The 144,179-nt window shown below is 25.7% G+C and overlaps 13 protein-coding genes across 30 annotated transcripts in view; 7 read left to right on the top strand and 6 right to left on the bottom strand.

The window, feature by feature from the left end:
* LOC126905322 (proton-coupled amino acid transporter-like protein pathetic) overlaps window positions 1-28,542 on the bottom strand; it is a 31,095-nt gene extending 2,553 nt beyond the window's left edge. Inside the window, exons 1-5 of one of the 6 annotated variants that reach the window (XM_050684905.1) lie at window positions 28,193-28,542; window positions 4,040-4,165; window positions 2,087-2,166; window positions 110-193; window positions 1-49 (exon numbers count right to left, since the gene is read on the bottom strand). The exon at window positions 1-49 is cut by the window's left edge and continues 102 nt beyond it. In XM_050684905.1, the coding sequence (XP_050540862.1) occupies window positions 1-49; window positions 110-193; window positions 2,087-2,166; window positions 4,040-4,054 (228 nt within the window). In that variant the 5' untranslated portion in view covers window positions 4,055-4,165; window positions 28,193-28,542. Of the gene's footprint in view, window positions 50-109; window positions 194-2,086; window positions 2,167-2,490; window positions 2,774-4,039; window positions 4,166-4,346; window positions 4,503-11,706; window positions 11,730-15,305; window positions 15,565-20,924; window positions 20,949-28,192 lie in introns of those variants that run through there. The other 5 variants (XM_050684909.1, XM_050684906.1, XM_050684907.1 and 2 more) reach the window with 5 other exon arrangements.
* Window positions 28,543-36,674: 8,132 nt separating this feature from the next.
* Window positions 36,675-59,938, bottom strand: LOC126905320 (1-phosphatidylinositol 4,5-bisphosphate phosphodiesterase gamma-1). 3 transcript variants are annotated; one of them, XM_050684901.1, is made up of 21 exons: window positions 59,510-59,938; window positions 59,299-59,448; window positions 57,937-58,075; window positions 57,513-57,675; window positions 56,347-56,538; window positions 51,893-52,008; window positions 51,625-51,831; window positions 49,187-49,416; window positions 48,914-49,119; window positions 48,686-48,855; window positions 48,454-48,595; window positions 48,196-48,377; window positions 47,957-48,134; window positions 39,035-39,100; window positions 38,454-38,654; window positions 38,139-38,360; window positions 37,760-38,081; window positions 37,429-37,689; window positions 37,215-37,354; window positions 37,045-37,152; window positions 36,675-36,970 (listed from the first exon to the last, which is right to left on the bottom strand). In XM_050684901.1, exons 1-21 carry the CDS (start codon window positions 59,712-59,714, stop codon window positions 36,926-36,928), a joined length of 3,645 nt encoding a protein of 1,214 aa, XP_050540858.1. In that variant the 5' UTR covers window positions 59,715-59,938; the 3' UTR covers window positions 36,675-36,925. The 3 variants fall into 3 exon arrangements, with proteins under 3 accessions (XP_050540858.1, XP_050540857.1, XP_050540859.1); XM_050684900.1 differs by having other exon boundaries at window positions 36,676-36,970; window positions 48,914-49,125; window positions 59,510-59,932; XM_050684902.1 differs by having other exon boundaries at window positions 36,676-36,970; window positions 48,914-49,125; window positions 59,506-59,650.
* Window positions 44,845-47,918, top strand: LOC126905321 (uncharacterized). Its single transcript, XM_050684903.1, has 3 exons — window positions 44,845-45,061; window positions 46,011-46,091; window positions 46,172-47,918. Exons 1-3 carry the CDS (start codon window positions 45,017-45,019, stop codon window positions 47,795-47,797), a joined length of 1,752 nt encoding a protein of 583 aa, XP_050540860.1. The 5' UTR covers window positions 44,845-45,016; the 3' UTR covers window positions 47,798-47,918.
* Window positions 55,391-56,103, top strand: LOC126905324 (AP-2 complex subunit sigma). The gene has a single exon (XM_050684913.1). It carries the CDS (start codon window positions 55,485-55,487, stop codon window positions 55,911-55,913), a length of 429 nt encoding a protein of 142 aa, XP_050540870.1. The 5' UTR covers window positions 55,391-55,484; the 3' UTR covers window positions 55,914-56,103.
* A 2,366-nt stretch (window positions 59,939-62,304) lies between the features above and the next one.
* Window positions 62,305-70,295, top strand: LOC126906019 (dnaJ homolog subfamily C member 22). Its single transcript, XM_050686239.1, has 5 exons — window positions 62,305-62,866; window positions 67,474-67,621; window positions 67,878-68,112; window positions 68,189-68,456; window positions 69,114-70,295. The coding sequence occupies exons 1-5, from the start codon at window positions 62,558-62,560 to the stop codon at window positions 69,324-69,326; spliced, it is 1,173 nt and encodes a 390-aa protein (XP_050542196.1). The 5' UTR covers window positions 62,305-62,557; the 3' UTR covers window positions 69,327-70,295.
* A 960-nt stretch (window positions 70,296-71,255) lies between these two features.
* On the bottom strand, window positions 71,256-98,428 carry LOC126906018 (uncharacterized). Of its 5 annotated transcripts, none has more exons than XR_007704163.1 (9): window positions 98,016-98,428; window positions 93,752-93,858; window positions 87,947-88,098; window positions 84,725-84,900; window positions 81,648-81,850; window positions 79,677-79,806; window positions 78,395-78,535; window positions 72,714-73,904; window positions 71,256-72,252 (listed from the first exon to the last, which is right to left on the bottom strand). XR_007704163.1 is itself a non-coding variant. In XM_050686237.1 (9 exons), the coding sequence occupies exons 2-9, from the start codon at window positions 98,062-98,064 to the stop codon at window positions 73,381-73,383; spliced, it is 1,482 nt and encodes a 493-aa protein (XP_050542194.1). In that variant the 5' UTR covers window positions 98,065-98,180; window positions 98,289-98,428; the 3' UTR covers window positions 71,256-73,380. The 5 variants fall into 5 exon arrangements, 4 of the variants coding, with proteins under 4 accessions (XP_050542194.1, XP_050542193.1, XP_050542192.1 ...); XM_050686237.1 differs by having other exon boundaries at window positions 71,256-73,904; window positions 98,016-98,180; window positions 98,289-98,428; XM_050686236.1 differs by having other exon boundaries at window positions 71,256-73,904; window positions 98,016-98,165; window positions 98,289-98,428.
* A 1,766-nt stretch (window positions 98,429-100,194) lies between these two features.
* On the top strand, window positions 100,195-105,312 carry LOC126906017 (MAGUK p55 subfamily member 7). Of its 4 annotated transcripts, XM_050686230.1 has the most exons (14): window positions 100,195-100,366; window positions 100,463-100,555; window positions 100,620-100,867; window positions 100,929-101,215; window positions 101,682-101,813; window positions 102,129-102,161; window positions 102,623-102,790; window positions 103,223-103,419; window positions 103,482-103,603; window positions 103,916-104,275; window positions 104,340-104,542; window positions 104,600-104,740; window positions 104,801-104,978; window positions 105,048-105,312. In XM_050686230.1, exons 3-13 carry the CDS (start codon window positions 100,828-100,830, stop codon window positions 104,975-104,977), a joined length of 1,860 nt encoding a protein of 619 aa, XP_050542187.1. In that variant the 5' UTR covers window positions 100,195-100,366; window positions 100,463-100,555; window positions 100,620-100,827; the 3' UTR covers window position 104,978; window positions 105,048-105,312. The 4 variants fall into 4 exon arrangements, with proteins under 4 accessions (XP_050542187.1, XP_050542189.1, XP_050542191.1 ...); XM_050686232.1 differs by having other exon boundaries at window positions 100,463-100,867; window positions 104,096-104,275; XM_050686234.1 differs by lacking the exon at window positions 102,129-102,161 and having other exon boundaries at window positions 100,198-100,366; window positions 100,463-100,867; window positions 104,096-104,275; window positions 105,048-105,310.
* A 1,331-nt stretch (window positions 105,313-106,643) lies between these two features.
* LOC126906020 (protein canopy homolog 3) lies at window positions 106,644-108,562 on the bottom strand. The gene is made up of 5 exons (XM_050686240.1): window positions 108,120-108,562; window positions 107,835-107,955; window positions 107,487-107,621; window positions 107,038-107,122; window positions 106,644-106,914 (listed from the first exon to the last, which is right to left on the bottom strand). Exons 1-5 carry the CDS (start codon window positions 108,217-108,219, stop codon window positions 106,744-106,746), a joined length of 612 nt encoding a protein of 203 aa, XP_050542197.1. The 5' UTR covers window positions 108,220-108,562; the 3' UTR covers window positions 106,644-106,743.
* A 1,537-nt stretch (window positions 108,563-110,099) lies between these two features.
* LOC126903703 (PXMP2/4 family protein 3) lies at window positions 110,100-111,846 on the bottom strand. Its single transcript, XM_050682094.1, has 6 exons — window positions 111,523-111,846; window positions 111,300-111,451; window positions 111,093-111,188; window positions 110,863-111,025; window positions 110,677-110,796; window positions 110,100-110,607 (listed from the first exon to the last, which is right to left on the bottom strand). Exons 2-6 carry the CDS (start codon window positions 111,395-111,397, stop codon window positions 110,506-110,508), a joined length of 579 nt encoding a protein of 192 aa, XP_050538051.1. The 5' UTR covers window positions 111,398-111,451; window positions 111,523-111,846; the 3' UTR covers window positions 110,100-110,505.
* Window positions 111,847-112,611: 765 nt separating this feature from the next.
* On the top strand, window positions 112,612-127,395 carry LOC126903702 (mitogen-activated protein kinase kinase kinase 13-A). 3 transcript variants are annotated; one of them, XM_050682092.1, is made up of 14 exons: window positions 112,612-113,402; window positions 120,280-120,479; window positions 121,143-121,326; window positions 121,395-121,586; window positions 121,655-121,813; window positions 121,901-122,168; window positions 122,253-122,479; window positions 122,545-122,695; window positions 122,764-122,910; window positions 123,811-123,954; window positions 125,711-125,889; window positions 125,955-126,063; window positions 126,132-126,242; window positions 126,723-127,395. In XM_050682092.1, exons 1-13 carry the CDS (start codon window positions 113,299-113,301, stop codon window positions 126,234-126,236), a joined length of 2,169 nt encoding a protein of 722 aa, XP_050538049.1. In that variant the 5' UTR covers window positions 112,612-113,298; the 3' UTR covers window positions 126,237-126,242; window positions 126,723-127,395. The 3 variants fall into 3 exon arrangements, with proteins under 3 accessions (XP_050538049.1, XP_050538048.1, XP_050538050.1); XM_050682091.1 differs by lacking the exon at window positions 112,612-113,402 and adding an exon at window positions 116,098-116,477; XM_050682093.1 differs by lacking the exon at window positions 112,612-113,402 and adding an exon at window positions 119,343-119,689.
* Window positions 127,396-129,433: 2,038 nt separating this feature from the next.
* Window positions 129,434-132,722, top strand: LOC126904777 (pentatricopeptide repeat-containing protein 2, mitochondrial-like). Its single transcript, XM_050684006.1, has 7 exons — window positions 129,434-129,652; window positions 130,396-130,630; window positions 130,788-130,890; window positions 131,049-131,243; window positions 131,390-131,704; window positions 132,121-132,228; window positions 132,501-132,722. Exons 1-7 carry the CDS (start codon window positions 129,580-129,582, stop codon window positions 132,651-132,653), a joined length of 1,182 nt encoding a protein of 393 aa, XP_050539963.1. The 5' UTR covers window positions 129,434-129,579; the 3' UTR covers window positions 132,654-132,722.
* A 1,941-nt stretch (window positions 132,723-134,663) lies between these two features.
* LOC126904784 (peptidyl-prolyl cis-trans isomerase B) lies at window positions 134,664-135,952 on the bottom strand. Its single transcript, XM_050684018.1, has 3 exons — window positions 135,658-135,952; window positions 135,129-135,521; window positions 134,664-134,936 (listed from the first exon to the last, which is right to left on the bottom strand). Exons 1-3 carry the CDS (start codon window positions 135,802-135,804, stop codon window positions 134,802-134,804), a joined length of 675 nt encoding a protein of 224 aa, XP_050539975.1. The 5' UTR covers window positions 135,805-135,952; the 3' UTR covers window positions 134,664-134,801.
* Window positions 135,953-139,144: 3,192 nt separating this feature from the next.
* On the top strand, window positions 139,145-141,619 carry LOC126904776 (sentrin-specific protease 1-like). Of its 2 annotated transcripts, XM_050684004.1 has the most exons (6): window positions 139,145-139,316; window positions 139,531-139,634; window positions 139,874-140,023; window positions 140,152-140,284; window positions 140,380-140,484; window positions 140,757-141,618. In XM_050684004.1, exons 1-6 carry the CDS (start codon window positions 139,145-139,147, stop codon window positions 141,341-141,343), a joined length of 1,251 nt encoding a protein of 416 aa, XP_050539961.1. In that variant the 3' UTR covers window positions 141,344-141,618. The 2 variants fall into 2 exon arrangements, with proteins under 2 accessions (XP_050539961.1, XP_050539962.1); XM_050684005.1 differs by lacking the exon at window positions 139,531-139,634 and having other exon boundaries at window positions 139,164-139,316; window positions 140,757-141,619.
* The last annotated feature ends 2,560 nt before the right edge of the window (window positions 141,620-144,179 follow it).

The following is a 144,179-nucleotide window of genomic DNA, read 5'->3' as shown; positions in this document are numbered from 1 at the left end:
TCCTGTGCCGAGGGATGCCTTGAGTAAGTGAGTAAGAGTATCACAGTCTCTGAAAAATTAAATTATTGTAATAATATACAGTTTTTACTTTGATATATAGAGTAATTACGTAGTTGGATGTTCTAGATTTCTTTCCAGGAACGGATCAAAGTATTCTATTTCTCCTTTTTCTGGATGTTTGCCATTTTTGAACCTGAAATAAAAATAAAAAATATATTTTAATACAAATAAACAATAATTTTCTATATAGATGTTCAATTTCGAAACAATCAAAATCTATTAATATTTATTGGTTAAAAATTATCAAGTGGTATGTGGTGTTCATTAGCAATGACAAATTATCTTGCAATGTTTTTAGGTTGTATTACAAGTAAAAATAAAACGCATTGTACTATTTTTTTCAATTATGTTTATTGATTTAACCATTTGATTATCTAACTAAACGGTAATATACAAATAAATTAATCTTTAAGAACTCAATGATAACTTATTTGTTCATAAATTTAAAAATTCGAGTAAGATGAAACTGAATAAATCGAACGCAACAAAAAATAATTGTTACGCATTTTATTTTGACCCAAAACTTTTTTTGTGCTAAATTTATAAAAACGCAGTTGTACAAATGTAAAAATAACAAAACGTACACGGGCCAAACGTTCCATTTAAAACACGTGCTTTTTAATAACTTAGTGCACGTGGTCTTAATGCATACGACAAATTAGGGAGGGCTGAAACAATTTTGATACGAGACGAACATAATTTGAAACGTTTGACCGGTGACGAATAAAACACTAAATGCTCTCAAGGTTTTTAATGTGTCCCATAAAAATGTTCGCTGATTGAATAACGGACATTGACGTTTGTACCGCTGAACTACCGACAATGGATATCAAGTACAAATTGAAAATAAAATGAATTTTATTAACGAAGAGGTTTTATTAACATCAAACTGGCAGCAAATTGAGCTAATTCGCGGGGAAACGTTTCAGTCGTTTAAATTTATAATTTAACTTTGATTAACCCAATAGTTTCCATTAATACTGTATAAATGATTAAAAAATATGGTCATTAATAAAATTTTGTCCTACATATTTTATATACGCTTAAAAAATAAGCATGACTAAGTTGACCATAGAACAATACAATTATTACCTATTTTTTATTTCTATTAAAAAATATATAAATAAATGTAAAAGTAAATAAATATTTTTTCCATATTGTGCAATCAAAAAGACAGAAACTTTCTTTTTCTGACTTTTCAGTAGATTAAAGATAAAATATACTGTATCATTAATCTCTATAAATTTATCAAATTTAAATCAGTTTTATTCCAATTCAAGTCAAATTTATTATATTTTAATATGCACAATTATGAGATAAGTAAATCCTAAAATCATATACCTCATACTCTCAAAATCAAAGATTTAAGTTACTGCCATATTCGCAAGAAAGAGTGTTGTACAATCAATTTCATTGCATCTTGATCTTATTTAAATAACTCTTAAAATTATGTAAAGAACATTTAACATCAATATTATATACAAGTCGTATACAAACTAGATTAAATTTTTTTTTTTTTTTGCATAATTTAAATAAAAGTAGTTAAAAGTATTTTAAATAAGATAGTACAAGGGGTCCGTTGTACAACACAGTTCTCAAATAAATTTTATTATGATTCTATTGGTTTTATTTAATAAAAAATAAACACATCACGGTAAAATTAATACCTATGAACTTCGCATCGAAGCTAAAATAAAAATAAATTAATGTTGTGTTGCATCTCCTAAAAAATTACAATTTATTTGGTAAGATAATTAATTTATTTCAGAACTTTTGCGTATTAATTATGAGACATTAGGAAGTCAATGTAAAATTTGAGAGCATAAGTGTTTATGTAAATAAAACGATAATTCAATGTTAATTTACGCAATTCGAAAAAAATGTTCGATTCCTATCGTTTCACACGAATACACATAACCGCCAAAAATACCGTCTATATATTTCCTGGAATTTTGCTTATGTAAATATATATCACGTGCTTATTAATAAAAATTAATTGTTTTCTAAGTAAAAGGCCGGTACTTACTTGTTGGACGCGGTGTCTCTCATTTTGGATTTGTCGTCCAACAGGAACGACTCGAGCTCCGGAAGGTCTGTTTTGGAACCCTTTAAAAGAGAACAAAATATAATTTAACTAAAATAATTTTCGTAATGAACAATTTATTAAAATACTCAATCTCGATGAGTGCAAAACGATTTAAAATAATCCGATTGGGCTGCGAGCTAGCATGATTTAATATGCTACTCTGATAATTTAAATAAATAAAAAACTGTGTAATGTTAAAGGAAAGCTTAGAAGAAACGTCGTTGCTGGACTGACTCGAATACAACTACATGTTAAGTCTGAGATAGAAACCGAAATGGATCGTTGACAAAGTATTTGGCGCGACAAACTAAAATTGGTTATTTTAAAAATAAAACTAGACTTACAGGTGATGACTAGACAGGCGGACACGGCCTAAGTGATTGACCGCGATCGATTACTTGGACGAAAAAGTATTTTTTATGATTGATCGGTCGTGATATAGATATTTTTTCAACTTCTCCGGGAAACCGGATTGAGTAGAAAAATAAATGCCATAAACGAGTTTCCGACCTGAAAACGACGAGACGACCGCGGAGGAGGTTTCCAGGTACTGTTTCCTATTCCCTTGATTTTCCCTCGAGACAGTCCGCGTATTCCCGTGTCCAAAACTCGGAATGCAATGAAATCGTTTACTGAGAGTTTACACTTTTTACCAGACTGACATTCTGTCGGCGTAAACAAAATAACTGCAACACCGAGTGCAGGTAGGAGATGTGTGGTGTATTTGCGGAAACGTGCTCTAACTATAACAGCAAAATCGTACTCGGCCTAAAGAGATTATTTACTATTATTTTTTTTTCCACTCGATAAAAATAAAACGCTTGGACGACAGTTATTATGATGTCTCCGTGGCCTAATTACAAACGGTATGCGTTTCACTGACGGTGTACAAAAAATAAATAAAACGCAATTACTTACAAAGAGTGAATCGTTTTAAAAAAAAAAGCCACTTGGAAATAATTTTTTATAATTATCAATTATAAAAAAAAAGAAAAAATTTAATTTAATTATACTAAATAGTATAGTTAAAAACTTTAATAATTTGTTTAATTTTCAAGTAATTATGTCGAAAAAAATTAAATATGCATTGAGTTCTAAAGAAAATGAGTCTAGAAAGGAATTCATTTAATAACTGTAGAAAAGGCGACTCCGGTGAAAAATCTGTCAGCCGAAGTTGCAATCCGTTGCAGTAGTAATTCGGTACTGATTTGCTTTTAGAGAATTTTTGAATAAGACATTCATTGATCACCGTCATTAAATACCATAAATTATAGTTTCAGCAAAGTTCTTTTATCTCGTTAAAAAATTAGAGTCAGTGAAAAAAGTGTAGGAAATAAACGGCTCATTAAAATTGATTTAATAAATGATAACGCTAAACGATAGACAAATGTATAGGAAAGACATCAATTTACACTATTTTTTTTGCTATGCGCGTTAAATGATACGGAACGGCCAGTGATCTAACTTAATTACAACACTATTAACACGAATTACAACAGATTTTCATTAGTAGGTTATTTTTTCATTCGGTTCCCGAAACGGACAAGTGTAACAAGATTAAATATAAAAATTAATTACCAAATAGGAATTATCAGTAGAATTAACGAGGGTCCATTCCGTTGCCGCAAAAACTTACTAAGCCGCGGTTAAGAAAGACAAGGCGCTTATAAAGCTTTACACGGGGTGGGGTGCCCGTGGTCAGTGTCGTTTTATACATGCATTAAAGTCAAAGACCTCTGTTCTTGGAACTCGTGATTTAAATGTCCGTCCGAGGACACTTGAAATACAATGTCAAAAGCGTATAAGAAAATATTTCCCGACTTTTGTGCCAAGTCGTTTGCGTGACAGGCAATAAAAAATAAAGGAATCCGGTCCGATGCCGTTAATACTTACCATTTTGCTGGGCATTTTGGCCAGTGGTACTTCGAAGGAGTTTTTGTACAGGAAATGTAACAGCAATGTATCAATTGGGAGCTAACTGTTTTGAGACCGGAACGACATCAACAAGTCCAGTGATTTCTGTAATAATTATAAAAACATTCTTATTTTATTAACACAATTTTTATATTAGTTAATAGACAATAAACCATGTTGATAACGTATGTACAAAGTGTAAATCATACGCACGACACACGCTGCAGGTAATAATACTTGTCTATTTGGGTAAGATAATCTTTAAATAATATTATGCTAATGTAACTTGTGTCATAAAGGCAAATATAAAATTGTTTGCATGGTAAACGTAGACGTTGTGCTCTTTGTAGTCTTAACTATTATCATTTAAACTCCTTGGCCTATTCCTATATCAAATTCTTCTTTAATCATGGCCGAAAACACTTTATTGACATTCAAAAACCTTACAATAATTAAAAACAATTATAAGTTACCTTATTTTACTTGTAGTATAAGTAAAAATGTCTTAATTTAAAAGCATTTAGGTGTTTTATATTTTTATAAATGAATATTGTAACCAATTATGGTATTTGTTTATTATGTTATCGCCATAATAAAAATAATAATATTGATCTAAAAATTTATAATATTGTGCATTAGTCAACAATTTCTTTGTAGCAGAAAAGACCAATTTCCTTTGATACATCATTTTGGGATGCAATTATTTTTCAAAGATAGCATAATTTACTAATAATCAAAATAAATCAAAACACACGGCTAGCATATAATATATAATATATAAATGTTCTTTGTTTTTATCATAAATAAATTATGTTTTATTACATTATAATATGATTATGTAAAGAAAAAGATTAATTTACTTATACATATTTAGGATTTTATTTTGAGGGATGGAGTGTAAAGAAATATTCTATTTTTTGTTCCTATAAAAAATCTATTATTTATTTTATTTTAAAGGGCAATACCAAGGGAATCTAGCAATTTATCATTTTTTCTTAACTAGCCGATAACTTCACCATAATATTCTGTTATAAACAGTACGCTTCATAAAAATTCAGACTAATTTTATTATGAGTACGCAATACTGCAAATAAAAAAAAAAAAACTATTCTATGTTAAAAACTGTATTAGAATCAGCCATCAGACTATCCTTTCAATTCATTTCTAATTACTAAAAAATATTTCTAGGAAGTTGGTTAAATTCGCTTCAGTACTTTTCAAGATGAATGAGCATTTTAAAAAATAAAATGCGTCGTGTGCACGATTTTTCCATCGATTGGGCGAATCTGCTCCTGAAACTCTAATAGGTCTTCCAAAGTCAAAAATTCAGTTCTAACCAAGAAATAGTAGTTTTGCAAATGCAATTGAAGTCGCTCAATGCAAAGCGCATTCCAAATGATCCAAAAATTAGATATCGATTTGGATCGTTGCGTCAAGTTGTGGGGGGGGGAGATACTTTAAATACGAAATAATACTAAATATATTCTTTGATTTTTTCCGAATATACTCTCAGTGTTTATTGAGTGCCCTTTGTATTAATGTACGTAGCACAAGTTAATAATCAAATATTAACAATATTGATCACAATAATATGTATCTGCCCCTTTTTCAGATTTCAAACATTTAATATTTGCTATTATTCAGAAGTCCTGCAATCATGTTGTCAAGACATTAGACGAGTAGAGTTCATGACAAAACTTCTAGTGTTCTTAAATTATCACTGCAATGTAAGTATATGGTAACTAAGAAATAGCAAACGTTTGTAAAGGAAATTACAATAAAAATAATTGATAACGCACGTGATTGCTATTAAATCATTTTCAACTAATTGAAATCTTCTTAGAGCGATAAAATTAGCTACAGACGATTAATATTAAAACAATCAGCACTAAAAATGTACTATCAATTTAAAAAAGAATGATGAAATATTAGTTATGTATTGGGTAAAATTTTAGTTACGTTATGATCAAAATTTTAGGAAAATTTATTATCATATAAACAATATATTTCATATTTGTTAAAAAATTTAAAAACCTTAAGAAAACACTGGTTTTTAAGTTAACAATGAATACAAATTACATTACATGTACTAATATTTTTAAATGCTATTAAAATTACAACTGAACGTCTGATTCATTTATCCTCCAGAAAATATAGTGAAATGATATACACTAAGTTCTGAAAAATCGTATAGTGTATACAATAAACGTTATATTATAGTAAGTATATTTTTTAAATGACGTTATTATTATTATTTTTTTTTTTTTGACATTATGCACAATTTCAAGAACGCAAAAAATGATAATGTAATGCACTCGTGTCCAATCTCTGTGTCCACTTAGTTTATTTAAACTTGAAAACGAAGATTACAAAAATATTTGAGGTGAAAATAAATCCGTAATAATCATAGTACAATAAAACATAACAAACCACGTGAGAACATTACAATGAATATTTTGCAGACTTCATGAATCAAATACAATTGTAAAGTGAACGCGACACTTTCATTACTATGTATAATTATTACTTAATTTTGCTTGTAATTTAAATTTTAGTTGAGAATAAATTTATTTGTATAGAGTAAATGTTTTTTTATATTCAAAACAAAATTTTACTTAATTTATTAAGGGCAAAAACTATTTTATTTTTAATAAACATAATATATTTTTTATTATATTACTTTAAAATATCGCCACGTCTTAAAACAACCCTTGAGATTTAAAATTGTTCTAAATCTGACAGCTGTAAGTAAGTACTTTTAATTACCAAAATAATATTTCTTTATGGTTTATTCAATCACTCAAAAGTAAAATTTTTTATAATAACAAAAGAAATTTTATTTCTTCTATTTTTAATTCAATTATTAGTAATATTTTTTTATCGAAAAAAAATTGTCAGTAAAAAATTTATCAGCAAATATTGATTTTGACCGAAATAACTATTAGAGTCTTATTTATACAACAAATCAGGTTTAAGAGGAACAAATAGATAGTACTAATCAGTAGTATATAAATCTTGATTGTGTTAGAAAATTTGTCTTACAAAACGAGGTCTATATGAAATTACAAATATTTATCATGACAAAGGTCATATCATTATACAAAATAAGTTTATTGTTCAAATAAGTAGATTATTTTTTTATGATGTAATAACAATAACAAAAATAATTATTATCTCATAACCTAAACATATTAAAAATTATACACAAATCAAAATATTGTGATAAAGATAAATATTGAATATTATCCATTTATAATATTCCAATTGTTCAAACTGATGTAATAAAAATGATTTTATTTTAATACAAATTGCATCAAAAACTATTAATAAGCATAAAATCCATATATTTTAATACTATTAAACGTTATTTCCAAAATATTATAAATTTATAAATTATCTATATGTAATCTCAGTTAGTGTATTGTAACTGGATTAATTATTACACTATACGAAATTTATCTCCATAAACTTTCAAACGTATGTCAAAAAGGTCATAAGTATGTTGTAAAAAAAAAATGTAAAATCAATTCAATTTTACTACCACTTATTAGAACTATCAAAAATATTTCATAGAATAAAATAAGAATAAGTTCAAATATATTTCCGATTGTTCAAAAAAATTATTTTTAATTATTTCCCAAGTAATCTACTAGCATATTTGAAAAACATAAAAAAATATCTTTATCATAGACAGTTCAATTAAAATTAATTAAATATAAATAATATGTAATTTAAGAACAGACAAGTTTTCCCTTAACAAGTCCTTGAATAACTTTTATACCTTCGATACTTAAATACATTGTACTTTATTCTATTAAACGACAAAAAAATCCTTATATACCCATTTGAATAATGAGACAACACATTATTCATTTATTGATATTAAACTCAAATTAATAATATTTGAATTTGTTGAAATTAATAACATGACATATAGATTGAATATTAAATTTAAGTAAACATTATTTCAAATAGAATTTAGGTATAATTTTTTTTTAATTTTTATTTTATAAATTCATTAATTAATCGTTCGGTTAATTTAATTAGATAATAAATTCTATAAAACTGATATATAATTTATTAGATTAATATTATTAATGTATATAAAATCTATAAATATAAAAATAAAGTAAATTATATTTTTTATTTTTGGAAGATGAAAATAAATTTATCAATTGAAAACGGTTAAAATATCATGATAGTTAATTCCATCAGAGTAGCACTTCGTACATGTTACACCTAATACTTCAAATTTGATATGTAATAAGGCGTTCTGTGTAGGCAATACGACTACATTCATGCTATTTGTTGCGTTTATTTTACTTTGGACACCTTACATAATTTATTTATTTATTAATAAACGGAAAATAAATATTAAATAAAAAAATTATTTATAATGCAACCTACTAGTATTTATAAAATACTATTATTTAATTCAAATAATTATTATTATTCATAAAATTAACCCATTTTTATTTCAAAATATATACGAGCGTTAATCATAAAATAAATTGCGAGTAAAACCCATTTAATTGTACATTCTAAAAATATCTATGATTAGCATTTTGATTTTATTAATTTATTGAACTGTAATTAAATTATATCATAATGCCAATACAGATTTAAAAATGAGTGAGGTGTTATCCGATCAAAGGCACGTGGCATAGTCAAACACAATGTCCCCACAGTTAGATACTGAAATTATCTAGTTTGATGGTATTACATTGTTAAACTTAAATCAATAAAATTTATTAAGTTTGACTTATCATAAATTTTCCAGTCCATTGCACAATATAATCATTCTCTGAAAATATGTTTTAACAGCGTTAAACCACCGACGTCATTGTATACAAATTTATTGGACAAACAACCATCAGATTTTATTGAATTTGTTGTTGACGATGGTGAAATAGTCAAACTCGCTCATCCCAAGTAGTTTTCTTCCAAAAACTGAGGTTTTTGTTGACGCAAGAAAACAATTGTAAATATATGTAAGCCTATCGACCGAATCCAATAGAATACTTGGACAATAATGTTTATCACAAAACCTATTTACAATTTCGCTATCGGAACAATATGCTTTACTTTTTTTAAATTATTTTAATATCAAACAATTATACATACAATATTGATTACTCTTGAATTTTGATAGAAAACAGTACATATGTTATATTCTACAAGAACAAGTTTTATCATTAAAATAAAAAATAAAATAGCAGCAATAGTTCAATAAACTGTATATACAAGTCAGTCAGGTGTGCTAAAATAACATTTAACTATGACGTATATCAGATTACAATAATTAGTTAATTATTTTCATAGTTCACAAATATCAAATATCATAATCAATATCGTTGTGATATCATGTGTACACAAATGTATAAATTAAATTGACAAATTTATTTTTAAAAATACAATAAATTATATATTTTATATGACCGTGTGTAAGAAATTGATTAATGCGCAAAAAAATAACTGACATATTTGTTGATTTATATGGAGAGAAAACGTAACAATTCAATGAGATGTAAAAGTAACTATAAATATTTACTTGTATAACACAAGATACTTGAACGCATGTTTACTAATAACACAAATCTTTATTCTATAAACAAATACATTTATAAAAAATGTAAACACAAATTTTCATTGTGTTTACATTATTCAGAAAAATAATGTTGAACTTAATTTGCCGAACTTGCGAGAAACCAAATACATTTATTTTTCCTTAATAATCGTGAAATAATTTTATTGTAACTTCCATAAAACTTGTAAAATATCATGAGTTTTATACATATGGTTTCCCTCGGATTGCTTCGAATTCCTCTGGATAATATACTGTTTGTACATCTGTTCACATTCAAATTAAATAAAAATAGAGTCTAATAATACGTTCGTCGAAAACTATTCTAGCCTACTACTTCACTTTTAAATATAATTTTAAGTTTGTCAAAATTATGCGAGTTTGCGAGTAATATAAACACATACAAGTGTATGTGGTTAAAGAAAAAATAATAAATATTTAGTTATAAAACATTTTAATCTGATTAGATCTAAACAAATCTTCAACTGCGTCGTAATATAGTTGTACTTGATTCATTTTCAACAAACGTAATTCCTGTCTGACCTCGAAATTCTTAAATAAAAAAAATCACAGAGGGGTGTCTAGTTGCAAATATATGGACTTTGTTATCTTCGGATTTTTAGACGCCCATGTGCAACGATAATGTAACCGCTTTGGATTTTTCTTCCGTAATCTTTTTCCACACCGAGTACTCGATAAATTAATTTTTTATTTTACTTTATTATTTATCCAAACGGCTCTCAGTAGTATTATTTTCTTTCTATACATTTGCTCTCATAGTTCAATACACTAATAAAAATATCATTAATACTTTTTATCGCCGTCCACCACCTTGATACATTCTATTTAAATGTCTGATGTTCAAAATCTCTACTTTATCGAGTGAATATGTGAGAATTATTGTTCACTCGATTTGAGTTTATAATCTATTAAATTTTAGACGCTAGAGTAATTTGATTAATTTTAAGACCACAACGGTTTTAGGAGTGAACATATATCGAATGCTATATCGTCAATGCCACATCAATCAATCAAAAACCAATCAATCAATACCATTTACAGGCCAAGTATTGTACAACAAATAAACGAAGCCCATAAGTTGTGGTTTTACAATAATAAACTATAACAAAAACTCTCTAATCTTAGTCCGATGATATCTCTAACAACTATAACGTACTTTTTAGTTTAGTAGGTAATATTATACTGAATTAAAAATACTCTTCTACACATTAAGTGGCAAATAATTTTAATTGCGTCAAATGACACCTTAACAAGTTAGAATTATAATTAAAACATCTTAATACCTCCATATTAATCTAACAAATAAAATGAAACAAACAACATTAAAATTCAGATATTTTCTTTTGTACGGTACATACACAAGAATGAATATATGACACTTCCACGAATATTGTAATTTCACTTTATAATTTACTATTTGCATAAAAAATACTTTATGTTTCGCTTATTTTTCTCTAGAAAACCTCAACTAACACATCAACTAACCATCAAACAATAATACAACTAAACAATAACTAAAGCTCTCATACAGCAAACTAATAACAATGGCTATCCACGAAGGCCAAACGATCAAATATTTATTTGTGGTCATACACGTCCGGTAGTTAATATCATTAAATTTTTCGATTTCAATTGTTGTAGCAAAACATATTCGCGATAGACGCCTAATATTTCTCGTGACATAATTAAATCATAGTGATTGTACAGTTAAATTATTATTTAATATAATGAGATCGTTATTTTTTTTTTAAAATTGTACATGTTGATTTACCTATTAGGGTTCAAAATTTAGACCTAATAAATAGTTTGTAATATTTTGATAGAATGCAGAAAACAGTCGATTGTGATTTAAACTATTTGAGTAAAATTTCATTTCACGCGCAGTTTTATGAAATTTCTAATAAAAATTTTCAAATAATATAAATCTCAATTAGGACCATACAATAAAATAATCATACGCTATGTTTTAATTTTAATAATATTCATACTAAATTATTTAATACTATCAAAATATAAGCTAAGTGTGCTCAGCAGTACTTACCGAAAGTTTTATGGAAATGTTGTTTCTGACCATGAACAATGAATTGATCAGACACACTAATCAGCAACCACAACAGGTTAATTAGTATAACATGTGTTTACAATTTATGTTTAATGCTCGTGAAATATGTACATTACCTAAGGACGTCATGTGATTTACTTATAATAAGAACATTGACGTTAGGCATAATAAAATTGGGTTGAGTGTTTTTGATAGTATAAATGTAATTCCTACAAAATAATCAGAAGAAAAATATACATTTTGTACTATTAGTACACGAAAATATTACACGCTGCTTCAGTAATGCGTCAAAAAAGTATTCGAATCACGTGGCATTATCACATACTGCGAATAATGTACAATTTTATTATATTATATTGTTACGATTTCATACATATATTAAACAAAATATTAATGAGTTTAGGTCACGTTTGTTTTTGTTAGGTTTCAACAATAATGCGTCATATAATAGCAGACAAATATTTGGCTTGTAATACTCAGGACTTAACTAAAATCTTCTAAAGTCAACTAGTAAGGATTCGTAGGTTTCGGTCACGACTCACGATTTTTTTACAGGCATTTTCTTCTACTTACCATAAAATATCATTCATCTTCATAAATAAATACCTTTACAGTGTATTAATTTTAAATCAAGAACCAAAGCTAAAAAGAAAGAGCATCTCGAAAAAATCGTTTTATCTAATGTTTATAAACTTAATAATTTCAACGAAATACGTCAAACATTAACAATTGATGTATTTGAAAAATTATATTATTATAAACATTAATATTTTTAATCTATAGTACTACGGTATAATCTTGCATTTTATACAAAATTCTTATATTATGTACTTAAATCTTGAAAGCACAATGATAGACCAAACATATTGTTTTTTCTTGAACAGCGAAACAATATCATGTTACACAGATAACTAGATGTACTTTGACAACGGAAAGGCTGATTTAACAAAATTATAGCAAGAATAAATTGTAGTATAATAGATTAAGAATGTCTTCTTTGTATACAAGATGAACCCAAAATTGTCTATTTATTGCGAGGGCAGCGATTACAATATTAATAGGTTATGTGTATGATAATATTAAACATACTAGACGACGGTGGCGACAGACTATCGTCGCGTCGAGCGGTCGCAAGTAATAATAGTCTGTCCATCTCTCCAGTTCTATTTGAGAATGTCGAATAACGAAAACTAGACAAGTCGGTCCTTATAACAACACGTATTAATTTGTAACTAAGTGCATAAAAATTATAATGTACGAACAATTTTGTAGATACAACAATCAATATTTAATTAATACTTTTTTTATATAAACCGCGTCCTCCGAGAATAACAATTAAAATAAAATAATTCTTCTGCAAGTTTACCAAATTTATGCTATCAAATAAGCGTTTAGTGCATTTATTTTTATAATCAGTTCTATCTCACTCGAAAAAATAATTCCGATTATTAAATTCATTTTCGATGAAAAAATACTGGGATATTTTATGCTCCATTATTAGACTGGACAATCAAATTTTGGCTGAATACCAAAGAATAAAACTATACCGAGAAAATGAAATAACTGATTCAAATGTTAAAACACATAAAGCTTATTAAGTTAAGTTACTATTTCTTTAAATGTCTTAATTGTTGTAAATATAACTGGTATTCAGTGCAGTAAAAATATGTGCAAATCGGGTCCATATAAAAGACTTAAAAAAAGCCGCTAGTACCAAAAAATCTAGTAAATATTATTTATCCATTTGATATACAAGAATATAAAAAAATATTTCATTCGTTAAAATGTTTATAAATAGATATAACCAGTTATCGGAAAAAGATAAACTACACTAATTACTAAGACGACAAAAGATGTTGACTAAGCTACTTAATTTTAAAATCAATAACATTAATTTAAGTTATTTAAGCTATTTAAAATTATAAAAGTATATTTGTACTTTAGGTTTTGAAATTTTTAAACATTTTAGATTCGATGCAAAGCTATGAAGGTATTAATTTTATAAATTATTACCTTCTCAGGTAATTCATAATTTATATTTTGAAATCTAAAAACTATTAATCAGGATATAATTAAAAAAATAGGAATTGTTGTTGATTTTAAAATTATGCACCAATTTCTTAGAATTAAACACTATCTACAGATTTCCATCGAAGTGTTTCTTAGGATAGTGATTCTAATCACTGTCAGATCATTTATACTTGTCCTAACTACCCTACGTACATACGTAGGGTGTGCCGTGACCCCACAGTGCTACCGTTTTTTATATGTACAGACTGATTAAATACTGGACCAAAATCATAAACTTAAACAACCAACTTTATATATGTTAAAACTATATATATTATAATTAAATTTATGATCATTGATATCACTAAAAAACATAAATAAGCATGCAAAATTCAGCGATTGTACTAGAAATCACAATCCAATTCTTCTACTATTTAGAATTAGATATATATTAGCATTTAAGAGGACAAATAAAATTACAATATTCAATTTTTTAAAACCTCTTATATTTTACGCATTTCTATAGCTTCTTGACATTCACAAATTTCTATTGCTTCTTAAAATTCACACATTTCTATGGCTTCTTAAAATTTACACATTTTTATGGCTTCTTAAATGTTATGCATTTCTATGGCTTCTTAAATATTATGCATTTCTATGACTTCTTAAACTTTACGCATTTATATGGCTTATTAGAATTCACAAATTTGTATGGCTTCTTAAAATTCACAAATTTGTATGGCTTCTTAAAATGTACACATTTTTATGGCTTCTTAAATGTTATGCATTTCTATGGCTTCTTAAATATTATGCATTTCTATGGCTTCTTAAACTTTACGCATTTCTATGGCTTCTTAAACTTTACGCATTTATATGGCTTCTTAGAATTCACAAATTTGTATGGCTCCTTAAAATTTACACATTTTTTATGGCTTCTTAAATGTTATGCATTTCTATAGCTTCTTAAATTTTATGCATTTCTATGGCTTCTTAAATATTATCATTTCTATGACTTATTAATATTCACAAATTTCTATGGCTTCTTAAATATTATACATTTTTATGACTAATTAATGGCTAAAAATACACAAACCTAAAAAATGCATTTATAATGAATGGACAAAACACGTATGAAAAAAACTAATATTGTTCTATATATTTTAAACAGCATAGTTTATTTAAAAAGGACTTTATTGCGCCGAGTTTCAATTTTTATTAATTTACCTTTGTATTACAGGATAACAGTAAGTAATTAAAAATTCTAATAATCTATACTAACTTTTTCACAATTTTTAATATTAATAAGAAATCGTAAATGACAAAAAAATGTATTTTTATAAATTAATACAAATTGTCTTAAACTATTTTTAGTAATTAGTGATAATTACTTCATACTTTTTTAGCTTAATGTTACTCATGTTTTTATACGATCTAAAATAATCATTTAAAAATGAAATAAAGCTAATTTTAATTGTTTTTCAGTAAATTTACTAAGCTTTTCATGTACACACAAATAAGAAATTTAAATAAATGCCAATTTTGCTTATGATAAAAAAAAATATACACACCTTTTCTTATGATATCCTGATTTTTGTTTTCGCGTCTAAATAATTTAATAATATTTACATACATTATCACCAAAAGGGGTCACATAAGAAAATATATCCGAGATCTTGCTAAAAAAACGATAAAAGACCAAAATTTAGATGAAAATCTCCTAAATGATATTAATTTAAAAAAATAAGGTGAAAAATATTATCTTCGACTTCGATTTGTTTAAAGATCAAACCTAATTAAATTATCTACCTACTAACTTTCAACATTTTGATTTTACGAGCTCTTGCATTGGAACAGGTGGTCGCATACGTCAAACTGATGTATCAGCTATTATAGGTGGCAATTTGTGCACCGTGGTATAACCTATTATGAATTACACGTTCTAGGGTTATCAATTATCATATCAGCTAATGGCTGTTTTAATGAATGTCAAGTGTTATCGACCGACATTTAACGCCAATTAATTTATATTATTTAAATTCAAATATGTTTCAATAAATAGCATAAAAAAACAGCAATCTTTTTTTTTATATAAAAATAAGTTTTGAAAGATACTCGAGACAATTTAATCAACGAATTCTGATTAAAACTAGTCAGTAAATTCATATTTGTCTACATGTAACCAAACAAATATTAACTTAAATAAAGTTAGACAATTTGAGCCAGTACACTCACTTAAAAACTGCTTAATATTTTATTCGCATCTTAAAATTTTACTTGGAAGAAATTGTTTTTTACGTTTTCTAGTCCAATAGGTAAGACTTGTTCATTGATACTAGTTCATTAGCTATCCTAACACCGCATGCCAGGAGGTCGCGAGTAGTTGTAATGCATTTGTAATAATGGATAGAGTGTGATGACGGAAATGCTACTCATTCATTTTCATATAATGAACACTGTTTTTTATACATCGAAACATTTATAACCATCAGAGCTATTATGCAAACTATAGTTTGCATAATTTATACTATATCATAATAGATTATTCATTTTTGTTTTTATTGAATAGAATTTTAGTAAATATAAACTTAAATTAAATTTAATAGAGAAAGCTTCATCTCATTGATTTTTGACTATTTATAGATACAAATATTGAAAGGATTAAAAAATTACAACGAAAACTAGATTTCCTATTTGTATCAATAAAGATGTATTGAAATTAAAAATAAAATAAAACTTTAACTTTACATAATTCAGAAGAATACAGATTTGATTGTATAGAAATAGAGTGTTCAGAGTTATAATTTAGCAAATAACCGAGATGCAACTGAGATAACTTTTTTTTGACTTCGATTTAACATTTTATATTCAATTATAACGAAACTCTGCGATCAAATATGAATTAACATAGAGATGACTGAAATCTACAAGAGATCAATATTTATACAATATAAAAAATACGGAGCAAGACTGTGGTACGTATTGCAAATATATTTTATTCTTCAGAAAACTGTTAAAAATTCGCCACAGCTTACGATAAATATTCTTGTGATATACTAGTATACTAACACCATTTAATATCAGCACAAGTAAACTCATTTGACTATATTATTAATATTATTGATAAACCAATATTGAAGTTTTTGTTTTTGATACGCGCAACAATTGAATCTCATACATAAAATACGACACACACACACTATATTTTTATCATCGATGCTAAATACGAGTACGACACCTGCGTCTATAGCATGTGCATGATAGTATATGTTAACTTATAATGCATAACTAGTTACCATTGTTGAAACTACAAGAATATCGTGGAAAACGAGACGGTAAAATATTCATTCCGTGTTGTAAATACACTCCGAAGACAAAAAATAAACATATTCAAAATTATCAGACAAACAACGCGCATAATATGTATTGTGTACTACAAATGCGGGTGTATATAGATGCAGTTAAATCGAATGTGGTTAGGCTCACACTAAAAACCCAGGTCTTGTATCAGTGATTTTTGGTCGACCTTTGCATAAAAAAACACAATAGAAGTTTTCATTCTTTGTAACAGTTAAGCAATTTATTTTTACTGTAAGACTGCTATACTATTCTCAGAAATAAAAATAACATCAAAGAGAGTTCAATTTGGTAAAGTTTTTCATATGCTAAAATTCATATCTAGCCATCAGAGTAATGTCTCATGCCGTTTTGGTTGGCGTTCATAGCCAGCGATATATTTTATTTAAAACCACGTGACTTTATAGAACATCGATAAGATACTTAAAAGTATCTTAAAATTACAAAGCAACAAAAAACTGTATGCGTGCACTCGTCTGGAAATTCGAACAAAAAGAGTACATTAATACACAATGCCACAACGTACAATAAAATTACATGAAATTATAATATAATTAGTTGTTTTAATCAGTGGTGTCATTTGCGCCTCCCTTGGTAAATTTCTTGTTATTAATGACGTTCAAGAAATCAAATTGGCGTAAAATACAATCAATCATATGTGATTTTTAAATTTTTGTTACCACTTAAGAGTATTTTGAACACTATTATGGACTATTCAAATATACTACTGATGATATAGATAACAGATAATAGACAAATAGATAATAAATGTTGTGACCGGGTGTTACCATTTACTAGTAAAAAATTTTATTTTTTATATTATGAATGTCTATTTTTAATAAGTGCTTAACAAGTGCGTTTTTATAGTTTGCAAAATAAACATAAAAAATTATTATTATTTTTTGGTAACGACAACAAAAATTATAAGAACAAAATTATTTATAATTTTTTTTTCGATCGTATTATTAACTTCAAAATATGAGTTCAGATTTAAAAATATTCACTTTTCATTACAATAAAATATTTTTATACCTGAAGGTAAAAAAAAACATATTTAACTATATATTTTTGTAGTTTTTTGAATATATATAATAATAATAATATATACTTTTCTTCACAAAAATTTCAGAAAAAGTTAATGTCTTGCCAAATTTTGATCAAACTGTATAAAGTTTTCCATAGTAATAATAAAATTGCAAGCGTAACGAAGAAAAATATTTTGACATTTTTGAAAATTGTGTTTACCCCCCTTTAAAAAACTGAAACAACGTTACTGATTATATTATGATACCTAAAAAATATACTCTCAACTAACAAGACCTCATCTAATTATCGCACCTGTCTTCGAGTAAAGTTATGATATTGGATAGTTAAAAAACAATTGTTTTTAATTTAAGGCTATACGCTGTGCTCGTTACAAATTTCGCCAGAATAGTAAATATAATGAACAGACAGGGTTTGTATGTCTTATAGATTCTAAGAACTGAAAAATACTCAATTGAAGAATATGTTAAAAAAATAAGTATTAGAAATCACCTATAAGCGTGTTTCTTCTATTAACTAACAACCTTAGTCAATAAAATATACTGGTAAGAGTTTTGCTTATAACATAAGTGTTTTGTACTACTTGATGAAACGTTAGTTATTTGTATCTTACGCAAGAAAATAATTACAAAGAATCATTATTTACATAAAAACAATTTTATAGTTTATATGTTCCACTTAATAAAATACTGTTAAATTATAATTTAGTAAAATATTTTTTCCATGAACCAATAATCAAGTTAATTTTAATACTTATTTCTTGTATTCATTTATTATTTTATTTTGTTCAAAAATTCAGTATCTAATTTGTACTCGTTGCCCTGAGAGGTCTAACTATGTATTTATTTAAATGATAGGTATAAACATACAAATATTTGTGATACACCGTAAAAAGGTATAAGTCTAAAATTGCAACTTTTGGAAAAATGAAATTGAAACTTACAGTTTACATTTAAGCTTTATTTAATTCCATTTTTCGCACGTAAAAATGTACGCAAAATAATGATTTTGTAAAAAGAATTAAGTTTAATGAGATTTGCAATATTTTACTTATACTCTTTTGTCCGAACTTCACAAATATACTATCTTGTAGTACATTATATTTTACACTCACTAGTGTATTGAAAATATTAGTCTTTGACTAAACAAAAATGGGTCATAAAATCAAAAACTCTCTTCGTAAAAAAGTTCTAATGGATTTTAAAATATTAGGTCAACAAATTTTTTGGTTTTTAGTATATGACGTGATTTTTTCAATTTACTCAAGTGAAATTTTTATTTACCTAACAAATAAAAAAACATTCAGCAACCTTTAATTTTTTTCAAAGACCTATTTTTAACTTAGTAAAAGTTTACACTACGTTTAATTTTTTTGTAATAATAAAAAAAACTTATCTCACACACGAACACTATAAGAACATTAAGCACGTTTGTATCATAACAATACGAAATAAAAAGTCGAATGTAAAAATTAGAACTCTTTTTTAAAAGTCAATCATTACTAAGCACCAACGAAAAAAATATATGCCTGAAATCTTATTAATTTCTACTTGAACAATAATATGACAAACAAATAATTTGGTAATCAATTAAAACATTTTAATGTTTTATTTCGATATTTTCAATAAAGAAAATTTTGCTAACCATTTTTTCATTTCTCAAAAGTTTTAAGACATGATAAACTCATCCAAATAAAACCATTAAAATATACAATCGAAAAAATGTAATCAAATGAGCTAAACTACATAAACTATGATATGAAATTTCCAAAAAAAATTTTCCTTTCACTAAAATAATACATAGCATTTCATAGCAACTAATACATAGCAAAAATACCCATAACGAACAATTTACATTATCCAAATAAAAAATCAATAACATCTGGTAGTATTTTTTAATTATTACATCTAGATACATAAAAGTACAATTAATAAATATAATATGTAGAAACATGTATACACAATATTATTTATAAATAGTTTAAACTCAGCATATTTTACTCACATTTCTTTTTTATCTCCTCTTTAAATTGTAGAGAGTACGTCGATCATAGTCAAAAATGATTTTAAGTACATTTCATTTATCACTTAATATATTTTGAAAGTAATAATGTTTGTTTTTAAATTTATGGTGTTGAATATGTGACTGTTAATTATGTTTTGTTACGATCCTTTCGGTGTTTCAAATTCGATAATGATACAAATAATAATAATAATAATAATAATGATAACCGACTTTGAGTAGACGCATTTAATGATATGTAAATTAGGTTATATTTATCTATACTTTGTATATATCGAGCAAACGTATATTCAATTAATATTTGATAATTAAAAACCTATATTAGACGCTTAATGTTTTGTTGGTTAGGAATTTACGTACCATGCCGAGTCCAGGTGCAAAAAAAATTAATTGTGTATCAATCAATATTTATTTTACACTCTACAATGACGTAAGCTAACATTTCTAGTGGTCAAAGTGTTATGACCAGCAGTAAGTCAGCGGATATGATATAATCGAGTTTGCTGGCATGAATGGAGAATTAACGAATTTATAGTAAATACTAAATACAATTAAATATCATACGTTTGTTGATAAGAGTACACTAACATCACACCAGTGTGTGTGAAGCGGATATGAAACGGTGGAAAAAGTCCATCGAAGTGATAAAGAACACGTAAGAAATCCGTTTTAAATAAAAATAAATGACTAACAAATTTTTTTATTAAAAGTCTTTAATTATTAATTATTATTAATTTAATTATTAAGACTAGAAAAATTTTTTTTACCTTTAATTTTCGGCACAAATAGTTTTAGGACACGGCCTTTTAACAAAATTTATGTAAGTTAACTAACATTCGTAATATATTTGACATTAACGACTTTAAAAACCAATTAGAATGCCTTTTACATTGAAATTTATGTTGTGCTTGCTTGTACGAGTTTGCTCGGCATATATCAAACAGATCATATTTTTACAATGTCAATACAGTAAAATTCAGTAATTTGTTATCTGAAATTGACAGTAACGACGTAAAAATAGAATTGATGAATAAATAAATATTCTGTTAAATAGTTACACGAATAATTCGTAACCACTTTATGCTTATTATGGAATAAACATTATAAAGTTGATAAAACGAATCAACAACAGGGACTTGAGGAAACAAATTTACTAAAACCAAAATTCATTTAAGAGAATTGTTTATCAGTTTCTTACCTGTCTAAATGTAACAATTTTACAAGGTAGACGACGAATATATAATGACACTTTTTTAAGTTTTTTTAGAGATAATAAATTTAGACATAAACCATACGTAAAAAATATAAGTGAAGCATATAATGGATAACTATTATATAAAATTAAACAGCTGTGTCGCAAATAAAATAACTGAACAAACGTCGTCTTTTATATAAAATTGATAGCAGTTTTAAATATTCAGTGTACAAAATTAATTAATATAATAGAAAATAAAGAACCAGTTCGATAAATTTCTCGCCTAGAATGCTAAACAAATTAGAAATCTAGTGAAATTATTTTCAAAAAAATTAAAACCACATTTTTTCCGAAACCATTTTCGAATTTCAATTTACATTACTGCAGTATTAATGTTTAACTCTTTAAGTGTTAATTATTTTTTTTTATTTTGATAAAGCAAGCAGCTACATAGTTAAATAATTGCATGGGATGAAAAAATTTTAAGTAGAACTAATCGAATATTTTTTAAAAATATTCGATAGTTTAAAATATTCGAAAATTCTCATCATTAGCATAATGTTATCTAACAATAATACACAAATTTTCGTTGCTTTCTTATTAAAAATAGTAATTTTTTTTATTGGTTTTCAAAATAATTCATAGACATTCACAATTAATCGTTCGCTGGAAATGATTATATCGAAGTAAAAATTATTTACAATTTTCAAACGATTTTTTATATTATAATTAATCATATTTATAACAAATAATCAATTCTTTTTAGCTATTGGCAAAATATCGTTGTACAATCCATCGTATTTTCTTTAACTAAAATACTATATTATTATAACAACAAACTATATTTATTAAATTCTTATATGATTACTAAGAATTGAATACATGCGTAAATGGACAGTAATTTGAAGAAAAAATTTTTTACTAATTCTACATATTATTTATTACCTTGCAGATTTTGTACGTCAAAGGTCAGTAAATTTAATTTGTAAAACATTCATTCAACAAAATTATGAATTGTATAACATCAATTTAATATATATTCTATAAAATTTAAAAATTACTGTTCATAAATAGTTGATATAAATTAAAAGTAATATTGTAAAAAAATCTATAAATATCTTACAAAATTTACGTTAAAAGATTATAACATTTAAAAAATTGAAAATTGATCAAATTTTCTGTGTCATTTATATTTCTATATACAAGTAGAAAAAAATACAAAAGATTTTGTCGCACGCTCGATCAAGTTGAATGTGATTTCATCGTGAAATTAAGTTCAATCAGTACTATATTCTATCAGTATGGTTATTGTATTTATGAAATAAAATGTATAACTGTAGTTATTTTTAATGAAATTAAAAATATTATTTTACATATATGTATAATAGATGATAATTATTATATCATAATTTAGAGCAGTAGTTCACTGACAATATGAAACACATACTATGCAGACACCCACTTATATTAGACCATAACCAAGTTTAAATGCCAAAGTAAAATTCAATATTTAAAAATGCTTCATTACTATTTATTAAGTGTAGTTATGTAAAAGTTATAGTAAGAGGCGTTTATTTATATTTGTTTGCAATAATAGTACAGTGGCGTATTTGAATGGGACAAACGGAACAATTACTTTGGAAAACAATTGTTGAGAGATTTATCTTAGAAGTATGCGATTTTTTTAACAAAAAAATTTCTTTCTATAACTTTTGATAAACATTTATGGACATATAAATCATCAATACGTCGCCTCTATTTGGATAAATAAAAATAATCATACGATTTTAAAATTTTTATTCTAACGTAAGAAGAAAAAATTAAAGGTTTTTTTTTGTTGTCAGTAGGTAGATTTCCATATCTAGCCTACCTTAACTTAAATTTAATAGATATCTACGGGTATCAATAGTTAATGTTATTCATTTGTTATTGCCGTTAGTGCTACTTATTCAAATGTAGAATCTTAGAAAACATCTCCATAATATTTATTTTTAATAATAATGGAATTTTAAGTAAATAATAAAACATAATTTTAGTAAAATTTGAATAAATGTGTAAATTTGGACCAAGAAAAAATTATAAATCAAAAGTAGTTTCAAAAAATTAAAATACAAAGTCCCCTTATGTTGTTCGTTACTATAAACTAATTATGGCATCATTGACACAACAATTGAAATTTCTCAACGATTGAAAAAGAAATACTTGAAATAATATTTCTGTGGTTGTTTTCCAAAATCTGATATATCACTTTTAGCATTTTTAGAAGAACAAAAACAAATAAAAATATCAAGGATATCATATGGAAATTGCTATTTTTGAAGTGCAAAAAGTAAAAATCTTGCCTATAAAATTGACTGGTAATTTTTTGTCACGTGAAAGATAACATTATCCTCTATACAAATTATAAACAATTTCAAAAACCCATTTTTTTTTTTATAAAATATCAGCTTTTGGATTATGAATCACAATCCTAAATAAAAAATGTATATACTCGCGACAATTAATGAATATTTTATTTATCAATGAATGCCAGAAGAAGAAAATTTACATTATTCGAATCGGATTTACACACAAAATTGAGATGATTGCATATACTCATCTAAGAAATCACCTTTCATTAATTTACTGGTATTTATGTAAGGTCACGGTCAGTCATATCAATACCAGCGATTAGTACAGTTTTATGTATATATTATAACAATCATAATAATATAAAGATTTTTTTTAACACCTTTAACAAGTAGAACGTGGAAAACTCGTTATACTATTGATGATTTGCATTTAAGAAGAAACCAATTGCAATAGTAACATCAAAAAATAATTACCTAACCACCGCATTGAGAAGGTATAGATATTTTATCGCTTTTGATAATGTAATAAGAACATATGTAAACTTACATGTACAGTTATGTATTAATATATGTTTTTTATTATCAAGGTAGCAAAAAACACTTCCCGAATTAATGCCGTTACATGGTTTATGTTTTTATTTTAGTAAAATTGCACACCTCAACTTTAATTACGAAACGTGCGATTAAAAAAAGTCGATTGATATCGTAAAGTGTTTTAAGAACTACGTATTAATATAGCACGTGTTAAATAAAAAGAAAACATCTATTGCTTAAGAACTTACTAGATGAATTAGAAAAAATGTTTTCTTCAATTTGATTATCCAATTGAACTTTAATCTCTAAAGTTTTTATTGCCATCGCTCTCGAGTGTTTTAAATAAAGCCAATCGATGTTGTCCATTGTACTGATTATATTACATTATTGTCCAATATTTTATCTCTGGACGCGTCACGCAAGGTGTTATAAATTAGAGCTTGACACAACTTATCTCAACAAATTAATGCTGCCATAATAAAATAACGTTCTAGTTCTTTTTAAATCATAAAAAAAAAATTCATATTCTAAAAAAAAAAAAAAGAACCTCCAAGATAATAGACAAGTAGTCAAACATTAGCTAATATTTGAGCAAACACCACTCAAAACACATACTAGAAAATAAATATATTAATGTGTATCTCGATTGGAACTCAATATAGCAACTGATGAATATTTATCTAATCAAGTCCAATTCTAAGTGAAATATTTTGTTTGGTACGAGAAGGGAAATCGTCCCGTGGGCGAATTTAAAAATGAACTCGCCCGTTTTATTTTCGTATAAAAACAATGCACCAAAACCATGTTGCACCGTATTTATTGTGCGTGTTAAATTTACGCTCGTAGTGATGCCATTAGCACTGGCGAGTCAATTTTGGTGATTGTGTCTTTTTATTTCAACGGCATCGGAACCCTCAGCTCAGAAAGTATCGAAAATATCGCTAATTAAACAATTTGTACAACAACGTGTTGATCGGCTCAATTGACTTTACCGCTAAGGTGACCTTTGCACAACACTGACCGTGACAAACAGTGTAGATGAATATCGACCAATTAGCTGACTGGAAACAATTGATGTCAATATGATTATTACTATTGAACGACAATATTAGAGGCGAAAACGAACTGATCATAATTTTAAGCATACGCACCTAGATGCTACGAATTAAACGATTTTTTAATTTTCCCATAGTATAACAACGCGTGGGAGAGTAGAGTGTAATCCACGTGAATGACTACATCGAAATCGATGTTGCGTCATACAATCGCCCGGGGTGAAGGGCGAGGTGCTGCAAACAATCAGAGAGGGGGTGAATCACTAAACAGCCGTCCGGTCACCACCTTGCCCGCCACGGTAACGGTGTAAGGGGTCGTTGTCCCGTACTACGACGAGTAAGTTTTACATATAGTTTGTTTTGTTTATTCATTCATTTAAAATAGATCTTGGACTCAATAGGAATTACTTATTTTCGACATTATAGTAAACAAATTATTGTGGAACGTTCTGCGCCTACACATACTCAATAAACCCGTTTTGGCAGGCTCGTTTCAGACTACGTGCCACATCGATTTACATCTTAAAACAGCGTTTGGTTACTATTCAATGGGCTAATGAAACGTTTTCAGCAAATACAATCGATTGTCAACAATTCGAGAAAATTTTTGTTTGCCTAAACTTTAAACTAATGACATAGTTATTTAGCGATAATAAACATGGATAATCAATAGGTCGTGTGTGTTGAAGCTAAACGTATACCTAAGTAAAATCAAATGTAATCAAAAATGAAAAAAAAAAACCAAAAGCTTGTGTTCCTACGTACATGGTAAATATGCAGGTGTATTTCAAAAACATAGAAATATGTAAATATACAAAATGAATTTCATTTTAAGTAAAAATTTTGTTATATTTTGCTGCGAAAGAAAAGCTAACAAAGCAGTGGCTAATGCCAAATTTTTACAAAAATGTTCTTTTTTAACAACCAACAACGTTGAAACAATAGAATAAGAGAATCTTTTGCTGTAATTATTATAAAACTAGACTTTGTTAGTTCATTAAAATAAATTAACGTTGAACCGTTCGATTGTTACCAAGATTTGACAAATTATACGACAATTAGAAGACACACGCGACGCACAAAAAACACTAAGGTATTTAAAAACATCATAACCGTGAAAATGTTGTTAAAGAGCAACAGATAATTCATAAGGAATCGTCAGAAATTTAACACAAAATAAAAACAGCTAAAGTGTTTAACTAACTAAAAATTAAATTGTTTTGTCACCGAAAATTACACAACAGCACAGAAAATAAATGATTCACTATCCTAGTATTTTAAAAAAGTATTTAATAATGATAATGAATGATCAATAAGCAGGCAATTTTATGACTGTATACAAAGAAACTGAATGAAATTTAATCTGAATGTTTAGATATACTTTGATGTTAAAAACATAAAACAAACAAACAATAAAAAATAGACAGCTTTTGGAATTTGGGTTAGAAAATTTTAAAAAGGTGGAAATATTTTCTACCACGAACGCACAATTTATATTTATTTTAGAAAAATTTCAATATATGAAATTTTCCTCTTAAGTTTACAGTCAAAATAAAAAAAAACATAAAAAAGGTGTTTCTAAATTAAAAGCCTTGGCAAGTTTTATTATTTACTAGAATTATTTTTTTTTATATATATTTACGAAATAAATAAACTTCCAGATAAGTAAACTTTGTAACTGATTTATTAGTATTTAAAATTACAGCCCAAGATTATAAATTGGACAAATATATAATACATAAATATTATGATCTTAAGTAAATACAACATCTACCCTTTATATAGACGTCGTTAAGGCATAGAAAACTTTCTAATCTTAGTGTGTATATTAGCTTTTTCGTTAATGTCATCCAATATAGGCATAATTCAACTAAACCAATATTAAAGTATCTATTTTTATAACATATAACTTTTCTGAATATTAAATTATAACTAAAATATGTCGGGAAACGTATAAATGATATCCAACAAAAAAAAGTTTACCTCATTTAAATTGACCAACTTGAAGAAATTCAGGAGTTAAATATTTTAGTAAACCTTCGTGGACTTATTTCAAGTTCAGATGAAAAAATATTTCAAATTAACTTGAATAGAACTTAAATAATCCTTAGTATAAAAAAATCGTCCAACTTTTTATAAAATACTAAAATATTAAACAATTAAATTCGACATTAAATACTTAAAATAACTATCAAGAGATGTTCACAACTTTAAAATATGACAGTTTTTATAAAACAAAATGAAATTAACTACACTTATACTTATAATTTTGAGTAAAAAACTTTATAACTTATAAAAAGGACTGTAAATAATATGCATTTTTTACGATTTATTTGGGCCACTATAAGTTAGTACAATTCACTTGAGAATATAACACCAATATGTATTTTGGAAAAATACATTACTAAGTTTTCAAATCAATTAATAAAAACTTGTACTGGTATGTTGACAAAATGTATAAATGCATACAATTCACAGTCCTACTGATGAGTATTAAGGATATAAAACATATCTACTCTCCTAAGCAAAATGTAGCGCTTTGACTTCATATTCTTTAATTAATTGAATTATCAATATTTATAAATACAACGTTGTCGGTCGTCGTAAAGTATTGACGTACCGGCGTAACGTCCACGTGGATTTCAATTCAAAGCAACTGACAAGAAGCCGGCACTTAGATATACCGATTATATTAAACTTTTTAACCCTCATCTTTTAATTTATAACACAACCTAATAAAAAAATACATAAAATTAGAAAATCACGAATCTCTGTTAAAGAAAAGCCTATGTAATATTGAAACAACTTATGTCAGACTTAAATTATTATTTTTTTATTGCCTACAATTAAAACCTGAACTATATTTAATTATGAAAGTAAAGATATTGAATTAAGCTTACCTCCGTTTTTTAATAACTTATTTCGGAATTTTTTTATTGTGATAAAAATTATCTTTAAACAGTCAACACAAACTATGTATCACAGTGAAATTAAAATTGCTGACTTTAGAACTACGCTCCGCCAAAACACGAGTGAAAAAACTGTAATTACGACGGATAAAAAATAACAATATTGTTAAAATACTATCTCTCGGTATCTGCGGAGGCGATTAAGTAAAACCTAGCGACTAGTCTATCAGCACGCGTTCCAATGTGAAATGATATTATAGTTGTACTACACAACACGCGCTCCACACGCGATTATTACAAGACCCAAAGAGGCGACGGCGACGACCGATGGAAATAGAAACAAGGCTGGTTTCGCGCACTTTGGTCACCCCAGGCAGCTGCGGCGGCGACTCTCATTCAGTTCATACTAAGTATCGTGCTGCTCCTGGTGGTAATGCAAAATATCATAACTGGATATCTTTATCCGACAAACGATAAGTTGACTGTTATTTATCATTGAAAGTACTTATTGTTATCTTGAATATAGAAGCCATAAGTTTTGAGGTTAACATAAAGCGTGTGAAATTTAATTTCAAACAATTAAAAATAATATTGTCAAAAGGCTTTGTTAAAAAAATTAATTCTTGCAAAAATCCAAAATAAATAAATAAATGGGAATTACTTTTTAGTAAAACTTATAACATAATATCATAACAAAACGGTAGCACAGTGGAATCGCGGCACAGTGTGAGCGTAGCATAGTTGGGACAAGTATAGATGATATCTGACAGTGATTAAAATCACTATCATAAGAAACGCTTCGATACAAATCTGTAGATAATATTTAATTTTAAGAAATTGGCATATTATTCAAAAGCAAAATTCTAACTTAAAAATAATTAAGGAAACATTGTAAAAAAATCATTGCCACTGGCAATGATTTTTACTGAATCTTAAAACGTTCGTCGCATTCGTTGTTTGATAAAATTGGCAATTTAAGCTGATTTAAATGTTAAAATTACTTTTTTCGGCTTAAAAGAAAAAAAATTGAAATAAATTTAATTTTACATTATATGTCAATTAGATTTATATAAAATTCATGAAAATCAGTGTACTCCTCTTATAAGTCATATTAAAATAAATTAAAATACAATACCAAGAATTTTAACACAGAAATAGCATATTTTTGAATATGAAACCATTTTTACTATATCTCAAAAAATTTTTTTCATAGTAAGGTATAATACATAAGCTTAAATTTAAGATTAAATATTTCCGTTAAATTTTCAGAAATTAAGTTTAACCTGTGTGTAAAAATTATTATTTTGAATCCCCACTGTCGGCAGGTAAAGGATTAAATTTTCAAAAAATTTATATCATATGAAAGGAAAATATCTAAGGCTTCAATATAGAAAAAGAGTTATTTTAATTCATTCATTTTTCAAAAAGTTATGACAGTCTTAAATATTTAAAATTTCATGTTAAACAGTGATTTTTAGATAATAATTACATTTTTCGTTAAATTCCGACAGCCATTTCCCATAGAAGAAAAAATGTCGGGACAAATTTTTTTTTGAACTTATAGTATTTATTGTAAGATTTAATTTGAAATATATTTAAAGCTCAGTGTATTTCTGGAACATTTTCAAAAGTTATGTTGAAAAAGTTATACCTTTTACTCGTATTTTTAAAAATTTAAACTCCCCTGTATAAAGGGAAATGGTTCAATTAAAAAAAAATAAATTATATTGGATAAAGGTAACACATTTAGAAACAAAAATTTGTATTAATCCATACATTTTTCAAAAAGTTATAGTAATATAAAGTTGAAAAAAAAAATTTGAAATCATAAATTTTACCACCGAAATTGCATTTTTTTAACTACGACAACCATAAAAGATATGATAATTAAAAAAAAAAAATGAAAAATGTCGAAATTTTGTGATTTTAAAAACCGTATTTTTTGGAGAATTTTCACCATTTACGGGGAAAATTTTTTCATTTTTGAGGGTTGTTTTCAACTAGATACGGTTTATGATCTTTTGACGTATCGTTGAGAAAAATCGGTTCAGTGAGAGCTGAAAAAAGTGGTTACAGACACAAAAAAAAAAATTAATAAATAAATAAAAACATCATGGTAAAATTAATATCTTCTCAGATTTGCATTAAAGCTAAAATTAATAAATAAAGTAAATAATAAAAAGTTATCTTACTCGTGTGTTTAATAGAGTATTTTGATTATCTAATTACCGTTAAACTTAAATAATCAATAATGGTAACGACTTTCACATATTTTTATAAAAAAGTAAATTTTTGATACATAATTATTTTTGTATAAGCTTTAATTTAACTATAAAATATTAAAAATATACACTTTAACTTTTTGTATTTTATTATTTTATATTAGTAAAAAACAAACTGTTTTAAAATGTATGATTAAAAAAATTTTTATTTGAAATTTGTAACATTTCGTAAAAAATAATAATCAAGCGCTTGCAATTATGAATATTAATAATAGGGGTACCTATAAAAAATAGTTCTAAGAGTATTGAATAAATAATATGCATAGGCGAAAAATGGAAATATTTTGGTTATTTAGCACTCCTAAACAGGTTTCATTATTCTTTTAATGTTTTGCAAGGAATTTCCTATTAATGTCATATCCATAAGTCTTTATTTTTTTTTTCTTATACTTGTTTTGTAATGCTTCAAGTATACAGGGTGTTCAGTAAGTAAGGAAACAAGTTTCTATTGTTCTCACTGTGTATAACAATTGACCTATTTCCTAATTACCTATTTCTGAACACTCTATAAATTGTAGTGTGAACATTTTTCATAAAAATAAAAAATAATAATGACGGAGTGTTCTCTATTTTACACTCATAACAATGATAATAAGCGATTATCATTGGTTTTGATTTTTTTAAATTTCGTGCTGTAAAATATTGCCTATAAATTTCAGCTGTTTGAAATACTACAAGCGGTCGATTATCGAAGGTCTGTTTATAAAACTTTTTATTCTTAGAAATAGCATAGAAGCATTTTTATATTGTTTGTTTATAGGAAAAACAAAATGTCAGCTAAAAAGAACTAGGGTAACTGTTCATTCACAGGTGAACCAATGAACGAACAGTTAAGTATTTTTCATCTTTTAAAGTTCTTTAAAAACACTAACACGATTTATTACAATCAAATTAGAAATTTTGTTTTTTAAACTTAGTGGTGTTTATGCTCTAGTATTTTCACTCAAAATGATAAAAATAAAAATGAAAAATATTTTGTTTATCTAGATATATTCATCTAAATAAGTGTATAATTCACCTAAGCATTCAGATGCTAGTTTTCTTAATTATCTAGATGAGATACAAATTCAATCATTTTTATTTAGTTATTGTATCTAGACATCGCTCAACTCTGGTAAGAAGAATGACGCGTTATCATGACTTGGCTTGTGCTTGATACAACTTTGTACTTTACATCATAATAAAAATATCATAAGCATACATAATATACACAGTGGAATACAATGATTAAAGTGATGGTGGACGGATTCCCCCTTCTTATTTGGAGAATAATCTAGCGTCCCTTTTAAATCGAATCCTAAAATTCCGGAAAAGCTTTAATTTGAGCTCTGAAGAGTGAAAAGCGTTATTATAAGAAATTTATTCAAACGGTCAAAATTTCAAAATTTTTAAAAAAAAATAACTAAAGAAGGATGTTTACATCCATTCTTCAGATAACATTTCCTCCTGATATTTAATATTGTGAGAATATCAATGTATAAATAATCAGTTTTACATCTTTCTATTTCTTAAACTTAACATGCAACAGAGGATGGTAGCACTCTTTCACATGTTAGGAAGTCAAAGATGGTTCTTGGCTAGGTCAATGATGGACGGGATGCATATTATGGTCGGCTTGCACCAGAGACCAGACACCATCACTGAGATAGTCACAAGAAAAATCCCACGGACAATTGAACCGTTTCTACTCACTAGGCCAAACCGACCCCATAATAATTTATAAATATCTATTTTATAAAAAAAAAATTAGTATGATACTCACCTTTGCTTATATATTTTTATAAAATATCTTGAATTTTAAAAGTACTTTCTACATCTGATTGAAAAAAAAACGTTCGACCGACTTTCTTGGATTAACAGGTGTAATCGATAATAATTACAAATTTTATTTTTTAAAAGAATGCATACATAATGTATATAATATATTATTATGTAATAATGATTTTTTTTACGATTTATGAACGTAATGGTAAAAAAGTTAATAAAGTTATCTCTCGATAACTTATGAGAACAATGAGTTGAAAGACCGAAAGTAAAAATTAATTCAAATAAATATAAGCTAGAAATATAAGATCATTAAAAATATTTTTCTCAGAATAGATTCCCCTCGCTAAAATACATTATTGATTAGGACCGTATTATCTATTAGAATACTGTAAGTACTATGTCTACTAACTTATTTTCTAAGCATATTTTTTGTCCAGCACCCTGGTCATAGAACTATTTTTATAAAAAATGCCATAATCATATAATTTTGAAGAAATTAGGAAATCTAATATTTCTTTATCTTAATTTATTTTTATTTATAACTGTATAATAGTTATACAGTTAACTTTGTCATCACTTAAGTTGACCTAAGTCTTAAAAAAATTATTAAAATATTTGAAAAAAAGTCATCAAGTAACTTGATGACTCAATATAATTATAAAAATTATTAATTAATTTTTGTAGCCTGTCCAAAATATTTGATTAAATATCACTAAGACAACACATTCTTTTTGTAGTTAATCCGTTTTACATGCCGTAATGTGTCTCACTGCCTAGTGGTGATGTTATGTTACGTGGAATTGCATCAGCCCATTCATAAAACACATGTATTGATTCGAACACAGTTGCCAGAAACGTAGACACGTTGAGCCACTATAAAAATAGTAGTCATATTTTGATGTATTGTTTATTTAAATAAGCTATCTGAGATCTTCATTTTAAGTAAATTATAGAAAATGTATTTTATGGACTTATATTATAAAATTACTAAGTTTCCGTCAATATATTGCTACTTTTTTATTTATCAATTCAACGTTGTATAGATATTTTATTAATCTTTATCTGACATGGGTGGCAGGATATCTCAAAAAGTAAGTATAGATGGGGTATTATACAACTTGGGAATATTTTATATTTTTAGTACATAGTTTTTTAATATAACAGGATGCTGCCAAAAATAAAAATAAAAAAAATTACATAATTAAAAAAGTTATTCTGTCAGCAAAAATAATTTTGTTATAAAAAAAAAACAAAATTTTATATATTTATAATTATGTATGTATCAATGTTTATTTATTAATTTAATTGTGTGTATACATTTTGCTTGAAAAAAAAATTTAGTCACTTTTCAAAATGTATTAATATTTTAAAATTTTACTTAATGTTGACTAATAATAGACCCTCAAAAATTAAAAAAAAAAACTCCTAAATAAAAATTTTAAATGAATAGTTTTTATACAAAGTTTTCTGGTTGCTTAAATTATTCTTACTCCCTTGAAAATGGTAACATATGTCCAGCTGTTTGCATACACTTTTAATTAAGTATTATTTAAGATATACATAAACAAGGTGAGTAAAATTGACTTTTAATATTTTATTTTAAAAAAAAAAGAAACTTTTTTTCATTATCAGAATAGTTTCCGGGGCCACTTGAAGCAACATTGCGGGACACAAGTTGCACACCTCTAGTACCAGACCTATTTATATATCTAATAATTACTTCAACTATACAGAGTGATACTTTTGTCATTGACCACTTCATAAATCAAACAATTTTTATTTTGATTTCTTTTAGATACAAGTTTATTTTTATTAATCAATCAAAAAGTATTTTTATGTTCATCCCTTGATCATAAAGGTGTTAACTTTATTTTTTCAAATATTCATGATTAACTAGCTTATTTATTAGAAAATGATATAATTAAGAAAGTGCTAGTCGATAACAACTTATGGACTATTATTTCGGAAGTTATTTACACTTTTTAAACTAGACGAGAGGAGAAGCGTAGATAAGAAATATCTAGTAATAAATATAATGACAACTACTTCTCACTCCAGCCAATACTGTAAAATTGTTAATAACTTCTGAAATATTGATCTATAAGTTGTTATTAAATAGTCATTTTCTTAACTAAATTATTATCATTAAGAATATTTACAGATTCACCCATGTCTTCAATTTTGTGTTGACGCTTCAAACTCGTTTTAGAATTTATTTCCGAATCAGTAAACACACGCCCGAAGTTATAAATATACTGTCGGACTAACTCATTGTCCGTTTGTTTTAATATCGGTAATCGAATGATAACCGATAACGCCAATATGATTATTTTTTGTTGTTGATGTTATTGTTGTATTGTTATTGATGTTGTTTTTGTCAGTGTTTAGTTCTTATTGTTGTTTTCGACATTTTAATCTTTCTTTTTTGCACCGGCGATTTTTAGAAATGCCGGATATGGTTTTTTGACATATTGTAATGTTGTCTTCATTTTTCATGGTATATAATAGGTAATCAATTATTCTTTATTTTCTGAATATTTTAATTTCTATTGCTTATTTTATACATTCGTTTATTAAAATGAGCTTTTATTGACTTTGTCAAATTTTATTTTGTGTCCATTATTTGAGTTGTTTTTAGCTACTGTGGATTTTCACATCCTTTGGTAACTACGTCTTTTTCATTTTCTTTTATTCTTGTTATTAATGCTCTTCATGATTGTTCAATGTATGGTTTGACACATGAACACGGCATTTCATAGTCACCTGGTGTTTGCATTTCGGGTAATTCGTTCTTCTGAGTAATGTTACTTTGACGGTGTTCAGTTTGAAGATGTTTCTTATTTTTAATTTACTAGTATTTATTGAGATATGGTACGTAATTCATTGTATGTATGGCAATATTAAAGTTCCTTCTTTATTGTTTTCTTTGTTTTTAAATTCGTTGTTGCTTATTATATTTTTTCTTCTTTTGGCTTTTATTTTTTTAATGCCTTGATTATACTTTTCATTCTATTTATGAAAGTTTCATCATTTTATTCTATAAGTTTTCAGTGATACATGTTAAATTGATTAACTATACAAGAAACAGGATCTGTTTAAAATGTTAACTCATCAAATACAACTTTAATCGATTACAGTAACTTTTCAAACTGGCATAAGGTACTTGTCAGTTGGAAGCATCTTTCGTCCAATTCAACTGCGAAATTACTTAATCTATGTATAAAGAAAATAGCTGTGCTTTATATAACATTTATTATCATTGACATATAACATTTGGTTTTTAATGAATTTAAAAAATCATCCGTTATTACACAGGTCAATTTTTATAGATCAGAAGTATTCTTATCGACAATATTGTTTGAAGAAACAGTCACATGTTTATTAGTACGTATTAGGCATTTTAAAGAAAGCTTCTTCGTCTATTACAAGAACTGCATAATACTAATAATAATTTAATCTTAAATTTCTGAAACTTTTGTATTTAATACAAAATTCTTTTAATTGATTTAAAATTATTATATTTGGATCAATTGCATTTATAAAATTGATTGTAAAAAAAATAAAATAAAATACATTAGTACAAAAAAAAAATAACATATTAACAAAATCCTACACAGTAGTATATTGCTTGTTCTTCAATTGTAATTATTAAGTTCTTGTCAATTTTTGAAGTTATTAATTAAAAAGTTTTGTTGCAAGATATATTTTGAAAAACTGAATTATTAAAATAGATGACATTATTGTAATATTATGTTTGACATTATAAGATTTAATTTATGTTTAAATACTTTAAATACATGTGCTTATATGATAAAAAAAATGTAATTCTTAATATGTAAGAGTAAAAAGGGAAGGGTCTAGGATCAAATTCCCCCAGAATCTTAAAAATGCCTAAATTTTGATACAAGATGAAAGATGTTTGAACAAATTTTCCTATGTAAAACTTCTCTCAAAATTTAATTTAAAATATACCACTAACTCATAGATAATATTTTAACTATATCATAAGTCATAATAAAGATGGGGTTGCTATACATTAAAATAATCTAATACAATTTATTATTTCATAATACATAACAATATAAAAAATATAATATAATGAGTCAGTAACTAAATTTTAACATTAATGTTATATATAAAATCTTTAAATATATAATCAAAAAAAAGCTTAAATTTTTATAACATGGAATACAATTATTTTACCAAATATATTTAATACCAATATAGTTATAAAAAATTTCTGCATGTACATTATAAATGTAAATTTATTTAAATTTATTATGTAAAATTGAGTTCAAAAAATTAGTTGATCTTACTGTATAAATTATTAATATATAATTAGTAAAAATAAGAGTGTTATTTAACATTTTATAGATAATTCAATTTATATAAATTTTCAAGATTAAAAAAAAAATTTATACAAAATTTTAGGCTAAAATTGTTTTAAAAAATGTATTAGAAATTGTTTTTTAATCCAATAGGTATTTTTACAGTTTAATTTGCAAAAATGTTCTTACAAAATTATAAACTGATGTCTTAGTGTTTATGTAAAATATTCTTTTGACATACATTAAAGTTGATATTATTTTTATAGCTTTCAACTAATTTAATAATGTTAGCTATATTTACACCATACTTAAATAAAATGTTAATATAATTTTTGTGGACATATTAATCATTCAATTGGTGACTGAATAACACTTTCAGATGATAACAATTCCTATTTGAAAAAATAAAAATGACCAATAATGAATATCATAGTTTTTTAATATAATTAACAGCAACAAAACTTACTGTGTTACTTCTTATAGTTATGTGAACTAAAAGAGAAGCTAAAGGAATATCTTCTGAATAACCATTTTTTAAAGGAACACTGCGATAGCCAGATCTCAATGAAATAATCTAAAAAGGATCAAATAGTTTTAAAAGTCATTTATAAATAAAAAAAGAACTGTATAACTAACAGGATAAGTTCCTTGACCAATAAAATTTGGATCACCAAACATATCCTCATCATTAACAACAAATCGAATAAAAGCAATTGCTGGATTTGTTATCTCAAACTCTGACGTCTCATTCCAAACAGGATTAAATCCATTGTCCGCTAAAATAATATAAAATAGATTTTTATAGTTTCATAAAATTAAAAGAAACTATTATTCTTAAAAATTAGCTTACTGATAGTATGAGTATTTAATTTTAATCCAGAGTCTACTTCTGCTCCGTGCACTTCGACTACGACAAATGGATTTGAAATACCATTACGGCCAGGTCTACCAACATGTCTTCCAGCTATTACACAAATTGTTACAGACAAAGTTTCATCCATCCAATTGTTTGTAAAAGTATCACTTTCTTCAAACATATAATCTGGTTTTAACACATAGCCACATCCTCCATTAAGTCGAAATTTAGCTTGGTTTAATTGCATAGCTTTATCTATAAATAAACATGCATGTTTATTCTATTTTAATTTTATTGTATAAAATATTTATGTTTAATTATTAACCAGGAGATTGGTAGTTTAGTGCAGCCATCTGGCAACCAGTATTCCAAATATTTATAGGAGAGTAATTTGAGGAATCAATTCGTTGACCTTTTGGAAACACTCTACTGAATTGTATTTGATGATACTTAAAAAAATAATTGCTTTCTTGGTGACACATAATTTTTTCAGCTTTATTTTCAGGAAAGGATGACATTTCATTGTACAAAAAACCACGTTCACGTTGTGATTCTAAACAAAAAGCAACTGATCTACAATAAATAATTAAATCTGACATTTCCTTAGCTATTTTCAACTGCCGTTCCATTTTTTTATTTTCTGTTTCCTAAAAATAATTTTTTTATTAAATATTTTTCATTTCACACACAAAAAAATTTTTTACTTTGGCACTGGCATTATGAGCAGTTTCAACAATTAGATTTTTCCATTCTTCCGCTTGTTCTCGTGATACTGAACCCACAACAAAAGGTGTACAAGCATTAGACATTTGTATTTTGATCATCCATTCAAGTTTTGGTTGATTTAACTTCCCAATTTCAACTAGTGCACCAGTCAGGTCCAAACTACCTTTTTGAGAACTGCCTAAGAACATAGACTCAGTCGACTGTTATAACATACACATAAATATACGAAAATTAACTTTAACAAAAAGGATAATGTAGGGTAAGATCTTAAAATATTTTACAGAAAAAATTACCCCACTATCAGAATTCTCTATGTGTGCTTCATGTAATTCTTCAACATAATTACTAGGGAACCAATGTTGTCTTTTGCCACCATAATCACCACGCCACCAACCACTATCTTGCTTGACAACATTAGTGATTACAGCGTGTTTACAAAATGATAGTTCATCTTCTTGTCGCCCTTCATAATCAAAAGTTGCTTTTACTGTAACCTAAATTAAAAAAAATAACGATGTATACCAAATAACATCAGAAATTTAAGAGTCCAACACCACATAATAGTTCTCAGAATAAGAGGATATTAGGGATAAAACTTTTGAAAAGAATAATTACCAAATGAAAATATAGTATTGGAAACTTATGAACCCCCCATGACAAAATCTTAATAATAATAAGTATAATAATTTTTCTAGTTTGGTGTAAATAACAAATATATCAATCAGTTAAATGATACACTAATATTGTACATTTGAAAATGTATTGTATACAGTCAGGTTTAGTAACCGGGTAAATATTGGTGTCTCTTAGTTAAAAACATGGAGATAATTAGTTTTGCATTAGACAACTTGAAAGAACATAAAACAAGACATACTTTTTTAATGAAATTGCTGGGATCCATGTAACCAGGAGTACTTGATATAGACGAATCATCAGTTTCCTAAAAAATTACACAAAAAATAATAAATAATTTGATATTAGTTACACATTAGGAGTAGTTTTGAAATATTAACTTTAACGTTTTTTTTCATTTGATATTAATGTGTGCTATTTCAAATAATAATTAAATAAATTTATTTAATAAAATTTTATAACTCCTGAATTAAATATATTTTTTATTTATAGAATAAATAATAAGAGAAAGTACAAAACGTTTTTTGGTAACTTTTTCTGCACTACATTTCTTTTAGTAGTTTTTTTGTATGGAAGCAACTAGGTTAATCATCTTCTTTCCAATACTTCACATTATCACAGCTTTGAAAAATTGTGTAAAATTATTTTATTTTATTATTTTTTCTTTTTTAGTGACTTCGCAGGCATTATAATGTACTTTTAAAAATTTGCAAAAAAAATTAACCCAAACTTCTTTTATTCTTTCTCTTTAAGCTAGGAAATACGTCACTTTAGTTATATTATGGAAGGTAAAATAACTCGATAAAGCTGATTAATAAATAATTCATTTAGAATATCAAAAAAAAAATTGATTATTGAACGAGTGATTCAATTATTATTCCACTTTGAATTAATTTTAAAAATATTTGTATGATATTATATTTAACACATTGTTCAAAATAATTATTATAAATTTAACTCCTATTAAAACTTGAAAGTTATAATAAAGTAATAATTAAATTGTTTATTTTTACCAAGGCTGAGCATTAACTCGTTAAACAGTTAAAATTAAGTTATATAATTAGTTACATTTTTGAGCGATTAAACTTTTAACATAGTTTGTTACTTATTTTAATTTATTATAGTAGTATTAATATTATGATAAATGTGGTTCACAATGCTTAATTTGTTTTCTAATATCCCGATACTTTATAATCTATTATTTGTTTAAAATGTATATTTTATACTATCCAGACAAAAAAATAAATATATACAATACTGGTTTTGAAATTTCTCAGAATTGTAATGATATACATAGTACATCATTAATATCATAATAAATTATTTGTATACACATTAGATCATTAATGTCATAATGTAGTATTTAAGACTTCAATCAATCAATTACACAAAATAAAATGTATACCAATAAAAATAAGATATATATATATGTACCTTTTAAATGTTTAAAAATACTAATGAAATTTCGTAGAAAAAGAGTATATATTAATTATATAAAACAAATAGGAAATAATAAACAATATGTTATGGTAGCACATAAGATGTAGGGTAATAAACTATGTCTAAATTATTATATAAGATATGATAGTATTTTATAATATGTAGATCATTATTGATGAAAATGTAATAAATAACATGTAATAAATTACGATTAATAAAGAAATAACGGTGGCGTCGGGAATTACTTCTTGCCTTTGAACTACGGTCAAATTTAATATAAAAAGACAAAAATAAAGAGCATTCTGAGACAGATGCAATCAGATATTTACAGAGGCACTCACTGCGCTCGATCATTCCACACTACGAAATATATGCAAGAAGTGATCCGCCGTCAATACAGTTATATTTGTTCAAAGGAAAACACAACATCTATTTATTTAAGAGTATAGCAGAAAATATCAAGGTAGGAATCTAATAAATTCATCAAAAATAAATAAGGTTTAGAATTTAATTCTATGAGTACATAGATTAAGTAGGCATACAGGAAAATCAAGTGATTATCAATAATAACTAATATACCAAATAAATTTAATAAATCGATAATGTTTGTACAGAGTTACTTGGCAGAGTTATATCGTTGATACGTGTCTATTTCAGGAGTTAAGTTGGAGGTTCATATGTATAGCCACCATACCACTCTGGGTAGACACACGAGGTGACTCAATCCCACCTATCATCGATAACCGTCAAAACTCGTGTCATTATTGATATTTAAGAATTGACAATTAATTATAATAAATCCCATATTAATAAAATAAAGATCACTTTATTTTTCTATCATCTTCTATCTTTCTTACAGACCCTCGTACTCATACCCCAAGTAATAATATTATTAATACAATAAAGTAGTGGATCAAATAAGAATCAAAATCCCGTCATATTCTATTTAACTTATTTCTTTTAAGCAACTGTCAAAGTAGCTCCCTAAATTAATAACCCCTTAAAATAACATCATTAATACATGTAAAGTTTTTTATATTATTTTTTCCTTTTTTTGATTCACTACAGAATGTGGCCATTAAACAAACACGTCACATTGAAAAAATAAAAAATTTTACTATTTTCTACAAGGAAACTTTCGTGTTAATGTATTTTACAAATTAAAAATAAATAAAGGAAATACCATATGCAAGCATAGTGATCGGCTTTTGTAAGAAGATGATGTGGCACTATGGGTCTTCTGCTTATTAGTCGGGGCAATGCTATATTTCATTTAAAATAATTATTAGAAAATATCTTCTTTGATCATTGGAGAAGACTTGGTAAAATCGATATTATTTGAAAATATAATACGAATAAAAATGTATTTTTTTTTGGCAAGTTAATTTTAATTTAACGAAATTAAAAAAAATAATTTAATTATCTTTTGACTTCACTTAATTTTTCTGGAATTAATTTAACTTTACGAGTTTCAAAAAAAGTGTTATCTTACCCAGTCTTGATTTTTTACATAACAATAAAATATTAATTTTAGCAAAGAACTAAAATAAAAATTATGAATTTATACTAAATTTATTAGACACAAAGACAGTTTTAAATAAAATTAAAAAATAATCTGTATATTAAGGAAAGTCAAAATACGTCAATAATTGAAGACAAATCTATACTCAATAAATCATGTGCAAACGACTTTGTTTTAAACATCTTAATTATTATTAGTTGGTTACTCCTGATAGTTGGGCATTCGTAAACTTGGCCTGAGAGGTCAATTAAAGTTCGATGAACCTTATAAAAATACGATTTAAGGGTCGAACGATAGCATCTTTCATAACAAAACATTAAAAACGTTTTTTTTTTTTGTTTCCATTACTAGCAGTTCATGAAAAGTATGGTAGTTGGTATCCCAGAAACCTGATCTTGGAATTTTTAAATTATATTGTCTCAATAGGTGACCGCCCGGGTGCGCTCGCACACATGGATTTTATTTTATTTTTTATATTATCCTTATAAACCGGTTATGGTGGTGGACAGGGCCAACTAAGATTTCATTCGTGAGCTACGCTCGTGTGTTTTAGGTGAATTGTCGTCATACAGAGAACTTATAGAGGGTGAAACCACTGACTATACAGATATCTTAAATATGTTTTTGAATCGGATTCCACTACTTGCATACTACATGGATTTACTATGCTCGATGGCTGAACATCGGTAGTACATAAAAGTAATCGAGGTGTTATACTATATCTTGTTAGTTACACAAATATAGGGGTGAAGAGTATAAAAGAGGGATAATTTTTTTTGTACAATATGGAAGATATCATGATTGTAATATATTTTTTATATTTATGTTAAAGTGAATATTTGAGCAATACATGAAACTAAAAAATTAAAGGGTGACGATTGTTATAAGTACTGTGAAAATACTTTAACATCTTTATGTGGTAATTTATTCAATGGTTGGTATTTTATAGCATACCTTTCATTTATGCATAATAAAAACTCCGAAAATTCATGAGAATGTTAGTATGATGTTAAAGATTATTTTATGAAGAACGCATTCATGTCTTGATAGTAAAAATTGTGTTGTTTATACTTTTCAACATCCCAATTTAATTGACATTTCATTTTCCCTCCAAAATTCTAGTTCATTCAAGAAATATACCAAAATTAATACAGTCTTATAAATAACTTTCGAAAATATAATTTTCCTAGTGCTTAATTAAAAAAATATATAAAAAAATTCTAACAATTCGAATAAAAATTTTAATTAAGAAACATTTAAATATTTTTGGGATGTGACAATATAGATCAGATTGAGTTAAAATGTACTTTAACTCAATATAATAACATACTGAAAAAATGTATTTTTAATACATAAGTAAAAGAAAAATTTAACTACATAAATAAATCTGAAAATAGGTTTATTACCTACAGATTCCTCATTTAAATATAATTTGAACCTGAAAATCTAAAAACACCAGTAATAAATCCGATTATCCTTTTACTGACATGCTATTGAAATCGAGCTGACATCGCTTTTAAAGGGACAAAAAAAATAATTCTTGGAACCCCAAAAAATATATATTATAATAACTCGAAAGAATTGAAAAAAAGTTTACACTGAACATACCATCAATTAAAAATATTATAGATTTGTTTCTCATAACTAGTAAGTATAAATGCCTGAAAAATATTCTAGATAATCTGATATCAAAACGTGTATTGTATAGTTTCAACTATAAAATATTAACACAATCATTTGAAAAATATTAAAATACTATAATATATTATTATAAATGAATTATAGCTTTGTAAATTTTAATAATTTCTAGAAAAAAAAAGTTTATTTCACGATATGTATCGTTGTATACATTTAATGATATAATTTAAATATTTTTACGTTATAACATAAAATTATTATTTATAAAATCCGGTAAACACCTTCTTTGTCCACTATTTTTTAAAGATATTCTTCAATAAATTGAATACTTTAATGAGACTGATAATAAATTATAAACATAAGTTACTTTAGATGCATATTTACTGAGAAGGTTCTCTGGGTCAAACCTTTAGAACCTAAAAAATTACATAATTTAAATACGAGGATAAGAAAACATTGTCTTGTATAAAATACCACAGAGGAAAAAATCCTAGAATCACTGCTGGGTTACTTAAAGAAAATAAATCGACAAAGTAACTATTCAATCAATTATCAACACTCCAAGACAAAAATAGATGGATTGTACTTAATCTATTGACAAGGGTTAGTATAAACTCTAATTAAACTTTTTTTGATGATGAATCGGCAACGAACAAAATTAAAAAATAATAATAATAACGGTACATCGATCATGAATACAGAACACGGTTAAAAAACGTAAATAAAACCGTCAACTAAGTAGAATTGAATACGTCTTACAACTATATTTTAACATTAAAAGTGACTTAACATTAAACTACATATACCATTAAAAGTGATCGACAAAAATATCTTAACATATTCATTTTGTTTAACAACGTCTGTCGACAGTTAATTATTCTTTAGAATATTAGTTCATCGATAGTTTTAATCCGGCACAATGTTATAAATATTTTTTAAAATCCAACTGAAATTTAATTACGGTTTTTTAATCGCGAAGTAAAAAAACAATAAACGGCTATTTATAGTCAGTTTTAATGATGTTTACGAATATCCAGAACCGTCGTTAACTTGCTTACCACTTGTGAGACATATGATAACGGGATATCAGAGTGTACTTTTAAATAAAATTACACGGTGCTGCGTATCCGTCCTTAAACTTGTACTATATGGATAACATAATACTTAACAAGGNCACTTGTGAGACATATGATAACGGGATATCAGAGTGTACTTTTAAATAAAATTACACGGTGCTGCGTATCCGTCCTTAAACTTTGTACTATATGGATAACATAATACTTAACAAGGTATATATATATATATACATACAAACATATATGAGTAGGCATTACACTTGATTTCAACCATAATTTAAATAAACGACGGTGGTTAAGACCATACAGTTACATCATACACTGGAGTATCCTTAATGGAAATATTTGTTGTTAGTAATACAACAGAGGTGATGTGAGGGGTCTAAGCCAACCTGTCTGAGACAGCGGTCGCGGTGGATGTAAGAACACGAAGAAGTCAAGGCTGACGTAATAGAGATTATAAAAGGGGGTTGATGACGGACCGCACACATCAGTGTAATTATTCTGTTCAGACCGCCAGGGTCCAACGTTTTGTGAGGTTTCGACAATGGGAACAACGATGGTGAAGTTCGCATCTAAAAACGCTATACAAGTAAGACAAATTTTGATTGTTTAAAATTAATTTATAAGTGAACGAAAATAATTTTTAATTGTTTGTCAAATGCACATTTTTTTTTTGTTTATAAAAAAAACTATGTAGAAGTAATGGACAAATAAAAATAAAAATGATAATTTGGTTCAAAAATAATTTTAGGGGTCTCATTAAGACAATTCTCATGTCTCCGCAAAAAACCTTGATTGGAACAGTGTAATAAAATACTTTTATTAAACTTGTCAAAAATAAAAATTAAATATTTTTGTACTCTAAAGTCGGATAAAATACTCTTATTCAGAGTTACAAGTAAAAGGGCATAAATTATTTATTTATTATTATATATTTAATTAGATATTTAGCTTAAGCTTAGGTTTTAAATGATATGTTTAACTAACAACCTCAGAATATTCGTAATGTAAGAAATCAAATTATAAAATATAATTTATTCTCTAAATGTTTTTTTTATAATATTTTACTTAACTGAGTTACAATAATAAAAAAGAGAGTAAGCAATTCCATTTCCAACATATTTTTGTTGAAATAATTTGAAACGGAAACTAAGTCATGTGAACTGTTTAAAAAATGTAATAGTTATAACGTAACATATAGTTATGCGGATAATAGGGTAGTTCTGTAAGGTGTAAATAATAGTGCATTCATACCTGTAGGCCAAAGCCTACCGGTATCCTTTTTTTACTTGTAATGATAGTAAATTGTTTTTTTTTCGATTCGTGTTTGACAAAGAATTTTTTAGTCTATTGTTCAAAATGATAAATGATATTTAATCATTTTTAAATAAGTAAATCAGTATATTATGTAAAAGTTTTCAGTAGGGCGGAAAATAAAATGGTATTAAACACGAATACTTCAAATTAAAAATATTGACACTTATTTATCCTAATGACATACAACAGTATAACTCAAGGTGTAATTTATATTATTTCAGATTTTATTTTTCATTTTTCTATTGAATAAAGTGAACTGTGTGAGACCATTAGGCAGGCAAGGACTGTCTCCGTTACAAGAAGTAATAAAAACTAAATTAATTTTACTCTATAATATTTATTCTATATTTAAATAAATTATTTTTATTTGATAAAATTTTAGGCACCACAGTATCGTTTCCATTACTTCGTTCAAGATGATAACCTAGGTCACGGTGGCGGCACTCACAAGACTCATGATGAACACAAGAATGCCGCTATTGTTACATCAACACCAGTTGTACAAAATGGTCCAGTTTACAATGCACAGACTGAATCACAAACCCCCATAGTGGTAGAATCAACGGTTCCTCAAATTCAGCAAAAGTCGTCTAAATCTATAGAATCTGAATCGAATGATGAGAGTAATAAAACTAGTGAGAAAATTGATTTAACAGTCAGTGGACGAACGGAAGATAGGCAAGACGATGATGATAAAGACTCTACACAAGAGCAAGTTTATGTTCAAGATAAAGATGAATCGATGAAACAACCGTCAGAATTTACAATTCCATTCAAAAAACCTAATACAGTGGGAGTAGATGATGTAAAATACGATAGTACCGACGAGGAAGTAATGAAGAAAGATATAGTTAAGGTGATCCAAAATATTAACGGGGCAGGACTTTACAGTATGGACCATTCTAATTCACACTCACATATGAAAAATGGAATGTCCGAAAAACCAATGAAAATTTTCAATTCGGATTCTATAGAATCTGATCATGTTGATATCCATTCCCAGTTAAACAATGGTGAGTCTCATATCAATTTCAAAAGTCAACAGTTGTCTAATAAACCACTTAGACTATTTGGGTATAATCCTTTTTCAACAGTAGGGTCGACCTACGATATGGATATCAAACCTCAACCAATACTCGGGAATGTTCATGGAAGTTACTTCTACGGTGATGATGCAGTGAAAAATGTTCCTACTTATGATGCAAATCCCATGTACAGTTATTATCCTCCTGTTTATCAATATCCTGGTTTATCAAGTGGAGGATATAAAGGAGGACTTTCAAAATACAACTCAGCTGCATCTCAACAACTTTATTACTATGACCCAAATTCAATGTTAATGATACCAATTTATCCAAATACTATTAATGGACAAACAGGAGGTTACCAACAGTTTATGGACAATGGGATCAATACTAAACCCCAGCCATCAGCCACACAGTTAGATATGCCAAACAAGAAGGGATTTAACTTAATGCAAATATTGAATGGAGGCACTTATTATAAGAGTGCAATAGAACAAGCGGAAGGATCACAGACAACAATGGTAAAAGACATGCCAGCTACACAAGAATCAAATAAACAAGAACCAATCAAAACAGATAAGCCAAAAGCTCCTTCTGATGATGATAAATCAAAACCAGTTCAAACATTAATGTTGTACTTAAGTCCAAATGATTCTCCATTGGATCTAAAGAAATTGTCTACTAGTCCGATACAGTTAATGGTAAGCCAACAGCCACTACAAAATAATTGTTCACCTAAAAATAAAACTCCAGTTGTAAAAGAAAAACCATTACCACTGCCCATACCGCTATGTTCTGATTGTGTTCCAGCACTAGGATTAATAGGATTACCAAACACTAAAGCACCAATTGCAGTCCAAACAAAAATATCAGCAGCTTCTCCTACTACTACTACTCCACAACCTCAAATAATGCCCATATGGAATGGACAAAATACTTCAAAATTTAATTATCTTATCTTACCTAATCCAATAACTAAATAAGGTTATATAAATTATGTATAAAATATATGAGATGATAGTATATTTGTGTTAATATAGTCTAATTTAAAATAATCATACCTAATCTTAAAATAAAGAACTTAGATATGTATAATTATCGATATTTTTTGTCATTATGTTTTTATTAGTTTATTTACTTACAGTTCCCATCCTCTGAACGATGTCTTCATTAACAGGAAACCATAATTTTATTTTTCTATATAAATAGTTTTGTTCATAAAACTTGATTAATTCTACGAGACTTTCAAATTGTTTTATACCAATAGTGTATAAACGACCTTCTAATTTTATACGACAGTGCTTAATTTTATTTTCAGCTCTAAAAATGTTACAAATAATTATTTAAAAAATTTTAAATAAAATAAAAAATTAAATTTCACCTAAATGAAATAGCAAACAAATGCTTATCATTTTCACATGGGCGAACTAGAAATGCTCCTTCATGAGGTACACGTCTTAATAATGCTTCTGCTCGACTTCGGCAAACATGAGGTAAATACCAAACCATTCCTTCATGTTTTAAAGGCTGAGGTACAGGTTCACTTAATACAAGATAATTCTCCTTAAACAAAAACAAAATAATTCAAATATAATAAAATAATATGAAATGTAATTAATTGATATAAATATATAGTTACATGTATACGCAATGGATAAGATCGGTAATAAGTAATTAAACTATACAAACTATCAAAAACAGAACCTTCAATTAAATAATATTTCAATTGACCTCTATCATGTTTTGATCGAATTCTACAGTGATTTACTTTTCCTTGATGCCTAAAATATAAGTATTATTGATATTTTTTGTTAAGTGTAAAAAATGTTTTTTATTATGTAATAAAAAATTTATTAGTGCTTGATAATTACCAAAAAGAAAGAGAATAATCACCAACAAATGTATCACTTTGTCGAACTAAAAAGGTACCATCACCAAAATGTTTATACTGTTTTAGTAATTCTTCAGCTTCATTCCTTCCACGTGCAAGTTTTCCATGAAACCAGTATTCTCCAAAATGCAATTCATCATTAGGGATTCCCTAGAAAAAATTTTGGATTTTCAAAATTTATTTTTTATATGTATTTAATGAAATATACTTCTCTTAACCGTGTGGTACTAGATACATCAGAATTATCAATTTCACCTCCTTCAATTTCTTCATCATTATCGACGTCATTTTTACACAGATCTGTATAGTACAGTTTAGTGCCAGATAAAACAAAAAAATGTGGTTTCCATTGTTTTTCTGTCGGATCCTCCAAATAAAGAACACCATTTTTAATTGTATTTCTTAAATCAGTTTCTTTAGCTTAAAATAAAAATAAAAATAATCATTCACACAACATGAAACAACAAAATTAATGACATACGATCTTCATGAGGTTTAAAAGCTATAGCTAGATCACTATCTTTTTCAGGAAGTCTCTTGTGCTTCACTATAAACTTGTACATTAATTGGTCAGGGGATGGCATTTTAGTTTCATTTTTGTCAATAGGTTGAGTAAGCAACATATCACCTAAAATTTCAATCATAGTTGCAGCCATATTTCTTTGTTGTGGTATAGAACAGTTATCTTCAATTGACAGTATTACTGGATATCTAAAATATTAAGTTTATACTTACATTAGTAGTAACTATTAAGTTTAATGAATTAATTATTAATATATAATATAGAAATAATAATTTATATATTTAAGATTAAGATGAATAAAAGTATTTTAATATTATATTTTTTTAAAACTAATAGTCAACTTTAACTTATACATTATATACTATAGTTTATATTTTAGCTTCGATGCAAAGTTGAGAAGGTATTATTTATACTATGATGTGTTTTTTTAAAAATTTTTTTGTGTCTGTTACCACTTTTTCTCAGCTCTCACCGAACGGATTTCTTTCAACGATACGTCTAAAGATCACAAATCATATCTAGTCGAAGACATTACCCTCAAAAATTGAAAAAAATTCCCTTGTTACCCATAAATGGGGGAAATCTACAAAAAAATCGATGATTTTCGACATTTTTTCAATTTATTTTTGTTTAAAACTGCCATAACTTTATTAAAAATGACCAAATCAATACAATTTTTTTTTTACTTCATTTTGTCTTCACGGTGAAAATGGCTACCGGAATGCTATCTTTGTCTGAAAATTCTCGATTTTGTATTTTACATTTTTAACTTTATTATGCTATAATTTTTTGAAAAATGTATGAATACAATTTTTTCATGAGAAGTAGTATTTATATACTTATATATCTTCTTATATATCTTTCATTCGACATACTTTATCTTAATCAGGATATAAATAAGGAAATAGAAGATCATGTAACTTTTGGAATAAACCACCAATTTTTTAAAATTTTATATTAATAGAGTATGTAATTCTAATTTATTATATTCTAAAAAAAACCCAGCACAGGGGTTTCACTGCACAGTGGTGACGTGGCATAGTTGGGTCAAGTAAAATGATATCTAACAGTGATTAAAACCACTATCATAAAAAACGCTTCGATGCAAATCTTTAAATAGTGTTTGGTTTTAAAAAATTGATGGATTATTCCAGATGGATCTCCTATTTCCTTATTTATATCCTGATTACAAGTTTTATGATTTATAAGTGTAATATGTTAAATATTATTTTAATAAAGGCTATTAAAAAAAAAAATAAAAAAAATAAAAAATAAGTGTAATATATATATATATATAAAGGTAAATGGTTTAATTTTAAAAAAAAAGTATGCAAATGACAATATTTTTCAAAAAGCTATAGCATTATAAAATTAAAAATATAAAAAAGAATTTTTTTACAAAAATCACATTTTTATTAACTTTAATGTGTTTGTTCACGGTAAAGACAAAATAAAGTACGAAATTTTTTTTTTCCATGATAAAGTATATTACATAAGCTTTAATTTAAGATATATATAAAAGTGTCAGAGTTACTGCAACACTTTCAAAAGTTAAATTGAAAAAATTAATTTTTTGTGAATAAGTTGCCATTTTGAAACTTTCCCTTTGGGCTGGAAAAGGGTCAAATGTTCACAAAAATATATGAAATAATAGGTTAATACCTAAGGTATCTATAAAAAAAAAATTATATTGATTCGGTTATTTTTAAAAAAGGTATGGCAGTTTTAAGTAAAGAAAATTGAAAATATGTCAAAAATTAACGATTGTCAAATTTATAATTTTTTGGGGGATTTCCTCCATTTAGGGGGAACGAGGTAATTTTTTTCATTTTCGAGGGTAATGTCTTCGACTAGATACGATTTGTGATCTTTTGATGTATCGTGGAAAGAAATTCATTCAGTGAGAGCTGAATAAAAATGGTAACAGACACAAAAAAAATAAAATAAAAACACATCATAGTAAAATGAATACCTTCTCAGATTCGCATCAAAGCTAATAATAAGATACTACAGTAGATAGAAACGTGAAATTTGGCATTAGGATAGTCTTATAGTGAAGGTAAAGTGAAAATCTGATAATTATTATTTTCTCTAAATAAACGATCTTAGAGGCAGGAATGTTATTTAAAAGCATTAGAATAGGCAGTTTTTTTTGAAATTTCATAAAATTCATGTATAATTCTAGTTTAAGCAAGCAAAAAGAAATGATATCCTCAACAAGAACCAAACTGTAAAAAAGTTCCAACCTAAATAAATGGATTTCACTATGAATTCAAATAAAAATTTATAGTGAAAATAATTTTCTGATTCCAGTTTAAAGTAATAAAATTAATCTGAAAAAAGTAACTTTAAGTTTCTTAAGTGACTAAGTAGCAACTTTTAAATAGTGAACTTACGGAGAAGTAATAAAAGCATGTTCTTTGATTGTCTTTAAAACATCTAAAAATTTGATTCGACTAGTCAATGTATGACCATGGTAAATGATCGGTAATCCATCTGGTCCGTCCCAGCAGTCCAATTCAATACAACGGCATCCCCATCGTAAGCATCTAGCATATGCTTCTATTGAACTTTCACTTGATACTTGATCTCCAGTTAAATAACTTTAAAAAAAAAGTATGTTAGTAAAAAATTTATGAATACAAAACTTTCAGAATAGCTAACGTATTATGAGATGAAGATATCCAATAATGTGTTAGGGGCCTGGTCATATTTTGATATATATTGTCATAATATTGATCCCAAACTTCATTTTGCTTTGAATACAAGTAATCCATAAACTGAAAATATAATAAATAAAAATATATATTTTAAAACATTTTTCAAAATTATAGAAAATTAATATTTAAAATGTAAAAAATATTTTTTAAAAATCAGTTTAAATCAGCAAATAATCAAAAATTACCGATTTCAATTCACACAACAATCCTAAATCATGACATGATTTTCTTACAATATTTTTAAAAAATGTTCCTAAATGTCAAGTGTTGAGTACAACTTTTTTTTTAAATTTTAAACAATGACATCTAAAATTTTTTTTATACCAACTATAATATTTTTCCTATAGCTTGTTTAGTAAAACTATGCCCATTATCATAAACAATAATTGTAAACATTTTACTAGTATTGTAGAATAATAAGCAAAATAATGATATTTAATTGTTCTAAGTTACATTATTACAGAATATATATTTTGGGGATATTATAAAAGTTTATTATTTGAGTACCACAATGTTCTTTAAACAACATTAATTAATTAAATGAAATTAATAACATGGCCAGTAGGTAGATTTAGTATGAATAAATCTACTCTGTTAGAGAGTTAGTTTTAAGCACAAGACCCACATTGTAGTGTTTGATATCGTAAAAAAAAACACAAAAATTAAAAATTTTATGAACTTTTAAATACAACGAATAGTTTACGATTTAATGAGATATTTTTACCAAATATTTTTTTCAAAAAACTGTAATCTATAAAATTTATTTTAATAACTTAAGAACAATTTCAGTGTGATGTCATTTATATGTTTTTTAAGTATAAAAATGATTCAAAGAATAAATTAATGTAAAAAATTAATTGAATCAAAAGTTATTAAACTTATCATATCTTCGGGACTCCCTGTAAATGGTGTACAAATTATACCGTTAGAACTAGTGATGGGCTTATTCGAATATTTTAAACTAATAATTAATTCAAATAATATTTGATAGTTTTAAAAAACTACCAAATAACTATTCGAATTGTTTTTATACAAGCGAATAGTGTGTTTTTAGCATAAACTATCGAAGTTTTAAAAAATATTCGATTGGGCTAGCGAATGGTTTCAAAAAATATTCGATTAGTTCTATCTAAAATTTTTATTAAGTACACATAATTATAATAAGAAGATAATTAATGAATACTTAAAATAAATTATTATACAATTAATAATAGTTAAAAGTACCAATTTATTTATTTTTAGTTTGTGAGTCGTTAGTAAAAACTAATAAATGTGGGTCAATTCATTATTAAATTCGTTTTAGGTTCATCCCTTATACCTTGTAAGTGTATCAACTTAATTTTTAAAATGGCAATATACATAATTAATTAACTTATAGGTTAGATAATAATATTATTAATAAAATGATTAATTGATAACAACTTTTGGACTAGTATTTCAGAAGTTATAGCATTTTAATAAACGAACTGGGGTGAGTCGCAGGTATATATTAAGGTGGCTCTTATTTTATTAACTTTCATTGATCGATCTCCATACCCGCCAATGTTTTTTTTTATTATATGAAAGTTATTTGTGTAAAATTTGGTTTTGATAACTTACCTCCTTCAAATCCGAATCAGGAATGAAAATTTGCTCAAAAAGGTAATTTTTCAGTTTTTGATTATTATTTTTAAAACTAACACACTTAGCGTAACAATGTATAGAATATAAATTATAGATTTTAATATTTTCTTCTAAAATGGTATAAAAAAAATTTCTAAAATTATTTTTACTTGCTCAAAAACATAAAATAAAAAAATAATTTTCTAAAATTCATTTTTTGAATATAAATCATTCTTAATTTTCGAAATAATCATTTTACAACAAAATTTTTCGTTAAAAAAAATTTGTAAATTTAAATTTTCTAAATAATTGGTCTTATGTAAAATTAGTCAGATTTATAGTTTTGCTGTTTTAATAACACTAACGATCAAAATAGGATTGTTTAAAACTGTTTATTCAGGGTACTACGAATATAAATGAATACAATTAATAATAAAAAAACCCAGCACAGGGGGGTCGCGGCACAGTGGTGACGTGGCATAGTTGGATCAAGTATAATGATATCTGACAGTGATTAAAATCACTATAAAAAAAAAACGCTTCGATGCAAATCTTTAGATAGTGTTTAATTTTAAAAAATTGGTGGATTATTCCAAAAACTTCATAAACTGCTAGTTTCTTATTAATATGCTGATTAAGANCATAAACTGCTAGTTCCTTATTAATATCCTGATTAAGATAAAGTATGTCGAATGAAAAAGGGATTATTAAAAAATAGTATTTCCCATAAAAAAATTATATTGATCAATACACTTTTCAATAAGTTATAGCATTATAATGTTAAAAATGTAAAAAATAAAATTGAGAATTTTCACACAATAATAGCATTTGGTAGCCATTTTCACCGTGAAGACAAAATAAAGTCCGAAATTTTTTTTTTTCATGATAAAGTATATTACATTAGCTTTAATTTAAGATATATATAAAAGTGTCAGACCTTCCGGAACACTTTCAAAAGTTAAGTTGAAAAAATTAATTTTTTGTAAAAAAGTTGTCATTTTAAATCCCCCCCTGTGGGCAGGTAAAAAGTCAGATTTATAAAAAAAATATACCAAATGATAGGTAATGACATCATGCATCTATAAAAAAAAGAATTATATTGATATGTTTATTTTTAAAAAAGTTACGGCAGTTTTTAGTAAAAAAAATTGAAAAAATTTCGAAAATTAGCCATTTTTAAATTTGTAATTTTTTTGGAGGTTTCCCCCATTTACGGGGAACGAGGGAATTTTTTTCAATTTTTGAGGGTAATGTCTTCGACTAGATACGATTTTTGATCTTTTGACGTATCATTGAAAGAAATTGGTTCGGTGAGAGCTGAGAAAAAGTGGTAACAGACACAAAAAAAAAAATAAAATAAAAACACATCATAGTAAAATGAATACCTTCTCAGATTCGCATCGAAGCTAAAAATTAGTGATGGGCATTTTCAAATATTTTAAACTATCGATTAACTATTCAAATTGTGTTTATACCACCGAATATTTTATTTTTAGAATAAATTATCAAATATTTTAAACACTATTTGAATATATTGTGTAACTATCGAATATTTTTACTATTAGAATAGTTTTTGAATGACTATTGACTAGTTCGAATAGTGGACAACTATCAAATAGTTCGATAGTTACTATTCGATATTTCCCATCACTAGTTAGAACCTCAAATTCCCATAAAGACTGCTTTTGCAGACAACAACTGAAACGTTTTCCACTTAATAAATGAAACACTGATAAGAACAAAGTTCGCCGATCTTATCTTCTGTTATGCAACTATTCTATCTATAATCTAGGTAAACTGTTAATAACATGAACCGTGTTTATGGTAGCCATTTTAATAATAATGTAATCTTATTGATTTAGTTTTTTTCAGCCGCATCAATACTGCCTTATTTTATATACATACCAATACAATTTTCAGAACAAACTTAAAAAATGATCCGTTTTATTTTGATTCAGAACCGTGCCGGCAAAACAAGATTAGCAAAATGGTACATGAATTTTGATGATGATGAGAAACAAAAACTTATTGAAGAAGTACATGCAGTCGTCACAGTCAGAGATGCAAAGCACACTAATTTTGTAGAATTTAGGAATTTCAAGATAATTTATCGAAGATACGCTGGATTATACTTCTGTATTTGTGTAGATGTAGGAGATAATAACTTATGCTATCTTGAAGCAATACACAATTTTGTAGAAGTATTGAATGAATATTTTCACAATGTCTGTGAATTGGACCTGGTATTCAACTTTTACAAAGTATATACTGTAGTTGATGAAATGTTTTTGGCTGGTGAGATTAGGGAAACTAGTCAAACCAAAGTATTAAAACAATTACTCATGTTAAGTTCATTAGAGTAAGCTTATGATTAATAATTTATGTTAAACATTATACATTGAACATTTTTTATATTATATTCTTTATTCCATTATTAAATTGTATTAATTTGTAACCTTAATATTAAATAATGTATAAATTACTATATTCCTATTATTAAATTGTAAAATGCCCATATTAAAAAAATATATTTATAAATTTATTACTATTCAATTTTGTTATCTTTATTTATTACTAAAGTATTATAGTGATAAGAGATAATATGACATTTCCCAGGTATTAGTCAGAAATAAATGTTTTGACAATAAACATCATATAAAATATTAAGATAAAAATATAACTAAAGTTTCTATATAAATGGATGGATACAAAGTTTTGAAGTTAAGTGTTATAATTACAGTAGGTGTGTTTAAACTCTATTTATGGACGAAATTTATGACATAGTCTTATACTTACATCAGTTGAAGTAAATACTAATTTTTCATTTGAATTCTTTTCACAATACTGAAAATATTCTTTCATATGCTTAGCAACAATTTCTTCTTCAAGACATAAACTTTCTTGTTCTGCGTTTAAAAATCTGGTAAGATTTTGAACATTAAAAGTATCATCAGCTGAACAATACATAGAAAAGCACTCTTTGAATATCTAATAACATTTAAGCTAGTATTAAAAACTATATGAAAATATAAATGTAATTGTTGTGTAGATTTTAAGAAAATGGTAAATTTGAAAATATATACTTACACATTTATGTTTACTAAATAAAGGTAGCCTTTTATTTAATAGAATTTTATTAACTATTAAAATGTAGCTCAATAAATTGAAAGAATAAAATTTTTATAAACATAACCTGTTGTCTTATAGTTTTAAACCGGAAACATACTAATACACAAAAAGAAACAAAATATTTTATTTGGAAAATAGCTATCTTAGTTCATAATTATGTAAAATAAGATAGAAAATGGCTTACAAAAAATTTTGGCTATAAATTTATGAAGTTGATAATTTATTTATAACTTTAACAAGATCTTGTACTAAATTTTCTGTTTTTTGACAATTTCTTAAGTATGAATAAAATTCTGTAACATCTCATGATGTTATAGTGACCTAAACGAATATTTTCATAATCTTTTCATCAAGTCATATAATTGACTTAAATTCTTATATTTTTTTGATACAAGATTAAAAGATACTTGAAAATAAAAATATTATACGATTCATCAAAAAATAATTTAGAAGATCTACAAATTATGATGTAGGATTGTATTTACTATTGAGACAACAAATATATAAATATAATAATGGTTAAAAGTAAAGTTTTTTTTGTAGTACATTCATTTATAATGTTTTACCCCAAAGGATACCTAAAAATTACACAATTTATTGTTAGACAATGTGTAAATATAATAAATAGTTTTTTATATTTAATAAGTAATTAGATAAAATATTATAACATTTTCTTTATTATCTATTTCAGTGAATTAAAAAAATTAATGTTTTTGGAAAAAATGACTCGCTTGAAAAGTTTTGAATGGTAGGTTGAGACCTTGATTTATTAAATTTTTTCTTTAATACAATAATTAATTAATTAATTAATTAACACAAAACTTATTACTTACTCCTGCATTACAGATAAGTTTATTGTACAGACTGACAAATTCATCAAAATTAAGTTCATTACGTTTTCTTGAATCAACTTCTTGGAACAATTCACGTAATTTACTAGTAGAAATTTTGCAGTGAACACGAGGCAAAAATGTTTTTACATCCTTCAATGTTACTCTAAATATATATATATTTTTTTCTTTTTAATGTTTTATTCAATAAATACTACAACTATTTGTATAAAATACATAGTATGTAATTTAAAAAGTATGCAGCCTGTGTAGTTTAATTGGAAATATGTCATCCCTCAATACAAAGGTATTAAAGTTTGACTTTGTTCCAAGCTAAACAGGTTTTTTTTACCTTTTAAATAAATTAATAACTAACATATAAAACATCAAAAATTTTTATACATATAAATAAATAAAACTAATTTACGTTTCTCTTAAATTTTCCATGCTGTAAAATTCTTTGCGTAACCATCTTTCAACTTGTAAAGGATATGGAGCACAAACTGTATCATTTACAAGATGATATAACCCTCTCAACCATAATTCACACTCTTGCTCAGATAAAGCTAAAATATTATTTTATAAAATTAATTAAGTATTCCATATACATAATTAGTTACAGAGTTACATATCATTCATTAAAAAGATGAAAAATGTACTGTGTTATCAGATTTATACTAATTATTTCAATGTTATTTTAAATAATTCAGCACAAAAATTAAACTAAATTTTACTTTAAGTAAAATAATAAATATTTAAAAATTTTTTATTGATTTATTCTTTTATATAATTTTTGTAACAAATGATATAATACATTTGATTATTTTAATTTAATTCCATTTGTGATGGTGATACCATTACCATTACTGTAGAAAATTATTATAATAAAAAACAGACAGCGCATCAGCTTCTAGAGACTCATGAATTTACGATTAATATTTATTGCAAAATTGGCAAACGTCCGAATTACTATTTAAACCCAAAGTACCTGACCATCGTGGTCAGTCGATTTCAGTGTCATTCATCAGTCTCAGTACTCCATTGTCATTGTCTGGCTTTCTGCATAAAGTCAAGTCTTTGTTTTTTCCTTTTCACTTACTTACTTTCGTCCTCGACATTTTAGAGTACTTGTCTCTAACATTTCATCTGTACCTCGTACTCTGTTATCGTCCTTAACTGGTATGCCTAGTACTTGTGTCTTGCACTTCGTCTGCACCTCATACTTCATTATTTTCTCCTAATAACCAAAGTAATTGTATCTTGTATTTCGTTTGCACCTCGTACTTTGTTATACTCTTTACTATAGTACTCCCAATATTTGTATCTTGCATTTCGTCTGCACCTCATACCTAGGTGTCATGCTTATTCCCTTCCTATAACAATGGCTTTTCAACATCCATAGCTAATCTGGAATGTCAGCTGAGCAGGGTAGCTGCTGTATGATCACACATAAGTAAACACCCAGGCAACACCTTCCATTTGTATTTTGTTTTGTATTATAACACATTACAGAATATTAAAAATTAAGTTATCATTTTTTAGTTTCTTTGAATTTAATTAAATTAAAAAGTATATATAAGGTAGTTCTCAATGCACTATTTTAAAATTTAACTTAACAAATTTATAAAGTTTGTTTACTTACCCAATCTAGCATATAGGAGGAGATTAGTATTAAATAATATAGAATTTTAAGTTATATTAAAATTAATAAAAAAGAATTTTACATAATTAACAAAAAAATTAAATATAATAACTCAGTATAAGAGATAATTAATAAAATTCAGCATACCAACAACAGAAAGAGTTTTCAACTTGAACTCATTGCCATAAAACACCACAAAACATTTAGTAGATTCATATTTTTTTAATTCGTCAGGCCATCTTTCAAATTCTTTACTACTTCTACCAAACCGTACTTCTTTAGCATCTCTTAAATCCACTAGAAATAAAGCTTATTAAATAAGTTTAGATATAAAATAGTAATATAATAAATAACCAACAACATCCATCAAATATTTTAGTATTGGAACTAGTAGTCCTCGACCATAAAAGTTGTCTAGTTTCAACACGCAACCGAAGAGTACGCTTTTCTGGTCTTTTTTTCAAATAAAATCTTGTGATTAATGTTCCTCTTTCTAAAATGTTGATGATTTGATCGAATTCTGGTACAAACAAATTAGTAGAAAAAAGATTCCCACAAGCCATTTTGCTGAAAATTTTGTTCAGCTATTTTTCTAAGAGTGGTCATTCATGAATTGTAGTAGTTTAGTTAACTACCTAATTGACTGTTTCTCCATTCTCTAGACACAGGATTATGAAAGAATATATCTCAGCAACTGAGGATGCATTCGGAATCGTGATAACATGTTATCAGATAAATTCCATCTATCTTTAATTCAGATAAGATGCAAAGAACTTGAATCCAATATGTACAAATGCAGAAACTCATTAATAGATTAAAAAATTAAATCATAGATATATTTTTAAAACATATTCTATTAAGAGATATATGAATATCCTAATAAACGTACTTGATACTCAAACATTACAATGAACCATTTAAGGATAGCAAAATTATTTTATTTTAAACTTTTTAATTTCCTTAGAACAGATAATTTTCCTCACATAAAATATACGCGATGACCTTAAAATCAATAAATTACACAACACTATAAACCAAATTTGTTTTGTAATTAAATAGGAAGTAACTCTGCACATGGTGTATGTTCATAATTCACAGTAATTGGTTATTAAATATATTATTAGTCTACTTACTATAACTTTTTCTTGTGGTGTTTTTATTTTTTAATATAACCGATTTTTAAATAGTAAGATATTTTTGAATCTTATGTATTTGCTTAACTTTGAAATGCTTTCAAAAAAGAAAACATATTTGTTAAATTTCTTTAAATTTAATTATAAAGTCTTAAGTGTCAAACATAGTTTCTAAATATATAAATGTAAAGATTTTATTTACTCATCATTAAATATTACAAATTAAAGTGTGAATGATTATCAATAAAAAAAAATGTAATCATAAATACAGTTTATATATAAAATTATAATGATTAAAATTTTAACTTTACTCCGCCTCAAATGTGCTGTAAATTTACAACATTGAAAACTTAAAGTTTAACAATATTGTTAAATCTAAAATTTGTTAACAAATCTGAAGGAACATTATTGTTTGAACTTTTGTAAGTTACGTAATTATTCAATTACTATTAAAACAAGAGCAAGACAGATATATTGAAAAGATAATTTACTCTACCTTTTTAAATTTTGTATGATGATAATACATGGGTAGTATGATTAATTTCATTATTTGTTTTAGTTATTTTGAAATTTTCACAATGTCTACTTAAAAAATTGGAGTGTTAAAACGTAGAGAAAAAATTAAGATTAATAACAAATTTAGAACTCGAGTTGATCCAAATTGTTTCGTTATTGTTGACACAATAATATTATATGTTTAAAATCATGTTATATGATTATATGTTTTCTAAAATATTTAGAACTATAATGTTTTCTAGCTTTAAATATTTTAGAAAAATTACATGACAATGAAAAAAAAATTGTGGTAAACTGGTTGTTTTAAGTCAAATTTGATCACACGGATAAGTGTCTTCGGGAAGAGTAAAATTAATAACTATAACGTAAATTTCACCGATGGAACACTAACCAACGAGTAATCGGTCAGATTAATATTTATACAAATTAATAATAACATTAACAATTAACGAGTATTTGATGTCATCGAATCGGTGGTGATTAATAAATACTTTTTAAAAATGAACTCGGGTAACAACACTTTCTAGTAGTTAAAATATTACATAAGAATTAATTAAAAACATTAACATAAATTTATAAATTCTAAATATTTACAAAATAACATTGAGTTCACGACAAAACGATCAGTGCCATGAATTTTACTTTGTTATCAACTTGATAAACGAAGCTTCAAATGTACGGGATCCAAAGGAATAATACATTATTTACTAATGGCGTAGAACGTTAGTAAAATGTCGTTTTGAGAGTATATAGAAAAATTTTGGAACGTTTCTGGCGTATGGCCGTCAAAAAAATCATAATTATTGCTATGGAAAATTTATAACAAAATTATTGCACGTATAATTGTATATTTATGTATACCTTTAATGCTAAAAGTAGCACAAAGTGCATGGTCTAATTATCACATGTCCTTTTTGCAAAAATACATGTCTTCTTCTTCTTCCTCGCCTTAATCCCAAATACTTGAGGTCGGTCACCCTTATCCTAAACTTCCACTTGACACGATCTCCCACATCCTCTACGCTCACATCAGCTGTCCACATATCGCATTCAATAACATCTCTCCATCTTTTTTTTGGTCTTCTTCTACCTCTTCTTCCTTCAACATTCATTTCTATAACTTTTTGTAAAAACACATGTATTGCTGTAAAAATTTTAGTCAATAAGGGGTGTGTTTTTACCCAAAACGTAAAATTCTTAAATATGTTTGGATAAATATAAAAAAAAACAGCAATCAATTATTGTTTTTCACATTCGGGAAATCGACTTTTTATGAGCTTATAATTTGTTATGTAAATACCTTAGTTTAACTAATGATTTTATATAATGTTCATGAACATTAAGATTTTCTCATTAATTTTCTTTCTTAAAGACACAAAATAAAAATTTTTTGTGACAGAATAATTACAAATGTAACGAATACGTTGCGCACCTGTTGGATTATGGTACAGTGACGTCACAATATAGCCTGTGAACATGAAAGCCGGTTCTCCCGTCGATGTCCTACATTGGGATTCCCGTTACTTGTGCCACTTGTGCCGTGGACGACACCGCGCGAGTTTCTTTACTACATGTTTTATTGTATCTCAACGATACCGGTTGTATATTGACTATAATACTGTATCCAAATTATTATTTTTCTATAGTATACTGTGATATTGATTGAAGTGCAAATTTCACAGGTTTATTTACAGTGCGCACGCTATTAGAGGACAACATTTCATATTAATAGCGAATTCGATAAAAATAGGAAATACATGGAAACAGTTAAGGAGCATTTCAGAGTAACCAAGAGCGACACTTCAAGAAGTAGTCATAAGTCAGGTGGCAAGAAAAAGAGCAAATTTCTTGCGTACCTGCTGTGGCTTTTTGGCGGCCTTTGTGGCCTGCACCATTTCTATTTAGGCCGTGATATCCAAGGTTTACTCTGGTGGTGCACATTTGGCGGGTACTTTGGAGTTGGATGGTTTAGAGATTTGTTCTACATTGGCAAGTACGTTGATTACGCCAACGATGACGAACACTACCGCCGAAAAATGGCCTTCGAAATTCGAGCTAACCCTAAGGTAACAATAATATTATTATTATAATAGATAACGTACAATATGTAATTATAGACCACTAAAAATGAATATTCCCAAAGTAATTAACTGTTCTATGATTTCCACGTAGGCGTATGACGCATTAACTTTTATTGCGATTGCGATTAAATTTTTTATAGTTGGCGCAAACTTTTAAAATTCGCAAGCCATTGAAAATAGTACACGTATTACAAAAACTATCATAATTTTACAGTTTAACTTAATGAACAACCGTTATTTTTCTTCTCGGTTATCATTCCGTTATAATGATAAATGTTTATAATTGTTTGAAGATAACCAAATATATATATATATATATATATATTACTACGAAAAACACTAAATTTGTTCATTTTAAACGTTCAAATCTCTTATTAAAACATTTTAGATTACTCTCTTTGTGAGGATAAAAGTATCACAAACATTATTTATCATCAATCTACATCTAACGCAATTGCTGTGGTTATAAGATAAAGCTTGGTTCTAGAAAATGTTTATTTTGAATTTCATTGCCGCAGTTATTTTACGTGTTTGGTGGTTTTATTTGTCGCATTAAACATTAAACGGATTTGTCTGGATTAAAAAATTAATTTTTAAAATCATCTAATATTTCATTTATTTCTAGTAAAGGTTAAAACAACAAATTACCTGTTATCAAACATCCAAAGAAAATTTATAGAATTAGTTGGAAATATTATGCTTTTGATTTTATAATATTACTCTAAGTGTTTAATTGGCAATGGTGAGATTAAATAATTAAATAAGAGTTGTTTCTCAACAAATTAATTAACGTTTTACTGCAAAATTGTGCTACGTTTAAGGAAAAATAATTTACCTAGAATATTAATTTTTGTCTTTTGTTGTATAGTGTTGGTGTTATGAAAAGTCTTATGAAATTGTGCTACGTAATTACCTTATATTAGTAGTAGCTTTGGTAGTGCTTATTGTCTTCTTATCTTACCATCTATTAACATATTTTTTAATAAAATATTATGATCTCATTTTTTATTGTTTTACAGTTAACTTTTAAATTGCTTGATATTAATACATTAGATGAGTAATATTGTCAAGAATCGGTAGGACTGATGACATTTATCGGCAGTGGTATAAAGCTATTTTTAGACAATAATCACAGGATTCTGTTGGTTTTACAATGCCGTTCAAAAAATTAATTTTGTTCACTGTGTCTTTTCAACTAGATATAAGCTTTGTATAAGGATAGAAAAACAAATGATTTAAATTGGATTTCTCCTTGAACAATAATTTAAAATATGTATCTTGAAACTAAAAAAAAAATCACGCTTTGGCCATAAACTTTATTTTTTTTCTAAAATCTGAACTTATCCTTTTTGTGTAGTTTTAGAAAATTCTATTAACTTTTACAGTTATGTACTCAACACTTGTTGTCTAACGAAAATATCTTTTCTATTTTCCTCCATTAAAAATTATTTAATATTCAACAAATTAATCGAACTCCAAATGAATGAAAATACCATATTATAATACCTTCTAACTATTAATAGTATCTGATAATTGTCAATATTGTCAGTACCTGTCAATTAGTGCTAATGTGTTACCACTCTCTTACTTAACGTAGTTATATGCACCTGAAAGCAAATTACATTAAATTCATTACATTTCTAAAGAAATTGGTAACTGATTTCAATGAACATTTTATAAAAAAATCTAATTACGAAAAAAATATTATATATAACAAACAACAAAAATGTGCATTTTATATATTCACTCATTCACCCTCAATAATTCGTGATCTTCTAATAAGTATCCATTATGGAATTTGACCTTGAAAAATACCTCTCTTCAATTGTAGTATGTTATTCACCTATTACCTCAAATAATATAAAACCTGTAGCTCAAATATTGTGACGTGTCATTTCTAATATTTTTAATTATTGAACTTTACAATTATTTAAAGTATTGTCATTTATATAAAAATAGCTTAATCATTTTACTTATGAAAACTATATGCGTTGTTATTCATACATCCAACTTCCACGTAATCATTTTATTGAAATTTTAAAATAGTAAACTATAAGATTATATAATTGTAGATCGCACAGACGCCGGTAGATCGCGGTGATTATGTTTTACTTATTCACTCTCACATGTAATCATTTGCACGTTTCTGCTCAATATATAAACGCAAATAAGGACATTTTTATAATATCTCGTCTTTGTCACCTTACCATCGGGTCTACACTCCTGGCGCCGTAACCGAGCGGTTACGGATTGTCCAATATTTGACCCGAGGAAAGTCCCCGGACCGTGTTATCCGCAGAAAGTGCACCGACCTTACGGTCGTTCAAAATATCTCTTTCGTCCGCACCTATTACGGAAGTGAGTGGATGCCCTGGCGTGTCCACGATCTGTAAGGGCGTTAGGGGTATCTTTGCTTGGTCCTAGCCATAAAGTATGTAAAGGGAGAAACACACACCTGTGATTCTTAACAGAATGGGGCTTACACACGAAGACGAGATTCTCAATTTTTATTTTGTCTTAATATAATTGCTTAAAAAATATACAAATCATAATATAATGATCAAAAAAATTCAAAATATGTTAATTTTACCATATATTAATTTACTTTATTTGATTTTGAAATAAGAAAAAATCATAATAGTTGTTGTATGCGCAAATAGTCTTCTAGGGTTAGGGATATTTAAATTATAAAAATTATGGCCCAACAATTATTTTTATGGCTTCACTTAAATTAATGTGCTTTAAATTATTCAATCAATAACGTACTCATAAATGAACGATAAAAAATGTTGTATATGTACATTTATCTAATATATAACTATTTTATCCATATCTGTATACTAATATGGTTGTGTAAACAAATTTTTAGGCCTTTAGAACTTGAGTATCTTTTAGCCCCGAACACTAATGTGGTCATAACATAGTACGACACTTAGATAGAATACATACTGTACAGTGATAACGATATATATAAAATGTGATTTCTATTATAAACAATGTATGTAAGTTGTTTGAGTTTTTACAAATTAAGTTTGAACAATGTTTAATTAAAACTCCATTATACCTTATCATCTAAACGAATTTAATAATCGTTCATTAGAAATCAAACGTATTTTATTATTATAAAAATGTCAATAGATTAATTATATATTGAACACTTTACTAAAATTAGACTTACAGCATTCAAAGGAATTTTAGTTAAATTTAATAAATTTCTCATTATGTTTATCTATAAAAAGTAATTTTACATTATTTTAAAATACTTCATTAAATAATTTAATTATTTATTATAAATATTGTAAGTTTTTATTTAAAAAAAAAATATTCTTATTATGATTTTTATAAAATGATTAATTGAGTGTCAAAAACATAATAAACATTTGCTTATACGATACAAAGTAAGGTAGTCTGAAATATCTAGTTTCACTGTAAGGGTGTTAACATCTGTTACTTGTACCGTATTTTGTTTTTTTTTTTTTTTGATAAAAAGCTCGATCAATGTCACATATTTTTCATAGTTGGAACTCAAAAGTCAACAACCTTTAAAACTGATTTATGTATAAAAATATAAACAATATCAATAATAAACAAAATCTTTTATACTTTTCGAGACTTAACTTAGTTTCATATATTTTATGTAAAACAAAATCATTTTAATTATCTTAATTAAAAAAAACATTAAAGTCTTAACTAGTTTTGTTTTAAGCTAATAAGAGTGTTAATCTAGACTAGTTATTTGTATGCATGAAACTGATGTTGGCTAATGTCAAATCAACTTTCTAATTATTAAGAAGAAAGAATTAAAAAATTCAATTAACTGTTTAAAATATTGTCTCAAATTTTTTATGTGTAATTTTACTCATTTTATATTATTAAATTGCTTAACTAACGTAGAAATGATAATTCTTTATTTTTAAGTAAAATACTGAAAAATTATTTTTAGAAAAGATTGGTCTTGTTAATACGAATATTTTACCTCAATTTTATGTTTTATTTGTTTTATAGACCTTATTTAAAGTAGATAATTCATTTTGTGTTCAGTTGTTGTTTGAACAGCTTTGAGTTCGTTGAAACATTGACTTATTACATTATTTTTTAACGTTTTATTATTTTGAACAATTAAAAATTGTTAAAACTTTGTAATACTAAACGGTTTTATTGAAATTTTACAAAAAAATTGGCTAGACTACCTTTAAATTACACATTACATAATTAAAATTTATGAGGTGTCTAATCTCTAAACAACTGATATATGTAGCATTATATGCATGCATTAATACTCGTATAAATTATGAACAGGTAGTTTCTGTAATATGGGTTAAAAATTCACGAAATGGTCTATATAAACTGGGACATTTATAATACGATTGATAATTATAGTTTAATCATTGATTATCGCAGTTTATCAACCGTGTATCGAACCTGTGTCTAAAAACTTGAACTAAAAAAAAGTCATTAACTTTATATTATTATTGTACTAAAACAACTGTCCTTATTTGACTTCATTAAACGAGAAATCGTTTTGTAGGGTCATTCGGCTATGAGATAGTAATCGGTCCATTTGACTTAATTGTGACTTATGCGTGTTTCAGCCTCCATTTTCATCGTGCCGTTTTACTGGTATGGTTATGGTAGGATACCTTTTTAGCACAGTCGTATCATTAGCTATACCCGAAGATAAAGTCGGAGGACTTAGTTGGGAATGGCTACACGCATTCACTCCATTAGCCGCAGCCTTTGGTAAGTACTGTTCGTGTGATCATATATATGTTGTTTATACATTCTAAAAAAGTTTACACCAAAACGTGTATTCTGTAAAGCATGACGCCGTATGGCTTTAAGGATCGTTTACTTTATGATGTTGTTTGTCATGGAAACTATCTAAACGACATCAAAGTTTATTAACCGTTGGATGATATAACATTTTTTTTTATCCCTTAAAATAGAATAAAGGTTTTACTGAGTATGTGTTTACCATAAACAATATAATTTTTAGGCGTGTGGGCTGTTGGCAACATCGGACACGAAACAGGAGCGATAAAATGGCCGGCTTTGTCAGCTTATGCTATCTGGGGACTAGGTAATCCATTGAGGGCATTTGTTTTTAAGTTCACGAATTTGGACATTGACGAATCGATGTCGTTTACTATCATGATTCTAGTTGCTGCTTGCGTTTTTGATAAGGTAAAAAAATGGCGCGTTCGAAGGAAGAAAACTGCTGGTGTTTGCAAGTGAGTACTAAGACAGTACTAGTATTGTTATACCGAACCGATAAGTTGATTTAAATTATAAACATGTAATTCCTAGACGTATGCTGATAATAAGTGCTTGTTGTCTGCTATACATGTCATTGTGGAGCAGTTATTTGTATTTTAACGCCAAAGTGACTGATGAAAATGGTGAAGAGGTACCTTTCCACGAAGCTTTAGGTCACTTCTTTAATTCTCCCTGGTGGTTGGACGTAAAACAATCGTTATTGGACGTTTGGAATTTCGCGCAAGCTCATGGTTGGATGGAAACGTGGCGGCAAATTGTAACACTATCCGACCCGTCTGGGGAACAAAATGCCTTTAAAGTAAGTAATTTCAAATTCATAACAAACAAATAATAGTAGAGTAGTTAGGTAGTTCTGAGTAGAATGTTATCATTAAAGAACGTTAAAATTTTATTCAAATCTGTGGTATTCCGAATCAAAGGAAGTTTACTGCTCTCCTATTTCAACGTACTAGGGAAACAAAATCTTGTGAATCTCGTTTCTATTCGACAAATGATTATGGTCAAATACTTTTGTATAGTTTCTACTGTAAACTATTAAAACAGTAAATATATTTGGCACATTCTCTTTGAACTTGGGTTATTTTAAGAATGCGGAAAACATTAATGATTCATAAAATCCACAAATCTCAAAAGCTGTCGCCGCTCGCTTTTTGATGTGATTGTTGTTTTCGTATTAATAAATCTAATTTACACAACGATTTCGATTAAACTTTTGGTGGTTGTTTTAATTTTAATTACTATATTGTGGTAATGCAAAGTAAAGTCAACAACAAACCAACCGAGTTGAGTACTTTCATTTTTTTGGTATTCGCGTGTAGTTAATGCTTTGTTCTGAAACAATGTGCTATGGGGTTGCCTGAAGCGAATAGAATAAGGCAATTCAAGTATTTGATACTTAAATTGGTACGATTTCTATCGAATTTCCATTTGAATATAAATCAATATTTCTTTACAGGTGTTGGGGTTGATGTCGGGTGCTTCACAGACTGAAATAAAGCAACAATGTAAGACATTGGCGGTGAAATATCATCCGGATAAAGCCAAAGACGAAGTATCTAAAAAAGAATCACAAGACAGATTCTTCGAAGTTCAGCAAGCGTGCGAGTTGTTATCCAATAGTCGGGTAAAGAGACGTAGGAGAAATAAACAGTTTAAGGAAGAGCTTTAAGTCATTTTAGCGTAACATTTAAACAAAAACAGTCGTGTCTGTTTGCATATGCATTGAGTTATCCAAGTTATTCACTGCCTTAACTATTTATGTCATCAAACTCTCAAAAGTTACCACTCACAGTTGATAGTTGTTCATTCAAATGAGCAACACAAACTAAATCCCAAACTACAATTTTGAATCAACAAATCATAAAAACTATTATAACTTGTTATAAACATTAATATTAATCGACTACAAAAATCAATTACAGCTTAACATTTGGATAACTCTTGTACAAAACTTTTTTTTTTATTGATATTGTAATTTAATATTTTATGCAAACCATACTTTGGATTGCATTCTGTGATATAAAATAAAAATAGGAACTCAATCGATTCGCGTTTGCGGACTTTCTGACAACTGTGAAAATCGTTTAGATACTTCGGAACTCTAAATAAATACATATAATATTTAATATGAAAATCAAGTTGAAAATTGCAAAACTTTTAAGGACTGATGTCAAAATGAGTTTTTCATTACTAAAAAATATTACCCTAGTCTAGAAATGTAAAATTTTAAAAATGTCATTCTAACTCTTTTTCCGCCTACCTTGTATTTATTCCATTATTAATTATTATTAAATTAAAAGTATTTAGTAAAGTCAATAATTTAAAAGTTCCTAAAATAAAAAAAATATCAATTACAATATTTGATAATATAATTTAAAATGTATCATTTGTTTAAGGTGTTTAATATCTTATTTGCAATAACCAGTGTGTATTATAATTATTTGTTTATATTTAATTTTTGTTGTATATTTATATAATTACCTAAATTAATCCTTTATTTATTAATTTTAATAACAAATAACAGCAAAATGCTTTGTTAATAATAATATTGTATATTTACAACACAAATAATGATTGTTTTTATTCGAGTAGTAATTAATATGTGATATTGGTACATTCATGAAATGTTTATTAATTTATCAATGCTCAAAAATAAAATAAAATTACTTTTTAATTATAATTTTTATTGATATTTCCATAAAAATATTTGAATTCATACTAACCAGATAGCATATCAATTTGCAATTCATTTATACCTAATTGAAATAAATTTTATTTCAATTAGGCGTTTAATTTAATTATACTTTGACTACGTCATCATTAATTAAAATAATATTTCAATGTTAATATATTTTTTGTATAAACATGTATAATTTTTATAAGCAAAATAAATAAGACAAGTGTTAATTACTTTGTACAGTATTTTTTAATATTGATATGGTCAATTCATTAATAAAATAATTTAAAATAAATTTACTGTTTTACTACAAAAATTTTATTAATATTAACATAGTTATTTAAAAAATGGTAAAACAAAATAAATTATTTGACTTTTTTTACAATTAGAACATAATTAATAATTTAAGGTGTTAAAAGCATTATTTAATATTTATCCATAAAAAGATAAATTTTTATTTTTATTATCCACCATAATGGAAGCTGTTTTAAGCTATTAACATAATATTATTTTCTTTTTAAATCCATTTATCTAAAGGATTATATCCACAAAATGAAGTTTTATAATAAATTAAATATGTATTATTCATGTGCTTAAGTATGGAACAAAAACATTTTCGATGATAAAACTTATTAATTTGTTTAAATTTTTTTCCAATATAAAACTGAACTCTGTAATGCAAACTTTTTATATAATAAAGTAATTACTAAAGATGTCTTTAGTAAAAATATTTAATTTAGCTTCATTAATCTTTATTTGATTTTTATAAAAATAATTTTATTGAGATTAGCACAATTATTAATACTTATATAGTTGGAGTAATCAATTTTATTATCAGGCTAATATTTTTAATTTGAAATTGAATTTAATGAATACACACAAAATAATAGTAATAGTATATTCTTAGAATTAAAATGCAAATGATAAGAATACGTTTGTTTTTATTATGAAAACAACATTATATATGTAATATATTAATATTATATATGAAATAAAGCTAACAAAAAAGTTATACAAGAAAGCTGAAAAGTTTGTTTCCAATTCAACACATAACAAAAAGCTCATTATAAATTTAAAACAAATGAATATTTGCCTACGCATTCATTTGGAAAATATACTGTTTTTACTAGTTATGGTCAATTTAGTATGTAAAAATAATATCGGGTATACAAAAGTTTTAATCAATAACTGCGTAAAAGCATTATTTATAAAAAACAGTTGTTCAACGTTATTCATTGCTAAAAATATAAATTTACTTCAAAACTTATATAAAGTTATTATAATGAATAAAAATTGACGGATTTCTTTAAATTAATACTAAATGTCATAATAATTAAGAGTAATTAGAACAACATGAAATCCTAATTTATTTAAATGGCACTTAGTCATGATCTGGATTATTTTTTAAAACGCCACAGTATCTTTTGGTAATAAAAACATGAAAAAATGTAAATTATACCCAGGTTTTTATAAATTATTAAATACAGGTACACTTTAAAAAAATGTTTTTGTTAAAAAATATAACAAATTCTCTAATCATACTTTTCGAACGGCTAAAAATAATAATACAAAAGATTTTAATTGTAACTATGTTTCGCGAGAAACGTTATTTATAATTAAAAATATTCACCTACACTTAAATAAAAAGTGATTAACGAAATATTTGAGATTATTATTCATTTTATATTATTAGATATTTGAAATTGCGCAAGACTACATTTAATTCATAAATGGATTATGGTGTGGCTGGCAAAAACTGTATAGACACAAGTACTTATTATTTTACTTAAATGGAGTATAAACTAAAACACCTCGTCTTATTTGAAAACGCATTTTAATATATAAACTCTATTCAAATAAACCCAACCTGAGGAAACCACAATTATTGATTAAATTCTCCCCGTTTTGATGAAACCATCTGAAACGAAATAAATAAATCAATCAACTATTATTTAATCTCAGCTATTTATCAAAATAATATAAATGTAATAATTAATAATAGAACTGTTAATCTTTTACTTCATTCCTCAAAAAAAAAAAAAAAAATTATAAAAATATTTACATTTGTTTTAAAAACGTGTAAAGTCTTTAAATAAAAATAAATAAAGGGTTGACATTTAATTAATGTAGACTAAATCAACGATAGTTTTCGAAAAAGCTTGCGCTTCAAAATAAATTATAATAAAAGACATTTATATCTTTTAAAAAGATTTGGTTAAATTTAATAACAGTAAATAAAAAAATTGTAAATAAAAAGCAGGCAAACAATGATCGCCTTTTTATTTAAATATTGTATACATAAATACATATAAGTAACAATAATAACTATTTATTGTTATTATTTTTAACGACCAGACGACTATCAAATAAATGTCTAACCATTTTTACCCGGATAAAACCATTTAAATAAACTCATTCTTCTGAAAAAAAAATTAATGTTTTGTTTTTAAAAACTTTTTAAAAGTTTTAAAGTGGAAATGAAAAAGAACCTACAAAAAACACCTAAATGCATAACTGCGCGTACATTTTGGAATAGAGACAAAATGCGAAATCGCTTCCTTTACGTTTTTATACATTTTCAACTAAATGGAAAACATGCCCGGGAGTGTAAACCTAATACTACGCTAAAATTACAAAATTTAACTCAAATTTTGAGCAATAAATATTACATTAGTATCAATAAGAGTAATAAATATAGTCTCGAACACTGAAACACGTTCGTTTTGTTTTCAATAAATCAATAAAAATCATCAAAACAAATAATACATATTTAGTTATTTGAATCTTTATGATAAATAAAAAAAGAAAGAACGCCATTAAAATGAATACCATGGAGTTGCATTTACTCGTTTAGAAAGAAGTTGTTTTCAGTTAATTAATATTCTCTATGTATACTACGATTTTGTGTCGTTCAAGTTGTTTTATTATACAAAATACTGGAAAGGTTTGATATGCTGTGTATAGTATAAACCAAGCACAAATCATATACTCAGTAAAAAAAATATTTTCCCTCGGAATAACAATAGTGTTCTAATTTTTAGTTCGATCATCGCCTTTTATCCTTATGTTTTTTTTTACAGCGAGTCTCTGGTGATTGTGGAGTCACCGGAGCATTTGGTTGATCCTGTAGTCCGGTTATAGTAACCTTTGGCACTGTGAGTGGTCTGAGCAACGATTTTACCATTGGTTTAGTACGTGTATTCACAGGCAACGCTGGACTACTAGCACACAATGCAGCCCCAGTTAGTTGTGTCACCAAGGAATACTGGTTAGCCGTCGAGTCCGGATTGGAGGATGTGCGGAAGGCTCGCTTTAGTTTTGACTTGATCGAGTGACGCTGTGAACCTGATCGTTGAAGACTTGAAGGTGGCTGCATTAGTCGTCCGTTAATTAACAGATGAGGCCCTAATTCGGGATCACTACCCCAACGTCCATAAGAGGTGGTTCGTTCCAACAATCTGTTTCGAGCTAATTTTTCTATGGCGTCTGCACAGTTGTATCGGCCACAAAATCTAGCCCATTGTTCAGCTCGTAGTCCACGACCAGTGTCCCGCATGGTCGGCGAGGCGCCTATGAACATTCCAAAAAAATTATACAAATCAATGACAAATTGAAAAGTAACAGATCAATGGAAACACAATTTTTATTAAAACATTTAAGCAACACAAATCGATATATGATAATGAATAATGGCTAAACATTAAAAAGTACATAATTGATAAACACATTGACAACGATTTGCATAGTAATAAAAACATAGTAGCTGAAACATTATTTTTGTTAGTTATTAAATTTTATTAAGTTTTCAATACGAAAAAACGCATAGAAAACTAAATTGGAGTTTTGAATCAAATAAAGAATTATTAATAATATAAACTTTTCAGGTGTGTTCTTAGGTAAGATGAAACATCTTAGTTCACAATATGCCAATGAATTAAAAATAAATTAGACAAGTGCAAACAAACAGAAAACAAAAGGTATTTGTCTGTCATTGTATATTCATATTACTTATTGTTCATATAAAAGTTCATAAAAAGGAAAATAATTTAGTTTCGTTTAATCAGCTGAGTTCAAAACATACAACTTTCAATAGTATACAAGTATTACATTCATCATATAAACAAAATTTGAATAATAATCTTAAAAGTACATTTAAAAAATTATTATTATTTAATTTAGAGCATCTGTTAGAACTAGAAAATTTATGTATATTTTCTAAAGCTCATTTTAATCAATTTTAATTTACTATGAATTAAAAAAATTATAGTTGTTTGAGATATTGAGTTTTAAAGATTGAGATGTTTAAAATACTAATACAATTTAGAATTTAAAAACTATAAATCTAACGATACAATAATTATAAATGTCAGTGAAATACATATGGTCCTTTACATCTATTCGCAGAACATGTTAAGGATAGGTAAACATCCTACTTTGTGCCATAAAGTTATTTCCACTAATCAAGCTCTATCTTTTTAATTCGAGAACTTTATAAAAATTTTATATTAACTTTATTGTAATATTATACATAGTCTTCTGAAAAATTATTTATTTTAAAGTTCAATAAATCAAACTTCAAAAGTTCAATTCGATTAAAACTTTAAGCAGAAAGTTACATTGCATTTAAATAAATTGTAAATCAATACTTTAATAGTATTATAATGAAAGCTTTTTTGATTAATATAAATATCCATGGCATTAATTATCATAGAATGTTTTTTTTTAATAATAATGTAATTTTAACTTCTCTAATTAAAGAAATCAAAATTATTGTTATAGCTACTAAAATATTTTATAAAAGTAACCAAGTGAAAATACACTATGGAAAAATGTATTATTATTATCACATTATTAATATTATGTAATTATTACCCGAAATTCCATCTAATGACACTCACACATAAATATATCTATTAATATATAAATGAATAATTGTTACCAGTGTTACAGAAATATACTATCAACGTTTATTTGCAAAGGAATTGTATTTTATAATAAAATGCGTAGGGTGAAAAAAATTAAATTTAGTCCGCGCGGGAAGACCTTTCATTTTAAACAAAGAACACAGTACTATAAAGTAGTAAGCGTAATAGTCAATAGTAAGAATAAAAATTGTATTGTGGTTCTCAAATGTCTATGTATACATTAAATTAGTTAATACTTAAATTATCTAGAAGATATGAAATTAATTTAGAGAGTTTATTTTTGTTACAACATATTATTAAATATTTCTATCATTTTAATTTTAAATTGAAAACATTTATAACATAATGTTTTTGACATAAGCTAAATAAGTTTTTCAATTTTTATCTTTAGAAAACAAATTTTTGTTTTCAAAAAACTTGTAAATTTATTCATTTTTTTTGAATTTAAACTAATTTTAACCGAAAGTTAAAAATTTCGTTATTTATAAACTTGCTTTTGTTTTTACTATTTCATATTCAAATTTATTATTAGAGCTGAAATTTATTAAAATTTTATAAGATATTTACTAGAATGTCATGCTAACTTTTTGATAATTTACCTGCTTGAAAGTATACACTTGATATTTTTTCTTTTTCTAATAAAATTGTCAATAATATACTTCTCATCATTTACTAAATTAATTATAATACTTTGACAAATACTATTATTTTATATTGTTTTTTATTTAAAACCTATTCTTTTAATTAAAATAGATTAAAACTAATTTAAAATTAATTCATAAAATCACAAAAGTTTGTATCATATAGGCTTACATCAACAACATGATTAAAATCTTATTATATGTTCTATCGATTAGTAAATGATTAATTATCGGTGTAGTGTGATATTGAACTATGTAATAAAATTCAAGGATAACTAAAAGGAATTAAAAAATTTGTAAATATCTAAAAGACTATATTAAATAAAAATAAAATGAAAAGTTCTTCAAATTTGTGATGTTTTTATACAGTTGTATAAATATTAAACAAAAAAGCAAATGTTATGATTTTTTTTTTTAAATTAAGATATTCATATATGTTCAAAGTAAAAATAAGTTTTAAACGTCTAATGTTATATCTACGTTAGTTGATAAGTAAAATCAAATATGAATGTAGAAGGTCAATGATGTTAATTATTGTCATTTGGTTTTTTAGTAAATTAGTTAACAAAAGTTTAATAATAAAACAAAAGAAGATAACTAGCCTTGTGAGGCTTTGAAATCATTTAAAGTGAACGTGTATAATTTCAAACCAAATTTAGTAAAAGAAAAAATAAATAATAAGATTTCAAATTGATTTTTTATTTTTACAGTTTTAAATGTAGCGTGCAATATTTTTTTTTACTAAACTTACAATGCATCACAGCTTTTCACAAAATAATTTGTTTAAACATTTTAACTAAATCTTAAATTACCAATCTAAACAATCTAGCCAGGCCTTTTTTGTTTTTTTTTTAGCTTATCGCATGGTCATATTAGCGCCAAGAAACATACTATTTATAGTAATAATTTTTTAATTGGGAGGGTGGCTATAGCCCCTTTAACCGTCTCTTGGCTACGCTACTGAAATAACCCATATAAATATTTTTAAAACACAATTTGAAATAGCTGAGGTATTTACCCTGCGCAAACGGCTGAGTGTTAAGCCAAATATAGCTGACCAAACGTATGATTATAATCATACGTTTCGACTTTAAGCTAAAATTATCTGCTTTAATATTTAATTGATACTACCTTTGACACTTTAATTAATAATAGAAACTATTTATGTATTTTTTATAATTTTAATCTATTGCACAGTGTTAAGAATATTTTGTATTTTTGAAGAATAAAATGGTTTGAAACAAAAGTTTGCATAAGTGTACGAGATGAAAATTTTGTTTGTCAGTAAATTTTCATTTACTCGTGTTTTTACGAAAATAAACATTTAGTTAAAGTTTCCAATATTTACAATCTACACAGAAGATATAAACGTTGTGTCAACATTGTTAAAAATCATTGCGAGTTCAATTTATCACGACATTACCTTGCCAACTAAATTTTTAGGTTTTTTAAACTACCAAAAATATGTTATACTTGGGTTTTTTAATACATTAACCAGCTATTAATATATAATGTAGATATACTAGTTCGTAAGTTGTTATTTTTTTCTGTTGTCCAGTCAATAATACAATTAATAATGGAATAAGTTTCATTAGGAAATTACGTTAAAAAGTGTTAAGAAGAGAATCATACTGACATTAATATAACATAACAATATTAATAAAATAATAATATGATTTAAAGTATTCTGGGATAAAAGTGCACATCATTTATTCTATCACATATGACTTGTAGTATATGATAGTTACAAACAATTTTATTGAATTTACTAATTTTGCAATTCAATATCATAAAATTTAATTGTATGAGTGATAAAATAAGTGGCCATTTAGTAATACATTTTTAATAAATGAGATAATTACATAAAAATTGGAGTAAAAATTATTAGATTAATTATTCAAATTTAATAAAATAATGTATGAACTTCATTTATTTCAAAATAAGTATAAATTGAATTATTTTAGAGTGACGTTCGACTTTAACTTTAAATCAAAACATTTTTTTTTTAATTCCATGTCATAAATTGTGCGCGGAAATAAAACTATGTCATTACTCAATATTGATTAATGAAAATATTATATATTCGATAAAAAAAAATTCAAGTCGTATAAAGTTGTTTTATAAACTTAAAAAAGTGTTCTTAAAGAGTGAAATATAACAAGTATGAATATTTTTTATAATTTATTAAATTTAGTTGGATGATTTTGTAACAATTAAAAACACATGCAAAAATAGTTCAATATTTGATATTTATCCACCATTTGTTCATAGCTATAAAGTAAAATTATTCATTTCAATGTTGGACTCATACCTAAGTTTATTCAATTATTATTTTATCACATCTATGATTTTGGTAGATTCTTAGCCTGTAAAGCTGCCGGCTACATTGCAATCATATTATAGTTCTCTACCAAGAATAAAAACGCGTTTTGAAATTTAATTAACATGTAACTTAATGAAAAGTGACGTTGGAACAATTTTATATGTGTTTTACCTGCGTAAAGTAGGAACTTGGCACATTTGGTACGTCCCTGAAGGGCAGCCTTCATTAACGGCGTGAAACCTAAGCAGTTGCGGGCATCAATCTCTAGCTGCAGACAGCTGTTCAACAACAAACAGACGATCTCTGAATGACCTGGAAATGTCTGGATTAATGCAATCGCTAGCATCATATAATATTCTAATTATCTTAAAAAATAGTATTGGGATTTGAAGGACTTGACGCGGAAATGGCATGTACTGTATGAGTTGTTTATTATTCTCTCATTTATCTATTTAGATAAATGAGAGGATACATGTTTATGTATTAATACATTGGTACACATACATCATTTGAGTATTTCTGATTATTTCTCTAGCCACTGAAGTAGTATGAATTTCTAGACAGCAATAAATGCGCTGTTAGAGGCAATTTGAATTTTGCTAAAAACACTCTTGTGGAAAACTTTTGTCACTTTTCAAACATTATATAGGATTTTCTCACTTGAATCTCAAAGATCTTATTTTTAAAGAGTAACTTTTATATTATAATAAAATAGTAAAGATCTAGAGTTCAATTTTTATGCAATTAATATATTTTAAGTATGTATTGAATAACTCTAATTAATTATATTTCTTTTACTAACTCTATCTCCACAATTTAGTGAACGAGTTTTCCAACAATAATTGACATTATATGAACTTTCTTATATAAACGATTTTAGTATACGAAGGATAGCTAAAGTGTACAAACAGACATTCTATACAACGATGAATTTTGATATTTTCATACTGTTATTTAATTAAAATAATTTGCATCACTTGCATTACAATGTTACAATTAAATAGAAAACAACAAGAAATCTAAACAAAATCATGGGCGAATATTAACTTCTCATTCAGTATAATTTAATAAGTCGGAAAATCTAGAGTATATTTTAAATAAAATAAATTTTACGATCATATTAAAAAATATTCCGTTGTCAATTTTACAATTCATGCATAACATTTTGAAATAGTTCTTGTTGTGAATATAATAAAAATAACGTAATTGTTTTTCATTGAAAAACAAAATTGAATTACAGTCCAATAAAAATCCCATAAATTTAAAGCATCATACATTTTTCCCAAACTAATATTTAATGGCACCATGAAGGTTTATCTAGATATTACCTAGGATAACGTACCAACTACTTGCTGTATATTAAGTAGAAACAAATTTGCATTTAAGACTTCAATATAAAACAATTTGAATATTCTAAAACTAATACAGATACATAAATATTAAAATATCTTACCCGCTTGTGATGCAAAGTGTAATGGTGTGTTTCCCTCATTATCTGGTTTATTGTAATCCAGATCAAGCACTTTAAAAAGTTCTTCAATTAAATCTACACTACCACTAGAAGCCAAATAGCTGAGCAATGTCTGTAAATATAGCAAATAAAATGTTTGCATGTTTTAAAAAATATTCAGTAACTGTTTTTATTGTTATTACATACAAAATATTAACTCTAGTCTTAACATTTCTGAAAATTAGATAGCAAGTCATGATCATCTGCAGTTTATTTTAGACATTTTTTATATTTTTCCAAAGTATTTAAATGCATTTATGATATTAAAAATGATGAAATTCTAAAAGAACTTTTATTATATATATCATAAATTTACTAAATCAATATAATAGTACAACGATTATAAGAAGTAGAAAAATTAATATTAATTTAAATAAAATAACTAAAACTTAAGTTTTTAATAAAAGTTATTAAACCCTAAAACTTTTTAAAATTTAAAACTAAAATAATTTAAAAAAACAAGTAAGCATATTTAAGTTACAACGTATTAAAATAATTAATTAACGTATTTATCTATAGGTGATTTGCGTACATGTGTGTTTTTATGATAAAAAACATAGGATAGAAAATGGGAATACATCCAAATTGGCAGTAAAATTAATTTTATAAAATGTTTTTATTTTTACGTAAAGCTTAAGTGTTGTATTTACCGTGTAAACAATAAATAAAATACTATGCAATATGAATTAAAACAAAAATATTGGTAAGAATAATTGCATGAATTTTTCAATTAAACATTAAATAAATATGTTTTTCATAGTAGTACGTGTTTTCATGGTGACATGTGTCATAATTACTGAACATTTTAAGTGGGATTACATTATTCAAGCCTTACTGTTAGACTCTAATAGTTTCTTTCTCTACCGAATCACCCAAATTATTATGTTGAATTGTCCAACAATTTCTTGCTTATATATACAAAACACTTGTAAATATCAACGATATACAATAGATGAAATAATGAGGTAATTTGTTTTTAATCTAACAATGTTTATATAATATAACAAAATTATGAGGCTACGTCATATGAGTACAATCATGAATCCTCTGTATAACACCATTAAAGATATTTAAAGTCAATCGACTATGCCATCTTTTTATTTTTAGAAAAACCTAAAACTTCATATGTTTAAAGAATAAGTTAATAATCGTTGTAATGCCCTCTAAAATGTCCGAATACTTTCACACTAAAATTAATTTTAAAATGAAAAAAGTGTTTAAAATTTGTTTTATTTTGGTTATCTAACTACAACTCTTAAAGTTGATAAATGTGAAAAGTTTAGACTTACACATATCAATTGTATAACTGTATCAGTAATTACTTTTTGAAATTATATATTTAATTATGAAAGAATTTCCTAAATATTTGACATAGTATTTTTGTAAAAATATAGATATTCATATTCAAATAGCTTATTATTTAAGCATAATAACGAAATTGAGGAATTAAGCATCAAAATTTTAGTTTATTTTTTATAATCTCAATTTATGTTCAACAGCACTTTAGGGGTTTCCTTTATTTCTTAAAACATTAAAGATGATTTCCACGTCGTTAGTTGAGGACAAAAGAATTTTTATGATTCGATATAACATCAGAATCCAAAAGCTATCTTATCCTAAACCGGAATCAATGCCCCATGGATTTCAAAATACTACACAGTACCACAATAACTCACCGAACTAGAAAGTGAAAAAGTTCAATTTAACCATCGTCACGGAAACATCATAAATTGTTTTTTATTACTACACTGTAAATCCCTCCTACACACAATCAAAAACATATGACACGTTTTTGCTTACACGTGTGACAAATGTGTTGTTCATTGAAATAAAAATTGGCGATGGTCATTTCTTTTTCTTATTGTTTTGTAAATAGAAAAAAATTTAGAATATTCTGACACTGTCATAACTCACTCTGCCTGTTGAATCAGTATCATTTATATTGTTTTTGAAGAACTCTTCGTCGTGACTGGCTAATGTATTTGCCACAGTTTCCAGGTTCATGTCACGCGCAGCTTTCAAAATATTCCTTATGCATTCAGCTGGGTCATCTGTATCTACTAGTCCAAATTTAGGAGGTGACCGAACTCGTGGATCTGGGACATCTGGTGTCATGTCTATGGATATAAACCACATACGTAGTAAATAATTATACAAATATAAATAACAACAAAAATTAAAATTTTCGGATAATTATAACTATCAATTTAATAAAACTAATTATTTTGGAAAAAAAATTATTTAATGACACAAATTTATAACAATGCCGTTTTTTATTACGCGAAAAATAACAAGGAAAAAATGGTATAAAAGCTTAACATAATCCGAAAAAAAAAATAAACACATCATAGTAAAATTAATACCTTTTCAGCTTCGCATCGAAGCTAAAACAAGGGATGGCATTGTGAATTATACCTCCATGTTAAATCAGTTTATCCCTTCCAGTGGATATTATTTCATATATAAGTCTATCATAATTGCATGAATAATATACGGCTCACTAATATCCAGTTTCTCACATGCCATTAAAATGAACTATCATATTACCCAAAACATTATTAGGGTTTTAATTTTTAACAAAAAATGAACATTTTAATGCTGTAATATATACATTGCGGCGTAATTTTTATTTTTTAAGATATTTTCGAATTAAACCTAAAATAATACTTTCATCGCTAAAAAAGAAATATTAAATATTTTTAAAAATCTCTAAATGATAATGGTTAGTTCAATTATTAAACACTGAATAATAAAAGTTTATTTATAAAACTACTAATTTCAATCTGAAAAAGAAAAAATTAATAACAATAAAAAAATTAAATTTAAAACTTTTTTTATTATTCAAAACATTTAAAATATGTGTTTTGTTTAGTAAATTAATAGTTAGAATATTTACTTTATAAATACATAAACTTAGTACTGATTTTTCTTTTAATTAATATATATGATGTTTTCTTGCTATAATAATTATTATTGATAAATAGATTGTAATTTAGTACTATAGAATCATTAATTAATAAATTCAAATCGTGTTATCGCACTTGTGTTTACTGATTAATGAACTTAATTGTGTTCAAGTTGAAACGGCTTAGAAGACAGCTTGTATGTGCCTATGCATATAATATAATAAAGTCGCATGGCCTTAGCTCAAATAAAAGGAAACCTTTTCACGGCTTGCGTGTTATATTATGTAAGAGTCAAAAAGCAATTTTAAAATATATTTTCATTCTATTTCTAACATAATAGAAAGGCGTCTAGAAGAGATACATAAGAGAATGCAGGCCAAGTAAACAATATCTGTGTGTGCTACACGAATGTTAAAAATATAATTTCATTAATACGCGATAAAAACCAGAAAGGCTATAGAATTACTCCATTTGAGATGTATCTAGAGTTAATCTAACGGAGTTTATACATATATATACATATACATATTCCATTTTTATTAAACACATATAAAAAAATAACTAAATTGTATCAACATGATATTTTTTCTGGTTCTAACTTCTGATTAACCTTTTAACTTCACATTTAAAAGCTTAGAACATTTTTACCATTTTAGTTTGTTTAATAACAACATTTATTTATTTTATTTTTAAAAATTTAATATTAGTTTTTAATAACAACAAAAAATATGAATGTTATTACCACTGTTAAGTATACTCGAAACATATATTGACGTACAAAAATTTCCAGATGAAATTACTTGTTTTTAATTGAAAAATACAAACAAGTGTAGATTTAAAATATTTTTTTTGTTTAAATGGTGTATTGATTATGAACTAGTCACCGTAATCTACGAATAGCATTAAAACTATCAGAAATATTTAAAATAAAATTTTTAATCTAAAAATTGCACAAAAATTGTATTAAATTATAATTTATACATTTGCCTTTAAATAAAACAATAATTAAATTAATCTTCCTAACTGGAATTAAAAAATAAAAATAACTTAAAGTTTGCAAACTAAACATTTAGTTTAGTTATAAGTTTAAAGTTTTACAAGATAAAATATTCTCGTTATATGCCTTAATGAAAACAAACTTGATTTCTAAATTATAATCTAGTAATAGCTTAGCCTTTTCATCTTACATAATCAATTATACAATTAATTTTAATTATTTTTGTTCCCACAGTTATTAATTTGGTTCAAATAAATTCGAACTTATTATTATACCATTAGCAAAATGACCTATTTTCCATGTGGCTATATTATTGATTCTTGATTAACACAATGATTTAAAATTAAATTTACAAACTTCTTTAATTAAATTATTATTTATTATTGAGGCAAAAAGCTTATGTTATTTTTATAGAACATTATACCACGTGTTTTTATTGGTATATATTTAATCTGTTTACAATTGTTTAAAAGAATGCTAAAAAGTTGTCACACGCCGAAAGAATAGATACCTCAACTACTAGTTGGAAAATGTCCAAAAAAAAAAATTATTCATACAAATAAACCATTATACACAGTTTTATGTAGTTAGTACAATTCTAAACTCTAAAAAAGTAAAACAATTAAGTTCTCTCATAAATTTTTATTCAAACTTGATTATTATCAAAGAGTAATTTACAGAATTTTCATTAAAAATGTGTGCACAAAAATTTGTCCTCGCCTTTATCCTAAATACTTGGGGTCGACCAACACAAATATAACCTATTAAATAAAATATTATTTTCAAATGTATACAAGCAAAATTATTTTTTGAAATTAAAGTATGATAATAGGTAAGAAATTTCGCAATAAATTTATTTTTGATAAAATAGTTCTTCTATTCTAAAATTGGCTTTGTATATTTCATCAATAAAATTTAAATATCATGAAGTGAACAGAAAATGTTATTTGTATTACTCAATGAAATTAATAAAATGAAAACTTTCTGTGCATAATATTTATTATTAAGATTTTGAAAACTTAATTAATTAGGTCTAACTAAATAGATTTATAATAAATTAATATTTAATAATATCATAAATCACTCACTGGCAATTCGATTCGGTGGTGTGTCATATATGGTGATCTCAGGAAAATTTTGATTTAAGTTATGTATGCTCTCTGCCAGTCTTTTGTCATATGGAGGCGAGTCGAAAGTTACCGTGGCCGTCGTACCGCCAACTTTTCGCACCGCATCCAAACTACATTCGTTTGCTGAGTATCGCCTTTTAACAGTAAAAATAGAGCACTTGTAAAATTAAAAAAATATAACGATATCGATAGTGTAGAGTTTAGGAGGACATCGTTTCAAACTAAAGTGCGGTGTCTTTATTATGAATTTGCACGGTGCGCGTTCGAACGGGTGCACTCGAGTTGGTGTGTGTCTAATTATAATACACTTGGGTTGATGCGTTCTACCGTATGACAAGAAAGACTCTTCTACACATTATACGTTTATATATATATATATATGTACAAAGTTGTTATCGTATAAGCGTTCAGATATATCACGACTTGACGTTTGAGCTGTAGGAATAATCGCTCAGAGCAACCTGAATGTCTGTGCCTGCGATGCGTCTCATCTCAACTTCCGAAAGCTACTCACGTCGTGTCGCAAGAATAATACACACGTCAACCTATGCCGTCACATCAACCTCACGCAAGGTCGACGTAACCAAGGTCAGCTGTGGACAACTGAATGAGGGGTAACATTATGGTGACCAGGTTTGTATAAAAATAAACGCCAAATAGTATTATAATGAAAAACAGTAGATGTGCCAACGATACTTTTACTAGAGTTCTAATTATTTATTATTCACAACTACAATTTTTGTTCTTGACCGGACAAAAAAAACTCAGGTGTTTTTTTTATGCGTAATCATAAAACTAATTAAGTACTTNAGATGTGCCAACGATACTTTTACTAGAGTTCTAATTATTTATTATTCACAACTACAATTTTTGTTCTTGACCGGACAAAAAAACTCAGGTGTTTTTTTTATGCGTAATCATAAAACTAATTAAGTACTTATTTTTTGATTTTTATTCCAGTTTAAACATAAGTGGAATGTTTCATCTTTTGTAAAACTCTTTGATCGATATTTTGTAATATTTTTTAATTGTGAGATTGAAATATCATTATGCGTTTTTTGACGTTGTGTGAAGTCAAAAATTAAGCGTAGTTGGATCAAGTCGCGGATATCGATATTAGGACGTATAATAGTTTGACTAAACTTGGTGATAAGTCAGTTACGAGAACAAAAAAAAAAAACATGGAGTATATTGAACTGATCAGTATTTATTATAAAAATTAACAACACTATGAAAATCATATACTTTTTTGAAGAAGCTGAGCCATTAGGGATTTACTAATGATACGCCGTTTGAGTCTCGTCTAGATCTTTGCTTATGATACTACGAGGTATCGTAAAAGTAATATTAATTTTAGCTGCGATGCCTAGCTGAGAAATTATTAGTTGTGTTTTTTTTTGTCTGTGTCAGTATACACGATTATTTAGTTCCTACTATACCGATTTTGTTCAACGATACTTTAAAACAAAACGTCTCTAGTTGAAGATATCGGAGACATAATTTTGAAAAATTCCTCTAAATTCCCGTGTTAAGAGAAATGTCCAAAAATGTTATAGTCGTTATAAAACAGTCAATGTTGATATTTTAAGTCTTCACTTTATATTGAAATAAATTATTGGAAACTGAACGAATCATTACGAACATTTTGTTGATAATACTTTAGACGTTAATTTTACCGACGACATACTTTTTTTTTTTATACAATTATTAAGCAAAATATATAAAATTCCTATAAATGTTTTTTTTTCAATTTTTTTATAATGTTTCAAAAAATCTAAATTAAATTAAACTTAAAACATTGTGCTTTATAATAAAAAAAGAAAACTTATTGTAAATCTCAATTTTTAAAGATAATTGAGCATTAAATCCAAAAATCATAAAAACGTTTTTCTTTATTTAATCATATATAACATTTTTTAAGCTCTGATTTGAAATAATTTTAAATAACGCAAATATTCAGTAACTATGCAAAAAACTATAAAATCAAACATTTTTACTGAACATTGTATGATTTTTTGCTTAAACGCTGGATAACTCCTAGAAATTTTTATTTTTTATCTTAAAATCAATTGTATTAGTCACGTAAATACGTTAAACTAGATACGTTTTGTAATCTTTTGAGTGAAATCGGTCCGGTAGTAGTAATTGTGTATATTGTCAAAAAAAACTGCGGAATAAAACCAATAGTGTCTCAACTACGCATCCAAGCTGAAAAGAAATATATTTCGCTGTCTTATGATTATGAGTAATTATATTATCTTGAGTTAATAATCATGACATTTTTGGTGTACATAATACACTTTTTTTTTAATTTCATTCTAATACGCATCAGATATCAATCAAAACTAATCTAACATAAAACTACTAAAAAATGCCTCCACTATGCTGGGTCCGACTGTACTTAACTTTTATTATTTCATATGAATTTAAAAATTTTCTTAGAAAAAAATAACTTGAGTACTAATCTTGAAGTAAACTATTTGCTAAATATATTAACCCTATCGATTCTCCGTCACTTTCACAGTAAACCTTGCGTTCTCTACTGCCTACAAACTGCGCAATAAGCTCATACACTTCATTTGAGTTAATTTTTAAGAGGGTATTAGTTTGTTATAAATATAACGACAAAGTAATTACAATCAATAAACGTGAAAGTAATAGTAATGGCAAATATATCCGTTTTTACTAAGAAGCTATCGCTCTTGTGGAAATGGCTTTAGAGTTTTGGTAAATTAAAAAAGTGCTACGAACAAAAGTAATTTTCTAGTTAAAATTACAACAACTCTTTTCAAGTGATTAATATTCTATAGCGTTATAAAAATTTTACTCGCAACGAATACATAATTGTAAAAAATGATAATTTTACTACACATTCGTAACTTAAGCGTTCTGACTGAACTTAAAAATAATTGTTACTTAATAAGTTAAATTATTGATCATTCGAGTACAATAATTGTATATACATAAAACTATTTACATGTTCTTAGGTTTAATTCTATTATTAGCGTTTTCTATGCGTACAACCTTATGGATAAGTAAATTCGATATTAAAAATAAATTAATGTTAAAAATAAGTCACCCCTTGAAATGCTAGTAAAAATAACTTAAGTGCATAATAATTATGTAATCAGTCGAATTAAGTAAAATATTTTCGTATTTAAAGTTTTTAAAATGTCTAACCTGTAACTTAAATAGTCTTCAAGGTCTTCTACACTACAATCGTTTGGGAATGATCCACGAGAATAAACATTTTCGTAAACCGCCGCCACGTGTTTTTGTCCACCGCGTCTTTGACATGTTGACGCCGAAGTCAAGGCTGCAGCTTTGATAGCCTGTAAAAAGAAAATCGATAGTTTTTCATCAAGAAAAAATATTCATAAAGTTTAATAAAACGTGTTTGTATCAAAGTGTACTTTTTAGTATGCAATAGACGCTACTGAGGAAATCATCGTTATTTTTAATGCTAAACCGTTACAAATACATTGTATATTTGGTGGATCATAGATTGATAAATTCGACATAATAATCAAAGGAGCAATGCCAATAATATGAACCAATGGTCGAGTAATCAGTTTAATTATAAAAATAAAACAGTACAGTGTATATCACATTACTCGGACATGTGTTGTAGTACATTACAAACCCATTAACTCCAACACTAAAGTAATAACTTTTACCCACTTTTACTCACAAGTCGTAATAGAGTATATTTTCATAGTTTTTGATTCAACGTGAGCAAATATCAGCACTTTTAAACGACCGTGCCCTAAAAACATTATTAATAATGTACGCATCAGCTGTTTTTATTTTTCATCCCTTTTACTACCCAAATAGTGCCCTGTGATATTTAAGATTTCTCCGCGAAAGGGTATAATCAGTAGCACAAGTGGAGATATTAAAGGATTGGAAAACCTTCTCTTACCGAAATAACAGCGTTTCTAGAGTTATAGTCTTGTTAAACTTATTGTTTTTTTAACTATAGAATTTATGAAAAAATAATAAAAAAAACACCTCCTCAATAATATAATTTATATAATTATCTAATAAACCCCTTCAAATATTATTTCTATATTCTATTTTTAAATAGTCAGCACTAAAATATTAATATATTATAATCGAGAGTTATCCTTGAGGAGTCTAAGAGGCAATTATCTCTGGCATCTCTTAAATACTACCCTGTGTAATAATATTTACTAATTATAAGTCATCTTAAAAATTAGTTGCGATGAAAAAAATCTGAAGCTAGTTCGGTTGGAATCGGCGTCGAAATATTTTATCATATTTATCTGAATGTTGTAGACAGCTATTTTTCTGTGTTATGTATAAAGAAAATAAACACCATACTCATCCACCTAAATTTACTGTTATTAACGTTCGAGCAACAGAATTAGAAAAAGAATTAGAAGTCTGTATTTTTTTTTTATTATTAATTATAGTACTTATTTTTTGATAAATAATAGACGTAAATAAAAAAATGTCGTTGTATAAATATAAGTAGACGTTTTCACTTTAGACATAAAAGTAGTAGATGATTAGACCTGTTACTGATACTCTTTTAACATACATTTATTCAACAGCATTAGGTACATATTTTTATTAACAATAGCAAATAAACAATAAGCGTTTAAATTAAATTATTTTTAACACTATTGCTATTTTGAACTAAGTGTCTTTTGACCTTGTTAAAAGACACTTCAAAATATATTTCCTTCCCGCAGTAAACATAATAGTATATTGATCATTTAAAAGAATTAGTATGTTCTTAAAAACGATTTTGGGTTTAACTAAAATCAATACCACGTGGGTGTTGGAGCTGCCATAATAAATTCATGATAAAAACTAATGTTTCTTGCCAAATTATGCGATAAAAATATAAATCAACTTATAGAAGTTAGTACCAAAGATAGATTTAATTATTTATTATAAAATATTTTATATTTTTATTGGGCCTCTTCAAACTTTACCATTTATTTTGTGCAGTTTTTTCTTTTTAGCAGATTGAGCAAGTCATTTTTAAACGTGTAAAATTAAGTTGGTTTAAAAAAAACAAGTTAATTTATAAGTTACTATATTTTTATAATAAACTCAGTTAAGTTACTAATTATTATTTTTAAATAATAATAACTTTTTTAATTAAGTTACCATTAAATTAGCTTAGGTTTCCATCAAATTAAAAATTAGCCTTTTTAAATTTAACTTAAAAGCGTTTTAATATACAATCGTAAAGTTGTAAAATTGTATATTTGATAAATTATTATTCTAAATAGATCCAATCTCGATTTTTACATATTTGAGTTACCTGAAGCTCAACATATACGTTTGAAAGTGGCCGATTATAAACTTGAAAGACTATTTGAACTCTTTTTATAATAAATTATTAAAGAGAATTTTTTGTTATCTATATTAAAAGAATTTTTTTTTTGGAAAAGAAATATAAATTTGAACTAAATACCATAAAAATTACAAAGAAATCTATTTTCATAATAAAATTAGTGAAAACACTTAAAAATAACATAAATTTATAAATTCTGTTAAAACCATAGAAAATAATTGTCTATGTCTTGAAATTAAGACAACTTACACTAAAAATAAATATAATAATAAGTCTAGTAACTCCGCGAGGTATAATTCATTCATTATTTTAAATTCCTCGGAAAAAATTAATTTATTTCGACATAATGCTAAATAGTTGATTATCTACAAGAACTAAAAATAAACTAAACTTATTAAAAAAATTTAATTCTTTATTTAGTTAAAATTACAAGATGATTGGCCTACATTGAGTTATCTTAAAGATAAAAATTAACTATTTAAATTAAAAATTAAATTAATTTAACTTTTAACGTGTTAACGCCTATGCTTGTAATTTAAGATTATCAAAAAGTTATTATTTAAATTATTCAACAATAACATAAGACGTAAATCTAAACGTAAATGGGTTTTATGACTTAATCATAAAACAAACTCAGTATCATAAATTAATAGAAATAAACTGCAAAAATAGTAAGATATTGTATATTACAAAATATTAATATATTATTCTGAATATGTTACCCAGAAAAGACAAAAAATAATAAGAATTTTAAAAATTTATTTGTCTAGTACACTTTTTTTTACTTTCGTTGATGCAAAATAATATACACTAATAACTCCCATAAATACACTATAGGCCAAATATGACCAGACATCCAAAATATGCAATATCAAATTTCACATTTTTATTATTATTTTTATGAAATGAATTTGTAACTTACTTAGCATGTTTTCCTAAGAAGCAAGAAAATATAAAATAAAAAACATCTAAATACATGAACATACGAGCTTTGTTCACTATATTTGATAACATGTAATATCACATTTGGCCTCAGGAAATAGTATGCTTTTCTTAGATATAATATATATACAATAATTTTCTTTCCAAAAAGAGATGTTTTCCACGAATAAAAACTTATTGAAACTTTTTTGTTAAGTCACCTGAATAATTTTTTTTACTATAAATGTTAAATTTTATTTATCTAAAAATAATGTTTAACAAATGAAAATAATTTTCCAATTGTTACAATATTTCATCAAATTTAAGTAAACATTAATATTAGACAACCACATTTGTACCTCATAAAATGTTTAAAAGATATAGATAAAATAAGTGTTATTGTATTAAATTAATAATACTTTTATAGCCTTTAAAATGACTATAAAAAATAAAAAATATAAGAGACACAAATACAATTTGACCAAATATTCTGGGTATGCTAAAAACTTCACAGACTCATATGATGTTTTTTCATACCGTCTTGCGTTAGTATTATACACAATGTACAGTAAAATCGGTTATTTTGATACAATATTTAAAAACAAATTCATTTTTTATAATATCATTGTAAAGTTGATAAATTCTTGTTTTTTAATCAATATCTTTTATATACTACTCATATGTAAATCCCAATTTAGTTTCCCCTTCAAAAAAAATTATAATAATATTTATAAAATATAATTAGGGAAAATTTTTTCCTAATTCCATAATACATTTTTTTGCTTAATATCCCTTTAAAAATAAAATTTTCTATCAATATTTGGTGATAACGTGAACTAATAAAAAGTCTTTTATAAATAAGCCTCTGACTAGTTTTTACTATACCTAGTTTCGACTGTACTGGATTTTTTTCTAAGTTATTATAAAATTATAATTTTAAAAATAATAATAGAAAAAATGCAGTATTTGATTTAGTTAATTTTAAATAAAAATCAAAATACGAAGTGATCATAAAAGAAATCTATTTTTTACATTTTTTTAAGTGTATAAATTTAGAAGGACAAAATAATTTATATTAAGCCAAAAAGAATAGTTTCAAAAGACAGATATAAAACTCTATGTTACATGGTGTGGTGGAAGACGTGAAAATATCAACACTGTATACCCAAAGGGCACGTAGTCAGCAAACCTTTGTAATATGAGTAGCAATTATGATACGAGTAGTATAGTATAAAATGACATTTTTATCCACGCGAAACAAAAATTTTCCCTAAAGGCCGTCTTGGGAAATGAAGATATATAAGCACACAAGGACAAAGATAAAAAAAAAAAATTTTCTACAGTTCTGCTAATACAAGTGATATTATAAAGATTGAAATATTAATAATCAGTAATTTACCCAAATTCATAGTTATATAAATTATTATTAAATTAATACCATTCAGTTTGTGGAACGTTTCTTATAAATTGAACTCATTTACATTTACGTTTTTTTTTTTTGTCAAAATGAACATATTCATAATAACGTTCATAAAAAAAATCAGCACCATCAGTCCTGGTATAGTAGGCCTCATTATTGACTAAAATCTGACAGTGATTAAAAGCACTAAAAGTGTCAAAAACGACAATTCGATACGATTCTGATAAAGAAAATTCAATAATTCTGAGATTCGTTATTTAATCATGATTTTTGAACAAAATTAAATATCACTAATAATCGAAAAAAAATTAAATTAGAAAAAATAACAATACAAAACACAGTGAATTTTATATAAAAATATCATTTTTTGTTTAACTTTGAGAGCCGTTTACACATTAAAAATAAGTGGATTCAAATTTTTCGAACTTGTAGTGTATTACATAAAATTTAATTTAACATATGTTTAATGAATGCAGTATTTTTGGATCATTTTAATTACGTTGAAAAAGTTCATTTGAAATACAAAAGTTATTTTTGTCTCCCATTTCTAAGAACAGTGACCTTTTATCTGATTTTCAAAAATAAGATAATGAGATTCAAAAAAAAATTGTTAGAACCTCATTTTGGTTTGATTTATTTATTTTTGAAAAAGTTTTGGTAAATTTGCCGATTTGAATAATTGTAATTTTTTAGAGAATTTACCTTATTTGAGGGGATTAAGAAAATTTCGATAAGTTAAACTATATACGATTTGTGATCTTGCGATGTATAGTCGAGACAAATTGATACAGTAGTTGCTTATAGAAAACACGAATGGGTACAATAGGAGACACAAAAAAAACACATTGTAAAATAATTAATACCTTCTTAGCGTCGCATCGAAGTTAAAAGAATTGTAATTATACTACAATTACAATATTTCCCCTTAAAATAGGATACATGCTTATATATCATGGGACAAAACATTCTTAGACTTCTATAACTCTCTATAGTTTGTTTGGAACAAATTGTTACCAATGAAAAATATGTATCTTTTCCTTTTCCTTACAACATATTTTCCCTTGCCTATCCAGGCACATTATATTCCAAAATTACAATCTTTTAATAATTTTTTTTTTTATTTATTTAATTATGTAAGATTTTGTTTTAATATTCACAAATACTAGAATATTAATGACATTTATAAAAATATATATATATATTTTTTAATCAGGGAGTAATTTTCGAGATATGTTCTAGTTTTATTGATAAATGTATATAAAATTATTGATATATGAAAGAATGAATTGAAATTTTTATTTATAATACTCACTTCTTTTGATCTATAACCATGATCAGCTCCACCATTTAATGGAATTTTTGAATTAAAATGAATGGTGGTAGATGTTTTTCTGTTAGAATCGAATGCTGCAGAACGACCTGAAATATTTAATACTTTTAGAAATTATAACCGACACTTAGAGATACAATAACTTTACATTTTTAATAAGTTTCTATGCATATTTAAACTGTACTAAAGGCTTATTAATTTGTTAATTTCAACTTAAAACATTCACAACTGAAAATATGTAAATGTACAGAATCCAAATCATATTTTTTTATCACACTGATGTATTATTATTGGCAATAAACTTTTTCAATTGATTTTTAAATAAACTATAGATTAAAAAAATAGATATTGTATAATATTAATATCCCTGTGTAATGTTTCATATAGATCATGTATTTATCTTGAATGTAATAGGTTTTATGTAAATACATATAGAGTGAGAAAGAAGCAACGAAAATCAATCTATTTAATTGCCATATATAATTTTGTAAACTATCAAGACAGGTAATTTGACTGCAGTTGACAGCCGCTAATGTAATTTTAATCAGCCTGGTTTTAAACAAAACCTTGGCCCTCACTTGACCATGAACTATCAGTATAAATTATTTATACGGATAGTTTGCTATTTTTTCGATGTTCTCTTTTATTAGAACTTTCACAACCAATTCGATTAATTTATGTTATAAATTAATTTTTTCAATTAAATGGAAACACAAAAGATCTATTTGTTTCATAAAATTTACAAAAAAAAATCAATTTTCTTAACTTAACAAAAATAAACTGATTTGTCAAATTTTTAAGAGCTATTATTATATAATTTATTATAAATTCATAAATTATTTTACTGCTATATTTGATTTCCAGTTTTATTTTTACTGCTATTCTATGCAGACTCGGATCTATATTTCTGTTAATATTGTTTATAATAGAATCGTAGGTACAACAAAAACGATATTTTCGTACCTAGTTTTTATGTTTATATCATAACACTTTCATGAGACCCCATATTTTTTAAAACCTACAATTACAGATTTAGTAAAGTATACTAAACATTTTTTAAGAAAAATCTTAATTACATCTATTGGCAAAAGCTTCACATTTTAAAGCAAAATCATACATATTTTTAATTTGTTCAAAAATAAACATTTATTTACCAACCAATGAATTCCAACCAAAATAAGTTGTAATAATTTAGTATTTTTAGGTAAAAACAAAACAATTTCAAAGTATTTCCTTTCATCCTAAAGATGAAAATAGACAGATCCGCGTTTCTTCTTTAAACTTTTTATTAAAAAATTTAATATTTTCCAACATTCTATATCAAAAAATGTTTGTTTATTATTAATGCATAGGCATAAATATGAAAAAGATGCTTCCTTCCCACAACATTTAAGAATTAAATGTATTTTTATGCTAACAAAATTTAGGAAGGGAAAAAAATTAATTTAGCTCCCACTTTTTTTTATAAATTACACAACATGTGTGTTTTTCCATTTAAAGATAATATTTTAAAAGGGTGATAGGGAGATAGGACTAAATTTATTTTTAATATTATAGAACATACAATACTATTAAATTCTGAAAATAAAAAATAGTATTACGATTTATACTTTTAAAGATATTGCATGAGGCATTGTTAATAAATCAACTTGTATATATAAAAAAAAATTGTTTCACTATCTAACTTCTAAAATTAAAACAATATAAACGTACATGAGCGACTGCTTACTTGAAAAAATTAAATCAGCTAACATTTTTTACTTTTTATAAAATTTTAAAATTGTAGAAGATTTTTAAACCAGCGTTTGTAAGTTACTTTTAAAGAACTTGTTAATAACATACTCATGCTTAATTTTATAAACACTTTTCCCATGTTTGCAGAATTATGTCATACATAGAGCTTCAAAATAACTATGACACAAATTTAAGTATTTAAAAAACTTTATATTCACAAATGACAAATGTAAATTTTTAAAATACTTAAGTACTGTAACCTTATATAAATATGAATAATATTCAAATACTTAAAATTTAATTTATACAGCAATGTTCATCCTAAATTATTTTGTCAAATGCAGGGCAGGGTTGTTAAAAACAATGTTTAAAAAAAAAATTTGTTTAAAACATAAGTAAAAAATTTAGAACGTCCCATAAGATCAATGTAAATTTTGAAGTTTTGGTGTTTTAAACAAGCAGTATTTAAAACGTAACAACCTTGGTTAAATGTAAAACAATATTCTATTAAGTATAAATCTTCTGATAAACGTTAGGCCCTAATTACACGCAGGGTCTAAAAAAAGTTTTCCAGTTGACCAACTCTTGGATCCGGCACGAAATACGAGTCATGAAATACGCTTATAATCTAGAATTATATAAATATATTGATATTTTTTTCTATAATAAGAGAGACAAAGATGATACTTTAAGATAAGATTTTTGTTTTACTGTTTAAATTATAAATTTTGGAAGTTTACAAATAATACGCACAAATAAAATATATTTAAATTTATATATTATGTAAAATAAAGAAAATTAATTTTGTACTTTTGAACGTTACTTTTTAAGACTAATTAATTTACTGTATTGATTTTTTTTTTTTAATATTACTTATGTTAAATTTATTTGAGTAATATATGAATGGGACTATTAAGTTAAAATTACAAAATAAATGTTATGTTAAATCAAATTTTAAACTTACTTTATTATTTGTTTAAACATAGATACAGGTACAATATAGAAAATTTTTATTACATTTGTCTTGGGCTAAAAAAAGTTGTGTTCGAAATATGAGGTGTGAGTGCCCTTTCAAATGTCATTAGTTCACTAAGAAAAACTTCAATAACCTTTTTTATTGTACTAAACAGTAACATTAAAAAATACTGAAAATATAAACATATTTAATAAACGTTATTTCTGATGATTTAAATATGCATTATTTTTTACTATCGAGATAGATATAATTTAAAATCTTTTGCTATGTCTAATTACAAATAATAATTATAATGTTTCTAGATACAAAGAAATCTAAATGGGCAAAAATCTCCAAATTTAATGAATGAAAGGACAATTTCAGTAAAAATGCATACATTGAAAGTAACTTCTTTATGAATTTGATGCAATAAAAAATATTTTTTGAACTTAGAGTTTCGATTATATGTATTATTATAAATAGATAAAATTTCATTATCAATTACTCGAATTTACTAAGGCTGTATAAGTTAGAAAAAAGGCAAAGCGGATAGCTTAAATTTAGGAGCACATAGTAGTATAAAGTATTGTGTTCCCAACATATTTTAATATTGTACAGTGATCTTAAATTGTAAATTTTGCTATTGGAGTTAATTTTATATTAAACAGTAATAATAAGTTAAAGCAGCCATTTTAAAAATTAAAAATTATTCACTTGTTTGAGTATGCCGATAAAGTGAATATTGTATCTCATTTCAATTTATTTCAACAAAAGTTATCTTATACAAAAATTAAAAACCACTAAATATCATTTTTTATAAAAATTGAAAAGAAAATCATTTTGGTATAATTTTTAAGCATTTTGATTAGTATTGAATTTTTTTAAAGTAAAGCAAATCGGCAAGTTTAACGTCTAAAGTTTAATTAATAAAAATTTCCGTTTAAACCATCCTGTTTTTAAAAATGTATTTCAATATAAAGTAAAAATAATAAAAATATCATCATTAACTGTTTGTTTCATAACAATTTTTGGGAGATTATAGCGTTGATAGATTAACTAGATACGTTTTGCAATATTTTGACGTATCATTAAGCAAAATACCAAAAAAAAAAACACGAGAGTAAACAGACGAAATTTGAACAAAATGTTTGAGGAATCTAACTTAATTTCTTTCCTTCTTAAAAATATTTCTATATAAATTTACACGCAATTTTCATGATTTGTTTTTAAGAGGGCTGCAACAGAATAGAAGGATAAGCCTCCTCTAGACTCTCCAAATTACGCCAATAAAAATGCTAAAGCCTATAAATAAAGCTAATAACTTCTCAACTACTAATCGAAGCTATAAAAATAAAAATGATCAGAAGTAAATTTTGTTTACTTAGTTGTAATTTTTAAAATCTAAAATTTTCCCTTTAAATGTAAAGCTACAGAAATTTTATAACAAAATAGCTATCCACCTTGATGAACACCTAGTTTTATTAATATAGATTGTTTAAAACTTCTAAAAATTCTTATAAATTATAAAATTTGTGGTTATTTCAATTCAGTACTTACATGGATTTGGCGTAACTGTATGCAATTTATACGCCGTGAAACCGTACATAGTTTAAGAAAAGATGATCTCTTATAGTTCTATTTATTGAGTTTCTTAACGATGATTGTTATATTTGTTTATCTCTATTTTACCGGAAGTTCTTTTTCTTTCTACGGAAATTATTACTGGAGAATTCATTTTTAGAAAAATTATACTAATATATTTTTTTATAAAAAAAAAATTGTTTACACTGGAACACAGGTACACAAATAAAATATAAAAATTTAATGTACCGATTTTTATTCCTAGTGTTGATCTAAAAGTGGAAGCATTCAAGACATCATCGATAACACAGATCGTACAGATTCACGTATGCCAAATGTTAAATTTATATGCCGGCCTGTTACTTATTGTTTGTATGTGTATACGGATACGTTACGAAAAACAAACTGTGTTTTCACGAGGCGTTTGGGTAATGTGTTCCGAACTTGGCCGACATTTCGCGTTTGCGTGATTAACACTATCAAGTTGAATGAGGGGAGAATTTCTAGACAGGGAAGCGGCAATATGAAGAGGAGACAAAATTTTCAACGATAGCAGAAACATTAAATAATGTTTATCGTGGTTCAATACATTATATAAACACAGCTTAAAATGAGAAATCAGAAAAATGTTGCTTGTGTAATATATCATCTTAAATTATAACTTTATAATTAAAAAGAAACATAAAATCGTATAACATAGTAGACATATAAAATAAGACTAGAAAATTTACTACAATTTATAACATTACACAATCGTTTAAAAATCAAATGAAACATTGTTTAACATTCATTTAACATAGAACACTCACTGGAAAATTAATTTTGATATTACATTAATCCACAATAGTTCAACCGGCCTCTAACTTCATGCTCCTGGTGATCCTAACAAAAAAATTTAGCATGATAAATATTTGATACAGTTCCTAAACAATATCCATAAATGTAATCAAGATGACTCAAAATTTAACGTACTCTCTTCTCAAAATTAGCGATGCTGAAGAAAAATTTAACATTTTGAAGAATTAAAATTTTACTTTAGTCTCCATGAAAATTTAATTAAGTTAAAAATAATTGACCTACATTAATTGTGTCAATGCGTTCTTAAAATACAAACATTGAAAAATGAATTACAATAGAAAGTTAATAATTTTGACTGGGGAAACTACTTTACAATGACGTATATAAAATAACTTTACCTATTATTAACTCTTAATTTAAAAAAATACACCTCAAAATAAAACCCAAATCCTAAGAAAGTCAGTCTTAGGCTCCTTCACGCTTAGTTTACGTTTAAATACTCTTCTGCTAGTTCAAATTAAGATATTTTATTTAACAATAAATATTATTTTTATTTTTAGTTTAGTACAATCGCTATCGACGCATTCTCCACATTCCCCTTTTTACACCATTGACTATTTTAACACATTTTTCAATCAAATAGTTACTATTTAATTAGAAATACGCCAAAAAAAACCGTTAGTGGACTACAAACATTTAATTATCATCAAAAATTTAACTAATCTATGCTCACGATTTAAATCAATTTTTATTTTATACCACAATAAAATAATGAGAGTAACAATATTTTAGTCATCTTATGAACAAATTGCGCTATCTGGATTAGATCGAGACGTATGAATTGATACATATCACCTGTAAAACTTATTAAACTAAAATATAGAAAACCTTTTTTGTACATGTTAAATAATATTTATTTTGAATAATAATACAAAATTTACATACCAAGAATTAATCTTATAAAATAAAAAAAGGGAAAAAAGATAAATAATTATACTTTGAAAGCCAGTATTCGCAAAAACTATTTTTAGAATAAATACTTTCAGATATTATTAACTTGAAACATTTGCTCATAGATCGATGTCTGCAGATACGACGTATAGAAATGTTACATTGAGCATAAAATCGAACCGGAACGTTGCGCTTCCGCCAAATCGCCAAAAGACGATTTAGAGCATTAATTCGAAGACAGACGTCACAATTTATTAAATGGGTAATTCTAAAATAGAATAAAAGCAGTTCATCACTACCGATGACGTTTAGAAAATAAATGTGTCCCTGTGCTGACGGCTGTGCCGTATGCTTGCTAGAAGTAGCTATGCGTCGCTTCTATTCATAAACCAAACGCGGGTCATACATTTTCAATACAAAACTATCCAGACAGCCTATTCTATGTCTTGTCTACCGAATGTTAGTTAACACGATATTACCATACAGCGTGAAACTTTTTAAGATAATATTTTAAACATTTTTCATGGATTTGGTATAGAAGAATAATCTGTTAAACATATTTGATGCTATTCAAAACGGTAAGAATTAATTAATTTAATTGAAAATTTGTATATTACCGCGCGTCTGGTCAAAGAACTAATCAATAATATAGATAATTTGATGTGACCGTTTAGTTGGCTACACTGTTACAAGATTCAGCTGACCCAGAATTGGAACACCAGCAGAAGAGAACCTAGATTGATGCTGTAACTGTACCTTTTAATGCAGTAACTTCAATAACTCGTTAATATTATCATTCTTATTTTTATGTTTATATATGTATTTCTATAGTGTAGAAGACATCTGCGTATTATTACATTGCTGCAGTGCGATTAGACAACTTACATTTTGATAGTGATGCTTCAAACCATTTATGATAGTTGAATCTGTTTTAATTAATACTACAATGCAGAAGCAAATAAGTTTTTATTTTTTAACAATATAATCACTATTTAAAATATTATTATTTAGTTATATTAAGGATTTGTGTTAAAAAAACATGAGTGTCACTATGGAACAAAACGGCATTTTGGATCCTGGTAAGTCTCAGTATTTTTACTGTGCTTTTTATCTATGTTACATCATTTCGTTTTTACATAGCATTGATTGGACTCTTAGAGTCTTTGGAAGATTCAAGAGATGCTATATCAGCTTCCAAAGAAGAATTAGAATTTTTAAGCAATCTTTTACAGAGCAAAGAATTGCATGCTTTATTTAAAGTATATAATACTATTGTGGACCGAGTACAAGATGATAGACGATGTTCCCCTGTTCTGTCAAGTTCAATGCAGACTACTCTGGATGTTATGGAAGTGTTATTACCGAGAATAGCATTAAGTGATATTTCAAGACAATTATTCCAATTATTACAAAATCCACATATGCAGGTAATTAAATTCAATTTTTTTAAGCTGTTTTTTTACAAAAAGTTTAGGACAAAATAACTTTTCATAACTTGTTATATACTATTAATTTACTGTTATTTGAACAGTCGAGTGCAATAACCAGTCATTCTCAATTTACTGTTCAAAGACAAAACAATAAATAATTTTAATGCTAAATTTTTTATATTAGGCACTTCAATTTTTATGTTATTAGCTTTTATAATATACAAATACTTAGGTATTACTCCGAACTGGTAAAAAATTAATTTTCAAAATAAAATGGAAATAACAGATTCTGTACTGGACCCTTTAATTACCTTGTTTATCTTGCATATAGCAATATTTTAAACTAGATAATATATAGATATAGATATCTGTCAATATGGATTATATAAAATGAAAAGGATTATTTTTATTTTTTACTCTTTTCTTCATTTTGTTAATTTAAATTTTCTAAATTCTATTAAAGGGATTATTATGTGCACATGATGCTGTAGCTCAAAAAGATTACTTACCTCGATTACCTGAAATTCCTCAAGAAATGGATGAAGATGAAGAGACAATCAAAATTGTTCAACTTGTAAAAAGCACAGAACCTTTGGTACTAAATTGTAGATAAAATTTAAGGCATGATAATGCTTCTTGTTTATAATTTGTTTTGTACTTAATAGCATTTTCACTATCAATTAGCTTTTGTTCACTTATCAAATCCTTAAACTTCCTGTGTGATATATATTTTTTTTAATTGGTATCATTCTAGTCCTTTATTTTTGTTTTGTGTTGTATTTATATTTTTAATTAATACACGATTAATTTTTTTTTATTCATTTGCATTTTTTTTATTTTAACACGCATTAAAACTGTTTTTTCTTTGTGGTTAACAACTTTTTATATTAAATGTTTTGCTTTACACAAGGATGGAGAACTTGATTCTGCTGAACCAATTGTGGTAAGTATGGTGATAAAAAGAGTTCTTTAGAGAAATTTATGAGAAAAATATTTATTATTTAGATACTTCTAAAGCAGAAATCAGCATCTATAACTTATGAATTTATGTTACTCATAAAGTTATTTTATTAGCTACTTTTATGTTTAATTTGTGTTTTCTTTCTAATACTGTTAGATATTCATTGATGAATATCTAACAGTATATCATAAAGTACACAAGTATTTGTAACAAAGTTTTAATTGATTTATTAAGTAAATATTGAAATTCAAATAAACTGAAAAACCATTATAGTCCATTAATTATAAAATTGATATTTTTAATAAAATGTTTATATGTAATAAAAACAAAAATAATTATCCAGTTCAACTTTAGTAGTTAAATTGTTTTTATAACAGCTTCTTATATTAATATTTTCAAAATAAATTTGATAGGTTTGGATTACTTATAAAATTACATTACAGGGTGCTACAATAAAAACTGATGAAGAGAGTGGGAAAATAATTATTGCAAGAGTAATGCATGGAGGTGCAGCTGATAGATCTGGTTTAATTAATGTTGGTGATGAAGTGTGTGAAGTAAATGGAATCAATGTTGAAGGGAAATCTCCTGCAGACGTGCTTCAAATACTAGTAATTTATTAATTTGATATTTAAGTCAAAATCACAAATAATGGTATAAAAAACATTGCTTATGAAATAAATATTTTTGTCAAAATGAAATAAAATTAAAGTTTTTCTTTGTCTATCTGTTATAAGTGCTAGTTTCTAAATGTATAGTCTTAATGCTTTTCATTATAATTTTCATATTTCTTCCATTGTTGAAATTAATTTTAATCTTTAAAAAGAATGGGATTACCTACCTATATTACAGTATGATAAGTCTTATTAGATATATATATATTTTTTTAAGATATAAACTGGTGAATAAATTTGAATAAACTTAAAATTTTTTTTTTAAACCGGTAGGCCAAACAATCTCTAGTTTACCCTTGAACTTTATTTATAGATTTGAATCAATAAAATTCAAAATAGTTTTTTTTAATAACTAGTTATATTTTACAGCAACACTCTGAAGGGACAATTACATTTAAGCTAATACCATCAGATCCTAAAAATGGAGCACGTGAAAGTAAAATGAAAGTCAGGGCTCATTTTGATTTTAACACAGACGTTGATCCATACATTCCATGTAAAGAGGCAGGTTTAAGTTTTGTTAAAGGGGAAATATTACACATTGTTAGTCAAGATGACCCATATTGGTAATTTTTGTACATATTATACATAGTAATTTTTATAAAAATCAATTAACTTGTATTTCTAGGTGGCAAGCTCGAAAAGAAGGCGATCGAAATATGCGAGCTGGTCTTATACCAAGTAAATCGTTACAAGAACGTAAAATTATTCACGAAAGACTTTCTACAAATGATCAACAAAAAAAAAAATGTAAGTTGTGAATTTGTGACAAAACTACTCAATATACTGCTTTTTCAGCCATTTTAAGTTAATTTGCATGTGAATATGTAATGATTCTTTAAAATTATACTTATACTTTTTCTTCAGTTTTGTTTCCTCTACATTAAAATTATAATCAACTGATTTTAAAGTTGAGATATGAATTAATAGCTAATAAATAAACTGTAATATTTTAATATTTATAACTAGTTACTTTTTAAAACTTTACTTTTGTATTTATTATAATCTAACTTAGTTTAATTGTTTGTTTTATGTTAACAAATGGCTATGTGCGGATAACAGGGGTCATAGATACAGCTAATGGGGGTTGTATAAGTGGGGGTAACATAACATGTATGCCAGATCGTTCATCAAGCAAAGATCCTTTATGTGGATCATTTGCTGCTTTGAACGATCTTGGTAGCGACATGACTTCAGAATGTTCGACACGAACTCGCGTTAAAAAAGTTATCTATGACACAGCTGAAAGTGATGATTATGATCGAGAAGATATTGCCACATATGAAGAAGTTGTCAAGTTATATCCAAGACCAGAACAACCTCGACCTATAGTGTTAATTGGACCACCAGGTGTAGGTCGAAATGAGTTAAAAAGGCGCTTAATGGAGCTTAATCCTGATAAATATCATACACCAGTACCGCGTAAGTAATATTTTATAATAATGTTTTCATATTTTTAAAAATAATTGTGGGCCAATAAATTAAGATACTTCAAGATCACCCAGACCTGGAGAGGTAAATGGTAAAGAATACAATTTTGTATCCAGAGATTTGATGGAAGAACAAATAGCTAGAGGAGAATTTTTAGAGTTCGGGGAATACAAGGGAAATCTTTATGGCACATCTTTAGATAGTGTTAAATCAATTATTAGTTCTGGACTTACCTGTATAATAAATCCACATCATCAGGTTTGATGTTTTTTTATTTTAAATAATAAATAATAATAATAAAATCTTAATTTTTAGGCATTAAAAATGCTACGTACACCAGATATAAAACCTTATATTATTTATATCAAACCACCAGGATTTGATGTATTAAAAACTACTAGAAATACAGCATTTGCTATGTCAACATTTGATGAAACTAACTCTAGAGGTTTCACGGTAAAAAACAATGTTTAAATTAATTTGTCAAGTTTATTATTAAAATGTTTATTGAATTAGGATGATGAGTTCAATGAAATTTTAAAAAGTGCCAAAAGAATTGAATTTTTATATGATCACTGGTTTGATGAAACCATAGTAAATGATGACTTTAAATTAGCTTTAGAACAATTATTAGAAGCGGATAATAAGTTAAAAACTGAACCACTATGGGCACCTGCATCATGGTTGCAATAAGGTAAATTACTAACTATTAAAAAAGTACAAATAGTAGTACATAATAGCATTTTTAAATAATTATTTACAGAAAGATTTCAAAAACAATGCACTATCAGTATTTTGTAAAAAATAAAACTATAACACATCAATACCAAAGATAAGACCAAAATAGGATCAATAATATTAACTATGATTAAGATTTTATTTATTCTAAATATATATAAATATTCTAGTCTTATAATTTTAATTAGGTTAACAGAAAAAGGAAGTTAATATTCATCAGTTAATAATTTGTATTTTTATGAATAATGGAAAGTTAAAAATAATTAAATAGAAAAACTGAATTATTTAACACTTGCTTTATTTAAGCTTATTTAGAACAAATAAATAAGAAAATTTTATTATTAATAAAAAATTTTAATTTATTAAAGGTTTGATATGGTTGTGAGTTGTAGTTTATTTTACTAACTAATTTACTTATGTTTCTAGTCAACAACAATAAATAATATATTATAGATTTGAATTCAAAGAATAAGATTTTGAAAATTAGTAGATTATAGTTTAACTGATATTTTCTCATATTACAATGTACACATTGTAATATGCGAGTTATGTTATAGTTTTGAAAAAAATTGTATTTTTATCTTTGCTGAAAATAAGATGTTTTTATTCTATTGTAATTTAAAAAAGTTCTTTAATTTTTATTAAATAACTGACAACTTTTCATTTTCATTTCTGTGAATTAAATGTTAATTTTTTTATTCATATTTTTTAATTGTATAATGTAGTTACATCAATTATTATACACTATTATTCTTATTAACTATATTTTGATAATTTTTATATCCCCTTAGATTATAATTTAATTCTAACAAATTGTTATTACTTCTGTTACTTAAAATGTGGTACAAAACATTTTATATTCCAATAGCACTTATTAAATAAATAATACCTAAATAGATGTCACTTGTTAAACCAGTAATGTGTAATTGCATTTTTTATGTATCATAAAATATTTGTTTTAATATCATTTAAAACAAATAACGTTTGATTAAATTTATAGATTATAAAATTTTATTAAACTGAATATAATTGTTTAAAATGTTAATCTTAGATTTTAAATTTGTTTTATAATTTTTAAGAGATTTAATAAAATAAAAAGTTTTAAAATGATTTAATTATTTTTTACATGAAATTATTCATTATTCAAATTTAACATAATATTGTGTAGAATGTGAATACATTGTTTTAATTTAAACTAATTATAAAAATTAGATTACTTGTGGATATTTAACCTAGAAGGAAATTAAATACAGTTCTATAAATATTGCACTATAATAAAAGTACATAAATAGCATAAAATTGTATGACACACTTCATGTTAAATTAATTGTCAAAAACTAATTAATACCTAAAATCAGGCTGTATGAATACTGTTATTGAATAATTGCCAAATTGTAGGTATAATATAAATTTCAATGTGACCTTGCACTTTCTGAAATTAATATTATAAGCACAAGAAATAATATTATAAGAATAATTTAATCATAAACATAACAAGTAAAATATAATTATTGTTTGTTATTTCAACACCAATTCATTTTTGTAAATTTTATGAAAAACTATTTATGATTTTTGTTTAAAAAAAAGCCTTATTTTATGCTTTCAATATTTTACTTAAATGTATTTTAAAGTATATTTATTCATTCCTGTCACAAAATGTTGTATATTTTAGACAGATGTAATAATTTAATAATTATATTTTTCAATCCCAGCTTTCCTTGTTATAGTTCTTGTTTACCAATATCTCCTTTTAAAGGACTTTCTTTTAAGCATGAAATATCATCATCTTTTAAAGCACGATTTTTACATAAAAATTCCATTAAATTTTCTGTTTGATGACTGAAATACCATTCTTCTATATCTGATTCATAATTTTCTAACAAATCTTCACACTAAAATAAATTGATGATTGTATACTAAATAAATTAAGTTTATTACTTGAGAGTACACTTAAAATATAAACTACTTATATGTTTATGTAAATATTAATATATTAAAATTGGATACATATTTACCTGAGATTTCATGGTAGTAATTTCAACTGAAGGTTTATCCCAAAGCTCGTATGGTATTCCTAATTCAACTTTAACACCTTTATTTCTAATTAACAAAACAAACACGTTAAAACTTTCTCATGAAGAAGACTTAAAACTTTGATTAATGGAATTATTATTTAATCAATAATAAATGAAGAAGTCAGTGGATAAAGGTGTTAACTAATATTTTTTTGAAATAGCATTTTATTGCATGAATAAAAGTGTTATAGTTCAATAAAACATTATATCAGTCTAAAATGGGTTTTGTCTTAAGGTTAACAAAATAGTTAATTGAATAAGGTGTTTTTAAAAGAATATACTATTAATATTTAGTTACAAGACTATCATTCCTGAATAATATAAAAATATTAGTTAACATATTTATCAACTAAACTTTTCAAATATATTATAATATAATATAGGCTTACACAAGACCATGAAGTGTTTGAAATGTTTGACTCATTCCTCTAGCAAAGCGTGAACTATCAGTTCTTTCTTTGTGAATATTATACTCCAAAATTCTTTCACAAACACCATCTAAAGATTCAACTAATCTTAGCTCACTAAAATAAAATTATATTAATTGTACTACAGTTAATACTTCAGAATGATACTTTTTAATGTTTTTTTTTAAAGTTAAAGCATATTCAACAGATTCAGTTTAATTGATGAGTAATTAAAAGAAGAGTATAAAATGATAAGGGAATAAGTACTTTTAACATCTCTTAAGTTAATTCATAGGTAAAATATACATAAAATACAAGAAAATAACTCACGACTTTTTATATTCTTTCTTCTTCTTAGGTTGATCAACAGAGTATCCTATTTCTATGTACTCACTGGTTTTTCCAGTTTCTTGTAAACGACTTTCTAACTCTATAGCTAGAATCTTACAAACTAAATAATGAATAAAATAAATAAATTTTATTAAGCAAGCTTTTCTATAAACTATTAAACGGTATCAATATTTTAAAAAATTTTGTTGTAGTATTATTAAGAGCTAAACTTTTTTATTTTAAAATGTTTTTCTTATTAGATATTTTAATTTTTGCAATACTAACCTTCACATTTGTTAGCATATTTTACTCCATCTACAGAAGTATCACAAAATGATTTAACAATATATAAAACTAACAAAAATAATTTTATTAAGGTAACCATTTTACAAAAAAACAGATTAGCATTCCTAACTTCAAAATCATTAATACATTGTTTATAATTAATATCTCTTCGACGCAGGATAAACTTTTACAATTGTACCCACAATTTTTTTAAGATCTTGCTATTAAGCAAAATGCAAGTTAAATTTTTCTTAATAAAGGATATGAAACAATAAATAAATCTTAACTTTGTACTCATTCAAGTTTTAAAATTCTGTAGATTGTTAAACTACAAGTATAAATCGTTTTATTTTAAATCAAATATTAACTGTGTTAATTATTTATCACCATTTGCAACCACGAAACGAGATAATAAAAACAACGAATCAAGATTACAGATAAGACTATAATCGTAGACAGATAAAATAAAACCAGGTGGTGCACATTTTATTAAAGAAGTGGAATTCTCAAAAATGTAAGCAAGCCAATTTTGCCTCAGATCAGTTTGGCCACTCATAAGAAAAAAAAGTCATTCTGAAAAATTATAGTTTTTCAACTATGCATTTCTGATTTTTATTGTTTGTTATGAACCGTTGTAAGCACGCCAAATTTACTAACACTTTTCAGCTAAATTTCATTTTTGCTATATGATTACCATTTTATATTTGAAATTTATTTATTTATTGTTAATTTTTTCAACAGTTTTTTTGAGTGGTTCGTTTTTAAATTATGACCTATGTAAAATGTTTATCTCCAAACTTAATTTGAATTATTAAATTACATTTAATGCAAAAAGAAACAATGGGAGTTATAAATATAGCAAATAAATGAAACAATTAGCTTTAACTATTTATTCTTTGGGTCCAAAGGTTTATAATTGTATGAAAAAACTATAAAATTTAAAACTACAAATTAAACAGCAGAAGAATTACAATATATATTTTGCGCAGAATATATGCAAAATCAATTGTATAATACAATAATTATAGTAAAAGGTGGTGCTGTACAATAATTTAATTCCTCATATGTGGTGTTGTTGCATTGAAAAATGTTCGACTTACCAATAAATCAAAAAGTGTACCATCTGGTTTTATCTGATCTTAAATTTTAGACCAATATTTCAAGTAATCTTTTATTTTTTTAATAATAACTTGTAAATAAAAGTTGTTGGAGACCAGTCATTTTCTTAATTGGATCATTTTTTTATTTATAAATTAATGAAATATAAAAATTATCATTAAAAAAACAATTGACACAACGTCATGTATATAATCATCAAGAGATGATTATAGAAAGTGATCATTACCTGATAAATCAAAAATTATATGTAACTAAAATAAATGAAAATTATTTTTCCAATGTTGAATTTATTTTTCAAGTAATCGATTGGAGTAGCCGATCTTCCTGTGTAGTTTAGTGTCTTTTATAGAACTATCTAGTTAACTATCGAAATATAACAACATAAAAATATAACATAATAAAGCAACTATGAAAAAATGTTGACATGAGTAATAAAATTTAAACCAAGATTAAGTAAAAAAAAAAAATTGAACTAAAATTAAATTTATTGAAAAAATAGATTTTTTTACTATAATATAAACATCTGTTTACAGTATACTCTTGTAATAATATGACATTAAGCAAAAAATGAAAAAACCACAATGGGCCTAGGTTTAAAATTTGGTAAGCTCTAATATCAGTTTTTTGGAAAATTAGATGTTTGTAGCAATAACTGTTTTGTGAAATTTCAAAGTATACGAGTGTCAGAGCAATAACCTTGTAAAAACTGTAACACTATTAAACTTAGGTCTTTAATTTACTCAACACCATATACACCAAGTAGAATGATATTTTTATGAGTACTTAATAAATATTTTCCCCCATCAATAAAATATTTTTATGGAACAATACATGTAATTTTATAAAAAAAATTTAGGTAGCTTATTTTCTCTATTGCATCTATATTTAGCACAAACAACATCATTAAATTGTGTAATTTGTTAAATAAATAATGAGCTTGTACAAAAACTATAAAATCATAATACAAAAATTGTTCTTCTACTGTAAATAAACAATTCAACAATTTTTTTCCATAAAATATTTAATTAAATCCAGAGCAGCACTAATATTTCATATTTAATATGGTATGTTAAATATAAACATCATTTAAACCCTAACACAATCCCTGTAATAATTAAATATAAAATTACAAATAATTATTAGTAGCTGCTAATTCCCAATGGATAGTACAAACATACAATTATAATTAAAAAATATATATATATATTAAAATATGTATGTCATCACATAACATTTTAAATGTTGAGGTGTAATCTTTAAATATGATTTATTTCACCATATTTGCCCGTCTAAAATCATCAGTCCTTTTTTTATAAGTCAGGAACATTGCCCAAAAGAAACCAACCATATTATGAAATAAAACACGTAACTAAAAATAAAAAATTATTAATTAATTAAATTTTACTTAATTTAATTATAAAATTATAACATTGTTTACCATAGGAGGTACAAATTTCATATTGAAAAATTGAAGGACTGATACAATCTGCCAATTAGCTTTCAATATTGGCCAATATATGGCATAAATTTGTTTCATTGTATCATCATGTGACTTTCCCTGTTGTAATAAACTAAAACTTAATAATTTAAAAAATATATAATAACAAATTAAACAACAAATTACCTCAAACCTTGAAAGTACATATAATGAAAGAAATTGGTAAAAAGGTGTAAATATTAATCTTTCAATACCAAATTTCAAAAATACCATTTTTGAAGAATTATCAGGAAAAGTACTTTCTAATGTTTCATAAAAAAAATGTGGAACAGGTCCACCAAATAATAATCTGAAAAAATATTATTCCATTATAAGAATATATATTTGATTGATTAAATTATTGATTATATATATACCCAAACAGACCAAATGCAACTACACTGTCTTGATCAATCATTTTAGCACCAGCTATATTTTGTAGAGTAATATTTCCCAGAGAAGCAATAATACAACTAAATATACAATGATTAAACTTCAATCATCAAAGATATAATAATGTCTTGTACATTATTTTAATTTAAATCTGTTTTCATATTATATTATTAGAAAAAGAATGTTTTTACCTAGTAATTGATTTAGTACGAATAGGTCTCGAATGCAAACGTTCCAAATATGTTAATACCATACTTTGCAAAATTTCACCAGGTTTTGAAAAAGCCATTATATTTTTTAAATAAAGAGTTCAAATTTTCAACTTTAAATTTAGCCAAGTATCCTAAGTAAAAAATGTTTATTAAATACAAATAATGTTTTAATTTATGTTAAATTTAACAAAATTTATCATACTTAAACGTATCTGCTCAATTTCGAAGTACAAAATACAATAAATTTAAGATTTATGTTACTTAGAAAAAATAATTTTTTTAATTCTATGTATATTAGTGACACAATTACTAAAAACGTTATTCAATTTTCAACTTTCTATAATTGACGTCGCCATTCACTATCATTACTATCAGTCAACGATAAAATGTATACCTAATCATCTATTTGATAAAAAAGAAATCCACTTAGATGAACTTGAAAATTACTGTTAGGTCAATACTTCAATGCAATCTTTACATTCATCAATTTCTTCTGGTGGGAATTCCTATATATTAAATTCTTTAAGAACCTAATATGAAATAGGTATTCCATCAAAAATAAACACCAGATAGAGCAACATGTAACTATTTCTTAAATAATTTTTTACTGTTGAGATTTCCTTTAAATTTTTTTGTATTTTTTCATTAGTTTTTATAATTAAAAATATTAAATTTTCTACATTATAAGAATTATTTTATTAGCTTATATATTATTTAAAATAATTTAAAATCTTAATATCAGACACGTATTTTTTTCAGAATTTTTTTCTTTTATTATTTATTTTTTATTCAGGATTTTTTTTTTATACTTCAGTCTTTACAAATAATAACTATATACATTGTACTTAATAGTATTAACTGTTAGTTTTCAGTAGATATCTACTAGAAAAAACGATTATAAGCAATTTTCAGAGTCGGATGAATACCTAACATAATTCCAATTTAAAAAACATTCAATTTTTCTAATAATATATTTTCTTGCTTAAAATGTTATGGTTACTGTATTTTTAACTTGGCACATCACTAATTTTTACATAGGATATTTCCAGGTATTATCATTTTCTTCGAATTGCTGTAAGTGTATTGCATCTGAAATTATTGAACTACGGGCATTAACACATGAATAATAATATGTTTATTTTGACCTCTAAAAAACTTTCTATATCGCCACCCCTCATATAATATACTGCCACCACGTAAGCGTGACGTCATCGAATACGAGGGGTCGTAGTGATAGTTTTACGGCGCCACACGATCGACCGGCTCAGACAAACCCTCCCGTTATTCCTGACGCCCATTAGTACCGTCTCAATGATACAAAAGTGCACGTTGTCAGCATACATATCGCGGAGCTAAGTATGCGTGCTATGTAAAAATACAGCATGCAACACTATCAAACAATATCAATTTAAAATAATAGTTATTTCCTTCGTCAACACAGTAGATTAATATTTTGATAATATTTTAAATTCAGTCTGTGAAGAGAGGGCAGGTACTACAAGAAGTCATGAAAGTGAACCTGTCCGACAACAAAAGGATCGAGCACCAGTAGTAGTTACGAAGAAGGCAGTGGAGGGATACAGTTCTGCATACATACATGACCGCTGATGCCAGAGATTAGTCATCAAGGTCTTTGTGCCGGTCTACTCCAATACCGGTTTTTTCGCGAAGGTGTACCTACCGGCCGTTCACGTTCTTCATGATGTATTCTTCTTACAATATTTCTAGTATACCTGTGTCCGTACAACGTTCACTACGTACACCTGTCGACACGTAAATTTCACGCTTTAAGAATATTCGCGATATGAATGGCCCGTTTACAATTAACTCCTATTCTTAATTTCAAGATTTACATTCATTAGACACCACATGTTTGATATCTGTCTAAGAGTCATGTTATTATATACAAATAATCGAGAATTGTCGTGATAAACGTTGAATTTCTATAAGTTATTTGTGTTGCGTATAATCAGTTAACATGGATACAGTTCGGGCGGGTAGTGCGCCAAATCTAACAGCATATTTGGAAATGGACAGGATTAATAGTACATCCAAAAGGACCGACAAAAAACTCACTAAAAGGTAAATATAATTTTAAATATTAGATATAGCTATAAAATATTTATAAGCCTCATCAGTCTATATTCCAAAGCTTTGACTTTTAGACAGTCTAATTTTATACCCTTTCACTGGTAAAAATATAGGGAAAGTATTAAATAAGATGCATACTTAACTCGCAATAACTTATTACTTCTATGTGAAATGTTCAGCGCAAAAATAAATTAACACTAAGAAACTTTTTATAAATTATTAACACATTTTTGTACATGGGTCATTTATAAAATAAATAAAATGCTTATCACAAGTGATATAAAATTCAAAATACTATTAATTTTGTTACCTGTGCAATACCACAAAATATGTTGAGATAATGTGTAATAGTTCTTAACGTTTGCATTTGTTGATCTATACTTGAAAATTTCACTTGAATCGATAGTTGCTAAATGCATACTACTACTACTATAGTATTATAGTATGTCGCTTTGTATACATAGCGACATGCTGTGAACATAAACTCCATTTAAGAAATTATATTGTAATTGATTATAAATTTTAGCGTGTTCATAAAAATAATTTACAAAACATTGGAGAATCAATTAGGATACTTTTCCGAAGGTCACTGTATTTTTTTAACCAATTTTTAACAAACCAACTTGCAATCATTTTATTCCTAATAAATATTAAACGAAATAAATTGACAACAAGAACACATTTCTAAAGTTGTTAAAAAAAATAAATAAATAAAATTGAGTCTTGTATTGAAGCTAAAAGTTATTGTGTTAATAAATATGTATGTATTTTCAAAAATATATTAGTTATACATTATCAGTCTCGTATATATTTTTGAAATGCATTTATACCTATAATGTTAAAACATTCAAAATGGTGAGTCATTACTTAATAATATTATTTTTATAATTAAATGTAGTCTTTGTAAAACCTCCAAGATAGAACTATATGTGAGCAGCACACTACAGACTGTGGTAGTGTAAATTGTATTTAAAAATGAAAAAAAAATCATTTAACTAACTATATTAAATAAAAATGTCGCACACTTTTCCATAGAAAAATTGTATTTTACGTAAAAAAATTGAATGTAGTCGAATTATACAAAACACTTTTAGAGTATTTTTAGAGATGAAACCATCCAAAATTAGCTCTTTAAGCATACAAAGCTTTAATGCGTGTTTGTTTTTTACGAGTTAAATCTCTTTTACTTCATTGAATTTGAGAGGTAGTTTAAAGATATATTATTCAATTTCGGATAATTTATCACTAGGAATTTTAACATCTTTGTTAGAGCCGTATGCATTATTTTATTATACCTTTCCTTTTTTCTATTTAATATTTTCCAAATGCAGTTGAGCTACATTGTCTACTTTATTTTAATTACTAAAATTTTTGTGCTGTATTACATTTTATTTAATTATCCATTTAATCCCAAATACTATCTAAACAAAATTAGTTTTTGTTATACACATTATAAGAAAATTCTCTTTTATAAAATATTTCATATGCTATATTTAAATTCAAGGTAACTTGTATATAAATAATAAACTTTTCTTTCATTTTTTTAAACTTTATTACATATAGTTATTTTTAGTTTACGTATACAGAATGATACGTTCATCAAATTGTGCCTAAGCTATATAATTTTGAGCTTTTTTCCTGGCCGTTGTAATATTTTTATTAACATCCCTTTGATTAATGATACGAGTAGACAGTATGATTTAATTTATCGACGCTAAATAGCTCAATACGTCACTAACACGAACAACTTGTACCCTCTTTTATTATTTTTAGTGACATGGAAATGTTCACGATTAATAAACATGATAATATTGTCCATTAGCAAAGATTTCTAAGAGAGCTGGACATATTCAGGCATTAAACAATATGTCAAAAATAGATTATGAAAACAAATACATTTTATTACGAAAAATAAAAAATTTTAAGTCGCATTATATTAAAGTAAAAAAATTTACCTTTCATTATTTTTTTTTCATAAAATGTATATTAAGTTTAACCTAACATGCTTACAAAAAAACCAAATTTTGTAAAAATGGGTTTTCAAAACCTCGGTTTACAATTTCTGAACTCGTACAAAATTTCATTTTTGTCAACAAGACCATGCAATTGGTACATTCTTATCAGTCTATCACATTAATTCTTGAAGTTCGCGAGTTCATATCAACGACCAAGTTTATTGAATTTCATCTTTTGTTTTCAATAATAAATTAACATGTACTCAAGAATCGTGAAAAATTTTGCAAATTTCCGGACATGAATTAATTGATATTTAAAGTCACAAATAGTTTCTATATATTTAAAATACTTCAAACATTTTTTTGCGTTGAATATAATTATTTTTTATTATATTTATTTCGTGGTAGGCATTCAATAAACAATATTGATTATGGGTTATAGAAAATTTAGAATTTTTTAAAATAGTATTTAAATATTATATTTATACACGTTGTGTGTGTAGTTGTACGAATGTGTTAATTGAAAGCACGTGAGCCATTGTCGTCACTTATTTGCTATTGACATTTTTTCGTTCACACACATTGCGATTCGTGTACTTCCACATAGACAATATGTTTTTATATAACACACACAAACAGATGGAAATAACATGACGTTGAATACAGGTATACTTGAAGGTGTTTTTACATGAACAATAAATTAGTAGTAATAAAGCATGCAAACTGTAAGGGAGCGCAAACGTATCGTTAAAGCGTTTGTCGCCATTGCATTGTCGGATTAAGCGCGTCACGTTCTTCGGGCATTAGTTCCAAGAAAAATCGACAATTCGAATACTTTTAATAGTTATTTTATTTTTTATCTCTCACATTCAAATTAATACATTTTCAAACTAATTTTGAACGTGAAATCTAAATTATTAATATTTTCCAATAATCAAAACTAATAGTGATTTCACACAATGTTGATTAGAAAACTGTTCCTACGAGGCAAGCGGATCCCTAAATCGACAACAGAAACACTACCCGAAGATAGGGACGTCAGCAGCTTAAGCGATTCCATTATCACAGCCAGTGAATCGTTAAAAGGTCGTGAATTGTATTTTACTAAAAGGCGAGTAAAGCGCATGCGCTAAAAAATTTACTCAAGCATATATGCGCCTGATTACCAGACCTATAGAAATCATTATATATCTCTATATATAGATTGAGAATTTTAAAAAGAAGAATAATATATATGTTAAGATTTTTATGCTTACTTTAACAGCATTTAAGAAATAATTTTTAATCTATTGAAAGCGCCAATTGACTAATTTAAAATAAAATGTTAACAAAAAATTACTATAGAGTTGGCGGATATTAAGAAGTTTTAGTCCCCTAAATTAAAAAAAATGGAGGACTTAGCTCCTCTAAAAAGTAATTACAATCCTATTTATTAATGAGATGATTAGGACATTTTTCTTGAGGCGATCTAAAAGATTAAATTTATCTTTTATCACTAGAATTATTTCACACAATTTTCGCCTATGATTGAATTAATTGGAAAATCTAGCTAGTAAATAAAAGTCTACACTATAACAAAGTAATATAATTTAAGCTCAAATAATTTTTCTATAATATATTAACTTTTAAAGAGAAATGAATTATTAATATGGGTGGACCTTATAGACATTTCTCCTTTACTAAATACGATAATTTTTCTAGACTATTTTAACAAAAACTGTAATTTTCCAGTTTAGTTTTAAATAAAACATTTAAATGATGTAGGGAATTTTTCGTTTAAAATAAAAATCATTTTTTTTTAAATTTAATACTGCTATTTTAATAAAGCTTTTAGTCGAATTTACTAATTAATAATTTATAAAACCAATGAATAGTTCTTGAATATTATATTTAAATATAGGCGAGAGAATGGCGCAAAGTAGTAATACTTCTATCCAATTGTTTTGATTAAAAAAAACATAACTAGTGATGCTATAAGGAATATACGGCGTATATCCATTTTTAGGTTTTTTGTTAATTTTTTTTTAATGTTGGTTATTGCATGGTTACAATTATCTTGATTATGATATCAAATATTCCGAATACCAGATATTTTATTAAGGCATAAAAACTGTAATTTAATCATAAGTGTAAATAATTGTTGTAATATATATTCTGGGGTTATGATAACTAATATGTGCAAAAAAATGCATATATATATATCATAAAATTTTATCAGAACACCATTGTACACATGAGATTTGAGTTTAAAAAAAAATGTGTAGATTTTGTAAAGATTTAATTTCATTCAAGTGAAAATTAATTTAACTAATATAATATTTTTTTGAAATTGTGTAATTTGTTTAGATTTTATCTTTTGGTAACAACCTCATATGATAAAAAAATACTAAAATGATTAAATATTTACATGTAGGACTACCCTTCCTGCTATATGAAAAAAAAAAATTTAGTAGTACTCAAAATGTTTTTATAAATTATCAATTGAATAAAATTGCATTCTATTGGGACTGTAAGTAAGGTATGGCTTACGAGGAACAGCTTTATTTATAGCCACTGATAATTTATTATTTATTATTAATATATTAATTTATATAAAACCCTTTTAATATATTAAAAAGGTTTTTAAAACTAAAAATATTTACATTGACTGTTTTATAATAATTGTAATTTTTGAAACATTTACCCTTATTACTGGGATTGATAGGGATTTTTCAAAAAATGGTGTTGATAGCTTCAACTAGATATTTTTTGTTTTAAGGTACCATCGAGCAAAATCGATCCAATGTTCCCACAGTAATCGTATACACTAATGCAAAAATGCATTATTATTTTTTATATAAAACTAACTTCCAAAAAACGATTGTTTTTATATTTTCCATCATTAATAACATTTTTTTTTTAAATAACTAAACGTGTACTCAAATTTTATTAATAGTTTATTATACGTTTATGCATATACATACACACACACACACAAATATATATATATATATATATATGTATAATACGATAATCACATAACAGAAGGAATATAATATTCTTCTCCCTTTTTTACTTTTTTATTATAACATAAAATTATGAATAGTTAACTTGAATTGGTACTCATTGGCAATTAGTGCAATTTACCAAAATAAAAGTAACAATTATCATAGAGATACTTCAGTACTTTACATTACAAGATACAGTAATTTTTACATTATTTAGCGTTTTTAATTTGTTAAAGATGAATCATTTTTTAAAGAAAAAATAGTTCCTTAATATATTTTTTTTTTATAAAAAATTTTACATTCACTATACAATTTTCTGATAATTGTCCACAGAAATGTGTTTCCATAAAACTATTGTAGTACAACTTTAGCAAGTCAATGTAATAGATGTGGAATATTTCAACTGACGTTTCCTCACACACATTCTTTAGTTCAAGGTCACGTTGAAACTGATTGTATTTGGGCAAAAATTGTGATTTGCTAATAGTGGGGTTCCCGTTCCGCGTCGGACCGTCTCCGTGATCGGAACCGCGTAACTTATACATGATATAATATTATATTGTTTTCAAAGAATGTACTCGGAATTATTGTTACCACTGTTTTAACAGCAATAATATTCATTACCTATATTTTGTTATATTCTTCCGTATGTAAATATATTTCTAAGGTAAACGAGCGTTCTCTACTAATAAATGAAGTTGATAATAATGTAATACAATTCTATCGTTCTACCAGTTACCCACCTAAAGCACACAGCACAGCACAACGAACGACCACGTACTTCTCAGTAATCGTATCCACTACCATCGTCATTAATTATTTGTTTTTATCTCATAATATTATCATTCGCCTTATTGTTGGTTTTAATTTTAGTGTTTCATGCGAAGTTGTTCAAAACTTAAGGGAAAAATACTGTTTACGAGTAACAGCGGAGTGGTAGTTTCGCCTACCAATCAATTGATGAATCAAGTTTAAAAAAAATTATNTCGCCTACCAATCAATTGATAAATCAAGTTTAAAAAAAATTATAATTTTAACGTTTAAAAACGCATTATTGTACATACTTATTTTTGGTTCATACTATTGTGTTACTACGCTTTTATTTTATATTAGCTCATATAGTTTTTTTTAGTATAAGTAATATGTTAGTGGTCACTTTTGCGATATTCTATAATTGTCTGTTTACCTATTTTCATTAGTTTTCTTTTTAACGCGTGTGCTCTAACGTTCGATAATACTACACAGTTGTATTGTCCAATAAACTGAAAATTATGCGGCAGTGTTTGAGCGAATTCATTTGTAGAACAAAACTCAGCACAAAGCCAAAAGAAAAAAAGTGAGATTTAATCTAAAACGTTAAAACACTTAAACATCTGTTATAAATTAGTGCACATATCTAATTTTATGTTTTTAATGTCGTATTTAATTGTTTTATTATGTGTTTAATTTCTTAATTATTAATTAAGTATTATAAGGGCTTTATAAGCAGACTTAGCAGAAATTAAAAAATTATCACTGAAAAACTAAAATGGACATTTTGTCATAACTTTTCTTTTACAATATTACTAATTAAGGAAAGGATTTATATGTATTTATAAATTTTGTTTGACTCACTTTGGAGGATACTCAAGTTTATGCAATTTTATTGTTAATTAATAGTAACATAAATATTTTTCGTTTTAAGAGAAATGAATCCCCCCAAACTATACCCCTAGTTATAATATATTACTAAGTTTTCAAGCCAATTATTGTCAGTACAGATATGACCTGTTATATATACCATAAAAAATTATATATAGTTCTAAGAAATAAGTAGAAATATATTACACACGTATGTAATTTTTTTTAACTTAAGGTGTTCGATGAATATTAAACTTTTTTAAAACATAAATAAATCAAATTAATGAATTCATTTTGGTTTTCCAGCATGCTATGTATACAGGAAGAACTTGGCCATCTCAGTGTTAAAGATAAAGAACAAGTTAAAGAAAATACAATAGGAAATGGGAAACTTGATTCTGGTGTGTTACAACCAAGTGGATGGATAGAAGGTCTGTTAGGATGTTTAAAACCAATGTGGACAATTATTGGAAAAGGAAATAATTATGATCATAAATCTTTCCAGGGTAATGAATTAAAAATATTTATCAATAAATAATTACAGTAGAACAATAAAATTTATCAGCAAAATAATTATACAGAGTTCTATAATTATACCACTTAAATAAATAAATAGTTTAATTAATGCATTGTGATGTTGTTATGCAACACTTTAAGAATTTCATTTTCATTTTTCATAAAGTATTTATATATTAGATATTGAGATACTTCATCTGTTTAATTTGTATAAACAATGATATAAAAAAACATAATACTTATAAAAATGTATTTTAAATTTAAGTTTATTTATTAAATTTAATTTAATTTAAAAATGACTACTAATTTTTGACTCTCACCATCATAATAAAATATAACATTTTATGATGCAATATTATATTATTTTTATTATTATACTTATATCATAAAATAAGTGCAGACATGACATGTGGACATAAATTAGTAGCTGATAAGTCCTAATGGTATGCTGTACATGTTGCTATAGGCTCACAAATGGGTGACCATATAAGAATTTATACAGCGACAAAAATACTATGTTCTCACTGTAAAAAGCAATGTGAAACCATTGCACTCAATTCTTTTTCTAGTATACACCAGTTCAACTTTTGTTGGCTGTTGTTAAATCAACCTTTTAGTTGAGAAAAAAATTAAAAATATAAACTGTATTTTAGATATTTGGGATATTCCTTTTGAATCGATTAGTGATTTACAATGGTTGGGTTCTGGAGCTCAAGGAGCTGTATTTAGTGGTAAGTTAAAAAATGAAATTGTTGCTGTTAAGAAAGTTCGTGAACAAAAAGAAACAGATATTAGACACTTAAGAAAATTGAATCACCCTAATATAGTACAATTCAGGTATGACTAAATATATATATATACATATTTTTTTTTTATTTGTCATAAATTATTATTAATTTTTATAGAGGTGTATGTACTCAAGCTCCTTGTTACTGCATTGTAATGGAATATTGTCCTTATGGTCCTCTTTACAACCTGCTAAGAGATGGGGAAGAAATACCACCTGTACGTTTAGTATCATGGGCCAAACAAATTGCTTCAGGAATGCATTATTTGCATGTGAATAAAATCATTCATAGAGATCTTAAGAGTCCTAAGTAATTTATTAATGCTTTTTAATTTTATGTCTGAATACTTTTTTAAAATATTTTATTATTATTTTTAGCGTTTTAATTGGACAACAAGAAATGGTCAAAATAAGTGATTTTGGCACAAGTCGTGAGTGGAATGAAATTAGTACCAAAATGAGTTTTGCTGGAACAGTTGCGTGGATGGCTCCTGAAATAATAAGAAATGAACCTTGTTCTGAAAAAGTAGACATTTGGTAAGCTTTTTTGTAACTTAAAAAAGTTTTATTTATTAATAATGCATGCAATCATATAAATGAATTTACTTTTTTAAATTACATTAGGTCTTATGGTGTTGTATTATGGGAACTTATGACATGTGAAACTCCATACAGGGATGTAGATTCATCAGCTATTATATGGGGAGTTGGTAGTAATTCTTTACATCTGCCTATTCCTTCATCTTGTCCTGATGGTTTTCGGTTATTAATTAAACAATGTTGGGCGGCTAAACCACGTAATAGACCATCCTTCAAACATATTATGATGCATTTAGATATTGCTAGTTCACAAGTGTTGGCTAATACACCTGATGAATATTTCAAAACACAAGTAAGAATGAAAAAAATTTAAATACTTTATAAATTTATTTTTATAACTTTGCATGTTATTTATTATGAATATTTTAAAAACTAGGCTCAGTGGAAAGAAGAAATACGGATTCACATGTTACAAATGCAAACAAATGGGAGCCATATACCCAAATTTGAAGAAGATCTTATTAAAAAAAGGAAAAATGAATTAAAACATGCACAAGATATAAGAGAACATTATGAAAGGAAATTAGAACGTGCTAATAACCTATACATGGAACTTAGTGCTGTATTATTACAACTAGAAGAGCGTGAGAGAGATTTAATAAGGTATGGTTTAGAATTAAAGTTTAAAATACTGATATTTTATTTAAATAAAATTTTTAACATATTAGGAGAGAAAAACAAATGTCTAAAGTTTACAAGAAAAGGCTTATCCGACCACTTTTGAAAACTCAAGATAAGTTGAACAAACAAGATAGGTCTATTTCGTTCACAACAACTACACCATCATCTCCAGAAAAAAATATTCAAGAATGTACAGATGTAAATTTTAATTATGATACCTTTCAATAGAATTTTTATCTACTAATACATATATATATATATTTTAGAAATTTCAAAAAGCTACACTTTATGCTCAAGTATGTAATAATAATTCAAATAAATCAGAATCCATTATCATTACACAGAAACAATCTCAGAAAAAATCTCGTTCTAGGAAAGCTCATTTAATATGCACTATTTCCAAGACTCACAAGGTTTGTTAAAATAATATTATCAATTTCTTAATTAAATTTTGTAATTAATGAAAATTAGGTGATTTCCAAAGATCATAACTTATACCACTAAAGTTGTGTTATTTTATGTACTATAATAAGCACATAAAAATATTGTTTTTAGTACATAAATATGCATAAAAAAGACAAAAAAAAAAAATTAGAAATTTTATTTCATAAAAATATTTGCAATTTTAATTCAATGCTAACACCTAGTAAAAATTTACTTAATAAATTTTAAGGATAAAAATATTTATTAAAAAGTTCTATTAAGTACTAACAACCAAGACTCAATTGTATACATTTTTGTCTTTGGCATTCAATAATTTTTTGTCCATCATCTTGTATATTTATTATTTATAATATTTTATTGAGGTTACACAAATATTGAGTGACCCTAAAAACATATGTTTCATGTTTCATAAAAAATGTTATACTTAAAAAAAATTTTAACCATAATTCAGTATAATTTTAAAAGTAAAAAATAGTTTAGATCCAGTAAAGTGGAGTAGAGGCTTCTTTTAGATTAATATTGATAAATATTTGATATTGATTAAAATCACTGTAATAAAACACTTTGATGATGCATATTTAAAACATCTAAAAAAAACTATGGTTTAAAATAATTTAAAATGATGTAAGTATTACATTATTATTCAATGTATTCAATATATTTTAAAATGCAATTTTTATAAAAAAATTGTATAATTTTTGGCTTTAATTTTCTTAGACTGAAATATTGTTTCTGAAGAACAAGATTCCAAAAAAAATAAATTTCACCAATATTATTCTATAAAAACAATAAATAAAGTTTAATTAAAAACAGTAGTTTATGATTTTTTTTATTAATCCAAGTTAATATTCATAAAAAAATTTTTTTAGTATGATAATTCAAAAGAATGGAATTCTTTTCGACAAATAAGTAATAAAGTCAATAGTGAAACTCAGACTGAAACAATTGATTCTGGTCTTCAGCAAGACATGCTTAATGGCAATATGTCTGACCAATATTCCGCCCATTCACAGGTATGTATAATGTTATAATGTTTTAAAAATCCATATAAATTAGAATATAGTTTAAACCAAGGTAGTGGTTGTTAATTGATTTTACTCAATTCATCATAGCAGCAGTTCCTTGAACTATAGAACTTTTTTATTAGTATCACTGCATTGTAATACAAATAAAACAGCTCTGGTATACATTTTGATGCACAATGTAATTTTTTAAGATTGATGCCCCATTTTTTATTAAACAATAATTTTTCATAAAAATGTACAAATTAAAATATGATTTATTTCTATAAACCATAGTAAATATCAAATTTAATATAAAAAAATTATTTAAAAGGGTTAATTTTAGAAGTGACTTTAAAGTTAATTGGAAACCTATTATTATTTTTTTACTATTAAATGAATAATGATAAAAATAAAATTTTGTCTAGTTGTAACTGGTTTTGTTTTATTACTTTTTAAAATATTAGCATTTAATGATTTAAAAAAGGTGAGGATGCATGACACACAGATAAGAACTTTCCTCATTGCGTACATGTCTTGCCTATAACTAAAAAATATATTAACTCCAAAAGTAACAATACAAAAAAAAAAAAAAAAATGTCTATATGGACTATTGGGCATGCATAAATGGTTTTTTTATATAAAGCTTATTTAGATTATTTTAAAATAGTTCTCCACTGAATTTATGTAAAAATAATCAAGGCTTATAATTAATCTACCAAATTTATTGGATTATTAAGTTTTTCATATTAGTTATAATACTATTTAACTTTTAAAATTAATTATTATATATAATATAAATATAATTAAAATTAGAAAAAATATCAATGGGGTAACTATTGTCTAATCCCCTCTAATTTGATGACGTCAACTAAAACAAGAATAAATCAAACTTTTTTGAACAATGAACCTCAATCTCAAACAAAAAGTTTTATGATTTTGTATTTAACATTTTTTAAAATTGTATTAAGTATTTAGTATAACATCACTTATTTGTCTTAGGTAGCATTAGAAAAATTGAACATTTTGAATGTATTTAATTACTAACCGAATTAATCTACAGCCTAATCAGACATAAAAATAAGTTTTAATTTTAAAAAACCTTTGTTAAATTTTAAAAAATGAATGTTAAAGAAGTCTATTTTTTTTTCTAAAAATAAATATATTTAAATAGATACAAACACAATACAATTTAAAACAAAATGATATTAACAGAGATTTAGTAATTTTTGATTATGATATTAAGTAGCATTAGTTTTTCATAGTTCGTATTGATTAAAAGTGTTAAATATATAATTTATTAATTTAATTATTTTTATTAAAATTTGACGTTTTATTTTCTCAAACTTAATGCCTTGCACTTATATGAAAATTCATAAATTTGAGAAGTTTCTACTCCATCCCTAATTTAAATAAATTTTTATCTATATTATAGAGGTTATTTGAAAATGTAGTTGTATCAGTACTTGTTGTCTCTATACCAAATTAGTTTAATAGGTAGTATAGGATAACGGTTACTTCAATGAGCAAAAACAATTATTTTTAGAGAGTTTATACATATATTGATCATTTCCTAGGAAAGAATGTGTAAAAAAAAATATAAAAATAAAGTCCATATTCACCAAAAATAAAAAGATATATTTCTCATTTTTTAACTAGATCAGAAATTAACTATTACTCCTAGCTTTAAAAACGAACTATCAAAAGAGTACCTATTAACTATTAACTTGGTTTTGACAAATCATGTATTGTGAATTAATTGGTATAGGGTGAAGAAAGTTCCTGTAGTAGTGGTGTAAGACTTAGTGATGACGAACATTTAGATAGATTGGGAAGGCAAGTAAATGAAATATTGAATAACAATAGATCTTCAAACTTGGTTGAATTATCAGAGTACTATCAAGATGTAGAATCAAATTCAAATAATTTCAATCTAAAAAGAAAAAGGTTAATTTCTTTATTCTATGAAAGAATGGCTAAAGATTTACATTTGATTCTATTTTTTTTTACAGTGCTAGTAGACGTCCTATTGGGCCTGGCTTAAGAGTACGTCGATATAGGACTGCACAATATTGTCAAGAACTCAATGGAAATTCTTATGCTGCCAATAATTTATTTGACGTAGGCAATTAAAATAAATTTTATAATCTTAAAATTCTTATAACTATTTTATTTTTTTTTAATTATAGAAAAATAATACCCAAGAAGCAGATAGTTCAACTTCAGATTCAGATATGAAAGAAATTGATTTAAAATCTACTTTTTACAATATGTCACATAAATTTCCTGTGTAATACTGTGTATGTATATAATTTATCTATAGGACAATAGTTAAGACCTAGATAAATAATATTTATAAAAATCTATTAATAACAACAAATTGAATTGAAACTATAATAACAATATACATTTATCTTCTTTTTTTTTTTTATAAATTGTATTTATTGTATCCAGATTTAAAAATATTTTTTACTGAAAAAATTTACAACTGTTACCTAATTGATTATTAAAACTATTTAAAACTATTATTAAAAATATTTTTTAATTTTTCTTTAAATATACTAATAAAGCTTTTCAATTATAATTCTTTATAATCTAATTGTTCAATTTAATATAATACTGAAATAGTTTCATAGCTAATGACTTACAGATAGTTTGAATGTTAACAAAGCTTGTAAATGTTCATATTATAAATAAAATTCATGCTCAAATGTTTACTATAAAATAATTATATGCAATTGAAGTAAACATATTAATTTAAAATGTCATTTAATTTATAGATATTTGAAACTTCTGAAGTTAGATTACATTGTTCTTTCTGCATTCATTAAGCAATTCATTGTACTGACGTAGTCATGTTTTATACTGTACTGAACATAATGGTAGTTGCTTAACAATTAAATGAGCAATAATTATTGATCTCTTTTACCATTATATTGTGATGTAATCAATTTGTAATCATACATGTTGTGTATTGTAGACTGACCTTATATTAAGGTAATTTTTTTAGGAAATTATTATATTATATTAATTAGTTATTAGGCTTATTTCTTTATTTTGTATGCTGTAGCAAAACAAAAATTATTTTTATGTATACTATGTTCAATAAAAATATATATATTGTGAATACATTTTTTTTTAAATTTTGAATAGGATTGGATCAAATCCAAACAGTACAACATAATATAGTTGTAATAAATGTGTATAAAACATTCAAAATGATATTATAAAACAATGTGTTTTATACAATAAATATTTTTTAGTTTTTTAATTGATGTTTATATATTATCCATTATATTAAAGTTTGTTCCAAAGAATTCCATAACTTTTATCCACTAATTATATTTTGTTACTTTCTTTTTTAAATAATTTTTACAGTTTTGGACTACATTAAAAACACATTTTTTAATTATTTGTCTCCAATAAAAATAAAAAAAAAAAATTTATTTTGTATATATAGTACTGATGTTTGTGTACTTCCTTGCTCTACATACTTAACGTTTTAAATTGCTTTTAATACTATAAGTATTTATCCTAAAATTGATATTGATCCATCAACGTTTTTTGTAAGAAAAGTGTAAAAAATAGGTGGTTTTACTATGATCTCGCAAAATGACGGCACTATTGGAAGAGCACCATGGCATGTGACGCCATAATCCCCTAAGATTTAGTCCTAAACCTAAGAAAGTTTAAATATTACTGGAACGACTTTTCTGCTCTTTGTATAATTTTTAAACGTCAAAAAATGGACGAAATTGAAAGGAAGAGATCCTTAGTAAGGAAAGTACTTTCAAAATTTTACTCGTGGTTTACAGATTAAAATCTTTAAAGCTGGAATCTTAAAAATTATGATACATATTAATCGTCAATAGATATTAGGGATGGGTAGTTCGTGAGTAAGTCAACTCAAAGAGTTGACTCTTTTAGGTGAACTGAATGAGCTGAATCAGTGTACCATGGTACTGTGACTCAATGACTCAGCGTGGACTAAGAATTGAATTTAGTTTAAAACGTCTTATCAATAAATTCTGAATCATGCGAATTGTGATATATAGATTTAACTTACAGAAGTAGAAGTTGATGGAGTAATATTTGGGTCATCAATCGTCTCTTCTATTACATGAGTCTATTTAATAAATTTACTAATGGATGCTTAGATTTAATATGTCTAGTTAAATTTGAAGTCGAAGAATGGTTATTTTTTAATTATATACGACAAAGTCCACACTTTACATGAATATTAACTGCTTCAAGTTGAAAAAAATCCCAGATAACACTTGATTTATTCATTTTAAAATGAAATAAAGTACCTTCGTAAATTAAATAAAGTGTTTCACAATTTTCGATTTTGTGCACAAGATTTATTGTAATCACAGGAAACAGCATTGACACAATGAGAAAATTTTAAATAAATGACACTAGATTATACTTAATATGTCAGTTTTTAGAACAATTTCCATTCAAAAATAGACCTGTAATTGCATACAAGAAAATTTTGAGAGAAGTGACCTATTTTTCTCACTGCATGCACTAAACATTAAACATTGATGTTACAAACCTACATTGTATTTGTATACCTAATTTAACACATAAATAAATCTATGTGTTGATGTTAATAATAAAAAAATAGTGTTTTTAGATTTTAAATTTACTCTTTATTTCAATAATAATTAACAAATTTAAATATAATTAGTAAAAATATTAAACAATTTAATAGAAAAATATTTTATAAATATCAAATAACCAAATAAATTACTTTTTATGTAACTATTGTGGGTATGTATTGAGAATCTAAAATTTTAACAGAAGAAAAAAGGAATCAAACTATTGAATGATTTGAAGTTTTAACTTAAAATTAGCTCAACCATCTTATAGGTAAAAATCAGAGTTTGAGGCCCATTATCTCATAAAATTATTAATTAGTAATAACCAACTACTTTTTCCATAATGTACATACAATTTGAATTTGATTCTCATTTCTTTCGCGCTTTAATTTAATTCCAATATATATAAACAAATAATGAATAAAAAATTATTAATAGCAATATTACATTTCATTTTACAATAGTAGTTAATAAATAATAATTATTTACAATGAGTAAAATAAATTATTATTCACATTTGTGTAAAACAATAATTCATTGATATTTCATATTTAATATTAATCTAGCTATGATAACTATTAAGGCGCATTTAGAAGGCACTCTATGAGTATGCCTTGCGAGTTGCGAGTTGTAATTCGCGTCCACAAACTTCTACAACTTACGAGTCAGAATCGCGCCTTAACTATTCGACGATTTGGGAGTTGGGATTTGGAGTTGACTCACTGAGTCAACTCATTTGAGTGAACTGATTCATATCAGTGAGTCAAAAATCCCATCTCTAATAGATATACATTTTCTGAACTTATCATAGATAAGATAAAAGTTTTATCTTATCTGAGGAATTATGGACAGAATAACATAACCTCAAAATATTTTGATTTCCGTCGTTCATTATTCTCTTTAACTACTATAAATAATTATTTATGAAAAAGTAAGAAAGTAATATATTTCAAACATACTATTGAAAAAATTGAAGTATTTATTGTATTTATATATTCCAAACATTCTGAATTAAATTTTTTTGCATTGCATAATGTTTTCAAATTCATTAGTCAATTTTTTCAAGCAAGGAATAAACTCCTCTAAAATCTTACACAATGTTGTCTGTAAGTCAATCATGAATTTCTAATAGTATTTTTTGCAGTCGAATTTATAAAAAACTCAAATATATGTACAATCTAGTTTTAGTCATTATTAAAATCATTATATGAAAGACAGCGATGTTGGTGAAACTTAAAATTATTATTTAGTTTTTATATTAAATTAATAATAAAAAATAAATTTTTTTGAGTATACTTTAGAAAATCTATATAATTTTTAAATTCGGATGTTTTATCTTATTTTATGAATTTTCACTAAAGTAAATTTTAATTTTGTACTCTATAGACTTATTGTTAAGTTATGCATTACGCTAATTTTTATCCTTAATAGAACAAATACATTTATTTCAAATTATGATGATAATTGGTGAAACAATGAATTGTGCCAAATAAAAATATTACTTAATAATTTATGATAGTATTAAAAATATTTAAGTTTTACTTTATATAATTTAAATATGGATAACAACGTTATATATTATTAGAATCCACAAAACTAGTAAATTTTAAATCTATGTTTATAATATGTTATTAGTAATTAATTAGTGTTACCTTAGGTCCCTCCTGAAAATAGATTTTAAAAGCAAAGATTGAGATGTTATCTTTTAAAAAATTTTTATTTCAAATTAAAATATGAAATATTATATTCAAAGCTTTACTTAATAACAAGTTCTCGAAAAAATTTTAGTTTGTTTAATTATTAAAAAATGATAAATTACTTTTAGATAAATATAATATTTTTTGTTTAGGTAAACGTAACTTATATGAACCAGCAGCAATTGGGATAGATAAATACCAATTTTATAGAGATAAACTTAGTAATCAATATTCTGAAGTTGACAGACAGACATTTTTCAAACGTATGACTTCATTTTCTGATCCAGAATCTCTTAGTTTAATATTTACTGAAGACCTAAAGCAAATTGTACATATGATAAATGATAATGAAGAAGAACTTTCACTTGTTGAAAAAATGATGAAAAAGTATGTAGAAAGAATAAATTTAAACTTAAGATAAAAATTGTTAATAATGCAAATGGATTGAAGGAGTAAATCAATTACTTCTAAATATTTATACTCTATTTTCTAACTAATTTTTATGATCAATGACTAAAAATTGTTTATCATCAATGATTTATAGATTTAATCAACAAAGTAAAGGATTACGTTTTGGAAACTTTACATTTGGACCAGTTGTAATGCGGATGTACTATCATCTTAATAAACCTGAAAGTGCTTTGAAAGTAAGAATGTTTAAAAAAATTTTCTTATGTTATTTTTATCCACTTATTGTAATTTTACTATACTATACTCTTACATTAATTTTTTTCATTACAATAAATATCAAGATTGTATCTTAAACTAGAAGTTAAATGATTAATTGTTTTTTGAAATTTTCTAGATGTTTTTTGAACCAGAATTAGAAGGATTTTTTAATCATTTAACATCTTATCAAATATTAATGGACTTATTATTTATTAATGCAAAGTATGATGAAATATTAAATGTTTACAAAACAATACAAGAAAGACAGTTGCAAATCGCTAAATTTCCTAAAGGAGTTATGATGTTAGTTTATGCTGCGTGTTATAAACTGGTAAGCTTAATTTTATTTTTGCTTCATGACAATGAAAAACATTTTTAAAATAATTGTTCCATGCATAAATCATGAAAAATAAACTCATATGACTGAGTTACATAATTAAATTTTTTGTCCTAATAGATTTTTTAAAATTTTTAAAGAATACATCAGAAGCATTTGAGTATGCTTGTAAATTGTGGACTGAACAACAAGAAGCTGGTCACATACCTATTAGAAAAACTGTTACTTTTTTTGCTGCTAACGCATTAAATCAAAACAGCCCTCATATTGCTCTAGAAGTAATTTCAACTATTAGAAATCAGGCATATGTGACACTTCGTAACATTAAAGTTGTTGCTTTAAGTGATTTGGGAAGAATCCAAGATGTTTTACCGATACTAAGAAGTGTTTTATCTTTAGATCAGCCTTCAGATAGTTATAATATAGCTGTTAAACAGACATTTTGTAGAGATGTTGTAAGCATTGATTTATAGTTTTAGAAATATTATTAAATTCTACAAGTTATTTGTTGCCGTCTGGCAACAAGTTATTTGTTGCCGTCTGGCAACAAGTTATTAAGTGATAACTTTATTATTTATTTTTAATTTTTCAAAACATTAAATTATTTAAGTTTTTGAAGCATTAAAAAAAAAAAAAAAAGTTGGTAAATTCTTGCATGAAGGCACAATAAATTAAAAAATTAATTTATTTAATAAAATTAAATATAATTTATTTGTTATAATTCTTAATGAATTAATTATAATTTTATATTTATTCTATTTCCATGTTCTCTGCTAAAAAAAGTTTAATAATTTTTTTTTTTTTATGAATAACTTTCAGCTAAAATTTTATAGACCTTGTATTAATGAAATTGCATTCATATTAAATTTAGATAAATATAGTTAAAAATGCAGTTGAAAAAAGCGACAATGAAGGAATTATGATGGAATTCAATAGAATATTAAGTCAATTTGATGAATTAAGCATTATATCAGAATCTGTAAGTTACATTTAATGTATATGATAAAGATTTAATGGTTAAATGTATTATTTTCAAACACCCATATCTTTAGTTTTGTGCTGATGTTTTGAAAAATTGTTAAGTTCATCTTCAATGCAGTAGTTACTGCTTTGAAGTTAATTGGACATAAGTACATTATGAATACTAAAAACATGGATTTATTTTTAAAATATTCTAAATAACATTAATATGTATTATTTAAATTTTTCTAGTTCCAATTCTTTAATAATTTTTAAATGTTTTCATTTTAGACACTCGATTCAATTCTTTGTTCTAATGTTAAAATGATTGAACGTCCAGATAAAGATTTTCGTCAGAACACTATGGTAGCTGCTAGTTATGACAATAGTAGACCATTTAAAAAACGCGAATACAAACGCCCTGGCCTAAGTGAAATGTTATAGTTCTTATTTTAAATATTTCATGTTTCTTTAGAATAAAATGTATTATTTATAATTATCAAAGTCAACCTACTTAAATTTTTTTTTTCTATCAGTTAGACATATATCTTTAACATTAATGATTTTGCAACGCCATTTTATACTCATTTATAAATTTAAAAAGAAGTTTTAAAAATATATCTGTTCTATAGATTGAAACATAGAGAACATATTGTATTAACAAGGCTTGTTACACATAGGATAGATAAACTCAACAAATATAGAAATATCTTTCCTTATCTAGAATGGGCTGCAAATCTTGATTGAATTAAAAAATTATTTAATGAATGTTTGATTAAAATCAACTTTTACTATCAGATTATTATTTAATAATATAAGTTATTGATTTTTTCATAGGCCCAAGTTGAGCCAAACCTTTGGGATGTTAAAATTGTTAAGTGTAAAGTTGTGTACCATACTCCTGTATTCAATTTTACTTGAAACTTCCAAGTAATGAATTTCTCTTAAAATAATAATTTTGAAAACAAATGTTTTGATTTTGTTTAATATTGGTTATTTCTCGATATTTCAGGAGTTATAATCTTTTTTTTTAACTTAGGTGGGAGGGAGAAGTAGTGCAGTAGAACAATACATAATGATAAAAATAACACAACCCACATTTCTTCTAGTCTACAAATAAAAATATTAATAGCATCTGAAATATTTATATTACCATTTAAAAAAATGTACCATTATAAGGAATAAGGCATAAAACTAAAAAATATTTAATCAATGGAAAATTAAGGAACAAATACTACTTAGATATACAAAAATAGATTTTCAAATTTTTATTTTAGAAGAAATCTAGTGGTCAACGATAAATAAATCATCTGTAGAGATTAAAATAATATTATTGAATCATTTTATTAGTTGAATTAAAAAATATTTTTATTATTTCAAAATATTAACTTATTTTTTTCTTATAAATTCAGTACTAAGTAAGAATATGACTACAAACCAAATAAACTTAACTTGTTTTTTTTAACTTTTAAGGGTAAAAAAAAATTATTAACTGAATCGGGGATAAAACTTGAGTATTGCCATAGAATGTCAAAAGATTAAAATGAGGAACAGTTCAGTATTTTATTTTATCACTTTTGATACAACATATAACATTAACACGGCCGCCGGGGATTGAAGGCTGGTTATAGAAAGTGTACCGGAAATCATGTGAAAAAAAGAGACACGGTACGGGATTAGAACCCGCGACCCAAGGCGTCGTAAAGACAAACCTTACCACTAGGCCACCGTGCACTTTGATTCAGATACCGATACACTTTCATTTAGGTTGATAACGTGATGTGCGATTGAGGGAAACATGGTACCGTGTCAACATACAAGGAAAGGTAGAATATTTCTGGGTATTCTCAAAAATGTAATATACAACAGATTTATATTACAAAAAACCTATAAAATAAAAAAGAAAATTATCTCTGATAAATATTTTCGAAAATAAAGCACTTCAATACCTTGATATTTTTTTTACACCGGTATATTATAAACTTTATAACAAAAATATCTTTCAATTTATACTAACATTTTTGAGTTTAAGTTTTTATATGAATTTTTCTTGATTTATATCAATGCAAGGCTTGGAAAATAATTTTTGAAATTGAATAGGCTTATCAATTTTTTTCAATAGTTGACACTCAAAAACACTAATATATACGTTATATTCACAAATTGTGTTTACCATGTTATAATAAGGATTATTTTATAAAATATATTTTTATTGAATTACCATTATTTATAATGAACTATATCACCATAATTATTTAAATTATTTTAACTATTTTCTATAATGTTTTAATAACATCTTTTTTCTTATAAGATTATTTACACATTTTAAATTCTTTATTTAAAGCATAAAGTATTTATTATTTCTTTTGAATTTTTTTTATAAAATATTATAGAGAGCATGTATCAGAAATTTTTTTTTTTTTTAGTGTTATACAAAATAGAACAATTAATAAATATAATTAAAATGATGTTTAGTAATCTTTCAAGTAAAGAATAACAGTTAAAAAATATAAACATAAATTAATATGACGTTCAAAAAAAAAAATCATTAACATTGAGCTTAATATTTATTTGACCTTACTTATTAGTATTTTATTCAATGGCATCAGTTTTTGTGACTGAGTAAGGTACTGGAATAGCAGTATGACCACAATCTACAATTGTGACATCTTTAAAGGGTTTATTTCTTGAGTCTGTTTCTTCAGATTCTATTTTTCTAATAGTTTTCTATAAAAAAAGTTAATTAATCAATTAAAAATAACTAATTATAGTACAAAAATGATTTTAAAAAACATTGCAGAGATTTTAATAAAATAGTAGTTCATTAATTTTTATAAAATATGAGAAGCGATTAAAATAAATTCATAACATTAAACAAGTATAAACTAATCTAAAATATTAATAAATAAGACAATTTACCATTCCTTTGACAACTTTTCCAAACACAACATGGCGTTTATCTAGCCAAGAAGTTTTTACAGTAGTAATAAAGAATTGAGATCCATTTGTATTTTTTCCAGCGTTAGCCATTGATAACCATCCAGCACCATAATGCTTAAGCTTGAAATTTTCATCATCAAATCTTTCACCATAAATACTACGTCCTCCAGTACCATCGCCTCTGGTAAAATCTCCTCCTTGGATCATAAAATCTTTGATAACTCTATGAAATTTACTACCTTTATAACCTTCTCCTTTTGGTTTTTGAGCTAACTGAATGAAATTTTCAACAGTTATAGGGACAGTTTTACCAAACAATCCAATTTCTACACGTTCTGGATTGTCAGAACCAATTTGAATATCAAACCATACCTGAATGTCAAAATATATTAAAGATAATAATATAATAATACAAGGTTTAGTAATTGGCCTTATCTAAAGTATAGTACCTCTATGAAAGCACTTAATGAACAATTAAATAAATAAAATCTTTAGAGTAATTACTTACAACATCTGTGATTTTTGGTCCTTTTTTTTCATCCTCAGGTGTTTTTACACCGAGATCGCAATAAACAATAGTAATAACAATGAAAATAGTTGCCGGTACGATTGCCCATTTAATCATAGTCATAATTCTGTAAGAAAATAGTCGCATACACACGAACTAAACACTTAAAGTAAAGCTAACAACTAGTAAGAATTAAAGAATTATAATGACGTGTCGTTTAAACAAGTTACAAAGCACAATTTAACAAATCACCGTAACAAAAATTCGTGCTCCTACTGATACAGAAGAACTATCTCCTTTTCCCAGCTGGGTAGGGTTATATACAAATCGATGTTAAACTATCGATATAAATGCAATAATAAACCTAAAAATTAATAATTAAACCAAATAAGTTTCGAATTAATTAATAACGAATATAATTTCATTATGTAACTTAAAATTCTTCATTATGTTATTCAATAAAAATTTAATTGCAACATCAGTCTTTTTTTAAGTCAATAACTATAAATAAAAATTATTTAGATGATGAAATATATTTTTGTATCGATATAAAACAGAATCGAAAATTTGTGCTAGGTATGAGATTTATTAATATTGACCAAACAAAAGCGAACACGATTTTTGTAGATTAATAGATAGTTCCGTTTGCAGTGCAGATAAATTTATTTTAAAATCATTGACTGGGAATTTGTTACAATGTACTTTTAGATACTTAAACATGATAACTACATTACAATTTAGGGTTGGAAAAATAGAAATTATCTTAATAATACTAGTTACATATGAAATAGCTAGAAATTTATTGCAATTGTGTCTCAATATTTTTAGATATTTTGTGATTTATAAGATGTAGTTAAAACAGTAAAAAAAAATACCAAGTTGTTAAATTTTTTATTTATTATTTTAAGTTATTTACTCTTTTAATTACAACAGAGTAAAATACTAATTAAATATTTTTTTTTTTTATAAAATATTTCACTGTGTAAAAACAACTAACAAATATTTTCTGTCTTAAACAGTGGCGTATTTTGAATGATTTCTCGGGTGGTGTCCAACTTTTAATGAACCTCACAAACGAAAATTATAGAAATGTTTACTGACGTAAAAAAAACTTACTATTTTTCTAATTACTATTTTAGGAATTGACAAATAATTTGAAGTTTGAAATTTTGGTACTGTTGTATCTTAAAAGAAACAACCCTAGTGTCTTAACTTAAAGTAATAAAAGTTTAATAATAACTCAAATGTATTTATTATAGATATAATTAAACAATGCAAAACATACAAAATAAATATACACTAAAAACACAATAAAACAATACACAAAATGAAAACTTAATGTCATAAACGTACCGCGCGAAAAGAGATTACCGTCGGTGCTCCTGAGGTCCTCTCTCCTCTACAATTCATTCCATTTCGTCTTATATACTAAAATATTTTGTTTTTCTTCTTTTTGCAAAATTAATAATACTATCGTTTTCAAAAATGTTTATAAATATTTAATTCCTGGTCTAGTAATAATAGATCAGGAAATTACAATTAAACGAAACATTACAAAAATGTTTTACTTCCAGCTTTACAAATAATAAACTATATTACAGTATACAGATTGATTTTTTTATCATACCCACTCATTTACTTGTAGAATAAATATAATTTAAACATTATTCTTGGTTTTCTTTAGTTACACATTATTCTTAAATTATTAACTATTTAAAACTTTTTATGTTCATCCCTTATGCCTTGTAAGGGTATTAACTTTGTCTTTTAAATGGGAACACATTATCAATTATGACTATCATAGATATACTTTCTGTATTGTCAGTTAGTGTATTTATAAACTCACAACAATGTGCCTTACTACCATTGATAATAACAATGCTGTGTACCTGCTAATTTCTTTGAAGTTGTTTTAAACAAAGTAACTCATAACTAAATACTTTATTTATAATAAGTAAACAAATAATAAAATCTACTTTCAGTATTGATGTTCGTAAATTACTTGCTTTTGATGATGTTTCAGACTCATTCCACTTCGAAATTATAAATAACAATTCAACATTAGGTACACAAAAAGCTCAAGAAAATCATTGACAGCATAAAAACGTTCAACTTATTTAGTCACGCATAATTGTTTTAATGATTTTTTAGTTATACATTTTTGACTTTCTTCGATTTGACTTTTCAACACATCTTTTCGCTTTGGGTATATGAAAAAATCTCTAACTTTAGATGTTGTTCCTAATCAATTTCGTGTTTCTTGTATAGAAGATGAATAAGAAATAGCAAGGTTTAAAACATGAACAGCACAATGAACAAACGTCGCAAGCGGATAACTTTGGTGAATAAGAGATTGAGCTCCGTTAAATTGACCAGACATAGAAGCACATCCATCGAACACTGTCCTCTAAGGTATTTTGTTTCTACACCAAATGAATGTAAACTTTGAATAATAATATATAAACCTTTTCCAGTAGTATCTGTTGTAAGCACAAACTGAAGAATTCTTAAATAATTTTATTACAGGATTCAATTATTTCATTTTGAAGTGTTTCACTTGTATATTTTATTGTTTCTTCAGCTTCCAAAAATGATTTTAAACGGTCATCTCCTTGGGTTCTGTATCTTAATATTTCTCTAAAATTTCCTTGATTTTCTTGGATAATTTGTCATTTTCTTGATATATATTGAAGTTACAAAGATAGCCGTTATTGTCAAAAAAAAAAAAAATTATAATTATAATAACATTAGAAATGAAAATAATAATTAAACGTATAAGGTAGTTAAACCCTAAAGTTATTTTCGATTTGTTAAAGTCGTTAAAATTAATTCAAATCTCCTGTTATTTTCTTTTATCAGAATTATTATGTCATTAATTCAATTATTAATTAAATTGTTAAACTATATTATATATTCAACTTAATAAATTTTTATGTTGATTATAATCGCATGGCATGATGTTTTTTGTTAATAACTAAATGGAAATAGCAATTTCACATGGGCAAAATTTTTAATAGTTGCAAGAGAATAAATCCAAACGTTGATATTTTATTTCATACAGATTAAATTTTATATGCATAAATATTCTGTTAACCGATATCAAATTTATTCCACTTGAACTTTCATAAAAAAATCTCTATCATTTGTAAACTAATGTAATAAATAAACAAACAAATACAAAAGGTTTTTCTTCAAAATATCTTTAAAATATATATATATATATTTTTTTTTTGATAATTCTCTGTATTATTCTTAAAATATTGTATTCTTTGACCAATAATACAATTAAAATAAATAAGTATTGTTTATACTAAATTTATTTATAATTGGCTTATACATTTTTTTAATGAATTTTTACAATTAAGTTTCCTTGACAATTAGATGTAAATGTTGATTTTATCGACATTTCAGTTCACTTCGTTTTTTCCCGTGAAAAATAAACTATCGTCTTGTGTAATTATTAAGATTTATTTAATTAGTTATTGATATGGCAAGTGAAAAAAATATTTTTGGTCAAACAAATGAATCAAACTTACATAAGGTCATACGCAGAGTTGAAGAAATATGGAATCGTCGTTTCATGCATTCCAATTGTGTTTTAAATAATACAAATAAAGGACAAATATCAAAAAAGTCAACTAAAGATGGAAGAATTATCTGTAAACACTATTAAGATTAATAATTAAACTAACTATTTCGAATAGAGAAAAAGTTTTTTAATATAAAATATAAGAAAAATTAATAATAAGTTCTCTTATTCATATATAACAATAATTCAGTCGCTTTACTTTAATTTAACTATTTTAATATTAAAAACCTTTTTCGAAATTGATTATTTAATTAATAATTATTAAAATTATATTCAATTTGCAGCAATTATTAATAAAAATATTTATCCTATAAAAAATTCCATTATTCCAAAAAAACGCACGTATCGAAAAACGAATAAAAATGATAAAATTATTCCAGAAAAATTGGTAACTATAATTATATTAATATATTTATTCGATTTAGCTATGTTATTGGGGTTTGTCTGATTCAAAAATATAAAATAAACTATCAACCCCCTTAATATAAATGCAGTAACATAATGTTTAATATTATTCTGCTATTTTTTCTATTAGATTTTTATGGGAAATTCAATTTTTATCGAAGATAATAATATAATATTAAGTATAGTTTATTTGTTTATTTAAATATCTCTTTGGTTACCTAGAATATGATGCAGCAAAGAGAATTCGGAACACTTTTTCAGAATGAAAAATCTGAAAAATATAAAAATGAAATTTTAAATTCAACAGAAAAAAAAAATATAGCAATTTCAAAAGACAATCCGCTATTAATATCAGCTGATTTGTTAGAAAAGGTATATTTTATTATGCTTTATTTCAATAAAAAGATTTTAGGGTATACCCTAAACCATTTTTTGGACTTAAAGCAGATTTCTTAAATAAATTTATCATATAATTAAATATATTTTTATGATCCGTTAAGAGTTTTCATAAGAAAAATTTGGAACGCAAAAAATCCGAAATAAAAAAACAACTTTTTGAGATATCTTCTAATACTACTGCTCGACCAAATTTAAAAAGAAATTCATCCGAAGAAGATGAAAAAGTCATAAAAAGTATACAACTTTTAAAATATAATTCATTTTTAAAAAATATGAAGTTTTGATTTTTGAAACAAATATGTAATATTTTTAAACATAAATTATTTTAGAGCCAAAAGTTAGTTCTAATCCTTTGACCTTAAATACGCCGAATGACGTAAATTTACTTGCTCTGTCCACTATTGAAGTAATAAAAGTACCAGAGAAAGAAAAAGGTAATTAGTTATTTAATCTATTTATTTTATGTAAAATTAAATAAAAAAAGATTATTTATTAAACATAATTAATTATAATAATACGAGTTAAATTAATATAACTTCTGCAGAGGCGTGTCATTAAGGGGGTCCATGGACGTTTTAAACAAAAGTAATTATACGTGTTTAATTTCATATTCCAAAACCTTAAATAAACCTAAATAATAGTAAACTGTTCAACAAAGTCTTTTATTAATTTTATGAAAAATGTTTAAATATGGTTACACTTGCAGAAGTAATGCAAGATCAGAACACAAAATCTCTTGATCAGTATAATGCACCTTCATTTAAATCGCCCACATCATGGTATACTTCAGACACAATTAATGAGTACATTAAAATGATAGTAAAACGGTCAGAAGGTGAAGTTTATGCAGTTGTCACTGATTTTATTGTAGCGTATCTTCGAGGAGGTTATCCAGCTGTAAGAAGATGGATAAAAAAAGATATTCACACAATAAAATTACTTTTTGTGCCCATGAATGTATATGAGAGTCATTGGATATTGACAGTGGTTAATATACCTGAAAAGACTGTGACATCATATGATAGTCTTAAGTCGTATGAGGGTCCCTATCCAATGGTATTAAAAAATTTCTTAATTGAATGGGAGATGGACAAAAAAGGAAAAGCTTCTACATGGACATTACAAATAGGCGAGACATCTCGCCAAACCAATGGACATGATTGTGGGCCATTTACTGTTGAGCTGGCAGAAAAAATGTCTCGAGGAGATACAACACCAATAAATGCAAATTTTATGCCTTTTATAAGATTAAGACACAAAAATGAAATTATTGCTGGCGAGCTATTCAATTAATATTTTTATGAATGAAATTTTATTTTTGTATTTTATATCAATTTTTTTAATATTCACTATAAATTGAAATTTTTATTTGTATACCACCAAACATTTTTTTACTTTTTCTATGTTTAATTGTTGTTTTGTTATTTTATTTTAATCTTATTTTTCTTTGTAACATTTCATTTAAGAAATTCAAATTTAATATAAATTTATCTTAACTGAAATAATTTAATGTTCTTGTTATGTGAATATACAAATATTATAATATACAGTTATGGATACAATTAAGTTAAAAAGTCAGCCAATTATAAATTTTTAAATTAACAAGCGTATCTACTATCTTAACAACTTAATTTTAATTTTACTAAATGACGATTCATAAAGAATTTCATAACTTTTGTTTATTTTTTAAATATTATTTTAATTATAAAAAATTCTTTTCTGTATTTTTTATGAATGCGGTATATTGAATAGGGGTAACTAAACTTATTTGTTTATAATTCTCTAAACTGATAAACTATAAAATAAATTTAAAAATGAACTACGAGTTCAGAATATTTCCGTTGTTATGATATTTTTGTTATCTAAATGACCCAATGAAATCCAAATAATTTCTAGAAATCTCTGATAAAATGTAGATAAATACATGTCGTCGAATCCTATAAAATTATCTTCAATTTTGTTATTTATTTAAAATACCATTTATTTTATAGTAAATAAATATAGTATATTATAAAAAATTAATACAAATATATTGAGCATTTTTTTTAAGTCGGGGGGTGTCTAGACATGGAGGACACCCCCCCAAAATACGCCACTGGTCTTAAATAATCTGTTAGAACAATTATTTTATAGCTATGATATATAACTATAGTGGCGTAGCCAGGGAACACATTGCCTTCTATTGTTAGCAATATTTATCTCTAAAATGAAGTGATGAACAAACAAAAGTTCCAAAATATGGAATTTTGTAGATTTTTAGCTTCGATGCGAAGCTGAGAAGGTATTAATTTTACCATGATATGTTTTTTTTTTGTGTTTTACTACTTTTTTTCAGCACTCACTGGACCGATTTCTTTCAACAATACGTCAAAAGATCACAAATCGTATCTAGTCGAAGACATAACCCTTAAAAATTGAAAAAATTTCCCTCGTTCCCCGTAAATGGGGGAAACCTCCAAAAAAATTATAATTTCAAAAATCAGTAAATTTTGTCATTTTTTTCGCTTTTTTTTCTTAAAACTTCCATAACTTTTTGAAAAATCAACAAATCAACATAATTTTTTTTTATACTAAGACCTTAGATATTTCCCTTTCTTTTGGTATCATTTTTTTGAAAATTTAACACTTAACCTGCTCATTGGGGGGGATTTATAATGGCAACTTTTTTACAAAAACTAACTTTTTCAACTTAATTTTTTAAAATATTCCGGAAATACTGCGTCCTTTAAACATATATCAAATTAAAGCTTATTTTATGTACTATAAAATGAAAAAAAAACATTTGTCCCGACACTTTATCTTCTATGTGCAAATGGTTGTCGAAATTTAAAAAAAAATGAAATGTTTGCGATAAAAATCATCTACTATGAGGATGTTTTTTGTACTTAAAACTGCCATAACTTTTTCAAACATTAACAAATCAAAATAATATTTTTTAATATTGAAACCTTAGGTTTTTCCTTTCATTTGATATCATTTTTTTTGAAAATCTAACACATATTCTGCTCACAGGGGGGATTTAAAATAGCAACTTTTTTACAAAAACTAACTTTTTCAACTTAATTTTTGAAAATGTTCCGGAAATACTGCGTCCTTTAAACATATATCAAATTAAAGCTTATTTTATGTACTATAAAATGAAAAAAAAACATTTGTCCCGACACTTTATCTTCTATGTGCAAATGGTTGTCGAAATTTAAAAAAAAATGAAATGTTTGCGATAAAAATCATCTACTATGAGGATGTTTTTTGTACTTAAAACTGCCATAACTTTTTCAAACATTAACAAATCAAAATAATATTTTTTAATATTGAAACCTTAGGTTTTTCCTTTCATTTGATATCATTTTTTTTGAAAATCTAACACATATTCTGCTCACAGGGGGGATTTAAAATAGCAGCTTTTTTACAAAAACTAACTTTTTCAATTTAATTTTTGAAAATTTTCCGGAAATACAGCGTTCTCTAAACATATGTCAAATTAAAGCTTATATCATGTACTATAAAATTAAAAAAAAAAATTTGTCCTGACGACCTATCTTCTATGCGCAAATGGCTACCGTATTCAAAAGTATGCTATTTTTGAGTTAAAATCTTGGATTTTGTATTTTATTTTTATTTTATATTTATATAAGATATTTTAAAATATCTTATAAAGGCAATACACTGACTTTCATGAATATTTTATAATTTAATTGACATAGAATAAAGTTCATAAGACATAAGAAATTAAATTTATTAATTTTTTTTGCTTTTTTAAAGTCGAAAAAGTAATTTTTAAATTTGAGTTAGCTTAAATAGTCAATTTTATCAATCGACGAAAGCAACGAACAATTGTCGAATCGGTAACACTTGTGCCTTGCATGCCAACGGTACGAGGGTTCAAATCCCTTTGCTAAAATTATTATTTTACATTTTTTTTGAGTTAGAATATAATTTTCAAATCATTTGATATTTATCTCATTTAGATTCAATAACTTCAATAAATATAAAGGATCCTATCACTAATGTCTCCCTTCGTGAGAAGAAATTTATATTCATGTTAATATTATTTTACTATGTGGTTCTTTTTGTGGCTACGATTTATTTTTCCAAACCTCACTAAACCTACTCTTTCTAGGATGCGTCA

The sequence above is a fragment of the Daktulosphaira vitifoliae genome, unplaced genomic scaffold (assembly GCF_025091365.1).
Source record: "Daktulosphaira vitifoliae isolate Bord-2020 unplaced genomic scaffold, ASM2509136v1 Scaffold_4, whole genome shotgun sequence".
NCBI classification, from domain to species: Eukaryota; Metazoa; Arthropoda; class Insecta; order Hemiptera; family Phylloxeridae; genus Daktulosphaira; species Daktulosphaira vitifoliae.
Note: the sequence above shows the minus strand (reverse complement) of the source record. Positions and strands in the feature narration are given on the sequence as shown.

What these genes read in the sequence shown, in the direction of transcription:
- LOC126905321 (XM_050684903.1), top strand. Translation starts at nt 45,017, where the DNA reads ATGGGAACAACGATGGTGAAGTTCGCATCTAAAAACGCTATACAA. An exon ending in CATCTAAAAACGCTATACAA is followed by an intron (nt 45,062 to 46,010) that starts GTAAGACAAATT and finishes ATATTATTTCAG; the next exon opens with ATTTTATTTTTCATTTTTCT. An exon ending in GACTGTCTCCGTTACAAGAA is followed by an intron (nt 46,092 to 46,171) that starts GTAATAAAAACT and finishes ATAAAATTTTAG; the next exon opens with GCACCACAGTATCGTTTCCA.
- LOC126905324 (XM_050684913.1), top strand. Translation starts at nt 55,485, where the DNA reads ATGATCCGTTTTATTTTGATTCAGAACCGTGCCGGCAAAACAAGATTA.
- LOC126905320 (XM_050684900.1), bottom strand. Translation starts at nt 59,714, where the DNA reads ATGGCTTGTGGGAATCTTTTTTCTACTAATTTGTTTGTACCAGAATTC. An exon ending in ATGGAAAATTTAAGAGAAAC is followed by an intron (nt 57,676 to 57,936) that starts GTAAATTAGTTT and finishes ATATATATTTAG; the next exon opens with AGTAACATTGAAGGATGTAA. An exon ending in TTTTAAACCTCATGAAGATC is followed by an intron (nt 49,126 to 49,186) that starts GTATGTCATTAA and finishes TTTTATTTTAAG; the next exon opens with CTAAAGAAACTGATTTAAGA.
- LOC126906019 (XM_050686239.1), top strand. Translation starts at nt 62,558, where the DNA reads ATGGAAACAGTTAAGGAGCATTTCAGAGTAACCAAGAGCGACACTTCA. An exon ending in AAATTCGAGCTAACCCTAAG is followed by an intron (nt 62,867 to 67,473) that starts GTAACAATAATA and finishes TGCGTGTTTCAG; the next exon opens with CCTCCATTTTCATCGTGCCG. An exon ending in TCCATTAGCCGCAGCCTTTG is followed by an intron (nt 67,622 to 67,877) that starts GTAAGTACTGTT and finishes TATAATTTTTAG; the next exon opens with GCGTGTGGGCTGTTGGCAAC.
- LOC126906018 (XM_050686235.1), bottom strand. Translation starts at nt 98,064, where the DNA reads ATGTACGGTTTCACGGCGTATAAATTGCATACAGTTACGCCAAATCCA. An exon ending in ATGGTTATAGATCAAAAGAA is followed by an intron (nt 88,099 to 93,751) that starts GTGAGTATTATA and finishes TTCTTTTTACAG; the next exon opens with GCTATCAAAGCTGCAGCCTT. An exon ending in ACACTTTGCATCACAAGCGG is followed by an intron (nt 78,536 to 79,676) that starts GTAAGATATTTT and finishes AGACATTTCCAG; the next exon opens with GTCATTCAGAGATCGTCTGT.
- LOC126906017 (XM_050686230.1), top strand. Translation starts at nt 100,828, where the DNA reads ATGAGTGTCACTATGGAACAAAACGGCATTTTGGATCCTG. An exon ending in TAAAAAGCACAGAACCTTTG is followed by an intron (nt 101,814 to 102,128) that starts GTACTAAATTGT and finishes GCTTTACACAAG; the next exon opens with GATGGAGAACTTGATTCTGC. An exon ending in TAATAAATCCACATCATCAG is followed by an intron (nt 104,543 to 104,599) that starts GTTTGATGTTTT and finishes CTTAATTTTTAG; the next exon opens with GCATTAAAAATGCTACGTAC.
- LOC126906020 (XM_050686240.1), bottom strand. Translation starts at nt 108,219, where the DNA reads ATGGTTACCTTAATAAAATTATTTTTGTTAGTTTTATATATTGTTAAA. An exon ending in CAAACACTTCATGGTCTTGT is followed by an intron (nt 107,123 to 107,486) that starts GTAAGCCTATAT and finishes TTTGTTAATTAG; the next exon opens with AAATAAAGGTGTTAAAGTTG. An exon ending in TTACTACCATGAAATCTCAG is followed by an intron (nt 106,915 to 107,037) that starts GTAAATATGTAT and finishes AATTTATTTTAG; the next exon opens with TGTGAAGATTTGTTAGAAAA.
- LOC126903703 (XM_050682094.1), bottom strand. Translation starts at nt 111,397, where the DNA reads ATGGCTTTTTCAAAACCTGGTGAAATTTTGCAAAGTATGGTATTAACA. An exon ending in CGTACTAAATCAATTACTAG is followed by an intron (nt 111,189 to 111,299) that starts GTAAAAACATTC and finishes TTGTATATTTAG; the next exon opens with TTGTATTATTGCTTCTCTGG. An exon ending in GTTGCATTTGGTCTGTTTGG is followed by an intron (nt 111,026 to 111,092) that starts GTATATATATAA and finishes ATATTTTTTCAG; the next exon opens with ATTATTATTTGGTGGACCTG.
- LOC126903702 (XM_050682091.1), top strand. Translation starts at nt 116,326, where the DNA reads ATGTTGATTAGAAAACTGTTCCTACGAGGCAAGCGGATCCCTAAATCG. An exon ending in TGATCATAAATCTTTCCAGG is followed by an intron (nt 120,480 to 121,142) that starts GTAATGAATTAA and finishes ACTGTATTTTAG; the next exon opens with ATATTTGGGATATTCCTTTT. An exon ending in ATGAATATTTCAAAACACAA is followed by an intron (nt 122,169 to 122,252) that starts GTAAGAATGAAA and finishes TTTAAAAACTAG; the next exon opens with GCTCAGTGGAAAGAAGAAAT.
- LOC126904777 (XM_050684006.1), top strand. Translation starts at nt 129,580, where the DNA reads ATGTTTTCAAATTCATTAGTCAATTTTTTCAAGCAAGGAATAAACTCC. An exon ending in AATCTTACACAATGTTGTCT is followed by an intron (nt 129,653 to 130,395) that starts GTAAGTCAATCA and finishes TTTTTTGTTTAG; the next exon opens with GTAAACGTAACTTATATGAA. An exon ending in GTTGAAAAAATGATGAAAAA is followed by an intron (nt 130,631 to 130,787) that starts GTATGTAGAAAG and finishes AATGATTTATAG; the next exon opens with ATTTAATCAACAAAGTAAAG.
- LOC126904784 (XM_050684018.1), bottom strand. Translation starts at nt 135,804, where the DNA reads ATGCGACTATTTTCTTACAGAATTATGACTATGATTAAATGGGCAATC. An exon ending in GACCAAAAATCACAGATGTT is followed by an intron (nt 135,522 to 135,657) that starts GTAAGTAATTAC and finishes TTTGACATTCAG; the next exon opens with GTATGGTTTGATATTCAAAT. An exon ending in GAAAAGTTGTCAAAGGAATG is followed by an intron (nt 134,937 to 135,128) that starts GTAAATTGTCTT and finishes CTTTTTTTATAG; the next exon opens with AAAACTATTAGAAAAATAGA.
- LOC126904776 (XM_050684004.1), top strand. Translation starts at nt 139,145, where the DNA reads ATGGCAAGTGAAAAAAATATTTTTGGTCAAACAAATGAATCAAACTTA. An exon ending in AAATTATTCCAGAAAAATTG is followed by an intron (nt 139,635 to 139,873) that starts GTAACTATAATT and finishes TTGGTTACCTAG; the next exon opens with AATATGATGCAGCAAAGAGA. An exon ending in AGTACCAGAGAAAGAAAAAG is followed by an intron (nt 140,485 to 140,756) that starts GTAATTAGTTAT and finishes TTACACTTGCAG; the next exon opens with AAGTAATGCAAGATCAGAAC.